Source organism: Schistocerca nitens, chromosome 5 (assembly GCF_023898315.1).
Source record: "Schistocerca nitens isolate TAMUIC-IGC-003100 chromosome 5, iqSchNite1.1, whole genome shotgun sequence".
Taxonomy (NCBI): Eukaryota; Metazoa; Arthropoda; class Insecta; order Orthoptera; family Acrididae; genus Schistocerca; species Schistocerca nitens.
Window position 1 is genome coordinate 664,055,835 of NC_064618.1, and position 144,179 is coordinate 664,200,013.

The following is a 144,179-nucleotide window of genomic DNA, read 5'->3' on the forward strand; positions in this document are numbered from 1 at the left end:
GTCTTCGTCTTCAGTTGTCTGTAACAGAAAATCACCATCTGAATACGATGCCTTTTTAAGCTGCAATCCTCTTTTTCAGAAATCCTGCTCCTGCTGTTGCCAGCCTGCATTATAATTTTTCGCTACTTCGGCAATCATCAGTTATTTTTCTGCCCAAATAACAAAACTGTTCTATTTTAGGGTCTCATACCCTGATATAACTATTGCAGCGTCACCTAATTTAATTCTACTACGTTATTTTACTTTTGTTTTACTTTGAGTGTTGTTCTTCTTATAATCTTTTTTCGAGTACTATTCATTCTGCTCCACTGCTCTTCCGAATCCTTAGTCGTCTGTGACTACAATGTCACTGATAAATGTCCAAGTTTTTATATATTCTCCCTGAGATTTCATTCCGTTTCCAAATTTCTCCTTGCTTTCCTCGACAACTGAATAACATTGGGAATAAGTAACAACCCCATCTCACTCCTTCTCCAGCGTAGGTTCACATTTGTGTCTTAGATACTTACAAGGGTCTGGATACTGTACTGCTTATGAAACATCTTTTGGTCTCTGTATCTGTTACAATCAGGGTTTCAAAAATATAGTCCGATCAGCATTGTCAAAAACGTACTCTAAATCTACAAATGCTTTATACGTCAGCTGGCCATTCTGCAATCTACACTGTCATCAAAAGTATCCGGACACCTGACTGAAAATGACTTACAAGTTCGTGGCGCCCTCCATCGGTAATGATGAATTCAATTTGACGTTGGCCCACCCTTAGCCTTGATGACAGCTTCCACTCTCGCAGGCATACGTTCACTCTGGTGCTGGAAGGTTTCTTGGGGAATGGCAGCCCATTCTTCACGTACTGCTGCACTGAGGACAAGTATCAATGTTAGTGGGTGAAGCCTGGTACGAAGTCGGCGCTCCAAAACATCCCAAAGGTGTTCTGCATTATTCAGGTCAGGACTCTGCGCAGGCCAGTCCATTACAGGGATGTTACTGTCGTGTAACCACTCCGCCACAGGCCTTGCATTATGAACAGGTGCTCGATTGTGCTGAAAGATGCAATCGTCATCCCCGAACTGGTCTTCAACAGAGGGAAGCAAGAATGTGCCTAATCAATGTAGGCCTGTGCTGTCATAGTGCCACGCAAAACAACAAGGGGTGCAAGCCCCCTCCATGAAAACCACGACTACATCGTAACACCACCGTCCCCGAATTTTATTTACCAGGCGTTCGCTATACCCCGACCCTTTCATCAGATCGCCACATTGTGTACAACGATTCGTCACTCCACACAACGTTTTCCCACTGTTCAATCGTCCAATGTTTACGCTCCTTACACCAAGAGAGGCGTCGTTTGGCATTTGACGGCGTGATGTGTGGCTTATGGGCAGCCACTCGACCATGAAATCGAAATTTTCTCACCTCTTGCCTAACTGTCATAGTACTTGCAGTGGATCCTGATGCAGTTTGGAATTCCTGTCTCACGGTCTGGGTAGATGTCTGCCTATTACACATTACGACCCTCTTCAACTGTCGGCGGTCTGTGTCAGTCAACAGACGAGGTCGGCCTGTACGCTTCTGTGCTGTACGTGTCCCTTCACGTTTCCACTTCACTATCACATCGGAAACAGTCGACCTAGGGATGTTTGGGAGTGTGGAAATCTCGCGTACAGACGTATGACACAAGTGACACCCAATGACCTGACCACGTTCGGCGTCCGTAAGTTCCGCAGAGTGCCCAGTTCCGCTCTCTGACGATATCTAATGACTACTGACGTCGCTGATATGAAGTACTTGGCAGTAGGTGGCAGCACAATGCACCTAACATGAAAAACGTTTGTATTTGGGGGTGTCCGGATACTTCCGATCACATAGTGTATCTTCTAAGATACATCGTAGGGCCAACGTTGCCCCACGTGCTCCTATATTTCTCCAGAACCCAAACTGATCTTCCCCAAGGTCAGCTTCTTTTGTTTTTTCCATTGTGTCAATATTTTGCAAGTATGATTTATTATGCTGATAATCCGGCAGTAGTCGCACCTGTCCGCATCTGCCTTCTTCGGAACTGGAAATACTAGATGCTTCCTGAAATCGACGGTATTTCACTAGTCTCGTATATTTTGCACGACATGTGGAATAATTTCGTGACGGGTGCCTGGCCCGAGGATCTGTGATTCTGAGAGAGTGTTGTCTTCTCCAGGGGACTTGCATTCAGTTACGTATTTCAGTACTGTATCAAATTCTCCTCGCAGTACCTTCTCTCCTTACCTACCATTACCTACTTCCTCTTCTCTTTCTATAACACTGTTCTCAAATTAATTTCCCTTATATGGACTCTCTACGTGTTTCTTTAACCTTTAGCTTTCTCTGCTTTGCCTATACACTGGCTTGCGATCTGTGCTCTTCATATTCATACAGTTGGTTCTCTTGTCTCCAGAGACCTCTTTAATTTTCGTGGTGGTTTCATCTACTTGTACCTTCTGCACTTTCGGTCAACATCATTTTTAGATGTCTGTCTTAATGCCTATATTCCCTTTCGGCTATGTCATTTGCTTCATTTTTGTATTTGACCCTAGTTATTTGGTATCCAATGGTATCCAAAGATTTAACCATGGGCTTTTTACACATGTTATCCTCTGCTGGTTGATCTACTTCATCTTATATTGTATTCTTTTGCTCTGTTTCAGTCCAATGATGCCTAAAGCTTCCTCTGAAACATTCAACAACCTCTTGTTCCTTCAATATAACTGTGTCCCATCACAATTGTTTTCACCTCTTTCCCTGCTTCCTTCCATATTCTAACTAAAAATTCCTTGATGATCAGGATGTGTCTTCTTTCGGTCATGAAGTGCCATACAGTTCTTGTCGCCTGTATTCGATCCACTGTATCTTCGTCAGTTCGTATTTACCCATCTAATCTTCGACATTCTTCCGTAGCACCACATCTGAGAAGCTTTTCTCCTTCAGAACACAAACAGAAAGTGAATTGTTAAGTTTTATGTTAACGGATGTCAGAAACAACGTGACAGATATACTTATTGAAAACATCGAATAACTGTATAAAACAGAAATAAAGCGCAAGATACTGGAGAAGTATTAATTACTTTAATACATATCGGCAGAAATGTAACGTGGATAGTTGCAAGGTGACCTTGTATATATGGAGAGCGAAATCTAAACGATCTGCAACTAAATGTACTGTTAACAGCAATATCGTATTTCCATCATTTTACTTACTGCTTTGTTTGACAAATTACATTTAAACTTTAATACTCTCAGCTGAGATACAGGGAAGACTGTACGTCAGTGGGTTGAACAACAAAAGCAGAATGTATACCTGAATGAGAAAGTTAGGTTACTGTTAAACGCGTGACGCTTGAGACTATGAATGACAATGGGACAAGCAACAAGAAATAGTTCAAAACTGAGTGAGAAAGTTAGTTCCTGTTAAACATGTGACGTTTGAATATAGTCAGATAGAAGACCCAGTTCTCACCTACTGTTAATCAAGTGGAGAACTGGGAGGTATTACTACAGTTTGAGTAACGGCTCGTAACCCAAATTATTACACGTGCGAGTTTGAGGACCACAATGTTTCATAGAGGAAATCCGTCATGCTGAATGCATGGCAGGGTATTAACTGCTCCTACGTATTCGTATGCGTCAATACATAGCAATACGAGAACTCCGGCTAAACCAAGTGATGAATCAATTTCTATTATTTGCTGTCATATAATCACTTTATGAAATAAAGGCGATACATTGTTAAGAGAGTTTCACCTGAGTGCGCTAAATTAACCTTTTACAAATTTTCTCCTTTGTTTTCACTGTTAGCTACAATTGCAGCATAACTACGTTTCGGAAGAAGCGAACAAACGAAACACGTAATTTGTCGTGCGTAGAACTGCATTGTTTTTTCAGCGTTTTTATCGCCATGAAGCAGTGTGTATTTAACCTTGTTTGCCCACCCGAGCAAATACAATGGCTTGTAACTGAATTGCCGCGTATTATTTTTCGCTCCCATTACGCACCGGCGTAAACATCGCATTAGGGCGCTGGAGCGAACGACTCGGTACCGTTCCCAGTCATAAATCAAGAGCCGGCCGGCGGGCGCCCTGGCTGTACACACGGTAGCAGCAAAGTGCTGGCCACAGGGCGACCACAAAGTGTTGCCGACACTGAGAGAGAAAGCACCAGCTTCGAGTGGAATTCAGAATTCTCATTACTGCTCCATACATGTGTAGCGATACTTGTTGAAATCAACAGAAACGCCTGTAATACGGAATGTAAATATATTTAGTAGATTATAGCGATCATTCGCGCACAGTATTGTTTCCAACTGCAGTGGAGGAAACTAGTCCACATTAGCGTCGGTAAATTTTCTGGTCTGCATGGCCGTGATCAAAGAGACGTTTTCGTTCCTGATGTTTTCCTTCAGAGCTGCAGTGGACTCTTTGAAGATAAAGTAATTCACTTTCAATCAATATTATCCTTTGGTTTAGAAAACGGACAGTTCTCGCGTCCGTCGGCCGTCGTAATATAATATATTATTATTATTATTATTATTATGTTGATTGTTGCTGACTTACGTGGTGGGCCTTAATAAAAATGATATTTCATTCAATTTTGATTTACGATGAAATGCTTTTGTGAAGTTTTCCCTTTTTTTAACAACATTAATCTTCAGAGAAAATTATTTGTTACATTAATGAACGTTAGACTCGTTGAATCTTAAAACATGAGCATATAAGTTGATCAATGGCATAAACTTTTCATATTAATTTCCTCGGCTCGTCAGATCACTTTAAAACAAAAAATCTTTGGTTATTAATCACAACTGCGGCCCACACACGGGCGAGAGTATTTCTCTTTACCTCCGTTAACCATTGCATTGTAGTCGGAGTCCTGGGTCTGGCTCTTGGCTGTTGTACTGAAAATAAGAATCTTAAAGCTACGTATTTTCTGCAGCGTCGGGCGGCTGTGGAGAAAAATGTATATTATGTTAATAGCGGGCGAGTTTTTCGCTTCCGCTAAATTTTATAACTTAATATCGCCACGTAATGGCGTCGTTGGCTGCATCGGCCGCTGCGATTGTTGAACTGTAAATTACTCGAATGCAGGTTAATTCAAGGAAGGCGGACATGAAATCGGGATCACCTCTTACAAATTAAAAGTGAACAATAATATTAAATCAATATTACAAATATGCTTACATCTGCCAGCACTCGTAAGATGTCCGTCTACACGCAACCAAGACAAGAGAAGAGGTGAAGAAGACTAAAAAATTAACAAAAGAGCGTATCTTGTCGTCTCTTTAGATCATTTTGTTATATTTCTTTGCCCTCGAAACTTACACACAGAAATTATTATAATACGGGTACATGATAAAAAAATCTATATTATTCAAGTTTTAAATGTCTGTTCTCTATAAATACCGTTTTTTAAGTCTTTTCGTATTATTTCACTGGGGACACTATACAGTGAAGGTTGTTACACTCTGTTAATCATAAGAGTAAATCTCATGTAAACAAACACAAACGCGGTGATTGGTCAGAAACCGTAACACATGTACACTGCTGTTTTTACGCTCTTTGAAGTAGGTCCTATTTATGTATTAGATATCTTATTTCTAGTTTACGTTGAACGAAACTTTAAGATATTCTAGTGTATTAGCAGCCTTCAAAGTTTTTCTTAGTCACGCTTTAGGTATGTAGTTTTTATATAAAAAATGGTCTACAGCCACAGTCTCTGTGTTCTATGATTGTCGCGCTGTTAATGCGCAATATGAAAATGGCTGAGGCTGCTACATGCTCCGTAGTGAAACTGGAATGTGGAACACGGGTAAAAAGCACCGAGAAATAGGTTGTTGTTATATTTTTCATAAATTAGAGAAATATCGGCTTGGAAGTTTTCCGAGGGGCTATATTTAAAACAGATGAGATGCAAATAGACACTGGACGTATAGCGGAATCTGTAGCGTGGTAGATTGATAATCTAGTGAAGTTCACGGATTACTGATTTAAATCACGTTTTGCCCGTCCTTCCTTCTCGTTAAATTTTAAATACCTACATGCCGCAGTTGTGAAATTCATCATCATTTTTTTATGAATAATGCATTTCTTCTTGTTTCTAATTAGATATTGAACTTGAAATTCCCGTTTTTATTTCAAATATAAATTCTTAATTATCGATATTTTAAGAAAGATTGTTAATAACGATGCTTAAATTAAGAAAACATACAATTTAATTTTTATGGCCAAAATGGAAAACCAGATACTCTTTATTTGGACTACGTCCATTGTTTCATACCACAGAACCAGAGTGGTAAGTATTGTAGAAACATGAATAACAATATTTTCACAGCATCGAGCACGCCATACAAACGCTGCATTTTTGCGTTTGCCATTGTACCATTACGATATGAACCCAACAGAACTTATCTAGAGCCAAGTTAAGGGATTTGTCGCTAGAAGTAACAAGGCTGTTAAGCTGCCAGACGTACTGAAGCTAATGCAAGTAGCTTTTTCACATGTCACTGCAGAACGATGGCGGGATGTAGAACGGCACGTTACGAAAGAAGAGGAGAAATTGCGCCGCCTGGGTGGCTTCGTGGATTCTGTTGTTGATAGACTCTTTATCAACATAGCAGATGACAGTTCCAGAACTGAAACGTATTTCTCGGATTCGGATGAGGAAGGAGCAAAGAGATTACCTTACGACTGACTGTAATTAATACCTTCATTGGCTTCAGTATTCAACAGTACAGTGAAATCCCTGCAGTACGCTTTTAATTGTAATTTAATTTGTGGTAAGTCCTATGGGACCAAACTGTTAGCTGGACCAGCTGGCTGGCCAGTGTTGTCCAAGTTCAATGACCCGGTAATGCTGTAGCCCTGCATTAACGCTCAGTCTATGTACATGTGACATAGCATGAAACGTATCCATGTGATAGTACTTCACTCTGCTGGACACAGCTTGGCTTCCGCTGCATATGAAACAAAATCCAGTGAGATTCAGGCAAACGCGGAAGAATACATGCTGTAATGTTTACGTCATTCCCCCCATTCGGGACAGAAATATTTCTGCTTGGAATATTTCGGCTGATTATCGTACAGTCACCTTTAAAGTGAATGAATTAAATCAGTCTGTCGGTAAAGTCATCAGCGAGTAGCGCACTTGTTGGGGGAAGAGCCCTTTGCTGGAAGAACCTTGCAACTGCCCTAAAGGCTCACCCAATGTCAGTTACCCACTTCCTGTCCAGCGGTGTAGTGCGGCGTCCGGAGATTTAGGTTGAATCAGTTCGTGTGATTTTTGTTACCAGTGTCACTCACTTCAATTAGTTTATTTTGTTACATATTTCGTTATTCGTAAGTGATGGATAAGCGTACAATACCGCCAATTAATGTGCAGAATACAAAAAAAAAGGTAATTTCGGAGTAAAGAGCGATCGGTCTTCTCTAAGATGATTACAGCTTGTTTTAGAATTGGCACAAAAAGAAGCATTGGCAAGCATTGGCTAATAATGCCAGTCCCAAATAAGTGGATGGAACATATACAAAGGTCAGCGTCGTGTGTTGACTGAAGGTTTTTCAGGAAGTTGAGGAGATCGGATGTGATTAGTGACCACAATACCTGTTGAAAATGGAGGAATTAACTTTAAAAGTAGTCAAACCGATCAAAACACTAAGTGTTAAGTGTTGTAGACAATGGTAACAACAGGTCAGTTAAAACAGTCAGCAGAAAAAAACAACAAGCGACTAAGTGCAATAATCTATTGCCAGTAATTTTACTACATATGAAAACCCAAATACAATCGAAAACTTTTTTGAAATAAAATAGAAAACTTTTTGAGAGTATGGCACTTGTAGGATGCTCGGATGCTCTCTCGACAGTGAAATTCATCATGAATCAGTAGCAGACCGTCTTTAGCAATGACACAAATGAAAATAAAGTTAGAACTGATTATTAGAAACACCAGATTTTGCTATCATCGAACAAATGCGAATCCGTACTGTTGGAAATAATGCATTGTGAGGCACACCGGGGAAGAAATGTTGAAACATGTACATTTATTCACTCTCATTTCAACTCAAGACTGTTATGATTAAAATGCAAAATCCAGCTGTCATTTACAATACCGGAAATACATTAAAGTGATGTAATAAACAGAACACATATAATGTTTCAAAAATTGAAAATAAAAGACTAATGAATAGGCTCACCCTAAAAGAACTAGACGAAATTGTGGCCATTGGTTACGCGCACGATTAGTTAGAGCAACGGAAAATTAACAGGAGTTGATATGGCTTTGTCTACTTACTTTTTAGAATAACCATGAAAAATAAATGAAAAAATCTTTTAAAAAATGCTTAACCATAAAGAATACTGATAGACCTTGGTCTTCATTTTCAATTAATGAAACTTACAGAATTTTAGTATTTGCTTCCTACAGCAGACTTGCTCAAATCTGAAATACCTTCAGCGTGAGGCGAATTTGGATTATTCACAGTTTGGATGGAATTATTAACATTTGAGGCCGGCCGCGGTGGTCTAGCGGTTCTGGCGCTGCAGTGCGGAACCGCGGGACTGCTACGGTCGCAGGTTCGAATCCTGCCTCGGGCATGGGTGTGTGTGATGTCCTTAGGTTAGTTAGGTTTAAGTAGTTCTAAGTTCTAGGGGACTTACGACCTAAGATGTTGAGTCCCATAGTGCTCAGAGCCAGAGCCATTAACATTTGACGCACAGTGTGAGGCGAGCTCGTTGGAAATTTGCATGCTTGCCATAGCAGAGCTTTGAATTTATAAAAATTCTATGGAGAAAAGCTTGCTCGATAGTACTCTGTAGCCGTCCGCTGCGGAAGAGCAGTTCTAGGCGCTTCCGGAACCACGCTGCTGCTACAGTCGCAGGTTCGAATCCTGCCTCGGGCATGGATGTGTGTGATGCGCTTAGTTTGGTTAGATTTAAGTAGTTCCAAGTCTAGGGGACTGATGTCCTCAGATGTTAAGTCCCATAGTGCGTAGAGCCATTTGAACCAAGTACTCTGTATTGTCCGTGCATCGCCTTTGGTTTGTTCTTTGTCGTGTATAATAATCATTACTTTTCTTCTCCCAGTGTACTTAGCCTCTCTCTCTCTCTCTCTCTCTCTCTCTCTCTCTCTCTCTCTCTCTCTCTCTCCTTCTTTCTCTCTGATCTAATGCTGGACGAGTTGGCAGGATGCTCTCGTTTATAGTCCAAATTGTTCTCTTTGTCCTGTCCTACAGCAAGATGTTCTCCGCATCAGGTTGGTGCTATTGTACGTGTGTAGTATCCAATATTTTAACTGTAACATGTTACCTCGCATTTCCATGTCAGTCTTTATGGAAATATGTGCAAGATCCTAACAGATCTGTCCGACTTCTGTTTAGGAGAATTCCCCCGTTGCCTCCTACAACCCTTAACAATCAGAAACCCTAGCTAGAAGAGATGAGGTCCGATGCCAGCCACGGTCAAGACTGCAGAAGATTAGCAGGTAAGGTCAGATTTATGTGTTAATTGGGCATCTGAAGTCAGGCCGCCATTTCAATTTCTACCACCCCTATCACCACGTTTGTTCTCTTAGAAGAGAACCGACTTCAGCCGCAGCATCTACAACACTCCAAGCTAGACGCCACACGTCTACGTCTTTTTATTTTGTTGATGCCGACCTTCATTGGGAGAAATAACCATCATAACAGAATAAGGGAAATCACAGCTTGCACGGAAACATATAGGTGTTCGTTTTTTCCGCGCACCGTTCGAGTTTGGAATAACAGAGAATTATTGTGAAGATGATTGGATGAACCCTGTTATTAATGTGATTTGCAGAGTCTCCATGTTGATGTAAATAGGAGTTTAACCACACCGAGTTGCCAGTACAGCAGAATTTTCGATCCGGAGAATTGTAGTAGTCTGGTACCAAACAACGCCGAATTCAAATGGCTCAAATGGCTCTGAGCACTGTGGGACTTTACATCTGAGGTCATCAGTCCCCTAGAAGTTAGAACTATTTAAACCTAACTAACCTAAGAGCATCACAAACATCCATGCCCGAGGCAGGATTCGAACCTGCGACCGTAGCGGTCGCGCGGTTCCAGAGTGTAGCGCCTAGAACCGCTCGGCAAAGCCTAATTCTTCTTTATTAGTTTCTAAATCTCATTACTTCCGACTGACAAACTAACAGACGAGACCCACACAGATCTCTAACTGTTGATGTCATTTGAAAAGTCTTTAAGTGCAAAACCCAACGGTGCGTGCTGAATATCACACACTACCATGTAGTCAACAATGCCAAGAGGTGATGCTGACAACATCCATATTTAAGATTATACCTATGCCGAATTATGCTTCAGCCTTACGCCTGGACGCCTATCACATCAACAGATGAAATAGAGGAAAAAGTGAAAGAAATTACTACGAAAATTGCCGAATCACAGACAGAGATGTCCATGATTTTGTTGGCACATCAAATGATGAATTCCGTGAAATTTTTTGGATGTTTCGGGTAAATTTCCTGCAAAATTATTCAATTTTGAACCAAAACAGCATTGAATACACGTTTGTCAGAAGTCAACAACGGTATAGAACTACTGAAACGCATCGTAATACATGAAACTTTAGCTGCCAGACATGACTTTAATATTCAGACAATAAGAGTATCATCGACTCCAACAACGATTTGAGGTCCAGTGCTCTCTATAGCTTTTGCAAACATCTTCATTTGGTAGTCCTCAGCCATTATCATTGATGTTCCCGCCGCATATTTTTTAACCTTCTTTGCCGTACTTCCTCTAAGCTATCGTCGTGGTCATTTCTTATCTGTTGAAATACGGCGAACTTTTTTGGTCCGTCAATCAACAATTTGCTTGGCTACTTGTACCACCCATATCCATTTAGTTTTTTGTACAATCTAAAGATGTATTCCTAAGAAATTTGTTACTAGATCGATTTTTTTTTACTTTCAGCTCTTTCCTAATATTATCTAGTATAAATCTTTTCTTTTATCGCAGAATAGCTTTCATTCGAGGTTCACCCTTGGCGGTGCTGCGAAGCAGATGTCCAAGGTGCCCTTAGCGCCCCTACAAGAACAAGCCGTTATCTACTCGTGCGAGTAGTAGTATTGTAGTGTCAACAGATCACCTCGACCGACGATGGTGCTCCTGTACAGGCCACAGCAAAAGCAAAAAGCATGACCTAAGGCATACGAGGCAGAACGTTTTCTGCCTGAAGTAATGAACGTAGACACACAGGAACGCCTCGTAATACATCTCTAAATCGTCTTCAGTACGGTTTACCTATAATTTTTCGATGGAACAGCTTGCGAACGGCTTATTCGCCGATCCACCGATAAATGTCGCTTCCATCACTTCTATAGCAATGTGGGAGTAGGGACTATCGACCTTGTGGGATTTGGGGTTCGGACCACACGAATCTTCGAACTGCCATTTGAAGTTCCGGCCACACTTGTGGTGGACGCACTGCAGCCTTAGGGGGGAGATATTAAGTCATATGCAAGAAACGTAGGATAAGTTGGAGAGATATGTTGTTCTGAACAGGGTGTGTCAGATGCAAAATGAACTGTACAAACACTTTCCGTCATACGTGGCTGTCGACGGGCTTAGAGCGATCGGCATAAATGATGGGCAACCGCTGACGTGTTCGGGGTGTGGGTCGGAGGGGTGTGTCCACTCTCAATGCCTGCAGAGGCACCTCGTCCTGATACCTCGTGCTGACACTACGCCTACATCGTAACCGACGACGCTGCCCGTTACCTTCGTCGAGGCAACGAGAATCTGTCAACGTGCTCGACAGCAGCGACCCGGTCTGCACTTTACCCTTGTGAAGAAGAGGAACACCTGAAGGCCGAATGAACGTCGAAAGTGGAGGTGCGGGAGGTTGCTACTGTTCGTGTGATCCACAGGACAAAACCACGCTTTCCGCAAGCAGAAGTCTCTGAAACGCCGAAACAAGTGGAGGCTGCCTGCAGGAAACGCTTTCCTCTGCGGGCCGGGCTGCAACGACCGCCCAAGGAAAACGGCAGCTTGATGGTACTCAACCCAATAACAGGCTCCTGAGCGATGATGCGGCTAACACAACAGACGAACATCATCTGTCGCCTAACGCACCGCACCTCCACCACGGTGAGTGGGCATCTGAGGTGGAGATAGAAAGAATGATGTAGAATCGAGTGATCGCTGCCGGTGGTTCGTCAGACAGACATCTTGTCTCGGCCGATCACAAATATGCTTGTTGCTGTTGACAGGGATTGTCAGTCGGGGATGTAGCGCTTGTTGGACGAAACGACAGCGGGATATGTCTATGTACTATTCAATGATCCAGATGAGTCGGATGGATACATTCAATGTCAACTGTATTACTTCCACGATCAAAACCTAGCTGTCGAAGGACATGAATTGGGCGGTGGACAACGATATATTGCTTCTTCAAGAGTTTCGGCCTGATCTGCACCTGGATGTTTATGGATGCACTTCTCATTGGTACCCAACTACTGAAGGCCATGCAATTACGCGATTGACGCAACATATATTCAGTTTTTGCCACCAACGTGAGGCGCTGCACTCACCATCGGTGCAGCCCGCCTTGTGAATTTGTACGCCGGTCTGGTACGGCAAAGAGTGATAAGGAACAGTTTATTACCCAACCGACGTGGCTCGTCACGGAGCACTCATTGTCGGGCAAGGAATTTAACAGCATTCTAGGCCCTGGGGATTAGATTCTTCACCATGTCCCGTGTCTAGCCCTTCACGAGTTGCTCAGGAACCTAGCACTGCACGATACACCGACACTCATCAACGGTGAACAACGCGGGTATACGTACTTACCCAACCACTCAGCTAGCAGGCTGGACAGGATTTACGTATGCCACGGTATTCGGGCAGAGATTGTCGGTGTCCAACCATGGCCCCTTGTATTCAGCGGCCATCAGGCCTTCACCCGCACCGTGACCCTGCCACAACAACAGTCGAGCTGTAGCAGAGGACTCTTAACGGCACCAATCTCTAGGAAGAGGCTAGTCATCTAGCCTTCATTGATACGTGGCACAAATGTGAACGACGACGTCATGGTCCCACGATGCCGCAATGGACATACTGGACCGAATCAACTATTCGGCGCACACTCAAGGCGTACGGGGGTGACAGGGAGCTTTGGCGACAGTCGATCTCTGAATTTTACTACAGTCTTGGGGGAACTACCGTCACAATCACTTTCACCGGAGCACCATACGGTCGTCCACCGGAAATAGGCATGGCTACTGTAGATTACGGTGGTCAGGTTGGAAGACATGTGGGTTCCAGTGAGGCTGCAAGATTCCGTCCCAGATGAATCCGTTTCTCTCTATCAAATAGTAAGAGGTGACTCATCACGGCAGTTACTGCGCCGGTCGGGCGACGTGTACAGACACAGACCGCCATCTCCCGTGTCATCACAGATTATTACCGTCTTCTCTATCTGACCGGGCAACGGCCCGACAGTGACGTTTAGGACGTCCTGTCCTGCACGTCCGGCCACAAGTTAAGGTCACAGGAACACGGAAAATTCTTGGAGGACGTAACGGAGGAAGAGTTGTGCTTGGCCTGTCGCGGGACGCGAGAAACAGATGCCCTGGAGTTGATAATTTTCCACTGAATTTGATAGCATCTTTTCTTAACTAGTAGAGGAAGTGTTCCGACAGATGTGCTGCGAACTCCAGGATCCGGACGTCTGCATCCCCGAATTCCCAGAATTTTTGGAGGATACTGAGGTTAGTGAATTCGGATTACAAGATGTTAGCACTCATACTTCGTGCTCGTCTCCTCGCTACTATCAAGGATGCCATTCAGGCCGACCAAACATCTCTAGAAGATGGCAGTAACACGGCGTTAAGCTTTTTTAAAGATGTGGTAGCGCTCATTTCGGTGTATCGTTTATAGGGCGCCCTCGTGGTGGTCGACCTAGACCACCAGTTGGACCGAGTTGAGCACGGTTTTTTACAGGACGTCTTAGAGAAGATTGGCTGGTGTTGTTCTCCTTATCGTCAGTTGAGCCCCTTTCACGGTCCTGGTCAATGGATAGTGTTGCCATCATTCACTACTGACCGCTCGATGACACTAAGCTGCCCTCTGTCAGCCTTTCTCTTTGAGGTCGTCCTCAAGCCTTCACTTTATGCTCAACGTCGGCGTTTGGAGGGCATTCATCTCTGCAATGTCGTTTTAAGTGCTGTGCCTATGTGGGCGATGTAACGTTGACGCTTCAGCCTTATGGCGAGTTGGCTGGCAGTACTATTGAAACGTCCCCTTAGAAAAATTATACAGGACTGTGCTTAAACTGCCACACAATATTTTTAGCGCAACGCAATCTGACTTTCAAGAATCCCTACAAATGAATGGCCCTGATTAACATTAACCTATACGTTTCACAAATCACTTACCTCACAAAAATCTTGGTTACTCGAACTACTGCAATACAGAGAGCGCCACTACTGCCAGCTAAATAAAAGATTCAAACTACGGAAGGCACTAACTACTGATAGGCATAGTTAGCAAATGAAAGATTTTAATAGAGAACAAACAATGTATTTACCTTAAAAGTCATCATATATATATAGTAGTTCATAACATCCAGTCTTACAACTTTCAAAAATCCGCCATCTCTCTCCCCACATCCACCACTGCTGGCGGCTCACCTCCAACTGCGCAACGCTACGCGCTGTTAACATCCAGCTGCCGCTGCCCAACACTAAAATGGCAGACAACAATGCAAACTAGCCACAGACTGCACACAGCACAGCCAGTGATTTTCATACAGAGCGCTACGTAACGTTGCCAATAAGAAAACATAAACAGCCTACTTACACTATCATCCCGCGGAAGTCTCACTGCATGGACTTGGGCAGATCATAGGTACGGCAGTGCCCGTTTGGGACTCGCCTGCCGTTTCAACGTGCAGCGCACGTCAGTGGCTACGTATCGCAGACTACTTAACATGATCTGCATGCAACTTCGCCTCAATACCTTTCGAACGCTTGACTTGGTCATACAGGTATATTTTGTGAACATCTACCTCGACCCAAAAGTTAGTCAGTACATACACGATGTCCCGTTGCCCGCTACCGCGGCTGCCAAGTTCCAGTGATTTCGTCAGGGTTCTGAGACACTGATATTGCTCACGCATGCAGGTGTCCTTGGAATGATACACGTACACAATAGTGCGCACACTCTCGTTCTGCGGATGATAAATAGCCTGCGTGCTACGGATAAGGACATCTTTACAAGCACTGATTGAGGAGCTGGTGCCTCAGTCCCTTGGCCCACAGATTCCTGTTGGGCGTATCGCGTCGCCACTGCGTCACATTCGCACTTTCATAGTCGTCATTACTTACCTGTTCAATGTCGTAACGACCACGCGGTCGCCTGGGACCAGGAACTTCTACCGCTGTTTTCAACAGATATTGCTTGATAATGTGACTGAACGCCGACGGTCGGCTGGAAGAGAGTGCGGATTAACACACACTTGCCTATCCATCCCACCGCAGTGAGGGCGCTGTGGTATGTGATAGACACTGAAAAATTGCACGTTAACCAACGTTTGTACACTATACATCTCGTCGACGACCCTCTCTGTCCCACATGCACCGCTGCGGACACCAACCTGCAACGTTTCGTTTGTGGTGCGACTGACGACTGTTGGTTCCTGCATGCCGCATGTTGGTACTGTGAATGCGACGGACGCCTCAGTCCGTAGAGGGCTCCGAACTAATTCGTTCTGACGTCACTTACTTCCCTGAAGGTCGACATAATGCCACAATGTAGATATAGTGTTTTGATGCTTTTGTAGTGAAGGCGTTGCAGGGTTGTTAGATTTTTACCAATACTTGACGAGCAACTAGATGGTTTTACTTCGTAAGGCGTCGCACGGTTCGCTGTTTGCGAGTTACTTTGGGTCATTGTTTACGCATCCTCCAGAGCATTGATGGTTTAAACGGATCTGAGCACTATGGGACTTAACATCTGTGGTCATCAGTCCCCTAGAACTTAGAACTACTTAAACCTAACTAACCTAAGGACATCACACACATCCATGCCCGAGGCAGGATTCGAACCTGCGACCGTAGCAGTCGCGCGGTTCCGGACTGAGCGCCTAGAACCGCTAGACCACCGCGGCCGGCCCAGAGCATTGACGAAACCGGTTATTAGAAGAGATAGAAGGTATAGCACAGGATGGATTGACGTGAGACATCAACGTTAATTATAGAGTGTTTAACCCTCAATGAACGCCTGGGCGCTGCGTACACCCCTTCTTTTTTGACAAAATGATCAGAGGCGCGCTTCATATTTTTTTCGGGGCTGGAGTTTGAAGTAGTGGTAAAAATACGTTTTATTAAGCTTTTAGGGTAAGCGGTAACTTTAGGCACTGTTTTTCTTTGTAGGTTAGTAACAATTTGGGCGTAGGATAGGTGATAAGGACTAATGGTCACGTCTTTGACTAGTAACGAATACGTTCTCAGCACTGCTTAAATCCTGAATAAAAATCATCTGCAATTGCGACCGAAGACTTCCGGAATAAGAAGCCACCTTCCTTCTGCCAACGGCCTTGTCAAAGAGGATGGAGCACCGGACAGAGATACAGGGAACTCTCTTACCCTTCCCGTGGGAAGCTGCATCTAAAAGGTAGAGGAATCAACAAGACCAACGGGATGAGGCTGTAGAAGGCAATACATCCCACTACATAACGTTTATCCACAGCACATGTGACCTTTAGGTGAAAAAGTGTCAAGATGATCTCTCTATTGGCAGAATATTCCGGACTAATCCCCATTCCGACATCCGTTAGGGGGCTGCCAAGGAGGAGGTGACTATGACAACAAGACTGAATAACAAACAAAGGGATAGCGTTCTTTAAGTCACGGCTTTGGATGTCAGTTGCTTGAACGGGGTAGAGAAGTTGTAAAATCTTAAACGAGAGTATTAAGACTCAGTCTAGATACAGTGGGGTCAGCGAATTGAAATGGAAAGAAGACAAGGATATCTGGTCGTACTGGTATAGCGGTGTATTAACAGCAGCAGAAATTGTCATAGGATTTGCCATGAAAAGGAACGCAGGGCAGAGAATGAACTACTGTGAACAGTTCAGTGATAGGGCGTTTCTCATCAGAATCAACAGCAAACCAAGATCGACAACAACGATTTAGATATAAATGCCGACGTCATAAGAAGATGAAAGAGAAAGTATGTGCGGATACAGAACAGGTCATTTAGTACGTAAAGGAAGATGAAAATCTTATAGTCGTAAGGGATTGGAATGCAGTTTCAGTTCAAGGAGTAGAAGAAAGGGTTACGAGTAAATATGAGTTTAGTAGTAGGAATGGCAGAGCACAGAGATCTGCAATAAGTTTCAGCTAGTGGTATGGAATGCTCTCTTCAAGAATAACAAGACGAGGAGGTGTACCTGGAAAAGGCCGGGAGATACGGTAAGATTTCAGTTAAACTACATCAAGGTCAGGAAGAGATTTCGAAATTAAATATTGAACTGGAGCAAATAAAACCTCAGATCACAATATAGTAATGATGAAGATTACACTGAAGTTCAAGAGAGTAGTGTGGAAGAATAAATGTGCAAAGAAGTGGGACATGGATTTGATGAGGAATTAAGAGATACTGTTGAAGTTCTCTGACGTTATACATAGGTACTGAAATCATGAATAACTCAACAGACAGTTCATTTGAAAAGAAATGGACAACACTAAAAAAGGCAATGACGGAATTTGGGAAGAAAAACATAGGTACAAGAAAAGTAAATGCGAAGAAACCGTCTGTAACAGAATAAACACTTCAGTTGGTCGACGAAAGAAGGAAGTGCAAAAAAGTACAGTGAAATTCTGAAATATAGAAATACAAGTCGTGAGGAATGAAATAGATAGGAAGTGCAGGGAGGCTAAGGCGAAATTGCTGCCTGAAAAAATGAAGGAATTGAAAAGGAAATAATTGTCTGAAGGACTGACTCCGCGTATACAACAGTTAAAAGAAACTTCGGAGAGATTAAAAGCAAGAGCGGTAACATTAAGAGGGCTATGGTAATTCCACTGTTAAATGCTGAGAAAATAAAAGATAGGTGGAAAGAGTGCATTAAAGGACTCTTTGAGGGGTAGACCTTTATGGTGAGGTGATAGAAGAACGAACAGGAGTCAAGAGTGAAGAGGTAGGGGATCCAGTATTTGAAACAGAATTTCGAAGACCTTTGGACGACTTATGATGAAATGAGGCAGAAGGGATAGACAATATTCCACCAGAATTTTTAAAATCGTTGGAGGAAGTTGCACGAGACGAATATTCACACTTGTGTGTAGAATGTGTGACACTGGCGACTTACCATCAGACTTCCGGCAAAAGATCATTCACACAATTCCGAAGGTAGCAAGAGCCGAAAAGTGCCAGAAGTATCGGAGAATCAACTTAACAGCTCATGCATCCAAGTTGCTGCAAGAATTATATACAGAAGAATAGAGAAGAAAACAGAGGATCTGTTAGACGACAATTTGCTTGACTTCGGGAATGTAAAGGCACCAGAATGGTAATGCTGACGTTGCGGTTGATAATGGAAGCAAGAAAGAAGAAAAATGGGCCTACGTTCACAGGATTTGTCGATCTGGAAAAAGCATTCGACAATGTTAAATGGTGCAAGATCTTCAAAATTCTGAGAAAAACAGGGGTAAGTTTTAGGGAATAACGGGTAAAATAAAACGTCTTTATGAAATAAGAGGGAACAATAAGACTGGAACGCCAAGAACGAATTGCTGGGATTAAAAAGGTTGTGAGACAGAGATGTAGTCTGTCGACCCTACTGTTTAGTCTGTTAACTGAAGAAGCGACGACGAAGAAAGTTTCAAGAGTATGATTAAAATTCGAAGAGAAATTATACCAATGGTAAGATTCGCAGATGAAATTGCTCTCCTCAGTAAAGTGAAGAAGAATTACAGGATGTGTTGAATGAAAGGAACATTTTAATGAGTATAGGATATGGACTGATAGTAAATCAAGACAGACGAAAGAAATGGGAAGTAGCAGAAATGCGAACAGTAAAAAACTTAACATCAAAATTTGACGTCACGAAATAGAATAAGTTAAGGAATTGTCTTGCACAGAATGCAAAATAACCTATGATGGACGGAGAAAGGAGCACATAAAAAGCCGGCTAGCACTGGCAAAAAGGGCCTACCTGGCCAAGAGAAGTAGAAACGTAGCCCTTAATTTAAGGAAGAAATTCCTGGAAAGGTATGTTTTGGAGCGCAGCATAGCAAGGTAGTGGAACATGGACTGTGGGAAAACAGAATAGAAGTGAATCGAAACGTCTGAGATGTGGTGCTACAGAAGAATCTTGAAAATAAGGTGAACTGATGAGGTAAGGATAAACTAAGTTCTTCGTAGAATCGGCGAGGAAAAAAAAATAAAATGGGAGACACTGACAAGAAGAACGGTCAGGGTGATTGGTTATCGATTAAGTCATCAGGGTATAATCTCGATGGTACTAGAGGGAGCTGTAGGGGGCTCAAAAGTATAGAGGGAGACACAGATTGGAATAAATAGAGAAAATAATTGAGGTCGCAGGTTGTAACTGCTACAGTGAAATTAAAAGTTTCGCACAGGAGGAGAATTCGTGGCGGACGGCATCAAACCAGTCAGAAGACTGATTACTCCAAAAAAGAAAAGAAATCCTTATATTTATATTAAAAGTCAAGTCCTTTTTCCGCTGGGATAGGCGATAAACTGGAGGAACACACTCATTTAGTTTGCCAGAACAGTACTGACAATACCACTTCTACCAGGTACGGCCATTTGTTTATCTTTATCGTTCTGCGATTGGTTTCATACCTGAGATCATCATCTAGTACAACTTTTACAATTTGTCGTAGTGCATATCACATGTCTAACGCTTTAAAATGCAATCCATAATTATCTGTCAATGTACGTATACGTGGCTCCGACTTATGCCATGGCATCTTCAAACGTTACTTCAGAAGATAGCGGAAAAGGTGTCGCAAATGAGAAAAGTGTTATCGTCAATAACTGATTCTTTGCGCCCGTTGATGTGTACAAAATATAGGATGATTCTTTCAGAGAAGAAGACAGGAACCAACCACTATCGATAGTGCAATTTATATACGTAAATAGAGCCGTAACCCGTTTCGAACCGACAGGTTTATTCTCATACGGCTGTTGATGCACAGTTGTTGAAGCTTACGTAAGTTTTTCGCACTTTATTCCACCTTGTGGTGAAATACACGAGGGATGGTGGTGCCCTACGGTAAAAAATTACGTTATAAATGACGTTAGAGTTGACCCACTTTGACGTAACTGTATCTACTAATGACAGAACACAATGTAAACAATTGTTTAAGGCTGAGTAGTTGTCATATATCATCAGTCTACTGACTGGTTTGATGCTCCCCGACACGAAATCCTCTCCTGTGCCAACATCTTCATCTCAGAGTAGTATCATAGTAGCACTTTCAACCTATGACCTCAATTATTTGCTGGATGTATTACAATCTCAGTCTTCTTCTACAGTTTTTATCCTCTACAGCTCCCTCTAGTATCATGGAAGTCATTCCCTGAAATCTTAACAGATATCCTATCACCCTGCCCCTCCTTTTGGTCAGTATTTTCCACATATTCCTTTCCTCTCAGATTCTGCGCGGAACCTCCTCGTTCCTTATCTTGTCAGTCCACCTGACTTTCAACACTCCTCTGTTGCACCAGACCTCAAATGTTTCGATTCTCCTTTGTTCGGTTTTCCTACAGTCCATGTTCCACTACCATCCAATGCTGTGCTCCAACCCTACATTCTAAGACATTTCTTTCTCAGATTAAGGCCGATGTTTGCTACTAGTAGATTTCTCTTGGCCAGGAATGCCCTTTTGCCCTTTTAGTCAGTTCTTGTCAGTTTTTGATGTCCTCCTTGCTCCGACCATCATTAGTTATTTTGATGCCTAGGCAGTAGAATTCCTTAACCCCAGCTTCGTTGCGATCATCAATGCTAATCTTAAATTTATCGCTGTCCTCTACTTCTCATTACTTTCGTCTTCCTTCGATTTACTCAGAGTCCACATTCTGTACTCTTTTGACTGCTCATTCCATTCATCAGATCACGTAATTCTTCCTCACTTTAACTAAGGATAGCAATGTCATCAGCGAATAGTACGAGGGCAGTTCAATAAGTAATGCAACACATTTTTTTTCTCGGCCAATTTTGGTTGAAAAAACCGGAAATTTCTTGTGGAATATTTTCAAACATTCCCGCTTCGTCTCGTATAGTTTCATTGACTTCCGACAGGTGGCAGCGCTGTACGGAGCTGTTAAAATGGCGTCTGTAACGGATGTGCGTTGCAAACAACGGGCAGTGATCGAGTTTCTTTTGGCGGAAAACCAGGGCATCTCAGATATTCATAGGCGCTTGCAGAATGTCTACGGTGATCTGGCAGTGGACAAAAGCACGGTGAGTCGTTGGGCAAAGCGTGTGTCATCATCGCCGCAAGGTCAAGCAAAACTGTCTGATCTCCCGCGTGCGGGCCGGCCGTGCACAGCTGTGACTCCTGCAATGGCGGAGTGTGCGAACACACTCGTTCGAGATGATCGACGGATCACCATCAAACAACTCAGTGCTCAACTTGACATCTCTGTTGGTAGTGCAGTCACAATTGTTCACCAGTTGGGATATTCAAAGGTTTGTTCCCGCTGGGTCCCTCGTTGTCTAACCGAACACCATAAAGAGCAAAGGAGAACCATCTGTGCGGAATTGCTTGCTCGTCATGTGGCTGAGGGTGACAATTTCTTGTCAAAGATTGTTACAGGCGATGAAACATGGGTTCATCACTTCGAACCTGAAACAAAATGGCAATCAATGGAGTGGCGCCACACCCACTCCCCTACCAAGAAAAAGTTTAAAGCCATACCCTCAGCCGGTAAAGTCATGGTTACAGTCTTCTGGGACGCTGAAGGGGTTATTCTGTTCGATGTCCTTCCCCATGGTCAAACGATCAACTCTGAAGTGTATTGTGCTACTCTTCAGAAATTGAAGAAACGACTTCAGCGTGTTCGTAGGCACAAAAATCGGAACGAACTTCTCCTTCTTCATGACAACGCAAGACCTCACACAAGTCTTCGCACCCGAGAGGAGCTCACAAAACTTCAGTGGACTGTTCTTCCTCACGCACCCTACAGCCCCGATCTCGCACCGTCGGATTTCCATATGTTTGGCCCAATGAAGGACGCAATCCGTGGGAGGCACTACGCGGATGATGAAGAAGTTATTGATGCAGTACGACGTTGGCTCCGACATCGACCAGTGGAATGGTACCGTGCAGGCATACAGGCCCTCATTTCAAGGTGGCGTAAGGCCGTAGCATTGAATGGAGATTACGTTGAAAAATAGTGTTGTGTAGCTAAAAGATTGGGGAATAACCTGGTGTATTTCAATGCTGAATAAAACAACCCCTGTTTCAGAAAAAAAATGTGTTGCATTACTTATTGAACTGCCCTCGTATCATTCATGTCCTTTCACCTCGAATTTTAACTCCATTTCTGAACCATTCTTTTATTTCCATCATTGCCTATTCAATATATACATTAAACAGCAGGGGCGAAACTACATCCCTGGCTTACATCCTTTATTAATCCCAGTACCTACTTTGGTCTTCCACCCTTAGTATTCCCTCTTGGCTCTTGTACATATTGTGTACTGTCCCTAATTCCATACATATTAACCCTTATTTTTCTCAGGATTTCGAAGATCTTGCAGCATTTGACATTGTCGGACGAGTTATATTTTACTTACATCGAAAATCTCGTGTAAATTTGTTGGAATTTTGCTGGCTTGTATTCACGAAATACCGTAGGATATGTGCAGCACGTATATGATTTTGATGTATCCACGATATGTACGGCACCACAAACTCATCAAAAAGTTTTTGCCACATGGAAAATGTAGACAAAGATGGAGATATCACAAAAAAGACAGTGCCAAGGAAATTTTCTCTCAGAGATATTACAATGTGTACATTCATTTGACAGTAGACAAAGATTAAACGATAGTGTGTATGCATTTAACATTTAATGTGCATTAATTACGAGTAAACTCAGCAGATGTAGCAACCAGTTTGCTAGGAAATGTTATATAAAGTATGTTACATAGATGACGTGGTAAACATAGGGAACAAAACAAGTGGTGAGAAACAAATAACAGTATGCCCAAAGAGACGAATGCGCTCCTCAGGAAAGTTAGACTTTCAGTTCAACATCAGATTAATGGGGTTTTATCGCACTTTAAATAGCAATAAGTTAGAAAGTGACATCGATACCATGAAGCCCACCACTAACTTGACCCTGCATACGGCTTTTGAACACTCACACAAATATAAAACTGCTGCCTTTAGGTACTTCTTTTGAGGATTAAATAGTGTTTCACTGAAGTCTGTGGCATACGATACGGAACTGGATGTGATTAGACACATTGCCGGATGTAATGGCTGTTCTATAACATCTACATCTACATCTACATGACTACTCTGCAATTCACATTTAAGTCCTTGGCAGAGGGTTCGTCGAAACACAATCAAACTATCTCTCTACCATTCCACTCCCGAACAGCGCGTGGGAAAAACGAACACCTAAACCTTTCTCTTCGAGCTCTGATTTCTCTTATTTTATTTTGATGATCATTCCTACCTATGTAGGTTGGGCTCAATAACATATTTTCGCATTCGGAAGAGAAAGTAGGTGACTGAAATTTCGTAAATAGATCTCACCGCTACGAAAAACGTCTTTGCTGTAATGACTTCCATCCCAATTCGCGTATCACATCTGCCACACTATCTCCCCTACCACGTGATAATACAAAACGAGCTTCCCTTTCTTGCACCCTTTCGATGTCCTCCGTCAATCCCACCTGGTAAGGATCCCACACCGCGCAGCAATATTCTAGCAGAGGACGAACGAGTGTAGTGTAAGCTGTCTCTTTAGTGGACTTGTTGCATCTTTTAAGTGTCCTGCCAATGAAACGCAACCTTTCGCTCGCCTTCCCCACAATATTATCTATGTGGTCTTTCCAACTGAAGTTGTTCGTAATTTTAACACCCAGGTACTTAGTTGAATTGACAGCCTTGAGAATTGTACTATTTATCGAGTAGTCGAATTCCAACGGATTTCTTTTGGAACATGTAGATCACCTCACACTTTTCGTTATTTAGCGTCGACTGCCACCTGCCACACCATACAGCAATCTTTTCTAAATCGCCTTGCAACTGATACTGGTCTTCGGATGACCTTACTAGACGGTAAATTACTGCATCATGTGCGAACAACCGAAGAGAACAGCTCAGATTGTCACCCAGGTCATTTATATAGATCAGGAACAGCAGAGGTCCCAGGACGCTTCCCTGGGGAACACCTGATATCACTTCAGTTTTACTCGATGATTTGCCGTGTATTACTACGAACTGCGACCTTACTGACAGGAAATCACGAATCCAGTCGCACAACTGAGACGATACCCCATAGGCCCGCAGCTTGATTAGAAGTCGCTTGTGAGGAACGGTGTCAAAAGCTTTCCGGAAATCTAGAAATACGGAATCAACTTGAGATCCCCTGTCGATAGCGGCCATACTTCGTGCGAATAAAGAGCTAGCTGCGTTGCACAAGAACGATGTTTTCTGAAACCATGCTGATTACGTATCAATAGATCGTTCCCTTCGAGGTGATTCATAATGTTTGAATACAGTATATGCTCCAAAACCCTACTGCAAACCGACGTCAATGATGTAGGTCTGTAGTTAGACGGATTACTCCTACTACCCTTCTTAAACACTGGTGCGACCTGCGCAATTTTCCAATCTGTAGGTACAGATCTATCTGTGAGCGAGCGGTTGTATATGAGTGCTAAGTAGGGAGCTATTGTATCAGCGTAATCTGAAAGGAACCTAATAGGTATACAATCTGGACCTGAAGACTTGCCCGTATCAAGCGATTTGAGTTTCTTCGCAACCCCTAGGGTATCTACTTCTAAGAAACTCATGCTAGCAGCTGTTCGTGTTTCAAATTCTGGAATATTCCATTCATCTTCCCTGGTGAAGGAATTTCGGAAAACTGCGTTCAATAACTCCGCTTTAGTGGCACAGTCGTCGGTAACAGTACCATCGGCACTGCGCAGCGAAGGTATTGACTGCGTCTTTCCGCTTGTGTACTTTACATACGACGAGAATTTCTTCGGATTTTCTACCAAATTTCGAGACAATGTTTCGTTGTGGAACCTATTAGAGGCATTTCGCATTGAAGTCCGTGCCAAATTTCGCGCGTCTGTAAATTTTAGCTAATCTTTGTAATATGGTACATAAACTGAAAAGAGAATACGAATGAAAGTGGCCAAAGCACGCAACGCCACTCTCTGACGGAAGAGTATTACAAGGTTCTCTAGGATCTCATATGATGGTTATGTACATATGACGACTGAAAGAAAACTATTCACAGTTAATACTCCTTTGGAATGTTTTTTACCAAGAAGTTAATAGCTTAATAAATCGTGAGATACATACGAAGGATGCACTTTCTAGCCTTGGTGCATATCGTTTTGATTGTGATGCAGAATAGGTGTGTAAAAGCAGATAGATTAGTCAAACGGGAAGGAACTCTCGTACTTGGACTAAAGAACATAAAGGTATTGCTAATTCCACCTGAGCTTTGACCATGCATTTCACTGATAAACAACACGACTTACAGTAGGTTGGCGATAATTTGGTAATCTTGCACACTGTATACAGAGTGTGGGGCGGCGGGTAGAATTATTGTTATTTAAATGTTCCTATTATTTATTTAATGTTGTTTGCCGTTCTCAACACTGGCTCTCTAACTACAATATTGGCAACCAGAAAGTGATTAGCAAAACGTGAAGCCTGTAATTAGAATTTCTAGTGCCCAATTCATCTGAGAAACACACTTATAGCTACAGCTTATAGCTCTGAGGAATTAGGATATTGTCTGGGATTCATAATCAAAAACGAATTTCTAAAAACTGTTCAGTATATTCTGAAAGTCACAGACCAAAAGAATCCACACAATCCAACTAACAGAGCAGTTCAGAGTCTAATGCGCTGATACAACTATAACTGTTCAAATTAAATGTTTAAGTGAATGCTCGCCATAATTTGATGATAATGTTCATCAAACGCCACGCTAAATAATGGTAGAATGTCTGTCCCACGGCGGCACGTGAAAATACGACATACGCAAACTGAAGATAGATCATTAAAGTCATCCCAGAATTAACACTTCACTCGAAAATGATTTCATGGTTACGCGTGTCCCGAGTAACTTATTACGGCATCCGAGGCTGTTTATAGCAATGATACCGACGCGACGCGACGCGACTCCCGGCACAGGTGGCGTACTATTCAGCGTCTGGAGAGAACTGGGGCCTTACTTCCTCGCGCAGCGTTCTTATATATAAAGCCGCAATGCGGACGGCTAAGGGAACGCCTGATCAATTCCGCTCTCCCGACTAGCCGCTGGGCTAGTAATGCACCACTGTAAGTTATTGAATAAATCATTGCTTCCTTTGCTGATGGCCGATGAAGCTCTCAATTTAAATGTGCTATCGCTATGGTTTTATAGCTATTCAATTGAAACTTTTCACATCTTTATGATTATAGCGGATATCCCTTCTACTTAAATTTAAACATCCTAGCCTTATTTATTAGCCTGCTTAATCTATCTTGCTTCCTTAATTTTTAAGAGAAAAACCAGAAAATCATGAATTTCAACAAAATTTTAATTTGTGAGATCCAGAATACTGTTTCTATTAAATTATTATGAAAAAGGAATCTAAACATAAAATTTTAAGTTTCTAGCTCTTTTCTGTTGCGCCAATGATTTTTTACAGAAAAACGTCCAAATTTCGAAAATGGTTAAAGTTATTGAACTGACATTCAACACATATTAATTTAGTATTACTCCTGACATGCTAGAAACGTTTCAGGTTATTTACTTGAGTTTTAAAGTATTGCGCAACATTTATGACGTCAGAGCTAGTTACAGCGGACTAGGCTGGCACACAATGGAAAGACTGATGAGAATTTTATAAGGCATGAGTAGGCTGCTTCCCTACAAGAGGTCGTGCACTGGATGTACTTCAAGCGATCGAAATTCTAAAAAAGTCGTGAAAGTGTTAACGGACGAAAGGATTTCTACCACAGAAATATTTTAGCCAATAACCGCATACTTTCAGGCTATAGTATAAGTAAAGTCTTTTAAATGTTTTGTCTGTTTGTAGCACTATCTCTTTTAACTATTATCTTATTAGCCCGTTTGTTTTTTCCTCATAAAGTGGTTAATGTGGTGGTTACACACCCTAGTGTTTCATATCTAGATGTAGATGTTCTCTTCCCTTTTAATGTTCAAAGTATCCATACTCTTTTATTTGGTTTTCCCGCTCGCAGTACAAACCTTCCATCTACCATAGCTGCATGCAACAAATGTGTCTGTTAAACGTGTGCCAGCGCACCCCCGCAGGGCTCTCTCCTCACTTGTTTACGGCTTTCCAGTTAGAGCTGCCAGACGAACAAGATGGCGGTTACTGCCGCTTTTTTATGTAAGCGTCTTTCACATTTTGTGCGTTCCGTTTGCCCATTTTAATATTTCTTGGGTGTTTCGTGCTTCTGTTGATACAGGTTTTATAATGGGCTCTTTCGTTTTGGTAACTATGTAGGTTCCCTGTTTTATGAACTGTTCCAGAGATAAAACAGGGTGGAAGACAAACTTGATTCGTCTGTGCTTTTCATTGCTGTTGCATTTTAATTTTTGAACTGAGCTTATTATAGCGTGTTGTTTCCATCATTACAGTGTACGCCAGAAAATTAGATTATATTATTCCGAAACCTATCGTAGGCAGTAAAATAGTATAGGTCCAAGAGTCATTGCGTTTTCTTCATACTCTAAAAAGGAATGGGATAATGGACAAACTGTTGCAAAGAATATAAAGATTGAAATTGAAAAAAATCTTTCTTTGTAGGCCTCCTGGCTGATGACAACAGATGTTTCTGAGCCCACTTAAATGTTCCTCTTCTACGGTACATATTGAATGGGAAAGTATTTGAGCGTTTTAGGGGATTCCTTACGCCAGAAAATCAAACTGCATGTGGCATATTAAAATATATTTTGGAATAATAGAACATAATCCTTCAAGGAAATGGAGAAAAACTGGTAGCTCAGACATTTGAAGATGCAAATGTCATCAAAAGCTAACAATCAGGAGTCAAAAAGAAATAAAAGCAGTTTATAATAATGCACATTTCATTCACTTTTACATACAACAATTTATTTTAATAATGAGAAATGCAGCAAGTATTACACGAAGCGCAAGAATACTTTTCTCTAATATTCTGGTTATTTCAGTTTTCTTCTCTAAATCACCACAGCATTTGTCCATTCTCAAGAATCTTGTGGCCGGCGGCATTTTACTTCTATTTTCTGCCAGATGGAACTTCAACATACGGATCACAAATAGAGGTCATTACAAGTAGCAACCTAAAAGTACAATTACTGAAATTGTATGAACATTTTAAGTTCAGTAGATTATTTATGGCATTCAAGAAAAGTGATATGAGCTGTATACACTGTACACGGGACATTTTTCAAATAGTAATCTTCCATGGTCGATATGTTACGCCACATAGGTTCTGAGTAAAAGCAATGTGATCTTTGGTTGACAGTAGCGTTGTCATTGCAGTAGCATTCAGTGTGAAGTAAGTGGGTGAGTCATACAGAGGATGTTGAAAATTGGAAATATGATTTGGTAATTATTAACTTGTGTACATTGAGGCCCGCAGTGCAAAATATGTGTTTTAACGATATGATTATTATGAATATCAGCTAATGATCAGAAAAGTTATAATACATTCATTAGGTGTTTTTACCTTACACTTAATATCGTTGCCGCCGTGTTCTTCCTGTTGGTAGAATTATTGGCTTTTCCTTAGATGTACGCTGGAGACATATATCTGACTTTAGTCTGTTTTTATGTATATTATTTTCCTCTTGACAGGTTGAATGACAGTGGATGAGCGATATTACATGTTTACATTGTTACAAATTCTGCAAGTGTGAAAATTTCTAGGTAGTATTATTCCTGCACTGCTCGCATTTATGATGTCTTTGAAATAAGAAAGTTTTAGTGGAATTTTTCTTTTTTGGTTTGGATTAATTGGTTTGGTTATAGAAACTCGATTAAGCAAAATAACTATTCAGGTGGTTTTCGCTTAGAAGTTATAGAATTACTGCTCCTTTATCACTCTACTAATTTATTTCATGGCAGAATAAGAAATTTTTTTGTAAGTGATTAGCGGTCAAGATGATGACAGTTGTTAAGGTATCAGAGTTTTATCACAATTTTTTAATTATAGTCTCTTCTGCATCATTTAGTAAATACAAAATCATCCAACAGCTCCTCACAAAAATTTGGGTTTGAAAATTAGGTGTCGCCGCATTGCACCCAGTGTAACGTTACAGTCAAGACAATAAGATAATTCATAGTTCGGCACTGCACTTGAAAATTATCATCGAGCTCAGTGGTGACTGCTGCGTGGGGCTGTTTATGGAATGGGGGGGGGGGGAGGGGGGTGGACTAGGCCCTAGTAAGAGGGTTGAACACCGTTTGTGGTCAAAATATTTATTGAACAACGTATACTTAAAGAATCAATCAAAATAATTAAGAATAATTTACTTCTACGCTTTCAATAATTAATTAAAAAACACGTTAAGAGCAGCAGCGACAAGTCTCCAAAGTGATGATGTTTCATAAATCTGCACACACCCGAACATGTGCTACAGTGTTTACTTTGCATTCAACTAAAACTTTAATACATTGTCATACTGACCCACATTGTAATGTTAAAAACACAGGAAAACCAAAATGTTGTGTATGGTTAAGAAAACCCAAAATGTTGTGTATGGTTATGAAAATATGTATGTTCAGAGACAACAAATGAGCTTTGCATTTCACTATCGCAGTTATTGAAGCAAATATTTCAACAAGCCAAATCACAGAGGCAAATAAACTTGTGCAATTCCTTTAGAATTTATCACTTGCCAGTAAGCTTGAATTCCTAAAAGATACCATATAATTATTAGGACAAAGAATTTTTTTTCAGACCAAGCTTGAGCGACAGAAGAACGATGCAAAAATTAAATACAGTGTCTAGAACAAGAATAATTTGAGTCACAAACAATTTAGGAATTCACCTTACCGTACTTTTTAACAGCCTGTTTACTGATTTACAGTAACTGCGTGGTATTACAAAATGTTCAACGAACACTACTGAGCAAAGGAATGAAACCTTACTAAAATAATGACCTTAAAATTTACATTCAGTTCCCAAAAAGACACATACACACATTTCCAAAAATATATAACTTAAAAAGAAAGACAAGAAAGTTACTCTGTTGCGTCAAGCAATATTTTTTGGCCTACTCGACTGCTACTGATATGAGACAGTACAACCTGCGACTTCTGAATCCAACCGGCTGCACCCGGGTAATTACTCAGCGTGAAGCAGATATAGACCTCCCAGAAAATCGAGACAGTTCCGTGCAATCCGCTACTAACTGCTAATCATTATCTGCCAAGGAAAATGATTCTCAAGTTCAACAAATAATCAAATCATAAATGACCTTTATCCCCTCAAATCATGGAACTGAGCAAAATATGGTTACAGGCGTAACTCTTAACTCACGAGGTGTGGCCTCACAGACCGCGCCAGAATTTTCGAAGTCGCGTTCAGTTATGATGGAACGTTTTTATACACCACCTAACCTCCTTTAATCACCAACCCTACAAGTTATTGCTGTCGTTTGCGTTATCTCCTGATTTGATTGATGCTGACATGTGCTGTTGACATGTGATGGGGTCTCCTTGACCACACCTCGTGAACTTTAGCACATGTTTTCGTCAGTCCAGTGCAAACATTGTTAGCAGGAATTTGAAAATTTTCTATGTTCGATGAAATTTTAGTCAGCGGATAGAGAACGATGTCAGTGTGTAGTGTAATAAATGAGTAATGTACTGAATCGACTGTGAGAAAGCTAAGTGGCAAAGACGTTGTCTGAGAGACTCTATGATAATTATATCGTTGACTCGGAATATTACTCTCTCTGTGGTTTACTCGTAACTAAGGGTAACTAGAGTTTTCTGTTCGCTTCTTTTGATGTTATGTGGAGAATTGTACAAGTGGCACAATAAACGGTTATTATTTCATGAGAACAAAGGTGAGCGTCACGACCTTTATTAGTATTTTTGTAAGTATTGAAATAGCAGAATTGTTTCAGATTGAATGCGACGTATACGGGAAGAGAAGTGGACAACAGCACTCGAACCTGCAATCTCATGTATGAATAGTTGCCAAAAATATCCAGCCGTCTCTCCCAAGACTCTTCATACGCGCAACAAATAGTAATTATTTTAACAGCACTATCAGAGACAATTTTATCACGTTGTTACGACCTTTTACTGCGGACGTAATACATCGACAACAGACGAACAAAAAATAGACAAACACATAAAAGAATCTACCACATTTGGCGACAGATGATCAGGACACCATACATGAGCACACACACACGGTTGTCATAGCAACAAAAGTTTGTGTGTGTATTGTGATTAATATTGTATGATGTTAATTGTATTTTCTTTTTCATGTAACCATTTGTGACTAAAAGAGAGAACAAAGTTACAACAAAGGAGATAAATAGCGGAGATATGCCAGTCTACATGGCAGTTATGTACGAGGAGTAAGTGTAGGTTGTCATGTTCTATTCTGCAGACTCGTCTATGGGTAGTAGCAGAGAGTTAAGTGTAGATAGGCACATACTTCCTTAGTAGATTAGCGGCAATTTGTGTTACAAATTGTGTGTTAGTTCAATACAACTATTTGTCACAAAACGGTCATATGCATAACCATTAGAACGTCATTAGCTACTGAGTAAACAGTATATGTTACACACGTTTTAACGGATCATTTAGTGTTAATTATTGTGTGATTATATGGTTAAGACACGATCTCAGACCAAGAGGGCTCAATCGGGTGAAACTAGTGTGTCTCAAACTAATGTGCATGAGGTTGTTGACCCTGTGACAGTTTTACTGAAACGAATAAAGGAAATGTCTCGAGAATTTCGAGAAAGTCAAGCTGAGTCTCATAACGAACTACAGTCTGCTCTGCAAAAATAAATAGCAGATCACAGACGATATTTAAATCAGAGATTAATATAATGAAAGCAGCTTTACAAATGCAGATTGTAAATACGCAAGAGAAACTTAAAGCTAAAATAGAACAAGCTTCTCTTACGCATACAGCTTTAATAACAGAGTTTGAAATTTTTGGGGAAGCACACAAGCACCTACCTGAAGCGGTTAACAATCTTCAGTTACAATTTGATAAAGCGTCACAAAAGCAAGAGCAGCTATCGGCCACAGTTACAGAACTGTCACAGGAATTACATTACGTTACAATAGGGCAAGCTAAGGCAAGCTAACGTGGTTAAGCACCATGAGATGGAACAGTTTTCCGATGATTTTAATCAGTGGCTCGGTGAGCGTGATTCGCAATTAGCGGACGCTGTTGAGCAGAAAGTTCAGTCTGCAGTCACCGAAGCTATAAATGACAGAGATTCTCAGTACAAAGAATTATCAAACGACTTATTGAAAATTAGGAAACAATTCGATGAAGTTCTGACAGACACAGAGCTTGCACACCAAGAATTTTTCAAAGGTCTGCGAGAGGTGCGTAAACAAATTGACGATATACATCAGTCTGACCAAGATTATCAGTCAGTAGGTTGCGAGAACATCTACACAAGCGAGAGAGTTAATCCATCTAGCATCCAACAAAATGCTAGTGTACATGAACATCGACATACTGACAATTCCCCATATAGTAGAGGCATGCAGGATCGTTTATCAGATTATGCAACACTTGATATGGAGGAAAAACTTATTAAATATAGACAATTTCCAACTTTCAATCTAGAAAAGAAAACTATTCATCCCATTGTGTTCATAAAATCGTTTAAAGGAGTTTTACCCAGGATTTGGACAGAAGGACAGAAAATTAGTTATGTAAGTGGAGATATGGTAGGAGACGGAGCTATGTGGAGTATTGAGGCAATAGACACTTATCTTACGTACTCAGATTTTGAGCAGGATTTTATCGACAAATATCGGTCTCCTGCAATACAGGAAAGGATAAGAAAGCAAGTATATAACCCAGATCCATATAATTCAAGACTTGGAACACCCAGGAAATATTTTGAGCGATATCTCAACAAAACAAAATATTTGTCTGAACCAATTTCTTCCAAAGACTCGATTAGAGTATTAAAATCCAGATTGCCGATTGACATACAAACAAAATTGCTGCATGTCAACGACAATAACCTGGAAGAATTCTTGACAGCAGTCGATGCAGTCGATATGCTATTAGAGGATATTAAAGCTAGGTCCTACAATCCACATGAGACCAATGGTTTAAATGAAAGGAACTATAGCAATAATAATCACAATAACAGTAGGCAACAACAATCAAATAGCGATAATGGCAACAAAGACAGAGCTATGAATCAAATAGTAATTCTCGTCAGGATAATGGTAACAACCAGGGTTACAAATACCATAACAACAGGAAATAGGGAAGAAGATATAATCCTGGATATCGTCAAAATCCCAGAACATCACGTTGGAACCACTCACACAATAACAGCAATACTCGACACAATCACAACAGTAACAGCAATAATTGGAGAGATTATTCGCCAATAATTACAGATTTTAGTAATGAACACAACTTGCCTAACAATGGACAGGAAAACGAAAGTCGACCAACTTTAGCCCTGAAAGGCTGGCCGGAACTTGTGAATGGGGTTGTGACAATAAAATAAAATTGATTAGATACAACCATGCTAATATCAGGGAAGAATTGCTTGAAGGTGATAAAACTTGTAACTGTAAGCCACGAAGCATGCCACAAGCGGCTATAGAAGTTAATATTGAGGGTTTTATATTCACAGCAGTATTAGATACAGGCGCAAGTGTAAATGCTATCTCCACGGCTCTCATCAAGAGGTTACAGGAACGGCAAATATACCTACCTTACCCGTGGCAAACTGCAAAATATTAGGTGCTGTAGGAGGACGCTCCAAGTCAGTGAAGCTACAGACAAGAATTGAAATGAATTTAGGTATTGGAGCGATTGATTGCACATGCCTAATTGTCCAAATCTTGTCGTGGACGTAACTTAAGAACATGAATTATTGAGAGAGTTAAATACAATTATTGATTTCGCCTCCAGTAACTTCATGTTGAATGTTGATGGTGTACCTCTGAGAGTTAATTTAATTCAAAAGCAGGAATTGCATGAACTCTACTGCCGTAGGATCGAAATTAAGCTGATAAAGAGAAGTTTCAACAGGAAGATTTCTAACCCTCTAACCAAAAATCAGAGTTAACTGTAGGAGAACAGATTGATGTTAAAGTAACTGAAGCAAATGCCCTGATATCTCAACAGAACCATGAGTTGAAACAACTGTTAAGCAGTTAAACCATGGTATTTGATAAGAAACCAGGTGTTATCAAAACCTATGTGTGCCATTTAAATATTAGGCCACACAAAACTTACTGTCACCGATATTACTCCATTCCATGGGCATTAAGATCTGCTACCGATCCGGAGATACAGCAAATGATTAGCTGGACATCATTGAACCACCCAACAGTCATTATTGCAGTCCACTACTGAAACGTCCCCTTTTTTTTACAATTGTACACGACTGTGCTTAACCTGACACACAATATTTTTTAGCGCAACGCAATCTGACTAAAAAAAATCCCTACAAAAGAATGGCCCTGACTAACATTAAACTATACCTTTCACAAATCACTTACCTCACAAAAATCTTCGCTACTCAAGCTACTGCAATACATCGAGCGCCACTACTGCCAGCTAAATAAAAGATTCAAAGTATTGAAGGGACTAACTACTGATAGGCATAGTTGGCAAATGAAAGATATTAATAGAGAACAAACAATGTATTTACCTTGATATCATCATATATAAATATAGCAGTTCATGACAAATTTCAAAACTCCGCCATCTCTCTCCCCACATCCACCACTGCTGGCGGCTCACCTCCAACTGTGCAACGCTACGCGCTGTTCACAGCCAACTGCCTAACACTACAATGGCGAATATTACAACAATGCAAAGCAGCCACAGACTGCACACAGCACAGCCAGTAATTTTCATACAGAGGTGGCGTTACCAATAAGAAAACCTAAACAGCCTACTTACATAGCCCCCATGCTCCCCACAAAAAATTTTACAAATGGTTTTGGGCAGTGGCCACTACAGATTTGTTAAAATTTTTCATAATCGTAATTACAATAACAAAGAAATCAAATGCACACACTTATTGATACAATGTTGGTCAAAAGCTAAAATTTTCTCACAGTCCATAAAGACAGTCCTGATCGTTCATCACATTGCAGTGTTTTTCTCAAAGTCTGAGCAGTAAAAGAAAATGCACACGGAAGTAGTGGATTTCCATGCAGTCTTGAAGAAGTAGCGTTGTCATTCCAATGGAAAGACAGTGCTGACTCGTGACATGCTGACAGGTAATGGGCCACAACAGAGCAAACCCACAGCGGAGTCAGTCGAAGTTTTGAAGAGTATTGGTGGGTAGGTCATCACAGAGCAGACCCACTGTAGTCCTGGTAGAGATTACGGTATTGGTGGGCCACCAGAGGTGCAGACCCACTGCAGTCCTTGTAGAAATAATGATATTGATGGATCATCAAAGATGTAGACCCACTGTAGTCCTTGTACAGATGGCCAGCAGCCATCTGTTGTGACTGTGCAGGTGCACAATCACCATTGAAGAGTCTTGCGGATAATAGAGCAAGTCCATAACCACCACTTGTGCACTCACAAAGTTTTTGGAATTGTCCTTAGAACCAGCAATGCTGTTATCCAGTCCCTTGCTGAATTATTAACACACATGCAAACACTCACAGTCCCAACTGCTCACATACTGTGCATATATTATGACCAACAAAAACGTGTGCAGTGAAATGATACTTAATTTGAAGAACTGGTGTCTATACAATCATAAATTTACAACATAAGAATACAATAACAAAGATACAAAATACATCAGTAAAGAACATAACAATACAAATAACATTTGCGGTAATAGGGGCTTTACAAAAGAATAGAAATAAACAGATACATCAGTGTTACAGGAATTATGACATAAGTACATACATAAAAGATCAGAATAACATTTGAAACATCAACTTTTCACATGAGCATTCAAACAAAACAGAATAAATAATGTCTAAGCATATTTACAAGGTAAATAACATATTATTAATGCCAATTATATTTGAGGATAACAGTATTCCTCATCATAGTGAATGTAGCTTAGTATTAAAAGAAGAAAAAATTCTATGAAACTACACAGAGACAGGAAGAAAACAAATACACAAGGGTACACAAACACATAGTGGGATAAAACAAAAGGAAAGGACAGGGTTCGTTTTCAGTGTAACTTTTGGTACTGCAGTATTTTGTGAACAAAACCTTTTTTGTTCTTGGAGATCTCCCTTCGTTCATCATTATTCCCAAAAATCCTATCTGTACCTCTTTTCTGTATTCTAACCATATTTCTTTCAAAATAAATATGGCTCAATGTACAATACTCATTTAGGCCCAAATCGTTTTCATATAACTTTCAAAGCATTCTTTCCCTATTCTCCATAGTTAGGTTCTTATATAGTCTACCCCCTCTTAAGCTAACTTAAATCTACTGAGCTCAGATATGAAACTAAGGGACGAGGCAATGCAGCAGCACAAAACAATTAACGCAAACAGCAATGACAAAAAAATGGAAATTTGCAAAGCAAGCTACAGTAAATCTAAATTACCAAGCAATTCACATTACAACTAATATGAGGCAATGCGCAGCAAACAAGAAAAATAAATCTGGCTTAGCAGAGTAACACAAATTCAAATTCAGCAACACTATGCCTGGCAAACAGCAGCAGAAAATGAAATATCTAAACATGACATAGCTCAAGCAGAAAAAATAGTACACTAAAGATAACAATGCAGATAAGGGAAATGTATAATCACATCTTAATGTCTAAGTAATTAAAGTGGTGCACCACAGCAACTTATTGTAAAAAAAATATTACCATGTACTTGAAAAGAATATTATGTATGCATTTACTGTTACTAGTCCCTTCTTATTGTTCTTTCCTTTCCAAGTGCTCCTTTTTTGAAGAATGTGGATCACAAAATTATTATTTAATAGATCTGTTGACAGAAAGTGTTCACATTAGCAAATGCATTTAATTTTATTTTATGAAACCAATGCTGCAAGACAGCTGGAAACCAGATATCAAATGAAATAAGCAACTATGTACAAAGTAAAGCATAAAATAATTATTCAGTAGTCATGAGGCATTTCATAAGTTAGTAGAAATTCTCTCAATTCTCGTAGATAGACACTTGTGCTAATCAGGTGTGCAGATGTAAGAATGTTTCCAAGTTATTATTAGCGTGTCGTATTTACGATGCTTTCAACAAAGGAATGTCAATAGCGAGGATAATGCCCCCCCCTTTTTTTTCTACCTGTGCCACTGAAAAGGGCTCGCAATAATGGCTTTTTCTCGAGGCGTCTGACAGCTGGGTGCCCGCGACGCATTACGTGCAGGTGGTCACTGAACTTTCGTGCGGAAAGATTTACGACAGCAGTTTCCGCTACAGTGACAGTCTCATATAAAAATATTTCACAGGTCAAGAATTTGCGTTGCAAATGTAGAAACAAAATCCTATAAATATAACAGTGTCCAAAAAATTTTCGCCAGCATTGTGATACATTCACGCATATACACACATTTCATAACTCTTAAAGTACGACTCTTGGTTTCCAACAACCTTTTTCACAAACCATAGTCCCTAACTTCTATTCATTATTCATATACATATAAACACGTAATCACATTCCTTATATAGCATCAGCTTATTGATCATAAACATACCTCAACAGCATAATACACATCGTCGTCGTAAAAATAACATCATAACACCTCAGTCAACTCTCAAAATCGTCGTAGCTTCCTCCAATAGTTTCTAAACCTAAAAAAATTCTCTGCTCATGTCAAAAGTGTCATCTACCTCAAATGTACTTTAAAATCATGCTCCCTTACCAAATACATCATTCAAAGCTCTCATAGTATCACAATGGTTCCGAAAACATATGAACAGTTCACAAAGTACAGACAAAATGCAATTTCATAAGTGTGAAGTTATTCAACTGTGTAATTACGTAAACATCTGTCACTAATGCAGTAAAAAAAAATGTTTATCTCTCAGTTAAATGATCAGATAGCTGTGTAATTTGTGTGTTAGAGAAATATGGTACCGATGTGTAAAGTTGTATAAGCAAATACCATATTAGCTAGGGCTCCTTGTGCATGCCAAACACATGGTACACAAAGTAGGCGTGTACCCCCCTGAGGATTAATGTAATTATACCCTCAGGTGTTATAGATTGCAGCAATGGAATGAAATGTATCACGGAAAACTTTCTTTGCAATTCAAAAATCTTTAAAAATAAATGTTTTAAGTACAAAATTAATCACTCAAATACGTGTCCTGTAGCGCTAAACTGTGCGTCATGTTGTAAGATAATTCTGTGGAAGTGTCGTAGTTATCGTCCTCCGAAAGCTAACTTCTGCACAAGTCAATGTACTTACCTCATGATACACAAAAGTGAAATGCTTTGCGTATAGATATCGTAGTTATTACACTTATTGTTGTGATGAAGGAAATACTGTACTGTAACGTATTGTTGTGCTACGGAAAAGGCTGTCTCATTGTAGCTATACCACAAAAGTTACTGCTAAAACATGTTTTACTTTCCAGAATAAAACAGAAAACTGTGCAGATATAAAACAGAAACACCGCAAAAGCAACATTGTAAACTGTCACTCATTAGTAGCGTTGTGATAAAATCGTGTAGCTGTCACATAAACTAACCACTGTATCATCTGGTATCTCACAGAAAGTACTTTAAAACCAGAATGTATTTTCAAGTAAACCAAAATGTTGCATTAAAATCTCATTAGCAGTACCAGTATGTGTCCTAAGTATGTAAGCCTGATAGTCGTTACGTAATCGTGCAGCTAACAAGCAAGAATGTACAAATACAACACTGTGTCATCTGTTCACTATAACAATACATTCGTAATTTCTGTTTAAAAATGTTCCCTAGGTTCTAGACTGGATGTTTAACTTCAAACATTGTTGCATGTTAACAGTTTCTTAAGTCTGACAACGCATACTAGAAATGTGAAGTGAAAAGTTTTATGGCAAAGACAAAGTTTAAAAGCAGATTATCTTTCTATAAACGGTTTTACATGTGAAATGTGGTGTAAACCTTTACTCTTCCTAGTACGCAGAGTTTCAACTTCAACGCAATTATCATGTGGTATACGTCGGATTCTGTAAGGTCCATTGTAAACTAGAAAGAATTTGTGATTCAAGTGTTTCTTCTTATGTGACAATGAATGAGCTTTAATGAGAACTTTCTGACCGATATATAATTTCTTTACATTTGCTTTACCGTGTAGTTTTCTCCTTTTGTCTGCTGCAGATTTTATATTTTTAATAGCCAAATCAATTATGTCTTTGTGTCGAAGTTTACGTGTATTCGGGAAAGGTACAAGCTCTCTGATTCTGTTCGGTGGTTTTTCATTCTTCAGTACAAGAGTAGGTGGTAAAGCAGTGGAGTCATGAGGCATTTCATTCAGCACGTTTTGAAATAAGTGTAAATATCTGTCCCAATGCTGATGCTTTCTGTGGCAATAAAGTCTGCAAAGCTTATTGATTTCTTTCATAATCCGTTCGGAGGGGTTACAATGTGGTGAGTACAATGAAATAAAAACAGGTTTGATTTTATGGTTGCGAAGCATGCGTGACCAAACAGCAGATCTGAATTGCGGTCCGTTATCTGAAATGACTTTACTAACGTGTCCAACTTCACGTACGAAATTTTTAACAGAGGCGTTGGATACAGACCGTCCAGTGGCTTTACGTAACGGTGTGAAAGAAACAAATTTTGAAGTAAGTTCAACAGCGACTAGAACGTGCGAAAATCCATTAGATGTTCTGACAAGCGGTCCCAAGAGATCAACAGCAGCAAATTCTTTTAATTTAGAAGGAATGATAGGAAACAGCGGAGCACGATGGGAGATAGTAGATGGTTTCGCCTTTTGACAAAGTTTACAAATAGACAAAACTCTTCGAATTCTCTTTTCCATATTGTTAAAATAACAAGTCGTTCGAAGAATATGATAACATTTTCGTGGACCAAAATGTGCGTAGCTGAAATGAATGTACCAAATGAGCTTATTAACAAAATCGTCTGGAATGCAAAGTACTCATAGCTTGTCATCAACAGTGCAGCGTTTAAAGAGTATGTTGTTTCTAACCAGGTAATAATGCCGAATCTGAGTGTGTGTCTTTTGATGCCATTTACTTTTGATGTCTTTCCAAATCGGATCTTTATCTTGTTCATGAGCAATGTCCTTTAAAGATGTGGTATTGATGTTTTCAAAGGCGACTTTCTGAATGTAAAGAATACTGAAATTTTTCTCGAGGTTGCCTTCTGTGTTACTTTTCTCAAGCCCAGCCGGTGCGCGTGACAGCGCGTCCGCAACAATGTTCTCCTTGCCGGGAATGTAGACTATTGTGAAGCGGAATTCTTGCAGAAACAACGCCCAACGTTTTAACCTGTCATGATTTAATTTTGAAGACATAAGAAATTGTAATGCACGATGATCACTGTATACTTTTAAGTGCTTACCAGAAAGAAAGAAACGGAATTTGTTAAATGCCCAAACGATAGCTAAAGCTTCTAATTCAGTAACGGAATAATTTTTTTCAGATTTTGTTAGCACTCGGCTAGCAAAAGCAATGGTTTTCTGAACAGTAGTGTCATTTTCTGTGGCTTCTTGAAATAAATGGGCACCAAGACCGACTTTAGAAGAATCCGTGCTAAGGCAGAAATCTTGTGACAGATCTGGATGAGCTAGTATTGGCGCGTTAAGTAGCGATTCTTTCAAAGAATTGAATTCCAACTGTGCTTGTTCGTCCCAGTTCCAAATAGTATTTTTTCCAGTGAGAGAACAAAGTTTTGGTGTAACAAGGATTTGCATATTCAGAAAACGACGGTAAAAATTTACGAGACCTAGAAAACTACGGACTTGTCTTTTTGTGGATGGAACTGGAATGGCTCTGATTGCTTCTAACTTTTCAGGATCCGGCTGAATGCCTTCAGAAGAAATAATATGTCCCAAAAACCTCACCTTTGACCTACCGAATTCAGACTTTTCCAAGTTAACTGTAATTCCAGATTCTGCAAAAATACGTAACAAACTGTTGAGGATGCGATTATGTTGTTCCCATGAAGCTTCTGCTATTAGAATATCGTCCACATATAAGGTGATGTGACGTTTTAAGAACTCAGGTAATATGGAATTTAGCCCGCGAATGAATGCTGCTGAAGAAATGTTCAAACCAAAAGGAAGTTTCCGAAACTGATAACAAACGCCGAAACAAAGGAAAGCTGTGTATTTTCTACATTCTGGATGAAGTTCGATCTGATAAAAGCTGGATCTGAGATCAATGGAAGACAACACGCTTACACCATTAAAATTTTGAAGAAGTTCTTCCAACGTTTGCGGCCTGTCTGTTTCAGGAATAATGATAGTATTGATTTGTCTCGAATCTAAGACAAGCCTGATCGATCCATTTTTTTCTCAACAACATGTAATGGATTGTTGTATGAGCTTACTGCAGGCTCAATAATGCCCTCGTCAAGCATAGATTGTATTTCTGTTCTAACACAGTCCCTATAATGCGCCGGAATTACGTATGGTCTAACACAAAATTTAGTATGCTCACGAACACGAAATTGGTATTGAAATCCCTTGATTGTTCCTGTTTTGTGAGTAAAAACTGTGGAATGTGCTTGTAAAATCTCAAAAAGGTCCTGCCTATCAGTGTCATTACAATTCTCAATTGTTTGAATTTGATTCTGAATTAACTCATTAGTATCAAGTGCGCCGTCGATATCACCCCTGTCAGTACTTGCAGAGTGATTGTTAGTGTCAAGTTCCGTCGAAAATTCCGAACTGTTGTCTAACAGGAGGTAAAGCCGATTAATTTCTTCATCATGGTTTGAGAGCCAATCTTCAAATTTCAAAGCTACTGACTTACCTTCTTTTTCTAAACTTATTTCAGCATCGTGGAATTCTAAGTTGGTTTGTTGGCGTACATCTACACTTTTTCCAAAGATTGCACCTTGTAATTTAATCTTACGTAACGGAAGTGTGGGGCAATCGTTCGATTTGTTGCATTTGCTAAAGGCTGTTTCACTAATTACTGAAATGGGACTGCCAGAGTCAAGTACTGCCGTAAATTTTACGTCATTTACTGTAATGTGAATCACAGGATATGCAATGTTGTTATGTTTTACGTCGTGTTCTTGGAGTAAGATGTCCCTAATGTCTTACATTTTTACGTAATTACTAGCTACGGCAGCTGCGTCGTTAGTGTCATACGAACGTTTTGTGGCTGCCTGCGGTATGAGTCATTGCCTATTGTCTCTTTGTTGGCGCGCGTCGTTATTGGGATTTGGAGACCTAACTTCTACAAATTCACCGTGACGAGAGGGCCCTGCCCTGTTTAAATCCCGCCAGTTCTGATGCAATTCAGGTCTGTCGTTACGATCACATCTTCTGTCGTCATGTTGGTAGTTCCTGTAGTTCCTTTCTTGTCGGTTAAGTGGTGGAGAATTTCTCCCTGAATCGTAACTGCGCGCTGGACCGTTGCGTCTAAAGTTATTCTGTCTCCCGTAATAATAATTATTTTGGTTCCCATATTGTCTGTTTCTCTGATTGTCTCTGTAATAGTCATTACCGCGGAGAGGTGATCTTTCCCAGTAATTATTACTACTCTGCCAACGGTTGTCATACGGGTGGTGTCTGTTTTGGTCACGATTTACGTTATAAGAATAGCCTTGTCGTGTATTATTTCTGTCTTCGCGGAATTGTGACAGATGTGACCTGTAATTGTTGTGCTCCTGTTCCCGCGTTCCCCGATTGTCAGTGTCAATTTCCAGTTCTTGTAACAGTCCCTGAAAAGCCTCAATGTCTTCTTTGCAACGTCCTGCTAAAATAATATGTCGTAAATGTTCAGGTAATTTGATTAAGCAAATTCGGATGAGTTCTGAGGGACTGTATGGGTTTGACAGGTACTGATTCTTGTGCAACATGTCTTCAAAATATTTCACAAGACTGGAGAATTCAGATTGTTCGAAATGTTTCATCATTATGATGCCATGTTTTACTCGGTCTTGTGTGGCTTGAGACCAATATGCTGAGAGGAAGGCATGGTAAAATTCTCCTTCACTGTGGCAATCGTGAATGACCGATCGCATTCTTACAGCTGGTTCATTCTCTAAGTAGCCACACATAAATTCTAATCTGTGTTCTAACGACCAGATGGGAGGAAAACAATGAGAGAATTGATGGAGCCATGCTTGTGGATGAATGTCGTTGCCAGAATTCTTAAATGTTTTGAATTTACTTGTAGTAATAAACAGCTTATAGTCAAAATCATCATGTCGGCAAGTCGCATGTCGGTCATTGTTACGTCGTTTCGGCGGTTCCATCTCAAAATTCGGTGTACCTTGCCAATTTCTTTCATAATTTCCGAAGTGCCCTGTGTTGTTATTTTGTGTCTGTTCCGTATTTCTATGTCCCTCTTCCCGTATTGGAGCGCGAGTGGCCTCTGAAATACGTAATTGTTGTATTACCTGAGTCAGCTGATCTTGTACATCCCGGATTTCTCTATGGTGTTGCGTATTAATTTGATTCTGATTTTGTTTGAATTTCCTAATTTGTTCTCACTCTTCTGTGTCATTAAAGACTACCGGTTTTGTGTCATTCAGATTATCATCTACCTTTGTAGATAAGCTAGTGAACTGATCTGAAAGTTCGGCTACTTTATCCGATAGTGTACTTATTTCCTCAGTGTGTTTTTCTGAACCAAGTTTCAGAGTATCTACTGTGTCCTTTATGTTCTCCTGAGTTTTTGCAAGTTACGTAACCGAATCGGTAGATGCAACTGAGTCAAATTTAGCTTTCAAGGTCTCATGATTTTCATGAACAGTAGTTTGCAGTTCTTTTATGGCTGCTTCGTGATTCTGTAGTGCATTTTCATGACGCGAAAAAATAGGTTGGAAATGCTCACAAATTTGTGTTTTTACGTCATTACAGACTTTTTGACATTTCGATTCAATGTGATGTAACTCAGTAGTTAAATCCTCACATGTTTGTTCAAGAGTTTGCTCCAATAAGTCTAACTTTTGAAGATTTTGTTCCATTGCGTCTAACTGTTGCTGTGTTTGCCTCTGGTTTTGTTCCACTGTGTCTAACTTTTGAAGCTTTTGTTGTGTTTGTCTCCGATTTTGTTCCATTGTGTCTAACTGTTGCTGTGTTTGTCTCTGATTTTGTTTCATTTGTTGCATTAATTGCAATAATAATGTATTAGTGTCTGGAATCTGTTCCTCTATGCTTTTCGGCAGTGCATTTGCACCGGCAACATTCACATTTTGACAAGCAGAAATTGTGTCTTGCCTTATTTGAGAAAACGGTGGGAACCCAAAACCTGAATCTACAGTATTTGCAAAATTGTGTCCTGTCATTCCCGATTCCTGAGGCGAGCTGTTGCCGACCGATCGATCGATAATGCTTCCCTCTTCACTAATTGTTTCACTGTCCACGCCATTGTTTGCCACCCGCTCCATTTCTCTACGCACAGTTACCAAATTACTACTTTGAATATTAGTTAATTCATTACACGGTGGCGCTAACACACTGCTTTCGTCTTCGCTGTCATTTCTCAATTTACTTTGGAGCCTAGTGTTACGTTTTTCACATGCCATTATTGTCACAATATTTCACACGACAACACAGAAAAACACAATTTGAAGAGCAAAAATAGGGGAACACATTAACATAGCACTGAAAATAATATCTAGTTAATTGCAGTGGCGAAATACTTGGTGCAAATCTACATGCGTGCCACACCTGTTTTACTGTACAACAATGAAAGACTGCAACTACAAAGGAGATTCTCTCTACAATTACGCGCTAGCAATAAACAAAATCTACACTAATTACACAAACTACAAGAAAAAAATCAGAAGATTCCAGTGAGGTATCCTCGGCTAAGGGTCGACATATGAAACGTCCCCTTTGAACATTTTATATACAACTGTGCTTTAACTGACACACAATATTTTTTAGCGCAACGCAATCTGACTAAAAAAAATCCCTACAAAAGAATGGCCCTGACTAACATTAAACTATACCTTTCACAAATCACTTACCTCACAAAAATCTTCACTACTCAAGCTACTGCAATACAGCGAGCGCCACTACTGCCAGCTAAATAAAAGATTCAAAGTACTGAAGGGACTAACTACTGATAGGCATAGTTGGCAAATGAAAGATATTAATAGAGAACAAACAATGTATTTACCTTGATATCATCATATATAAATATAGCAGTTCATGACAAATTTCAAAACTCCGCCATCTCTCTCCCCACATCCACCACTGCTGGTGGCTCACCTCCAACTGCGCAACGTTACGCGCTGTTCACAGCCAGCTGCCTAACACTACAATGGCGAATATTACAACAATGCAAAGCAGCCACAGACTGCACACAGCACAGCCAGTAAATCCGGAGATACAGCAAATGATTAACTGGACATCATTGAACCACCCAACAGTCATTATTGCAGTCCACTACATGTACTACCAAAGTTAGATGGTAGTGTACGTTTGGTTTTGGATGCTAGGGAGATTAACAAAATTATTCTTCCTGTGAGAACCCAACCTCCCAATATAGAAGGACTAATCCATTAGTTTCCTGGTGTCAAGTTTTTTTTTCCTACAATTGATTTGCGATAATCATTTTGGCAGGTTGCATTAGACATGGAATCAAGGAAGTGCACAGCATTCCTTTATGACGGCCGCAGTTATCAATTCACGGTATTACCATTTGGTTTAAACGTGAGTTCAGGTGCTTTTATTTCAGCGTTGGATACTTTCTTGGGACCTGAGCTGTGTGAATTGGTTACCCCGTTTGTGGAAGATATGTTGATTGCTACAACCAACTGGGAGCAACATATTGTAATCCTTAGAAGGGACTTAGAAAGTTTTAGATTATCAGGAGTAACTGCCAACTTGAAGAAATCCAAGTTTTCCTTGAATGAAATCAATTTCCTAGGACATCTAATTTTATCCTATGGGATTTTGCCAGCTCAAAAGAAACTTGACGCAATAGAAAACAGGCCATCACCATGCAACCGAACACAATTAAAGGCATTTCTGGGATTAGCTTCATTTTATCGTCGTTTTATACCGACACAGGATCTTAATTCAGAAGCATTAACATTCTTACTTTGGAAGAATGTGCCATGGCAATGGACTCCAGATTGTGAAGAAGCATTCAACGGAATCAAAGTGGCACTTGTCAATGCAACCATACTACACCATCCGGACATGACATAGGATTTTGGACTAATGACAGATGCATAGTCATATGGTTTAGGAGCTTGCTTATTTCAAATTCAGATGGTTGACAATAAATCTATTTTTGTGCCATATCTTTTGCAAGCTGGACACTCACTCACTGTGAACTAGCATACACAATCACAGAGGTTGAAGCCTTAGCAATTGTGTGGGCATTTAGAAAGTTCCACTATTACCTAGCTGGTGCTTATAGAAGAGTTTACTGTGACCATCAGTCACTAAGTTTTCTAATCAACTGTAAACTCCTTCATCCAAGATTAGCGAGATGGATATTAATACATCAAGAGTACCAGTTTGAAGTGATATATGTCAACGGGAAAGAGAATGTAATAGCTGATGGTCTTTCCAGACTACCAGAAGGATTAACTGAATCTGAAGAAATAGAAGATCAAACAAAAGAATTCAAAATCTTATAAATGAAGGATGTTGAAAACAGAAGAGGTTACATTAAGATGTGCAAAGACATGACCCATTTACAACTAGAAGATCCTCGATGGACACAAATAATTCAGAAGATACAGGTAAATGACTCACCTAAACTGAAAGAGATGTATGAAATACATGTCAATGCCTTATTCCATGGAAGACATTCCCAATCGAACCAATGGTGTGTCTGCATTCCACACAATTATGAAAGGAAATTAATATGGCATACACACATAGTGTGGGGACATTGTGGGGTAAGTAAATGACAGAGAAGATAGGTAGATACTGTCACATTCCTAACTTGAGAAAGGTTGTAGAAACTACCATAAGGAGTTGTCGGATTTGCCAAAAGGCAAAGTTTTTGAATCATGGAGTAAGAGGACTGTTTCATCCGATTGTGGTTGAGGAACCTTTGAAGGTAGTAAGTGTTGATGTAATGGGACCCCTACCATGAGCCTGAGGGAATATTAAGTACATTGTCGGATTTTACGATTTATTCACCAAGTATGTAAAATTTTATCCGATCAAGACTTGTACTGCAAAGGCAATTATTAAGGAAATCATCACTGATTATATCCCAGGTGATGGAAAACACAACGTTTCATTATCTGATAGTGCATCAAATTTCACCGGATACAGATGGAAAAGATTCTTCAAGGAAAGCTGGATTTCACAACGATTAATTTCTAGATTTCATCCAGAAGCCAATCCAATTGAGAGGCTATTCCAAGAAATTAACAGATTTATAAGGACTTATTGTCACCATAAACAAACTTCGTGGGTGAACTATTTAAGAAAATTTGAAGAAGTTTACAATAATTTACCACACACTTCAGCCAACTATACACCCTCAGAATTGATGTTTAATAGAAAAGAAAATAATGAGAGGGTAAATTGTCTACCTAAATTATCAATCAATGAAGAATATAGGGAGGCAAAGATTCGTCAGGCACTATCAGTGATTAAAAGAAAAGCTCAACAGAGAATAATTTATAATGATGAAAGTTTAAAAAGGGCAAAGAATTTCAGACTGGGACGAAGGTGTTACTCAAGACACATCCCAAAGCATCATTGTTCAAGAAAAGGAATAAGAAGTGGTCATTAATTTTTTCTGTACTCTACAGAGTAATTTCAATGCTAAATCCAGGAGCCTATATACTAGGACATCCAACGACTTACAAAGTAAAGGGCATGCACCCACATAAAGATTTAAAGCCATATTTCTCAAAAGAATGATACAGTCAATGATGTAGGGTAATTGTGAAAAGATTGATTTTAATTGGTATATTGCCGGCCATGGTGGTCTCGCGGTTCTAGGCGCTCAGTCTGGAACCGCGCGACTGCTACGGTCGCAGGTTCGAATCCTGCCTCGAGCATGGATGTGTGTGATGTCCTTAGGTTAGTTAGGTTTAAGTAGCTCTAAGTTCTAGGGGACTGATGACCGTAGCTGTTAAGTCCCATAGTGCTCAGAGCCATTTGAATTGGTATATTGTACTAGTGGTATTGTGTTATTTGATCTTGTATGTTAGTGTTAAGTGTTTTTAAGGCGACGTTTCTATAATTTAGTAGTTATGAATATAAGCGCTTTGCCATTGAACTTCATACACAGCACATAAAGGAGACTAAGTTAGGGTTGTGTCTATCTATCATTAACCTAAACTGAATCGAGATGAATAATTATTTCACTCTCTTGGGGAGGAGTTAATCCTTTTGTGACTTGATGTATTAGGAAGACTTTTGCTCTTGACATGAGTCAGTTGACATGGATATGTGGACATACACAATGTGTTATCAAAGGTATTTATGTTATTTAAGTTTTAATTTAATTGTATGTAATAGACCATCCGAAAATTGTGAATGTGGGACCATCTGTTTTCTACAGATATTCGGACACAGTGTTTGATAAGGATTGTTCGGCAGATTTTAATTCCTGTGCAATGACTTAAATGGACACATTATTATGTGTGAAAAGTTTGTACAGAGGATGCCTTCAGTGTTTCAGTGGAGAACTGTATTTATGTGCAAAGTTTGAACAGGATATTCGTGGGAGAATGTGCTGCCACACAATGTGATGTGATCTGACATGAACGTTCATACAGTGTCATGAAATATGATCCAAACTATTCGCACAAACTTGAGTGAACAGTCGTGTTGCAATAAACATCGCATTTTCTAAAGTGATAAGCTATAATTTCTTACGAAACCTATAATAGTGACATTTGACAATTTTTGGTTTAATTTTGACTAACTTTATTGAGTGTTGGTTTCACTCAACTGTGCGAACTGAATATTAACACTTACAGTGTTGTCTGGGGAATTCAAGAGGATAAACTCTGATTCCGAATCTCCCAAGATCACAGATTCGTCATGTGAGAATGGATTTGATATGTAAATTCATGCGGGAGGTAGTTGACCCTATGACAGTTTTACTGAAAGGAATAGAGGTAATATCTCGAAATATTCGAGAAAGTCAAGCTGCATCTCATAACGAACTACAGTCTGCTCTGCAAAAATAAATAGCAGAATCACAGTCGATATTTACAAATGCAGATTGTAAATACGCAAGAGGAACTTGAAACTAAAACAGAACAAGTTTCTCTTACGCAGACAGCTTTAATAACAGAGTTTGAAATTTTTGGGGAAGCACACAGGTACCTACCCGAAGCATTAACGATCTTCAGTTAGAATTTGATAATGCGTCACAATAGCAAGAGCAGCTATCGGCCACAGTTACAGAACTGTCACAGGAATTACATTACGTTATAATAGGGAAAGCTAACGTGGTTAAGCAACAGCTTGCAAATGAGATGTAACAGTTTTCCGAAGTTTTTAAGCTGTGGCTCTGTGAGCGTGATTCGCAATTAGTGGACGCTGTTGAGCAGAAAGTTCAGTCTGCAGTCACCGAAGCTATAAATGACAGAGATTCTCAGAACAAAGAATCATCAAACGACTTATTGAAAATTAGGAAACAATTCGACGAAGTATTAACAGACACAGAGCTTGCACACCAAGAATTTTTCAAAGGTCTGCGAGAGGTGCGTAAACAAATTGACGATATACGTCAGTCTGACCAAGATTATCAGTCAGTAGGTTCCGAGAACATCTACACAAGCGAGAGAGTTAATCCATCTAGCATCCAACAAAATGCTAGTGTACATGAACATCGACATACTGACAATTCCCCATATAGTAGAGGCATGCAGGATCGTTTATCAGATTATGCAACACTTGATATGGAGGAAAAACTTATTAAATATAGACAATTTCCAACTTTCAATCTAGAAAAGAAAACTATTCATCCCATTGTGTTCATAAAATCGTTTAAAGGAGTTTTACCCAGGATTTGGACAGAAGGACAGAAAATTAGTTATGTAAGTGGAGATATGGTAGGAGACGGAGCTATGTGGAGTATTGAGGCAATAGACACTTATCTTATGTACTCAGATTTTGAGCAGGATTTTATCGACAAATATCGGTCTCCTGCAATACAGGAAAGGATAAGAAAGCAAGTATATAACCCAGATCCATATAATTCAAGACTTGGAACACCCAGGAAATATTTTGAGCGATATCTCAACAAAACAAAATATTTGTCTGAACCAATTTCTTCCAAAGACTTGATTAGAGTATTAAAATTCAGATTGCCGATTGACATACAAACAAAATTGCTGCATGTCAACGACAATAACCTGGAAGAATTCTTGACAGCAGTCGATGCAGTCGATATGCTATTAGAGGATATTAAAGCTAGGTCCTACAATCCACATGAGACCAATGGTTTAAATGAAAGGAACTATAGCAATAATAATCACAATAACAGTAGGCAACAACAATCAAATAGCGATAATGGCAACAAAGACAGAGCTACGAATCAAATAGTAATTCTCGTCAGGATAATGGTAACAACCAGGGTTACAAATACCATAACAACAGGAAATAGGGAAGAAGATATAATCCTGGATATCGTCAAAATCCCAGAACATCACGTTGGAACCACTCACACAATAACAACAATACTCGACACAATCACAACAGTAACAGCAATAATTGGAGAGATTATTCGCCAATAATTACAGATTTTAGTAATGAACACAACTTGCCTAACAATGGACAGGAAAACGAAAGTCGACCAACTTTAGCCCTGAAAGGCTGGCCGGAACTTGTGAATGGGGTTGTGACAATAAAATAAAATTGATTAGATACAACCATGCTGATATCAGGGAAGAATTGCTTGAAGGTGATAAAACTTGTAACTGTAAGCCACGAAGCATGCCACAAGCGGCTATACAAGTTATTACTGAGGGTTTTAAATTCACAGATACAGGCGCAAGTGTAAATGCTATCTCCACGGCTCTCCAGCCGTCTCCCGCAAGACTCTTCATACGCGCAAGAAACAGTAATTCTTTAAACGCCACTATCAGAGACAATTTTATCTCGTTGTTACGACCTTTTACTGCTAGCATAATACATCGACAACAGACAAACAATAAATAGACAAACACATAAAAGAATCTACCACAAGTGACATAGAACAATAAGTTGACGAAGAAGACAAGGATTTGTAATAGCGCGTGATCAAAATTCTTTTAGTAAACAAGAGGACTATCCCGAGGAAGCATTTCAGGACAGCAATGATGAGGACCTTCCTGTTTTTGCAATAAAATAGTTAATGTATTAGTTAAAATTAAATTTGTTCTGAGTGATAGTAAAGAAAATGTTGATCTCAGACGGAACGTTAATTCTGCATCCTTCCTTTTCCTGAGTTCAATTTTTATATCCAAGTTTTATGTGAAAATTTGCTTTCTACAGAGATACCATCATTTTTCAGAAAGTAAAATTCAATTTTCTAACAGTTAGTTTATGCGTACTCTTGAAAAAGCTTCATAGAAATATACGATTTTTGCGTGATACAAAAATAAAATACTGCTGGCTTCGTTTAGTGCAATAAAATCAACAAGGAGCATTTAAACAACATGAACATATTTGTAACCATAAATGTTATACCACATAAATTAAATTTTGAAACTATATAGAGCTTAAATCTTGATTTAAAGATGGGGGTCTCAGAGATCACACCTCTTAGTATACGTTACCGAAAGGTCACATAGTGAGTTGCGGGTTAATTCCACACCTACTTATCAACAAATGGGCAGAAACCAAGCCATTGAGTAATAACAGAAAAAAATCCAGTCACAAATCTCAACGAGGAGATAAGAAGTTTTGCCCGCCAGCCGCAATTCAGTATTAAAACAACGCCAAAGGCGTAACGGTAGCGAGAGGCCGTCACGCGGGACGGTAAAAATATTTGAATGGATGCACAGGGCTAGCAGACGTGCTTCGATTCATTAGCATGAACCCTTTTCTCCCAGAAATAACAAATTAACTAGCAAGCATCAAAGCCACTCACAACAATAAATGAGGTAACTTAAACCAAAGTCCACAAGCTGTCATATATAAGAAGGTAAAAACACAGTATGTCTTGTGATTCTTCAATTCCTCCAGGCGTATTTTATGACGAAATAAATCTCCGGTGAACAGCCTGGTATGAGTGTACATAGGACACAATATTTCGGCCTTAGACCACGTTGCCATCATCAGGTGCGCTGATGTACTGACCGGCGGTGGGTCGGCGCCATGTATATATAGGACAATCCCCCTCCCGCTCCACCCTCAGGCGCTTCCTATGAGTCAGTGCGGTGCGCGCCCCGCGCGCGGTCCAGGTACAGCATCCGTTCCGCCGGTCAATACATCAGCGCACCTGATGATGGCAACGTGGTCGATTGTGTCATATGCACACTCATACCAGGCTGTTCACCCGAGATTTATTTCGTCACAGTACGTCTTAATTACAGAAAAAATACAAATTTACGCTGGTGTGTAATAAGCAGTTGGTACAAGCACGCCCAGGCCTTGGACTCGCACTGAACATATGCACGACCGGAGCTTAAGCAAGCATGGAGATTGAGTCGGTGTTTTTAAATAGCTGTGAAGGCGGGTAAGGCGCATAAGCAGACGGGGATGCACTGGGAAGGACAATAGAAAGGAACCTTTCGAGAACCTCACGCAGTTCCCAGATTCCATCAACAGAAGTAAGGCACCTAATGTCAGTTGAAAGACTTCACGCTTCCCTCTTAACCGAGGCGCCGTTAACCACGGACTTCCACAGTGGGAACAACTTCGACCGCATCGCGTCCTCCGGAGCCGCAAATGAAAACTTATTCTCGGAACACGGCCCGAGGCGGAATACGGAAGTCCAGTCGTGCGACAGAGAAATCGCACTGCTCAGATCACATCACGCCGTGCCCTGCTCCGCCGCCTGCCTCCCTCCAGTTCACTCGTCACACATTTGCTTACGTCAAAACGGTAAGCCCTGTGCTACAGGCAAAGATATCATGCGGAAGACGTACCGCGACCTAACGACACGGTACGGCTCACACAGTTTAGGTGAAGATTGGGTTTCATTTCCTATGCAAATAATCTTATTCTTATAGTGCACTATTTCATTTGCTTGTTCATCCTTTGGCTGTTGGAACTTTATTTAGTTACTTCGCATAGGTCTATGTATTTTCAGAGAAGTACTTTGGTTATTTATTCTTACAAAATTCGGTTTTTTAATTCTGTGTAGAATTTTTGTTCTGTTAGTTCTGTGTGTTGAAACAGCAAGTCACGCATTGTGACGTCACGCATTATGGTAGTGTTCACGACACTGCACAATACAGGATTTCACATGACAGCTTCTTCACCACGCAGTTTTAGGTTTTCTGGTTATTTTGGTAAACATTTATTCAAATACAATTTGAGACAGTTTTGACGACTTATGTTATCACATAAAGTTTTCGTAATTACACCACTTTCATTGTTCAGTATTACAACACAGACATATAGGAAGTTAAAGATACGAAACTAGTTCAGTCCGGAGCAGTTGAAATTCATATTCAGAAATGTTACGACATGAAATGCAGATCAAACTATTGCAGAAGCAACAGGAATTTCAAAAAACTGAATGATGATAATTTCAAGTTTTGTTGCTGGCTTTTTCAAAAGATTATGCCTCATTTTGAAGTAAGTTGCAACCACATGCACTCTCGAGAGTCATGTATGCTTACTGTTAATGAATATATAACGATACTGGAAAATGGTATTTCAGAATTAAAAAACTGAAAATACTGTGAGAATTCTTCAAACACGATAGGATTGTGTGAATGTATTCCTGTTGATATAATGGACAGACGTTCTTCCACTAAACACATTATAACTGCTAAATCTTTCGACAAGAAAAGTTTCTCCAGTTTTAAGAATGAACATCGTTCTCAAATGTTAGTACTGACCGCTGAAGCGTATCCTACTGCTGACAAAGATAACTGAAACTGTACTAAAAGTGCAATGGTCTGATATTCATGAATATTGCAAATTAACTGAGCAGCTGAAATTTATCTTGGAATAAAATCCATACTATTTGCTTAGTGAAATTACGAAACATAAAAATCCTCTTGACAGTTCCTTAACTACATCAAAGGTAGAACGCTTCCTTTCAGCGCTAAAAGGAACAAAAATTTTCCAAAAAAGCGCGATGAACTCCGAAATACTCAATGCACTTGCACTGCTTTCAACGAAGAAAAATTTACTCAGATGCCATTCACAAATGAAGGCGAAAATCAATGAGCTTTTCGCTAACATTAAAACAGGAAGAAAGGATTTACCTTTTAAATAAATGGAGCAAGCTTTAATTGTAACAATGTAGGTTAAATAAGTGAAAAATATTTAACTTTTTTTCTCTTAGGACTGTATCAAAATGTGTGTGAAATCTTATGGGACTTAACTGCTAAGGTCATCAGTCCCTAAACGTACACACTACTTAACCTAAATTATCCTAAGGGCAAACACACACACCCATCCCCAAGGGAGGACTCGAACCTCCGCCGGGACCAGCCGGACAGTCCATGACTGCAGCGCCCCAGACCGCTCGGCCAATCACGCGCGGCTAGGACTTTATCAATTTACAAATAAATTTTCTTCTTATAGGCGTATGTTTCCTTTCACACGCTTTTAAAACAAAGGCTCAAAATTTTCTGCAGCAGTACACCCGCTGATTTCTACGAGCCGCCACTGGTAGTAATTATAAAGCAATTTTTGAATTGTCCTCGTGCGTACTGTGGGAAAAAGTGATTAAGTTCTGTATGTTTTATTTTTCGCTCAGTTGGTTTTATGATCTGAGTACGTTGAAATGTTGCTGAAAAAACTATGCGGCCACTCGTTATCTCGCAGTTGAACTTTATTGTGCAGCAGATTTACTCTATAAACAAGACACGTTTGATAGTCGACTAAGAATATAGATGTAAGATTAACGTCAAAATGTATGCAGTGCGAGTAGGCCTTGATGCATCATGTTGTGTGATATATGTGTACGGTTATTGAGAAGTTGTATTATGTACGATTCGACTTGTCATTCCTAATTTTGTCTGGGTGGTTGTAATGATGAAGTATGTAGCTGTTAACTAACGCTCGCACTTCGTGTAGAAAGTTAAAGAAATGTCGTTTTAGGGTTCAGTAGCTCAATCGGTAGAAAAGGAACACTCGTAGGATCATTTTAGCAATAAATTCTTTTTTCCTAGCCAAGAACTTAAAAGTAAATTAAACCTATTGAAACAAGCAAACAATTTTCAGTAGTTCTTCACACACAAAGTGAAGTCGAGGAATTATTACATCCGAGCCAACAACATTCACTGTTAGTTTGTATTCGTGAAGATAAGATAGCGTCCCTTATTCTGTCGCTGACGTATACTTCCGAAAATATTTCTGTCACTGAACTAAAATAAAGATAGAAAAACTGCCAGAGCCACCTGTCGGTTCTGTGGTGTACTACGAAACTAACAGCGCTATCTGGTCGTTCTTCGGTGTGCTACGCCGTCATTAATCCGAGCTACTAAGCTGTGCAGATTCCTAAAACTTTACATTACTTCGTTTCTTCTTTTCGTGATCAGATTCTGATGAAATAAAACCTTTATGTTGCCACAAGCTACGCTCAAGTTAGCTGTGAGAACCCTATGAAAATTCCTCTAGTGGTTTTGGAAATTAGGGTATTCAAACAGATATAATCTACGGTTTTAGATGAAACTTTAAATCATGATACCGTTTTTATGATCCAATTTTGATTGAATAAAGCCTACACATCGTCCCAAGCTACACTCAAGCTACTTCTGAAATCCCCATGAAAATTGGTCTAGTGGTTTTCGAGATTAGCATGTTCGAAGAGACAAAAAGACAGACGCGATGGTTTTACATTTCTGTTATTATTATAGAAAGATTAACTGGTGCACTGAATGGCTGTACTGCCAAAGAACGCGATTTCTGGAATGAAAATTTCTAATGAAGCTGCGACCAGGCGGCTGTAGCGCACAAAACATTTTGGTCAAAGATTATCTTGAACAGAAAGGCGTCTTTTCCAGGTTCACTTTGCACTATATTGCTTAGTTGTGAATGATTAAGTGGGTATAGTAGCGACGGCAGTTGATGAGTAAATGAACTGCATTGCTATAGTCTCAGTATAAACTGAGTGAGATTGTTAGGGAATGGATTGAAAGGAGAGATTGCTCATACATGATTATACCTGCAGTCAGAGTGTGAGAGACATGGGTTCTGTAGTAATAAATTTGATTGGTTTTATAGGTCTTTGCTTTCTTTTTCTGTGCGTCTTCAATAAAGTTTCAGAAAGTTGTTTGGCAAAGATTGTCACCTGCACTCATTGGATTATAATTACGAATACTTAGTTGTATGCTTATCTATCTTTGTATACGGTGTTGCCAGGGCGGGTGAGATTGGTAAGGAGTTTTTCTAAGGAGCGGCGAACTGAAATCATCTTCAGTTTCTATATTAATCAATGGTATTAATTTTATTTTCTCTTCTGTGTAAGAGATTGTTGTTTACGAATGTTTCATTATCAGGAGAACCGTTAGTGTGCCAAAGGAGCCAAACTCATCAGGGGCATCCACAAGTGGGAGAGGAGGAGGGGGTGTCAGTGGGTGTACCTACCTCTGTTAGGAATTAATTTAGTTTACGAATATGAAGACTGACCAGGATTTTGGTACTCATAAACAGTCTACCTGATATTGGAACAGGCAAGAATACCCAAAACGAAACTGGATATAAGGATGATGATTTGTTATTACCTATAAGACGGAAAATTATCACTTAAGTGACCCGAAAGTGTCGATTAATGGCGTAAAAATTAACATATGTTATGTGACCCAAAAATGATCTATAGTTATAAAAATCTTTACATGACGTTGGAATGAAACTACAAACAGATAATTACGCAATTTAAAGTCGCTACGTTTTCTTTACGAAATCCAGTTCTTTGCAGATGCACGGAAATTGTTGTGTAATGATCTTGAGACATTCGTAAATGACCAGACTTGTTTGTCAAACAGGATCTTTCCTAGCCATGTTTTATCAAACAAGCAAGCAGACGTAGCAACAAAACCAGTCAAATTTAACGGCACTTTGAAACAACTATCACGCTGCGCTTATCGTGTCGCGAAGTACTTTAACGCTAACAATGCTTAAAAATCAATTTTTGCGCTGACTTTGCCTCTAATAAGAAAAAGAAAACAAGACGCTGATCTATGGAATGGCTGCAATACTGAGATTAATATGCCATGAATATTTGCAAAGGAAATATTACACTTGGAACCCGATGATTACATCCGAATCAACAATCAAACATTTAACAACTTGATCGAGTTACTTTGCACTCACTTTGGAAAAAGAAGACACAGCTAGGCGAAAATCTATTCTCATCTACTTGTCCTCTAATTAAAGTTCATCAAAATACCAAAGTGTTGGAATATTTGCATCGTACGTGGAAGAACCGCAGAGTTTCGAGTTTTTTATTCTTTTTATTTTATTGTTATCCCACTTGTATCTTGTACATAGAAGATAGGTTTTCTTCTTAAATTCTTCTTGATTAGTTTATGACTGGAGAAGATCCTACACCTCAACCATTTTGGTAACTGCCAGCGCTATTTTATTTGGAAACTTCACCGTAACGTATGCTGCACTTACAAAATGTTGTAACATTTGATGAAACAACAGGAGCGTACGCTTTGAAATTTCCCGTTAGTTTCAAAACGAACCTAAAAGAATCGCCACACAATATACATATTTCACAAATGGACATTACGTTTCCATCCCCCATGAATCATGGACCTTGCCGTTGGTGGGGAGACTTGCATGCCTCAGCGATACAGATAGCCATACCGTAGGTACAACCACAACGGAGGGATACCTGTTGAGAGGCCAGACAAACGTGTGGTTCCTGAAGAGGGCAGCAGCCTTTTCAGTAGATGCAAGGGCAACAGTCTGGATGATTGACTGATCTGGCCTTGTAACAATAACCAAAAAGACCTTGCTGTGCTGGTACTGCGAACGGCTGAAAGCAAGGGGAAACTACGGCTGTAATTTTTCCCGAGGGCATGCAGCTTTACTGTACGATTAAATGATGATGGCGTCCTCTTGGGTAAAACATTCCGGAGGTAAAATAGTCCCCCATTCGGATCTCCGGGCGGGGACTACTCAAGAGGATGTCGTTATCAGGAGAAAGAAAACTGGCGTTCTACGGATCGGAGCGTGGAATGTCAGATCCCTTAATCGGGCAGGTAGGTTAGAAAATTTGAAAAGGGAAATGGATAGGTTAAAGTTAGATATACTGGGAATTAGTGAAGTTCGGTGGCAGGAGGAACAAGACTTCTGGTCAGGTGACTACAGGGTTATAAACACAAAGTCAAATAGGGGTAATGCAGGAGTAGGTTTAATAATGAATAGGAAAATAGGAATGCGGGTAAGCTACTACAAACAGCGTAGTGAACGCATTATTGTGGCCAAGATAGATACGAAGCCCACACCTACTACAGTAGTACAAGTTTATATGCCAAATAGCTCTGCAGATGACAAAGAAATTGAAGAAATGTATGATGAAATAAAAGAAATTATTCAGATAGTGAAGGGAGACGAAAATTTAATAGTCATGGGTGACTGGAATTCGAGTGTAGGAAAAGGGAGAGAAGGAAACGTAGTAGGTGAATATGTATTGGGGCTAAGAAATGAAAGAGGAAGCCGCCTGGTAGAATTTTGCACAGAGCACAACTTAATCATAGCTAACACTTGCTTTAAGAATCATGATAGAAGGTTGTATACATGGAAGAACCCTGGAGATACTAAAAGGTATCAGATAGATTATATAATGGTAAGACAGAGATTTAGGAACCAGGTTTTAAGTTGTAAGACATTTCCAGGGGCAGATGTGGACTCTGACCACAATCTATTGGTTATGACCTGTAGATTAAAACTGAAGAAACTGCAAAAAGGTGGGAATTTAAGGAGATAGGACCTGGATAAACTGAAAGAACCAGATGTTGCACAGAGTTTCAGGGAGAGCATAAGGGAACAATTGACAGGAATGTGGGAAAGAAATACAGTAGAAGAAGAATGGGTAGCTCTGAGGGATGAAGTAGTGCAGGCAGCAGAGGATCAAGTAGGTAAAAAGATGAGGGCTAGTAGAAATCCTTGGGTAACAGAAGAAATATTGAATTTAATTGATGAAAGGAGAAAATATAAAAATGTAGTAAATGAAGCAGGCAAAAGGGAATACAAACGTCTCAAAAATGAGATCGACAGGAAGTGCAAAAATGGCTAAGCAGGGATGGCTAGAGGACAAATGTAAGGATGTTGAGGCTTATCTCACTAGGGGTAAGATAGATACTGCCTACAGGAAAATTAAAGAGACCTTTGGAGATAAGAGAACCACTTGTATGAACATCAAGAGCTCAGATGGAAACCCAGTTCTAAGCAAAGAAGGGAAGGCAGAAAGGTGGAAGGAGTATATAGAGGGTCTATACAAGGGCGATGTACTTGAGGACAATATTATGGAAATGGAAGAGGATGTAGATGAAGATGAAATGGAAGATACGATACTGCGTGAAGAGTTTGACAGAGCACTGAAAGACCTGAGTCGAAACAAGGCCCCCGGAGTAGACAACATTCCATTGGAACTACTGACGGCCTTGTGAGAGCCAGTCCTGACAATACTCTACCATCTGGTAAGCAAGATGTATGAGACAGGCGAAATACCCTCAGACGTCAAGATGAATATAATAATTCCAATCCCAAAGAAAGCAGGTGTTGACAGATGCGAGAGTTACCGAACAATCAGTTTAATAAGCCACAGCTGCAAGATACTAACACGAATTCTTTACAGACGAATGGAAAAACTAGTAGAAGCCGACCTCGGGGAAGATCACTTTGGATTCCGTAGAAATACTGGAACACGTGAGGCAACACTGACCTTACGACTTATCTTAGAAGAAAGATTAAGGAAAGGCAAACCTACGTTTCTAGCATTTGTAGACTTAGAGAAAGCTTTTGACAATGTTGACTGGAATACTCTCTTTCAAATTCTGAAAGTGGCAGGGGTAAAATACAGGGAGCGAAAGGGCATTTACAATTTGTACAGAAACCAGATGGCAGTTATAAGAGTCGAGGGACATGAAAATGAAGCACTGGTTGGGAAGGGAGTAAGACAGGGTTGTAGCCTCTCCCCGATGTTATTCAATCTGTATATTGAGCAAGCAATAAAGGAAACAGAAGAAAAAGTCGGAGTAGGTATTAAAATCCATGGAGAAGAAATAAAAACTTTGAGGTTCGCCGATGACATTGTAATTCTGTCAGAGACAGCAAAGGACTTGGAAGAGCAGTTGAAGGGAATGGATGATGTCTTGAAGGGAGGATATAAGATGAACATCAACAAAAGCAAAACGAGGATAATGGAATGTAGTCGAATTAAGTCGGGTGATGTTGAGGGTATTAGATTAGGAAATGAGACAATTAAAGTAGTAAAGGAGTTTTGCTATTTGGGGAGCAAAAAAACTGATGATGGTCGAAGTAGAGAGGATATAAAATGTAGACTGGCAATGGCAAGGAAAGCGTTTCTGAAGAAGAGATATTTGTTAACATCGAGTATAGATTTAAGTGACAGGAAGTCGTTTCTGAAAGTATTTGTATGGAGTGTAGCCATGTATGGAAGTGAAACATGGACGGTAAATAGTTTGGACAAGAAGAGAATAGAAGCTTTCGAAATGTGGTGCTGCAGAAGAATGCTGAAGATTAGATGGGTAGATCACATAACTAATGAGGAGGTACTGAATAGGATTGGGGAGAAGAGGAGTTTGTGGCACAATTTGACCAGAAGAAGGGATCGGTTGGTAGGACATGTTCTGAGGCATCAAGGGATCACCAATTTAGTATTGGAGGGCAGCGTGGAGGGTAAAAATCGTAGAGGGAGACCAATAGATGAATACACTAAGCAGATTCAGAAGGATGTAGGTTGCAGTAGGTACTGGGAGATGAAGAAGCTTGCACAGGATAGACTAGCATGGAGAGCTGCATCAAACCAGTCTCAGGACTGAAGACCACAACAACAACAACATTACGTTTTCTACAGTATGGATAAAAAATATCGATATTTTTGTTTCAACACCCATACGTAACAAAAAGTTAACAGTAAGTGGCAGGATAATAATGCAAATGAACCATCTATTTTTAAGATGAACGAATACATTCTTGAACAACATTGCTGCACTTTTCCTAGAGGCCCGTGCATTGCTCGTCTTGTCCACACTGAAAGAGTGAAATGTTGTATCATAAATTGACGTTAAACACGAAAGATATAAAAAATTAAAAACTACTGTAAAAATTATATCACACTGAAACAGTTACATACAAAATTGTACAAATAAGACGAAATATGCTAAATTAAAATCATGTTTCTATAGCTGGAACATACAGGATTTTAGTGCTCATAAACAATGCGTAGCTCATATGGAAAGAAAGATTATAATTCAACAAACTCCAGACGTTACTGATAAACTGTAATAAAATCAAGAGGAGACGCCGATCGACTGAGTGACGGAATTACAGGATGTGTACGTGGTCAGATTAAGGATATCCATGCTGCATTCGTAGGGAACGAAAAAGTCACCCTCCCAGTTTCCCACTCACTATAGTTATATCGGCGTAATTTGATTCCTGATAGTTGCAGTTGGCTGGGTGCGGTTCATTCGCGGGCCCACTTCTACGAATTACGTAACGCTATTTTGTAAACGTCTCTACCGCAATGCCTCGTGGTGCCGCACATTTGTAGACGGATACTATTTGCGCTTGCAGCCGTTAGCGCATCGCAGTTGAAAGCTTGCAACAGTGCTGCGAGCTGTCAGGGATCTGCTTCCTCCGTCTCGACAATTGATGCGCACATCTTGCTTCGTTAACTAAAATGGCTATCAGTTCCACAACAAAACACACTCGACAAAAGCTTTCCCCTTCAAAATTCAGGTAAAGGCTAACAACTTCCAGTCGCTAATTTAAAGCATTACATTGTAGTAGCATTGGTAAACTTAGAGAAAGCTTTTGAAAATGTTGACTGGAATACTCCCTTTCAAATTCTGAAGCTGGCAGGGGTCAAATACAGAAAGCGCAAGGCTATTTACAAGTTGTACAGAAACCAGATGGCAGTTATAAGAGTTGAGAGGCTTGAAAGGGAAGCAGTGGTTCGGAAGAGAGTGAGACAGGGTTGTAGCCTATCCACGATGTTATTCAATCTGTATATTGAGCAAGCAGTAAAGGAAACAAAAGAAAAATTTGGAGTAGGAATTAAGATCCAAGGTGAAGAAATAAAAACTTTGAGGTTTTCCGATGACATTGTAATTCCTACTGAGACGGCAAATGACCTGGAAGAGCAGTTGAATGGAGTGGACAGTGTCTTGAAAGGAGGATATAAGATGAACATCAACAAAAACAAAACGAGGATAATGGAACGTAGTCGAACTAAATCTGGTGATGCTGATGGAATTAGATTAGGAAATGAGACACTTAAAGTAGTAAATGAGTTTTGATATTTGGAGAGCAAAGTAACTGATGATGGTCTAAGTAGAGAGAACATAAAGTGTAGACTGGATATGGCAAGGAAAGCGTTTCTGAAGAAGAGAAATTTGTTAACATCGAGTACAGATTTAAGTGTCAGGAAGTCGTTTTTGAAAGTATTTGTATGGCGTGTAGCTATGTATGGAAGTGAAACATGGACGATGAATAGTTTAGACAAGAAGAGAATAGAAGCTTTCGAAATGTGGCGCTACAGAAGAATGCTGAAGAATAGATGGGTAGATCACATAACTAATGAGGAGGTACTGAATAGAATTGAGGAGAAGAGAAAATTGTGGCACAACTTGACTAGAAGAAGGAATCGGTTGGTAGGGCATGGTGTGAGGCATCAAGGAATCACCAACTTAGTATTGGAGAGCAGTGTAGACGATAAAAATCGTAGAGAGAGACCAAGAGATGAATACACTAAGCAGATTCAGAAGGATGTAGGCTGCAGTAGGTACAGGGAGATGAAGAAGCTTGCACAGTATAGAGTAGGCCGGAGAGCTGCATCAAACCGGTCTATGGACTGAAGACCAAAACAACAACAATATTGTGTTATTTTTTTGGTTTGCTAAAGGGCTGTTTATTTATTTATTTATTTATTTTACTGTGCTGCCATTGAGCGGTACATGTCAGTAAAATTAAGAAGTCATAGTCTTTGGAACTACTGCAACCTCCTGCGATGTAACAGTGGGTAGCGCCCATTGTGTAATTGTCATACAATTGCATTTCATTGATTTCATATTAACTACTGAAAATAAGCACCATATTTACGTATGAACATCTCTAGATGCGCTGTCAAGAGACTCAAGACGAACCGTTTGAGTGCGAGGTCGCAAGTTCAAACTTTACTAAGGCTCATTTGAGAGTTTTCTGTTAGCATTTATAATAGGAAAAATATTTGCTGTTAACGACCCACCATGTGCATCAGGACAGTGACAGAAAATGAATGTCTGGGAGGTGTAGAGATCAACCTTCTATGGGTGTATGTATTACACTTCACAAAATGGACATCGCTGATAAGCAGGAAATAATCAAAACACACTATTAACTTGCACTATGAACACCGAATGAAAAATGGCGTGCCACAGTGATCACAATGGTTCGCACCATCAAGATCGAAGGTGAACTCTTTGGGACTTACAGGCCGTGCAGAACGTTCAGCTAGATATCCACTTTTTAAGAATACATATAAAACATACTGGTGTAACGGGGTGATGAGAACTGATGGAGCATGATGGCATGCAACGGAATACGAAACAGCCTGTCGTGAGCTTATAGTGAAACTGGCTATTCTTTAAGGTGTAGGCTGCAGTTGGAGCGAAAATATGTTTCATAGAAAAACCAAACATCCATGGGCTGAATTCATCCAGTACTTCCAGGTGATACGATTTGTAACGTCACACACTTTCCAGAGGGTTGGTTTGCTCTTAAAAACGTATGGATTTTATTCGTAGACCAGGAATCAAGGAAAAGAACGTTATTATGACCAGCTACTGGCCAAAAGTAATGTTAATACCAAAGTTATAGTTTACTTAAGCCCATTTTCCCACTCTTGCTCGGTGTGACGTAAATATTACCTACTGCCCTTGCACTATGAGGGATACAACAAAGAATCTTTGGGAGGAGAGCATCTCCAACTTCTCGCAGCACAATACATAACTTTCCAGCCAATTTACCATACAGATTAACAGTTGACATAATTGAAAACTAATGAGTTAAGGAATTGATGTTAGTTATCTTGATACAACTCTCATCGTACTTCTAATTTTCAAAGTTCCTTTCATATTCATTTCCTCTTCAAATCCCGATTGGTAGGAGTTGAAAATAAATTCCTTATTAAGCGATGGGATAAGTTTATTTATCTCATCTGCAAACTTTCAGGTCGATTCCATAGTTCAAATTGACGATTTGATTGAAGTTTCGTTATTTTACGTCATTCAATTCTGTAGCACTGTTTGAAGCTATAAAACCGTCCACTGTTTCCCTTGAAATCACTGTAGTCCATGTCGCGCTCAGTTTTATGTGCATAACGTAGTTGGTCACTGCCACGCGCATCCTGTTAAGTTGTATCGAGCATCCTTGAAACATGGAAATACCAGTTTTTGTAACAAGTGCACCTTTTCCTCCCTCGAATGTCCGTAGTCTTTCTTACGCTCCACACACTCTTGTTGATGAGGACATATTCGAAATTTGTTCATAATTGTTTTTTACTGTGCTTCCGATGATCTTCCGTTTACGTAATTGTGTTCAGGGCCCACTCCTTGGACAAGTCTTCTACTTTACTGCGTTCTGACTGGAGAACGGATTTATGGCTCCCTGTCCGATAAGGATGTCGAATTGCGCTGTATATCTTTCAATATCACTTTCGCTTGTTAAGCACGTGTCGTCTTCATTGTGCTACTCTCGTATACTCTCTGCACAGTCGAGCGTGTACGACACCATATATTACCACCGCCTCGTCTTGCAGAAACGTTAATATTTCACCTGCAATTCTTTCTCACTCTGCGAAATTCAATGGGTTCATTTCTGACGAAATGACTACTTAAAGAACTGTTGTTGTAGACATAATGCAAGTTTGCTTTCTTTATCATCGCCATTACTCTGCTTTGTATCAGCACCACTAGCACTGTATCACCGTTGTGAGTTACTCGTCGACTAAGCAATTCAATTACACTCCGTAGCATCATGCTGTGCTCACCATTGGATACCTCCAGTCCCGCCCCCTGTTCCCATTAGCAGCCAATTATGTGGTTGCACGGTAGACAATGTGTGGGGCGTCGAAGGCCGTAAACATCATTGGTCTTTTATGACTTCACACTCATTGGGTTCCTTGCGAGATGACCGGTGCGGAGCGAGAGAGCTCTCGACAGTGGTTTAAACTGTGTCTCAGTTTTTTCCACAGTCAACAATGAGCTGCAAGTGAGCCGCGTTATATGAATCTGGTTTACGTAGAATTTTGTGCATTGTGAGCTGTAAAATCACAGCGAACAGAGGGAAAAAATAAATCGATATTAGTAAGGATAAAGTACCTCATAAACAAATGAAAACCGAAAATGAAAGCGAGGTAATAGACAACTACACTGACTGTGATGAGATATGACAAGAAAAGGGGAAGCAAAACTGAAGTATGCCCATAGAAAATCGCGGTAATTATATTGACGATGAAAATATAGAACTAGCCAGTGTCTGCTCGCTTCAAGCGCTGTGATGAAACGGACTCTAGCCTGCCAGTCCGTATTTCTGATGTCGGAAATTGCGTTGAGTAAAAGGGGACTGACAATTCCCTAATGGATAAGATTTCATCAAATCCATGACAGCCTGACGAATACTATAATTTCGAGAATAACAGACGGCAAAAAGGGAGCATTTTCGATGGATTGACTTGTTATGACCATTGTTGATTTTTTCTAAAGCCGTGAGGGGTGCGCTTCGTAAGTTGTGCTTTTCCTGGCACGTGTACGGCAGTCATAATAGTGGCTTTGTAAGTTTTCTATTGATCAATTTCAAAAGGTCTGACGACTCTGCAAAAAGGCATACAAGTTCCAAATACAGTTGTGAAGCCAAGCAATTTTGACAATGTTATGAAAATCAAAACTAAGAGTGTAGAAGAATTCGTCAATGAGAATCTTGTGGAATTAATACAAACTAACCGTGGTAAGTTGAAATAAGTTCTTTCTTGGTTTTTTTGTGCATTAAATGACCTGCCTTTATGAGGAAAAACAAAATTTAAATGCTGTTATTAATAATATTACAGATTAAAGTGCTGTCAGATGATGATGCACTGTGGAAAATTTTCTCATTGACTCTAAAATGATTTTCTTTCTTCTACAGACGGTAAGTTTTATGTTACGGTAACCATTACCCTACAGATGGTGCGTGAGCATGAACACGATGTAGTTTTCCACATAAATCGATTTGCAAATCGATCTTGCAACTTGCGGTAATGGTTCAAAAGCACTAAGTGTTGGAAATGCTATGCATACGAAAATTTTAATGACGGGACCAACATGAAATGATTTAAATGGAAGCAAAATATAAAATCTGTTAGTTCAAAACGGATTTTACTGTAATTTTACTGATACCCTTTTATGTTTATAACATTGATCAGACACTGGAAGTGCACTGTAGCAGCCCTTAAGGGAAAATCATGAGGAAACAATAAGGTCCTCAAAGTTTTTAAATCACTTACAGGTCTCCGGGGGAAATGTTTTGCCCCTGCTGACTGAAGAACATGTGGTCGACGCTGAACTTCATCTGATCAAACGGTATTTGCAATGAGATACTTTTTATCTAGCATTGTTGATGTTCAGAGATATGTGCTGCAAAAATGCTGCAGAAACTTCATTTTCGCTTGCCTTGGGTAAGGTCAGCTTCGGCAACTAAAACAGGTAATTGTTTGGTTTGTTTCCTAATTCAAACGTTGACAATGGCGAGGGCTGAGAGCGGATGGCGCTGGTATACTAAAATACGACGGGTTTTCTATAAGTAATGCAACACCTATTTTTCTCGGGTGCTACAGAAGAATGCTGAAGATTAGATGGGTAGATCACATAACTAATGAGGAGGTATTGAATAGAATTGGGGAGAAGAGAAGTTTGTGGCACAACTTGACTAGAAGATGGGATCGGTTGGTAGGACATGTTCTGAGGCATCAAGGGATCACAAATTTAGCATTGGAGGGCAGCGTGGAGGGTAAAAATCGTAGAGGGAGACCAAGAGATGAATACACTAAGTAGATTCAGTAGGATGTAGGTTGCAGTAAGTACTGGGAGATGAAGAAGCTTGCACAGGATAGAGTAGCATGGAGAGCTGCATCAAACCAGTCTCAGGACTGAAGACAACAACAACAACAACATTTTTCTCGGACAGTTTCGTTTGAAAAATGCGCATTTTGTTATGGGACATCCTGGAATATCTGAGTTCCAGCCTCTATAGTTTCACGAAGTTCCGATGTATGGTGGCGCTGTACGTAGCCTTCAAATTGGCTTCTGTAACGGTGCTGCGTTCCAAGCAGAGAGCTTCATTGAGTTTCATTCTGCTGAATACTTGAGCATCTCACATATTTGTAGGCGCTTGCAGAATGTCTACGGAAACCTGACAGTGAATAAAAGCACCGTGAGTCGTTGGGCGAGGCATCTATCGCCATCGGAAAAAGGTCGCGCAAACCTGTCCGATTCCCCGTGTGCCGGCTGGCCGCACACATCTGTGCTACACTCAGGAAATCGAAGAAACGACTTCAGCGTGTTCGTTGCCACAAAAATGCAAACGAACGTCTTCTTCTCCACGTCAGGCCTCAAACAAGTCTGCGCACCCGAGAGGAGCTCACTAAACTTCATCGGACTGTTCTTCCTCATCCACCCTACAGTCCGCATCTCGCACCTTCCGACTTCCCTATGAAGGATGCACTCGGCTGGAAACAATACGTGGATGATTTGGAGGTTTTTGACGCAGTAAGATGTTGGTTCCGATGTTGACCAGTAGAGTTGTACAACTCAGGCACACAGGCCTCCCATTAAGTTGGCGTAAGGTCGTCGCATTTGACGGAGATTATGTTAAAAAATAGAGTTTTGTAGCAAAAGAGTGGGAAATAACGTAGTGTATTGGAAAAAAATGAAATGAGCGTAAGGCATCGTTGGCCGGGAGGCCCCATCCGGAGAAGTTCGGACGCCAAGTGCAAGTCTTATTTCAGTCGACGGCACATTGGGAGACTTGAGCGCCGGTGATGAACATGAAGTGATGAGGACTACACAACACCCACCCCACGAGCGGAGAATATCACCACCCCGGCCGAGAAGCAAACCCGGGTCCTCTTGCATGGGAGGCAAGCACGTTACGACCCAGCTATGGACGCGGGCTGTTTATTGGAATCCTGAGTGAAACGAACACTTTCTCAGTAAAAAAAACCTATTGCATTACTTATTGAACGCCCCGTATATTTGCCTGTAGTCAAGAGAAGAAACCAATAACGGTGAAAGCATCTCATGAACCGAACTGTTATTTAAATAAAGTTAAGGTGGTGTAATGTGCGATGCAACGATGTAGGGTGCATCGTGGATGTCTAATTCAGTCAAGCTTTCCGACTGTGAAGACACTAACTTCTGTCGACTGTGGTACCACCACAGAAGTCAGTAGCGGATGGTGAAACGTAGAAAGGCTGGTCACGTTGAGGCGTTGTGCCACTTCCTACGGTGTATTCGTAGCTGATTTTTATTAACAACGGGACGTAAATTTCTGTAATTCATTATCAAGTCAGCTACCTGATGTAATGTTAACTTATTCCCTTGTGGATTAATATCTACGACTTGCTTTCTGTAAACTCTGTGACTGACGTATTGTGAGATTTGTTCTTCTTTGTTATGTGATCCTGGAACTTAATTTCATGTAGAGGCAGCTCAATTGAAATCCTTGTATTGCTGTTGTGCCTGAAGAGATGGAAAAATATGAAAATATAAATTGTCTGCAAAAGAATATTAATTTGTATTGAATAAGAGAGTTATCTGGAGTTTCGAATCATTTTCTTTTAATAAAGCACATCCCACCAGGAAAGGTAACTTTTATAGGTAGAACTGAAGTTGCATCGATTGCCGAACATTCTATCAACCGCTGCAAGTGCAGAAATCGGCAGTAAGCATTTTGTTGCATTTCTATTTTTTAAAGTCCGAGTGACAAAGAGGGAGTTGTTGTCGTGGAATGACAATAGTAAGCAGCGATATGCTGTCTAACAGCAGTTTACGTACAAGCCACAGGGCATTTATAAAACGAAAGAGCTTACAGCGTGTTATGTCTGACAAAAGTACGAGGGTTGTCCATAAACTAAGTTCCGATCGGTTGCGAAATAGAAACCACTGGGAAAATCTGGTAAAGCTTTGTAAAGATGTGTTGGTCAGTGTCTCTAGTATGCTCGTCGATCGTGTCGCTTCTCTCTTTTCAATTTTGAGTGAACAGTGAGCACGTAAAGGTGCGTAGGGAATAATAGCGTCTCCCGCCAAGTACGAGGGCCTGGTTAGAGATTTCACCTGTGTCATGCAGCCCACATAATACAACTGTCGAGCAGTTCCTTCTTCATGCCAATTCTCGGCGGCACACTGCAGGGGCAATGAAGCAGCTCCTGCAGCGTTTCCGATGAGGAGTCTTTGATTACCCACAATACGATCCGTAATTGGCTCCCCCCGAGTCTCATCTCTGCTCACAAGAACCGCTGGTTATAAAGACAAAATTTTTCCACAGACAACGAGCTGCAGACCAGCGCACATATCTGGCCGAAAGCACAGGTGGCTGATTTCTATGACGAAGATGATGGAAAGTTGCCAACACTACGACAACACTCGAAGTTGGAGCGGCGACTATGTAGATAAGTAGGTGGAATGTGTACCTAGCTGTTGCAAATAAAACCGTTTCTGGTTTTCACTGTGGTTTCCATTTCGCGACCTATCGGAACCTACTTTCCGGACAACCCTCGTATTATTAATCAGAGATATAAACGTCTCGACGACTTCAATTCCCAACATCCTCGCCACCCTGGTCAACTTCCAGGGGGGATGGGGGAGGGGCATGACCAGCTGGCTGAACCGGACATGCTATTTGCTATCTTTCTGGTGTGTGCAGTATTATCGTCCTTATTTTATCATCTCTTCCTTCTACACATCTTTCTATTTTCCCTTTCCTCCACATGTGCCTTGATCGTCCGTCCTCCTGAATCAAAGCCAGATTACCAGGTCGGAAGTTACTGCATCTTACAGATGTGCCTCTAACTTCGTGGAAGCTCCTAGGTTCGATACTTCTTGGTCCATCTTTCCCATAAGTCGTCTGTCAGTTTTTAGTGTGCTTTAAATTCTTTGGTCAGATTGTATATGGCGGTAGGCTCTGACCCAGTGGGCGCATTTAATAGAACTTCACCAACCAGAAAGTGTGCTTGTGTCAGAGGTTTTGCGTCATCTCCTGGAGAGATTGGCCTTGAGTTTACTGCAGTTTCGATGCTGAGCAAGATGGTATAGAGCTGCTTTGCAGTTAGATTTGCTCATCCCAATACTTTCCTCAAACATCGCTAGACTGTGCTCACAATCCTCTCCCAACACCCTCCCTACTAAGACGCCAGTGGTGCAAAGAACTTCTGAGTGATTCCGTTTTTGAAAAGGCAGCTATGGGTCTCTGAGGTGGTTGGAGTTCTATAGGTACGATTATTCTTTGTTAGCGGTTTAGATGGTTTGTGGCAATCCACGTCTACTAGCAAGTCTCTGTAAAGCCGTCAAAAATATGTTAGTATTCATATTGTAACAGAGCTCTACATGTACTGCACTTGTTGTTGAGCAAGTGAAGATTGTTATACAGCCTTTTCCATGGTCACACCTGTATTGATGTAAAGAGGACCAACAAAGTCCATGCCGGTGAAAGCAAAAGGCTTAGACGGTCTCATTCGATTTATGGGTAAGTGTGTTTTAATTTGTTGTCCTCTTGAAGTCTTCATGATCTTGCAAGGTTAAACATGTATGATGGACTCTTTTAAAAGTTTTACGACCTTTAAGTATCCAAAGTTCTTGCCGAAGTTTGGATAACACAATTCGGAAACCTAAATAATAAAGATAAACATGTGTTTGAAATATCAGGAGTCTTGTGGACCGATGTCAACCATCTACAAGTAATGGATGTCATTCCTCACTGGTGAGGTCTGCAAACTATAGTCTACCTCCCAGACGAATGAGTCCGTCTTCACTGAATGGCTGAAAGCGCCAAATTTTAGAGTCTTGCGGGATCGGTTTACCGTTATGGAGTGCGTGGAATTCCTGCGTGAAGCGCTGATGTAGGATCATTTTGATCCGGTGAGTGCGCGCATTCGCGGGCTCGATTGCTGTCAGCTCTCCAGCAAGTTTATCTTTGTGACGAATCTTAAGTACGAAGCAAAGGATCCAGTCGGTAGCAGGAATTAGTCTACAGCAGGAACTGAATTTGGAAATGTCTATGATGCTTGGAGGTATAGGAATTGCCATCACTTGTTTTACATTCCTTCTTTTCTTCCGTGAGGTGATAACACATGCCTGGAGTACCAAATGGCCAACATTGTGCAAACTATGGCGGACCTTCCTGCCAAACACGAGCAGACTGGATTTCACTGCAAAGAGGTCACCGTGTTAGATGATCCGCTGGGTTATCGTTTCTAGGACAATGTCTCCACTGACTAGGGGACATATATGTACGAATTTCTGACACTATTACAGGTGAAATCTCTTCCATCGATTCGCATCACTGCGTATCCAGCTTAAGGTCAATGCAGAGTCCGTCCACAACATTACCTGAGTAATGTCGTACGCTGTAGCTGTGCAGAAATATTTTAGTAATTGCACTCCCACAAGGGCACCTAGAAGTTCGAGACGTGACAGTGTTCTCCTTTTGACAGGTGCAAGTCTGTTCTCGCTACAGGCCAAATTAATCATTTCGTTGCCGTGTAAAACACTACGGTTGCACAGAGCTGCGCCATACTCTCATTCCGAAGCATCAAAAATTAGGTGAATCTGAACTTCGCGACCTTCGGTAGTTGATACCCTTCGTAGGATACTAATGCAAGATAACGGAGGTAAAGTGGACACCAAAGTATTCCAGTGTGTTGACAGATCGTTGGGTAGCAATACATTCCAGTCAATTGCCCTACACCAGATTTCTTGCAACAATAGCTTTGCGTGATTGACACATTACAGAACATTCCTAATGGATCGTAAGGTTGAGCTACACTCTGTAATAGTTTCCTTTTGGTAGTAGATTCATCAGATAATTTTTTGTGATATCATCCGTGTTAATGGAGAAGCTATCCGTTGCTGTGTCCCATTACACTCCTTAAACTTGAGTAGATATAGTAATCTATCGTCCTTGGGCTCTCCATATGTCCTGTAACTGATCTGAAGTAGCGACCCATTTCGCTAATTGAAAGTTCGATAGTTTCATAAGGGCCGTTAGTAATACATAGCGAGAGCTTCATTGTCGTCACCTGCACCAAAGGTGAAGTCAACCATGAAAACAATGTTGGCTAGTATCTATGCGGCGAAACGGAAATGCGGTATTATGTCTAGAAGCGTGTTATTTCGGTGTTGCCGAAAGCAGTAATGGACTGCATGTAGGGCCGAATGGTAGTCTAATGAAACGGTAAGTCGTTACTAAGTTCGGCACGCGGTAATTTCCTTGACTATCTTCAAAAACTTCGTGCCATAGAAATCTCGTAGTCTCTCTGCCGTCTTTATGCAAGTTAAGTTGCAGAAATGCTAGTGCAATACCGCTAACAACAGCCACGGAGTGTATTCGGAACCGTATCAGAACAGCAAGTATTTCTAGCAGGGTATCTGATCCCGCCCTAGAGTATTGTTGAGAGAGGACGCGCTGCATTCGTGACAAGAAGCATCAAAAACGATCCTCCACTTTGCTTTACCAAGTTTCTCCTTCCTAAGTGCATGATGTGGAAGGTAAAAATATTGTGTTACTTGTGTCTCCAGGAGGAGCGAGTTCTATATGGTACTTTGTAATGTACTCGAACAGAAGACGGCGATGACTGTTATTTAAGGAGTCGTTGCTCAGAAGTCTTTTATGCAAACTTCGAAATCTGCTTTCTGTGTTCAGTCGGTTAGCAGAATATAAAATAAGACTTTGTTTCTTAGGAATACCAACGACTCTTCGATGATCCTGCACAAGATAAAATGTCTGAATTTCTTGAAGGAGAGCAGAATGTGTTGTGGATTGGCAGGAGAGCCAATCCCAGAATACTAGAAGAAGCCGACAGGCACGCGTTTTAGCTCACGCAGGCTGGCGTGAGGTCTGGAACAGAACAAGGAATTTAGACTAGAAAAAAAAGGATGTAGCTGCTGGAATACTTAACTTTAATCCATTAATGTTGAACGTAGCTCTTGTCTGCACATTATTTACAATATCAATAGTAACTGAACATGGCGCCTTGCTAGGTCGTAGCAAATGACGTAGCTGAAGGCTATGCTAACTATCATCTCGGCAAATGAGAGCGTATTTTGTCAGTGACCATCGTTAGCAAAGTCGGTTGTACAACTGGGGCGAGTGCTAGGAAGTCTCTCTAGACCTGCCGTGTGGCGGCGCTCGGTCTGCAATCCCTGATAGTGGCGACACGCGGGTCCGACGTATACTAACGGACCGCGGCCGATTTAAAGGCTACCACCTAGCAAGTGTGGTGTCTGGCGGTGACACCACAGAATGTTTATGAGCATTCACCACATCATGATGCTCATTTATGCCAATAGTATCTAGATCCCAGAATCGTCTCAATTGATCACCTGTGGGAATTTGAGTTTGAAGTACAAAGTTAAGAATAGCTAAATTCGCAGAGACAGATTTGCATCCACTGAGGATCCAACAGAATATGGTGAGAAACAGAACGATGAATTTAGAAATACGAATCTGTAAATCATCGGTGACAATGTTCCAGTAACGCTTGATGGGCATGTCTTCTTGGGTATCTGTCTGTGGCTCAGCTAACCGTAGTGTGCAGACATGTGCTACGGTCTTAATATCTTCTTCAACTCTGGCCTGAGGTGTGGAGTAGTGGTCACTTTCACACGCCTTGATGTAAGTCGATGAATTAGTCCACACTCCTCTAATTTCGAAATTGACAAGGGTACGCCATCGTGAGGAGCTACTATAAGATCCGAAAGTACAAATCCTAATTGGTCATTAGTCTAGGGAAGGCAAATTCGAATCTATTAATGACTTCACTGCGAACAATGCTTGGTTTCCACTGTATATCACACATCGAATTAGTTTACTTAGATCTGTTGCTCCTACGATGCGCACCTGAGCAGTTTGCAAGAAGGTAAAGGTGGGTGTAGTTGCGTCTGTTTCACTAACAGAAATGACGTTGCTCTGTGCTGCTTCCTTACACGTCGTACCTTCGACGCATATCGACTTGTGATATGGTTTTTTACAGTTATCAGAAATGGCCCTACCCTCCTTTCCCCAATCTGACGTTTTATGTCCTCTGTTTGGGCATAGAAAACCCCGGTTAGTACTTTTCAATTTCCGTTTTCCTTCAGTGAGATAAGTAACTTTATTACATTCTTGGGCACGATGGCCACAATCTTCGCAAAATCGACAGTAATGTTGGTAAGGTTTGTTTATGATAGGGCATATATGAAGGGCTGCAAGTGTGGGAGTGTAAGTCAACATTTTACTGTCACAGCGGATCTTCTCCGAAGCAAGCGCTGCGTCTATTTCCGTTCCTATAAATTCCATCAACAGAAGTATGTCCCCTTCTGAGAGAACAGCATGCTTGACATGAATGAGTCAGCGTCGACAGATATCATCAGGAAAGTCTCGGTGCACATTTGGTGCTACTACGCGTCTTCACCGAGCTAGCGCAAAGCTTGGATGCGGCGACTGGACTCAACAAATGTTGAATGAAGGGATTCTGGATTCAAAAATTGAATGGGTTTAAAAGAGCCTAACAATCCAGGTAAGCTTGTATAGTTCTACTTTTATCGCCATAGAGTGCTGTGAGAATTCTCTTGGTTTCATCAAATGTGTCAGAGATCACAGAAATACCATCAGCTAAATACTTTGATTCCCCTTCTAAGCAGCTACGCAAAAATATGTGTTTATTAATGGAATGTCAGAAGCTTGAACGTAGTAGGGAAGCTACAAAAAGGGAAATGCAAAGGATCAATCTAGATACATGTGGGGTCTGTGAGGTGAAATGGAAAGAAGACAAGAATTTCTAGTCGGATGAGTATAGGGTAATATGAACAGCAGGAGAAAATGGTGTAACGGGAGTAGGATTCGTTATGAATAGGAAGATAGGGCAGAGAGTGAGTTACTGTGAACAGTTCAGTGATAGGGTTGTTCTGATCGGAATCGACAGCAAACCAACACCGACAACGATAGTACAGGCATACATGACGACGCCGCAACACAGAGGATGAAGAGACAGAGAAATTGTGCGACCATACCGAAAAGGTAATACAGGACATAAGAGGAGATGAAAATCTAATAGTCATGGGGAACTGGAATGCAATTTTAGGGGAAGGAGTAGAAGAGAAGGTTACAGGAGACTATGGGCTTGGGACAAGGAATGAGAGAGGAGAGAGATTGATTGAGTTCTATAATAAATTTCAGCTACAAGTAATGAATACTCGCTTCAAGAATCACAACAAGAGGAGATATACGTGGAAAGGCCGGGTGATACGGGAAGATTTCAGTTAGATTACATTATGGTCAGACAGAGATTCCGAAATCGGATACTGCGTTGTAAGGCTTACCCAGGAGCAGATATAGACTCATATCACTATGTAGCTGTAGGTGGAAGTTTAAGAAATTAAACCGGAAGAATCAGTATGCAAAGAGGTGGGATACGGAAGTACTAACGAATGACGAGACACGTTCGAAGTTCTCTAAGGCTGTAGATACAGCAATGAGGAATATGTCAGTAGGTAGTACAGTTAAAGACGATGTAACCTCCCCACAGAATGAAAGATAATACTCAAATGCGAATGGACATTCAGCTAAGTGTAAGCTCCCCAGAGAAATTTAATGGCAAAGACAATTAAATAAAATTAGCTGTCTGACCCAAGTATAAGTTTCTAACAAAATGAAAGTCAATTCAGTGATAATAAAATCTCAGTGACAATAAAAATGCAAATAGACCGAAATGTCAGTCTTTGGCCCTGTGCAAAAATCAGAATTAATTTCTTACCTCAGTATAACTGCATGTCAAAGTTCTGCTCTTATTGTTGGCCGCGGCTTGGAGGAAATGCATTGCAAGTATTAATTTTTTTTTTTAGTTAACTGAAAATATTCTTTAAGGAAATGCAAGGGTATCAAATGATTTTTTTTTTGTTTGTTAAAAATTGCTTTGAAATCAAAATTATTATTGGGGCGATTCTTGAAAGTTAATTACAATGAATATACATTAGATTATCTGTTGAGCGCAATGCTGCATGAATACGTTATTTAATAAAAATATACCTCATCCTGAATCTTGACCAGTGGCATGTCGACGCCCGCCGACCGCTCACACACAACTAAACTCTCCCGCATCTAGACCGCGACTGCATCGTCTCGCACGTGTTACTCGCAACCGCTAGCTCGCAACTGCACTCGACTACTATTGCCGACAGACTACCACAGACTGACTGAACTGCGCCTCGAGCGCAACTGCTCTGGTCAAAGATTCTACAATGCCTCATCATCGCTGCCATCGAGTACATACGCCTTTCATAACCCTCCACTGGGGGGCAAAAATTTGGCAGCGATGGTGAGTCATTTGGACTTGCCAATCGCGGCAAAATTTTTCCTTTAATTAATTAACTTTTACAATTTACAAAATATTCGGATGTAGTACATGAATTAAATGTTGTGCACGTGCACCGAGTACAAAACATTAGACAAAGACAAAATATGAGTACAAAACATATTAGTAAATCAGAAAAAATGTATATATAAATTATTTGATAGATAACAAAGTGCACACGCACTGTAAGAGTCTGTAGCATTTTCAGAACAAATAAATAGAATGGCAAAATAGCATGTTGACAAGTGACATGATTGCACATGCACTGCAGTTCAGAACATATGAGCATATGGCGAAATGTATATACAATGAGGAACAAGTGACATAAATCATAAAAGGTATGCAGAATGAACACAAATCATGTTGAAAAATGAGAAAAGTGCACAGGCACTGAAGTTCAGTAGAAAACATATTAACACATAAGTGCACATGCACTGAAACTTTTGAACATTTTCATAACAAATAAACGCAAGGGTAAAAAATCATCAAATCACAAAAAGTATATACAATATAGATGACAAGAGTGCACATATACTGCACTTCAGAACAAATTGAAAAAAATGTCTTTAGCATTTTCACAATAAATAAACATAATGGCAAAAAATCATGTCGACAGGTGACATAAGTGTACTTGCACTGGAGTTCAACAAATCGAAAAGAAATGTATAGGCCATGAACATAAATGATGTTAGCTAAAATGATTTTCACTATCAGGATAGGAAAAGAAAGGATTGCATCATGGTTGTAGCACTTTAATTTGCACACAGCTGCACAGAAAGTCCATATCTTTCCACAGAATCACAACACTAAGTGATACAATCTGCAGTTCAGAAGCATTTATCAACGTATCAAGACACTGAAACGTCGTAGTAATATTCCATGCTATCATTTGGCAGTACACCAGGTACACCGAACAGTGGGACCATAATAACGTCTTCATCGCTTACGGTGGTGGACAGCATGTCGTGTCAACACCACGCTCTTAAGAGGCACACCAACGTAGAATTAGTGCAAAAACCAAATATAGTGCTCCATGATAATGAGGATGGAGAAGACAAATGGATGTTACAATAATTTCAGGTAGTTAGGTCAGAAGGTGAAGGACATTAACTAACACACAAGTCTTGATTAGTGATTACATAAGTAGTTTGCGGCATCGATAGTCTAGTTATTGAACATTTCTGTACCATGTATTTTAGTATTACAGAATAATGTTCATAAAATTAAATTATTGCCATCATGGGTAGTCGTATTACAATAAACAGCGGCAATCTTTGTCCAGTTACAAACCATATTACAGAATAATGTTCATAAAATTAAATTATTGCCATCATGGGTAGTCGTATTACAATAAACAGCGGCAATCTTTGTCCAGTTACAAACCATGTTTAGTATGACAGAATAATGTTCATCAGAAGTCTTAATTACATTAATTATTGGCACTCAGTGGCCATTTACTAAAATCATTATTGAAAACAAGAGCTAATTAATGGCATAATTAATACATATTTCATTAAGTGACACTAATTATTGGCACTCAGTGGCCAGCAAGTATTGAATAGTATAAAACATTGTTCATCATTCAGTATTATTCAGATCATTAAGAAGTCATTATTAAAAAATCAGTTAATTACAATCATAGCATTAATAATCATGGGCATAATAAGTAGTCTCATTACAATAAACAGTGGCAGTTATTAGCCAGTTACAAAATTACAATCATAGCATTAATAATCATGGGCATTATAAGTAGTCTCATTACAAAATTACAATCATAGCATTAATAATCATGGGCATTATAAGTAGTCTCATTACAATAAACAGTGGCAGTTATTAGCCAGTTACAAAGCATTATTTTTTTATATATATTTTTTTTGTATCATTAAGAAGTCATTATTCAAGTGACATACTATTTAGAGCTGATCAGTATTATTCAGAATTATCATAAACTAGTGACATTATATGAGACTGGTAATACATTTTGTTTTTGAGCTAGCAATGCATTGCTTTGGGTAATTATAAGGGAAAGCAACAAGAAATAAGAGAAAAAATTGCTTCTAGGTTGTTCCTATAAATGAAAAATGTGTAACGTCATTCGTCATGAGTCAGCTGTAACAAGGTTGTGACACAAGGCATTATATGTGATCACATTTATAAATTATATACACAAATGGGTAAAAAAAATTGCAAGTATTAGAACAGGTATAATAAGTAACAAGTTTAGTAAGTATCATGAAAAGCTTCTCCTGGAAAAAATACAAAATGGATTATTGAGCTGAAAGAAGAAACGCAGACTATGCTGAAAAGTAGTGAACTTCGAATTAACAGGTAGTGAAATGTGTATAAAAAATGTGTTCCATAGCTGTCCTTTCCAAAACCTTCAGTCATCCTACTACGCAATATAACACCTGCTGTCAAAGCAAACTGCAACAAATACTTAAATAACTACATAGCATAAATACATAAACTTCAACATCATCCTCATCTGTAAAGAAAAAAAAAACTTCATTATCCATATTATCATAACTTCATTATCGTCATCACCTGTAAAGAAAAACTTCATTATCCATATTAGTATATTCTTCATCATTATTCATCATCAGCATTCATTATCATCTGCAAAAATCACTTCATTATTCATCACACAACTATTCCTTATCTCTAGCATATTTCATCACTTAAAACTAAGATGTGTAGTTCTGTCTGACAGCTTGCATCAATCGCCTTGTATTCTGAAAGAAAAGATTAGTTAAGACTGCTATTCTGCGATGTGTATAGTATATTCTTGTTAATGCTTGTTAATTCTGATCATTTACTCGTCCTCATAGGGTTTTGTATTTTCTTTCATCTATTCCGTAGGTGAAATTCCCATTCTGTTTAATTTATTTCCTTTACGCATCATTTCTTTCTGAAACTGATGAACAAAGATTAATGTCTTGTATTTAAATCATATACCCATTAAATAATGACTGGTTAATGGTGACACAATTAAGCATACAGCATAACATGACAGAAAACGTAATATGTCAAAAGCATAGACAGTGTTCAAAGGCAAAAAGTGTACAGAGAATATCATAATGCAGTAGCAAAAAAAAAAAAAAAAAAAGGAAAATGTAAAACAGTCACGATGTTGAGATATCACAGGGCAAAAAATGTCAAAGTCAACTGGTGTGTGTTATACCTTAACTAGTTCACAGTGCATACAAACAAAACATGAAAACAATCGTACATACATAAGAAAGACAAAATGTGACGTTCGTTGTGTTCAACTTGTATGTAGTGTAGTTAATAGAGGCGATAATTAAAGACTTTAATGGAGAGAGAAATTGGTAAAATTAATGCGTCACTACAGAGAATTGCATAATTATTCATAAAATGCGTAAGTTCATCTGGAAAATATGCACGGTCTAGTGTGTAACGACAAGAAGAGCGACCTGCTAACCTTACCTTGCCGGGCACTTGCCAAGAAAAAATACGATAATCATCAATAAGTAGTCACATGAATATAATTGCAGAAATGTTCATAAAAATTAGCAAATAGCATTACGGCGTGATAAATCATAAAGTATGTTCACTCAATAAAGGGTTTTATGTTTGACCAATGGTGGTTGCCTTTCGATTTCCTGGTTCTCAGAGTTTCGACGTGTACAACATTGGGGTGAGGAATGCTGCGAATCCGATATGGACCTGCGTACAGAAGTTCAAATTTACTGCACTTACCTTTTAATTTGCTGGATAAATAGTGTGTACGTACTAATATCTTCTGTCCAACGTGAAAGTCTCGGCGTCTACAAACCTGTTTTTGCTGTCTTCTCCGGCGCTCTGCGGCACGTTTGATGTTGTTCAGCGCAATGTCAATTATTTCGTGGTGTCGTAATCGACGAGATGTAGGAAATGTTACTAATTCTTTAATTTTGTTTGGTGGTTCAACGTTTTTCAGTATTACAGACGGAGATAGCATAGTGGATTCATTTGGAATGGAATTAATTACATCTTGGAATGAGTGTATGTGTGTGTCCCAATTAACATGTCTTTTGTAGCAGTATATTCTACACAGTTTACCAATTTCTTTCATTAATCGTTCACAGGGGTTCGAAGAAGCATGGTACTTGGATATATAAATCGGAGAAATGTTTCTAGCTCGTAACATGCGTGTCCATATAGCAGAACGAAATTGTGGTCCATTGTCAGAAATTACTTTCATCACATGCCCTACATGAAACAGAAAATGTTTTACAAATGCTTTCGAAACAGTTTTAGCAGTAGCTTTGCGTAACGGAGTGAAAGTAACAAATTTTGAAGTGAGTTCAACAGCGACAAAGATGTAGCAAAAACCTCTGTTAGTTCTCAGAATTGGACCAAAAATGTCTACTGCGGCCATATGTCTTAATTTAACAGGTACAATGGGGTATAATGGAGGAATATGTGAAGTGGTGTCAGACTTAGCTTTCTGGCAAATTTTACATGACGCTAAAACTCGTCGTATACGTTTTTCCATATTTGTAAAATAACAGTTCTGTCTCAATAGAAGAAAACATTTTCTGGCTCCGTAATGTGCGTAGCTTAAATGAGTATACCAAATTAATTTGTTAACCAGTTCGTCAGGAATGCATAATAACCAATTGTTGCTGTCAGGATGAGAGCGACGAAACAGAATGTCATTGCGTACAGTGTAGTGGTTCCTAATCGTAACATTATTCTTATTTTGCCAAAGGTGTTTAATTTCTTTCCACACATTGTCTTTGCTTTGCTCTCGTGCTATGTCCTGTAATGACGATGAAATAAAATTTTCAAATGCTACTTGCTGACTGTACATGACACTAAAATTTGCTTTGCAGAAGTTGGTTGCTACGTCTTGCTGATTGTTGCTGAGAGAACGGGATAATGCGTCTGCTATTACATTTTGTGTGCCGGGAATGTGAACAATCGTAAAATTAAATTCCTGTAAATATAGCTTCCATCTGCTTAGTCTGTCGTGAGTGAATTTAGCCGAAAGTAAAAATTGTATCGCTCTGTGGTCTGTGTAGACGGTGGTATGTCTGCCATAAAGAAAGTGCCGAAATCTTGTGAAAGCCCATACAACACATAACGTTTCCAATTCTGTGACGGAATAATTTCGCTCAGCAGGTGACAAAATGCGGCTTGCAAATGCGATGTTCTTAATTACTGTTGAGCCATCTTCTTCAATTTCCTGAAAAATATGTACGCCTAAAGCTGTGTTGGAACTGTCGGTGGCAATAGAAAAATTTCTGGTAAGATCTGGGTGCGATAAAAGTGGAGCATTCAACAAAGCATGTTTCAGGTTCACAAATTCAGAATGTGCTTGCTTATCCCATGACCAAATAGTGTTTTTACCTGTTAATAGGCATAATCTAGGTGTATCTAAAGCAGAGTGATGAATAAATTTACGAAAAAAGTTAATTAAGCCCAAAAAGCTGCGTAATTGTTTCTTCGTCGTAGGAACAGTAATGTCACGTAGAGCTTGAAGTTTTTCCGGATCAGGCGCAATACCTTCTGCTGAAATTACGTGTCCAAGAAATTTTATAGAAGTTTTGCCAAAATGCGATTTACTGAGGTTAACTGTAAGTCCTTGTGCATGAAAAGTTTGCAACAGTCGTTCTAAAATCATATTGTGTTCAGACCAGTTAGCTTCTGCGATAAGAATGTCATCTACGTACGTCGTAATTCTGTCTTTAAGTTCTGTCGGAAGTATTGTGTTCAAACCGCGAATAAAAGCTGCAGAAGAAATGGTTAAACCGAATGGTAATTTGCAAAATTGATAACAGTCACCAAAACAGAGAAAAGCTGTGTACTTTCTGCAATTCGGATGAAGTTGAATTTGCCAAAATCCTGATTTCAAATCTAATGTGGAATAAATAGCTGTACCGTGAAATTTTTGTAGTAGTTCTTCTAATGTCTGTGGTCGATCTGTTTCATTAATAATAATGTCATTAATGTGACGTGAATCAAGTACAAGGCGAAGTGAGCCATCTTTTTTCTTAACAATATGCAGCGGGTTTATGTACGGACTAACTGCCGGTTCCATAATTCCTTGGTCGAGCATATCTTGCAATTCTTTTTTAACCTGTTCTCGGTGGATATATGGAATGGGATAATGCTTTGCTTTAAATGTGTCGTGCTGTTTGACTTGAAATTCATACATAAAGCCGGACATAGTACCAGGAATGTTGTCGAAAACTGGAGCTTGCTGTAAAAGAATTTTGTGTAATTGCGTGCGTTCGTCGTCTGTATTTGCACTACTTTGTTTAACTTTATCGGAAATCATCTGCATTACGTCGTAGTCAGCTTCGTCTGGAATGTTATAGTTATGTACGTACGTGTCTGTGAACAATGCGGGATTACAGTCTATGTTACGTGTTGCGGAAATGACCTCTGTGCGGTTAATTGTTTGTTCTTCCGCAGATAAAGAATGCTGAAACTCTAAAACTAATTGTACATTTTCGTCCTTCAACATTAAATAAGAATTTTGAAAATCGACCACTGCGTCGTGTTGTACCAGAAAGTTCATGCCTAAAATAACGTCTGTTGTCAATAAGGGAACAATCCAAAAATTTGAATGAAAAGTATGACCTCCAATACAAAATGATAAATGCGTCTGTAATTTAAAGTCTACTCCTTTATTCGATACTGCTCCTTTCACTTTTGTTTTGCCTAATGGTAATGTGGGATACGTATTCTCTTTGTTACACTCGTTAAAAGTTTCCTCATTAATGACTGACATAGGTGAGCCAGAATCAATTACTGCTGAAAATTTCGATGAACCTATTTTAATTTCGATGACAGGATGTGAAATGGTTTTCTGAACAACTGGTCTTTCCTGTAAAAGAGTGTCTCGGATGTCGTCGAAAGTAATAACATTTTCATGAACAACATTTTGCGTGTCAAAAGTAGTGCTTGTGTTATTGGAAGATGCGTCCTGTACTGTATCTAGTCAGATTCTATCTGACGTGTTATTATTATCAGGAGGATGTTGTGACATTTCTACAATTTGAACAGTTCTATTACTTCTCCCAGACGTATTACGCTCTGGATGATATCTACTGTCGGGTTCATTCATGAGAATATTTTCTTGCGGATAATTCTGCTGTTGGTATGACCGACTGTTGTTAGATGTACGCTGAAAATTGTGCTCATCGTTTTTACGTCTGTCGTAATAGTCATTCCTATACGGTGCATTGCGATAGGAATTGAAGTACTGTCTTCTCTGTACGTAGTTGTTTCCTTGCTGCCGTGCGTTACTATTTGTTGGATCTGGGACTATACGTGCACGCGGCGAAACATTAAAGTTTGGTTGACCTTGTGCATTACATTGTTGGTTAAGTATTCTAACCGGTTGACTTTCATGCTGCTGTGGTGGAAAACGTCTATTGTTACTAAAAGGCGGTTCCTGTTGCTGAAAATTTTGACGATATTGATAACCAGAATTTTGTCTGTGACTTAAGTTCTGGTAGTTTTCATTCCTAAAGCGTCTGTTATTTTTCCTATTGAAATTACGTGACTGATCATAATTACTGTAGGTTTGTTGACCTTGGTTATTATACGAAAAGTTTTTGTTTACAAAAGAATAATCAGATTGCTGCACTTCTAAAAGCTGCAATAGATCCCTGAATGCCGAAATATTTTCTTTTTGTTGGCCTGTTAAAAGTGACACTCTTAATGACCGTGGTAATTTAGAGATACATAATTGAATGAGTGCGGATTCACTGTACGGTTCACTTAGGTACTGGTTCTGTTGGACCATGTGCTCAAAAAATTGCGTCACACTGGGAAAATTGGAGTTCTCATAATTTGGCAAACTAATTAGTTGATCTTTAATTCCGCGCTGTGTCGTCTTCGACCAATACGCTGACAGAAAAGCATTCTGAAATTCCTCTACCGAGTAACATTGTCTCGCGATCGGCCTCATACGAGTTGCCGGTTCGCCTTCCAAAAAGCTGCAAATGAATTCAAGTTTGTGTGTAACAGGCCAAGTCGGTGGAAAAGCAAAGCTAAATTGTTGAATCCAATCCAGTGGGTGAATCTGTGTTCTGTCGTTTTTAAACACTTTAAACTTTCTCACTGACAGAAAATGTTTGTAATCGAAATTATCGTCTCTGTGTGATGGAACAGGTTCAGGATTGTAGGAGAATCTATTGAACTGTGGTTGTTCGGAATCTAAGTCCCGTACTCTCTGTAGATTACTCAAATTATGCGCGCTGCGCGAGTCTGACAAATGTTCGAATAATGGCGTCTTCTGTGATGTGTTATTAACCGAAATATTTTTCATCTCTGTTACTTCTTGTTGTAAACTTGACAACTTTCTGCGCAACGTATTATTAGACGAATCAATCTCATTAATTGTCTGCTGTAAATTTTGAAATTCAGGTGTTTGGTTAAATGAAACCGGTGAAATGTCGTCTGATTTGCTGTCATTAGTACTTTCAATAGCATCAATGCGACTGGCCAATTCATCATATTTTTCAGTCAGTATTTTTGCCTGATCATCGTTTTTAGAATCGGACGCATTAATCTGTTTTTGCAACTTACGTGTAATTTCGTTCAGTTTTTTAACGTCAGATTTGACGACATCGGAATCCTGTGTTATTTCTAATTCTTCAAATCTGTCTGTCACTGTCTGAATATCTGCTGTGTGTGTATCTGTTTTTGATTTAAGATCAGAAATTTCATCACGTAATTCCGCGTTCAACTGTTCGATGGTATTAATTTTGTCGGACATTGTAGCAATATTGTTGTCTACGTATGTTTTTGCTTTCGCAAACATCTTACGTTTGTCTTCTTGTCTCTGTGCAGTGATTGTTTCGATGACTTGACGTTTGACTGTATTTTGATCCTCAATAAATTTGTGGAAACGCGTATCACTGTTTTGTATGTGAACACTAAGACGTTCGTTAATTTGAGAGTTCTGTTGGTCGAATTTCGCGTCAATCTTTTCATCCATTGTGCGCGAAAGTTCTGCTGTCATTGCTTTAAACTCGTCGCGTAATTGTGTAGCCTTTTCAGAGCATTGTTTAGCGACTCCGCTAATTTCGTCTCTGAGTGTTTCTGTTGCAGCTGTTTGCAATTCCCTTAATTCCTGAGCAACAGACTTAATTTCTTCGCTACTTTTTCTTGAACAAGCCTCAATTTCCTCGCGTAACTGTTCCTTAGTGTCATGGCACTGCGCGGCAACGGCTCTAATTTGTTCACTAAGCTGCCTGGAATTGTTGTCTAATTTTTCATTTAACTGTCTGGAATTGTTGTCTAATTTTTCATTTAACTGTCTGGAATTGTTGTCTAATTTTTCATTTAAGTGTTGTTTGAGATTTTCGTTATCTTGTTTGTTCTGTTCTCTAAGTTGTTTGTTATCTTCTTTAAAGTGTTGTATAAGATTTTCACTGTGTTGTTGTAGCAATCTTGCCATAAATTGTTCCAACCCATTATTACCTACTCTATTCTCCGTGCTGTTTAATGGTGGATCTGGAACTGTCCCGCTTTCTGTAACCATTTGGCTATTCTGAGATTTACAAAAAGGTTTGTCAGTCGGATGTACACTGTCAGACACTATTTCGGAATTAAATAAATCCGTCGTACTTTCAGTACACTGACCATTTTCATTAGACAAATTTGTGTGTTCGTCACGTGAATTTGGTAAACCGGTTGTGTTAAGCTGGGCAGCGCTCATTACAGTAGAGCGTCCCGCGTCATCAATTGTCGTCAAATTAACAGAGGAGACAATTGAGTTCGTTTGTTCATCAATAGGATAATAATCGTCATTAGAGGTTGGAACGCACTGATTGTCAGTGAACGCAGGATTGTCATCATTACACTGCGTGTCACAATTACTATCAGTCACATTGTTTAAGTCGGTAATTTCGTTCATAATACCTCGCGATACACTATTCACAGTTTTTCGCGGCATTTTTACAATAGTCAAAATTATTCACAAAACAAATAAGCACAATGCAAAAGCAACAAACAAAATACAACAGAGCAACGAATTGCCGATGATCTAAGGAAAGAAAAGTCACAAATTAGTAAAGGCGTTGCGCCAAATTATAATTATATTTAAGCAAATAAGAGCAGATATCTGACTGTTTTTCAAAAGATTCTCACGAAATACGATCCTGGACCGGGTGTCGCCAAGTGTAATCTCCCCACAGAATGAATGTCTAATCTTACTCAAATGGAAATGGACCTAGAGCTAAGTGTAAGCTCCCCAGAGAAATTTAATGACAAAGACAATTAAATAAAATTAGCTATCTGACCCAAGTATAAGTTTCTCACAAAATGAAAGTCAATTCAGTGATAATAAAATCTCAGTGAGAATAAAAATGCAAATAGACCGAAATGTCAGTCTTTGGCCCTGTGCAAAAATCAGAATTAATTTCTTACCTCAGTATAACTGCATGTCAAAGTTCTGCTCTTATTGTTGGCCGCGGCTTGCAGGAAATGCATTGCAAGTATTAATTTTTTTTTTTTTTAGTTAACTGAAAATTTTCTTTAAGGAAATGCAAGGGTATCAAATGATTTTTTTTTTTGTTTGTTAAAAATTGCTTTGAAATCAAAATTATTATTGGGGCGATTCTTGAAAGTTAATTACAATGAATATACATTAGATTATCTGTTGAGCGCAATGCTGCATGAATACTTATTTAATAAAAATATACCTCATCCTGAATGTTGACCAGTGGCATGTCGACGCCCGCCGACCGCTCACACACAACTAAACTCTCCCGCATCTAGACCGCGACTGCATCGTCTCGCACGTGCTACTCGCAACCGCTAGCTCGCAACTGCACTCGACTACTATTGCCGACAGACTACCACAGACTGACTGAACTGCGCCTCGAGCGCAACTGCTCTGGTCAAAGATTCTACAATGCCTCATCATCGCTGCCATCGAGTACATACGCCTTTCAACGAGTGTACATCTACAGAAAGGGCAATCACAGAAGCTGGAAATAAAAGCGCAGTTACAAAGAAAGTAACTGAGAAGAAAACGTGGGTAACAGAAGAAATACTTCATTTGATCGATAATAAGAAAGTACCAAAATGTTCAGGGAAATACTGGGATGTAGCAAATAAGTCGCTGAAAAATGAAATAAATATTAAGTGCGGGGAAGCTAAGACGCTATGGCTGCATGAAAAATGTAAGGAAGTTGAAAAAGAAATGGTTGTCGGAGGGACTGACTCAGCATATAGGAAAGTCAAAACGGCCTTCAGTGAAATTAAAAGCAATGAGAATTTCAATGTTCAGTGCAGAGGAGTGAACGAATAGGCGGGAAGAGTACACTGCAGGCCTTTATGAGCGGCAAGATTTGACTGATGTGATAGAGGAAGTAACATGAATAGATTTAGAAAGGAAAGGGGATCCAGTATTAGAATCAGAATTTAAGAGAGCTTTGGAAGATTTAGAATAAAATAAGGCAGAACAGATAGACAACATTCCGTTAGAATTTCTGAAATCGTCGGAGAAAGTGGCAACAAAAGGACTGTACACATTGGTGTGTATAATGTGTGAGTCTGGTGACGTATCATCTGACTTCCGGAAAAATATTATACACGCAATTCCGAAGTCTGCAAGAGCTGACGAGAGCGAGGGTTTTCGCACAATCAGCTTAACAGCTCATGCATACAAGCTGCTGACAAGAATAATATAAAGAAGAATGGAAAAGGAAATGGAGGAAGTATTAGGTTTCAAATGACTCAAATGGCTCTGAGCACTATGGGACTTAACATCTGTGGTCATCAGTCCCCTAGAACTTAGAACTACTTAAACCTAACTAACCTAAGGACATCACACACATCCATGCCCAAGGCAGGATTCGAACCTGCGACCGTAGCGGTCACGCGGTTCCAGACTGAAGCGCCTAGAACCGCACGGCCACACCGGCCGGCTATAAGGTTTCAATCAGTTTGGCTTCAGCGAAGGTAAGTGCCATCCCCCTCCAAATTCTGACGTTGCGGTTGATAACGTTAGCAAGACTAAAGAAAAATCAAGAAATGTTCATAGGATTTGTCGACCTGGAAAAATTTTTCGACAGTGTATAATGGTGTAAGATGATCGAAATCCTGAGAAAAATAGGGGTAAGCTATAGGCAGAGACGGATAATGTACAATATGTACGTTCTGCGCAAACTCGGAGAGGACAGGAATATTAAAAAACACTAACAAGGAAATGGACATGATGAGAGGACATATGTTATCACATCAGGGAATAGCTTGCATGGTACTAGAGGGAGCTGTAGAGGGCAAAAAGTGTAGAGGAGAACAGGGATTAGAATACATAGTTGAGGGCGTAGTTCACAAGTGCTACTCTGAGACGAAGAAGTTGACTCAGGAGAGGAATTCGTGACCGGTCGATTGTTAGAATTGTTCCCAGTGCTCAGCTTTTCCAGAAAATGTCTCAAGTTGTATAATGGGCAATCTGATATTAGACGGTGGAACAACTGAAGTGAAGGTCGTAGCAGGCTTTTTATCACTGGTGATAGTGTGATCCACGGAATTCTTATGTTTCCCCTCTGTTCCCCGTCACGTGCGTACAAAGCGCACTTGACTGTCTGTGTAGTCGTCGCATTTGAGCACCATAGCAGCGTAATCAGCGTAACCAAGAAGATCATGCCTTTTGATATCAAGATCTGTTAGTGTACACTATAGTTGCTGCTTTTTTAACTTTTCTGTAGGCTGTAGAGCAGCATATTACGCTGCTGCCATCCCGACATCCCTCGGGGGGGGGGGGGGGGGGTTGAATTGAAACCCAATAAAGAAAAAAAGTCACTGCAGTGAGCTCCTGTTGGTATTGTCACGTGTAGTACGTTAAATATCGCATTGTCACAGCAAAAGTTGTGGAAATCACCCGGGTTTAGGCACTAGTTTTTATGTCGTGGAAGCTGGGATTTGCTGTCTAACACAACACTTGATTTACAAATCACAGGACATTTATGCAACTAAAGAGTGTGCAACATGTTATGTCTTACAAAGACTGTTACTAATTACAGTTGTTAGTGTTACAGACTAGAGCCATCTCGTCGCGTGTTTACAAACGGAAATCCGACCTCTCCGGCACAGACTACACATATATTGAAGTACTTATTGTCGAGAAACATACATTACTTTAATACTCTGCAAGCGACTTGACGGTGAGTAGCGGGGGGTACTTCGGGTACCACTAGCTGATTCCCCCTTGCCAGTTAGATTCAGAAATGGCGCTGGTGAAGAACGACTGTCGATAATCATTTGCATTAGCTCTAATTGCTCGAATTTTCTCTTTGTGGTCATTTATCAAGATGTATGTTGTAGGCAGTAATGTGCTGTCTAACTCTTCCCGGTAACTGTCCTTTCGAAATTTCGATAGTAAAACTTCTCTGTGATGCACAACGCCTCTCTAATAGCGCCTGCCACTGAAATTTGTTGAACATCTCTATAACGCTCTCGCACGTACTAAACGATCCCTTGACGAAATGTGGCGCTTTCGTTGGATCTTCTCTGTCTCTTCTATCAGTCCTATCTGGTAAGGGTCCCAGATTGATCAACAGAACTCGAGAATCGGTGGAACAAGCGCTTTGCATACAACCTCTTTAGTTGGATGAATTGAATTTCCTTAAGATTCTTCCTAAGAATCTCAATCTGACATCTGCTATTCCTGCTGTTCGTTTTATGTGGCCATTCCACTTAATGTTGCGCCCAATAGGTGCTCCCAGATATTTTACGGTGGTTATTGTTTCCGGTAGCCTGTCGTCAATAATGTACTTGTAGAGCAATGAATTTCCTATCCTATGTATACGCAGTATTCTGCATCTATTTAAGTTCGCGGACGACTGCCAGAGCCTGCACCATTCATCAGTGCTCTGGAGCTCCTTCTGGAAATCGTTACTGTGTTCAGGCGTTGCTTCTTCTTATAGACAACAGTATCATCAGCGAACAGTCTTAAACAGCTCCCGACGCATTCTACAAGGTCGTTTATGTATATTGTAAACATTAACGGTCCCATCACACTTTCCGTTTGACAATTTTGTTCCCTTAAGAGCTTTTTTCCCGTCGCTAGGTACCCTTCGTTGCTCCACCTACCTCCGATACATTGCCGCTAGAAGGGGCGCAAGCTTTTTCGCATAATCTGTATATTGTGTTACAGATATCTCATCTCGTCCTGGTGCCTTTCCACTACAAAGCCATTGCAGTTCTATCGATACGATATTTGGAGAAGTATAATAAATAAAATGATATCATAGTGGTAAAAGGAAAATGATATGTCGTATAAAGCGATGTTGAAATTAAAGACCAACGACATGTTGTAGGTAATGCGAGTTATGTAATGACAGCAGTTTATCTAAATGTTACGTCAGAGGTAAAAGAGTCTTAATAAAAAATCTAGAACTGTGTGAACTGTCGAAAACCCGCCCCTAAAAACTTCCCCCTCTATTGACCACACTGCTGTGTCTGTTGACAGTAGAACTCCACTGGCAGATCCGAGAAGACATAAGGCAAGCGGCATTACAGAAAATCTAATGAACATATGACGGTCGAAGCGGAAATCGTTCTAAGTGCCAAATCTCACATTTGTAAAAAGAATTAAAAATTGATGTACCTTTCTTTGTACGTAGCTTATTTGTATGCAGCAATTGAGAAGGTATTATGCTATCCACCTCAACCATGCAAAAAAAAAAAAAATTAGAAAATATGTAATTCATGATAAACTTTGAAAGGGTAATGCGCGGAAACTGACTTGTCCTATGTGCCAATAACAACATTTTTGTTTCAAGTGGCATTAATACAGAGGTACTACGTTTTATTTATAATAATACAAGTACAGGAATGTACCAGAAATATTTTAAGTAGTAGAACTTCAGTCGATAAAAATAACTTCTCATTTTACTAACTTTTTTTCACAAGAGAATAGCATAATTGAATTAGTGAAAAAATCTCTCAGTACTGACTTCTGTTTCTTACAAAACTCCATTCTGGGGATGAGACGTTGCAACGTTTACCGTACATCTCTCTGTGCTGTTGAGGAGGAACTGGCAGTATCGTCAAACAGTCTTTCTGTTTTGCAACTGATAAACTTGGCGTAGCGTACGTGTATTATAGACTACTCTTTTCAATAGAAAGACGTTTTCCCATTCTTATGTTTCAGTGAAGGAATTTTTAATAGCTGTAGGAGATCTTGCAGGCTTGAATTGACAACCATGTTTTAGCAGCATCTTTAGAAACAAAAGGAATCAGTTACATGCACTGAAATAGCTTTTGAAATTCCCGAGCGATGCGTTGCGTAACATCAAGACCATGTTCTTCTAGTAATGAATATCTCAAACATTTACTTCATGGTTCCCCATTTGGAAAAAATGGAACAAGCTACAGATTACCAATTGCACAATAACAGTCAAAACGCATCTTTCGAAAAAGTGTCACTAAAAACATTTTCCCTTTGCACTATTCAATCGATGATAGGCAATGGACATATGGTTTAATTAAACACACGTCGCGAAAAGATTTATTCGTTTATCTTTTGTTCTTTATTCTGCCGAGGAAGTCGGCTGGCAGAGAAATGAACATTTGAAAGCCAGTGAGTGATAAACAGTGCTTGGTCCATGTTGTTTTGATTCACTGTGGTTGGTTACACGTTCCACGAAGAATTATTTATTAGACGAAAGTTTCATTTATTCCTCTCATGACATAAGGCCAGCCACCTGCTAAAATAGCCGTGACTGTGAAAATTCTAAAATGTTCATTTTTACATAACGTATTTCATCGCTTTAGCTAAAATAGCTATTGCTGTCTCGCACCCGTTTACCTACATCTACGGTCACTTTCCTTGCACAGGGCGAATTTCCTGCCCTACCGCGCAAACCCACGGGAAGCGTCGAGGTCGAACGTGCCGCACGTTCTGCGTGTATTCGGATGTATTCGTTATTCAGTGCTGCGTATTGTTTTCCGTGTGTGGTGTGTGGGAGGGGTTCCCTGTCGAGCTGTTTGTTTGCCAGCAGTCAATACGTAATTGTCAACATACGTGACACGCGTACGCCACTGTTTAATTTCGAAAACAGCGGGAAAACGAGCGGTTTGCTCGCATCACTTTCATTAGTATCGCTTTTACTCGTCGTGGTTTGATCAACTATCTCCTCACAAATGGCTAGTATTATTTTTTGCAGACGTATTATTCTCTTACCATACGTCTCCGTAGCTGAATTGTTAACGTGGTTGACTGCCGTGTGAAGGACCAGGATTCGACACCTGGTATCACCACGTATTATTGTAAAATGGGAGACCGGAATGAGGTCCGTCAGTCTCGTGACGCCAACTGAGGAGCTACTTGAACGAGAAGTTCCAACTCCAAGGTCTGCCAAGTCGACAGCCGGCCTATGTTACCGAGCAGTTCTAGGTGCTTCAGTCTGGAACAGCGCGACCGCTACGTTCGTAGGCTCGAATCCTGCCTCGGGCATTGATGTGTGTGATGTCGTTAGGTTAGTTAGGTTTAAGTAGTTCTATTGTTCTATGGAACTAATAACCTCAGATATTAAGTCCCATAGTGCTCAGGGCCATTTGAACCATTTGAACCAAGGCGACAACGGTCGAGACAGGGGTTTGTTAATCCCATGGCTCTCTTAACCGCATTCGTATGACAGCATTGACAGAGGCTAACACGGCGGTCGATCGGTAGCTCCCGATTAGACCGTCTCGTGCCAGAGCGAAAGATAAGTGAGGAGTCGCTTGCTAGTTTTAAATGTCCGTAACTTTTGCGATTTTTGATTTTTATTAAGGAATTAGCTCTATGAGAAGCCTATCTACAGCTGCCACTGGACGCAGCTTCTCGGGAAGTGGTTGTAAGCAACATGCATTTTGTGTTGTTTCAGCATAATCGGCTGCCATTTGGCATCGCGAGCACGCCCATTATTTCTCAAAACATATCTTGAACAGTTAGTCCGTGATGTTCCTGGTACAACTAATTATCTGGATGACATCCTGGTCTCCGGCACGTCTCTTGAGGACCTGCATCCAACATGGATGCTCTTGTTTCCATTTTTGATAAAGTTCAGTTGTGGTGTGAGAAGGACTAATGTACCCTCATCGTTCGAAAAGAGGAATACTTGGGACATGTGCTGAGTGTTTCTGGAATTCGCCCTACCTCTAGGTATGTGGAGGCTATTCAAAGGATGTCGGTGCCGAGAGATAAATCGCAATTGAAGTCAGTGCTTGGACAACTCAGTTATTACAGCCAATTGATTCCACATGCATTCGCCGAATCTTTATACCAATTGCTTAGCAAAAATGTTCCGTGGAACTGGGCGCCACTGTGTGACACCGTTTCTCAACCTATGGCACGCACTCCTGCAGACCACCTGCCTGATCCCATACGACACAGCCAAGCCCCTCATCTTTGCAACTGATGCATCGGACTATGATGTGGGAGCAGTCTTATCATGCATGCTGGATGGCAAGGAAAGACAGCCTGCTTTTGTTTCGAAGAACTTGAATGCTGCACAGTGCAGTTATAGTCAGATCGAGAAGAAAGCTTTAACGATGATTTTCAGAATTCAGAAGTTTCACGACTATATATATGATCGATAGTTCACTCTTCTGACCAGAAGCCGCTGCTCCAGTCTACTGACCCGATCCCCACCAAGACAGCACGTTGCTTACAACGCTGGTCCCTCTTTCTATCGAGCTATACATGTGAGATTTGGTTCCACTCCACAGCACTCCACAGCTAATGCAGATTTACTTTCCAGGCTGCCTACTGGACAAGACCCATCCTTCCATGCGGATCCGGAGGTGTGTTTCCACATGGAAGCGGCAGCAGAGGAGACTGTGGCACAGCTTCCACTGGATGCAGGGCCTGTCAGACTACGCACAGCTAGCCATCCCAAGCTCCGAGGAGTTCTACACCACGTCCACCAGGTATGGCCTTCCAAAAGAAAGATGCTGTCACATCCAGACCTCCAGGCATTCTGAGGGCGTCGACAGGAACTATCAACACTGCAAGGCATCATTCTCATTCAGGGCGAAAATTGCTAGACGTTAAGGTCGTTCCGTGTGCTGTCCATAAGCACATCCTCGACGGTCTCCACGAGGACCACTGTGGGGTGGTACTCACCAAGAGGCTGGCGTGGCAACACGTCTATCTAGGGGCACGTATACTGCAATCACCGACGTGGACGCTGCCTGCTCCAGGTGCTAGTGCAAGCAAGCTGTCCCAGCGCAACAATACTTCCCCTGCCCCCCACTACGACCATACCCTTGTCAAGCATCCACCTCGATTTTGTGGATCTTTTCCTAGGTCCATCCTGGTTTATTATCGTTGATGCTGGCGTGGGGTTTCCCTTTATCATTAAGATGGCCTCTACCTCTATCATGCAGACGATCAGAGTCCTCACACAAATTTTTGCCTTAGAAGATCTCCTTGAAACCATTGTCACAGACAACAGACCTCAGTTCACCTCCACCAAATTCTCTTTCTGTTGTGCAATGAATGGCATCTCTCCCATTCATACAGCTCCATTCCAGCCAGCATCCAATGCCATCGCTGAGCGGTTTCTCTGCATATTTATGTTCAAAATGGCAAAACTGTGTTGTCCTCACTCCTTGGATGACGCACTTGTTCGTTTTTTGGCATCATATGGGCCACTCCACAGAAGGGGACCTCAACAGCGGAACACTTCCAAGGTCGACCACATCGCTCTTTCCTGTCTTCAACCCCAATAACAGCAGGACCGCCCATCCCCCTCTTAGACGGCACCAGTTCTCCTTGCAGTGTGACGTCGCCACTTGATGACTCTTGCGACACGCCATTCCTTTTCCCCCTCTCACTTTGCCCACAGCTAATGCAGCTTGCTCCCTTCTACAGTGTCCCACATCCTTGGCTGTGCAATATTGGAAGTTCAAGACAGCTCCCACAGTCGGAAACACATCAGTCAGGTGTGACTTTGGCATAGTTCCCCTTCACCGCCTGAAAGCTCAGTCTCAACGTTCTGTTTCCAGACTCCCAGCAGGACGATGGTCTCCCTGGACATATCGACCTCGACCTTCTCTTCAATGGAACGGGAAGCGTCCAACACCGCAGCCTGACACCCCAAAGGAAGTCGCTTCTACTCCGCGTTCATCCCCTAACTGAGCCAGGGGGACACCAGTGACCCCATCGAGGACTCCGATCCCAGTATTTTCCTCGGTCCTGTCACCCTGCGAGAGGGAAGAGGAATGGCCTGTCGCAAAATCCGTTCAAATGGCTCTGAGCACTATGGGACTGCTGAGGTCATAAGTCTCCTAGAACTTAGAACTACTTAAACCTAACTAACCTAAGGACAACACACACATCCATGCCCGAGGCAGGATTCGAACCTGCGACCGTAGCGGTCGCGCGGTTCCAGACTGTAGCGCCAGAACCGCTCGGCCACCAGCGGCCGGCAAAATCCGTCAAGCGCCGACGCCACACGGCATAACACCACCATTGTGTTGGTTTTGGTTGCCAGCTTAGTTCCTGCGAATACACGACGTGCCGACTCCGTCATTGCCAGCGCCACCTGCAGAAAGGCCATCGCGTACACCGGCGTGTAAGTCAGCATGAAAGATCGCTCATACCACTAACTACGTCCGCCAATGTCACGGGCAGCCAATTAGGAAGAAGTGTACCTCCACTGGGCGGGTATTTAGGTCCGCCGCAACTATCACGGCAATTAACGACGCAGCCAGTCGAAAGAGGAGTCTGATCCTGATCCAGCACCGCCGACCGCACGCCACCGTCGCCGCCAGGAACCTTGGAAGCGTCTCGCGGGCTTGTTAGTATTCTGTCAGACCCACCTGGCAAGGCTGTAGAAACTGTGAGGTCGTACAGACTGTAACTTAGGTGTTATCCTGGTCCTATGAGCTCCGCACAAGGAGAGCGGGGACTTAAACATTTGCTAGCCGAATAGTAGAGAACGACTGGGAAAGCCTTCCTTTTGTTGTTCCAAGTACTTGCGTTTAGTTGTGAACTTTTTCCCTGTTAGGACAGAGTTAAAAAGTTGGTTACTTGTTTATTTTGACGATCAACGATGACCAATTTGTTGAATTCATTGTGTTCTTAAATACAGAGGATGAGCTACATCTACATCTACATCTATACTCCGCGAGCCACCTTACGGTGTGTGGCGGAGGGTACTTATTGTACCACTATCTGATCCCCCCTTCCCTGTTCCATTCACGAATTGTGCGTGGGAAGAACGACTGCTTGTAAGTCTCCGTATTTGCTCTAGTTTCTCGGATCTTTTCGTTGTGATCATTACGCGAGATATATGTGGGCGGTAGTAATATGTTGCCCATCTCTTCCCGGAATGTGCTCTCTCGTAATTTCGATAATAAACCTCTCCGTATTGCGTAACGCCTTTCTTGAAGTGTCCGCCACTGGAGCTTGTTCAGCATCTCCGTAACGCTCTCGCGCTGACTAAATGTCCCCATGACGAATCGCGCTGCTTTTCGCTGGATCATGTCTATCTCTTCTATTAATCCAACCTGGTAAGGGTCCCATACTGATGAGCAATACTCAAGAATCGGACGAACAAGCGTTTTGTAAGCTACTTCTTTCGTCGATGAGTCACATTTTCTTAGAATTCTTCCTATGAATCTCAACCTGGCGCCTGCTTTTCCCACTATTTGTTTTATGTGATCATTCCACTTCAGATCGCTCCGGATAGTAACTCCTAAGTATTTTACGGTCGTTACCGCTTCCAATGATTTACCACCTATGGCATAATCGTACTGGAATGGATTTCTGCCCCTATGTATGCGCATTGTATTACATTTATCTACGTTTAGGGAAAGCTGCCAGCTGTCGCACCATTCATTAATCCTCTGCAGGTCTTCCTGGAGTACGTACGAGTCTTCTGATGTTGCTACTTTCTTGTAGACAACCGTGTCATCTGCAAATAGCCTCACGGAGCTACCGATGTTGTCAACTAAGTCATTTATGTATATTGTAAACAATAAAGGTCCTATCACGCTTCCTTGCGGTACTCCCGAAATTACCTCTACATCTGCAGATTTTGAACCGTTAAGAATGACATGTTGTGTTCTTTCTTCTAGGAAATCCTGAATCCAATCACAAACCTGGTCCGATATTCCGTAAGCACGTATTTTTTTCACTAAACGTAAGTGCGGAACCGTATCAAATGCCTTCCTGAAGTCCAGGAATACGGCATCAATCTGCTCGCCAGTGTCTACGGCACTGTGAATTTCTTGGGCAAATAGGGCGAGCTGGGTTTCACATGATCTCTGTTTGCGGAATCCATGTTGGTTATGATGAAGGAGATTTGTATTATCTAAGAACGTCATAATACGAGAACACAAAACATGTTCCATTATTCTACAACAGATTGACGTAAGTGAAATAGGCCTATAATTATTCGCATCTGATTTATGACCCTTCTTGAAAATGGGAACGACCTGTGCTTTCTTCCAGTCGCTAGGTACTTTACGTTCTTCCAGAGATCTACGATAAATTGCTGATAGAAAGGGGGCAAGTTCTTTAGCATAATCACTGTAGAATCTTACGGGTATCTCGTCTGGTCCGGATGCTTTTCCGCTACTAAGTGATAGTAGTTGTTTTTCAATTCCGATATCGTTTATTTCAATATTTTCCATTTTGGCGTCCGTGCGACGGCTGAAGTCAGGGACCGTGTTACGATTTTCCGCAGTGAAACAGTTTCGGAACACTGAATTCAGTATTTCTGCCTTTCTTCGGTCGTCCTCTGTTTCGGTGCCATCGTGGTCAACGAGTGACTGAATAGGGGATTTAGATCCGCTTACCGATTTTACATATGACCAAAACTTTTTAGGGTTCTTGTTTAGATTGTTTGCCAATGTTTTATGTTCGAATTCGTTGAATGCTTCTCTCATTGCTCTCTTTACGCTCTTTTTCGCTTCGTTCAGCTTTTCCTTATCAGCTATGATTCGACTACTCTTAAACCTATGATGAAGCTTTCTTTGTTTCCGTAGTACCTTTCGTACATGATTGTTATACCACGGTGGATCTTTCCCCTCGCTTTGGACCTTAGTCGGTACGAACTTATCTAAGGCGTACTGGACGATGTTTCTGAATTTTTTCCATTTTTGTTCCACATCCTCTTCCTCAGAAATGAACGTTTGATGGTGGTCACTCAGATATTCTGCGATTTGTGCCCTATCACTCTTGTTAAGCAAATAGATTTTCCTTCCTTTCTTGGCATTTCTTATTACACTTGTAGTCATTGATGCAACCACTGACTTATGATCACTGATACCCTCTTCTACATTCACGGAGTCGAAAAGTTCCGGTCTATTTGTTGCTATGAGGTCTAAAACGTTAGCTTCACGAGTTGGTTCTCTAACTATCTGCTCGAAGTAATTCTCGGACAAGGCAGTCAGGATAATGTCACAAGAGTCTCTGTCCCTGGCTCCAGTTCTGATTGTGTGACTATCCCATTCTATACCTGGTAGATTGAAGTCTCCCCCTATTACAATAGTATGATCACGAAACTTCTTCACGACGTTATGCAGGTTCTCTCTGAGGCGCTCAACTACTACGGTTGCTGATGCAGGTGGCCTATAGAAGCATCCGACTATCATATCTGACCCACCTTTGATACTTAACTTAACCCAGATTATTTCACATTCGCATTCGCTAATAACTTCACTGGATATTATTGAATTCTTTACTGCTATAAATACTCCTCCACCATTGGCGTTTATCCTATCCTTGCGGTATATATTCCATTCTGTGTCTAGGATTTCGTTACTGTTCACTTCCGGTTTTAACCAACTTTCCGTTCCTAATACTATATGCGCACTATTTCCTTCAATAAGAGATACTAATTCAGGAACCTTGCCCTGGATACTCCTGCAGTTTACCAATATTACGTTAACTTTTCCTGTTTTTGGTCTCTGAGGACGGACGTTCTTTATCAACGATGATAATGTTCTCTCTGGTAAGCCGTCAGGTATTTTATCGTTTCGCCCAAGGGGGGGTCCCTCTAACCTAAAAAACCCCCGTGTGCACGCCACACGTACTCTGCTACCCTAGTAGCTGCTTCCGGTGTGTAGTGCACGCCTGACCTGTCTAGGGGGGCCCTACAGTTCTCCACCCAATAACGGAGGTCGATGAATTTGCAACCATTATAGTCGCAGAGTCGTCTGAGCCTCTGGTTTAGACCCTCCACACGGCTCCAAACCAGAGGACCGCGATCGACTCTGGGCACTATGCTGCAGATATTAAGCTCAGCTTGCACTCCGCGTGCGATGCTGGTTGTCTTCACCAAATCAGCCAGCCGCCGGAAGGAACCAAGGATGGCCTCAGAACCCAAGCGGCAGGCGTCATTCGTGTTTCTTGTAGAAGTTGTTTAAGATCGAGATACTTCAAATTATCCATTTAATAAGTATTTTAAAACAAATATATGGAAAGTATAATAATATAATATGAAAACAGACTCTCTTAATCGTGATGAATAACTCAGCTTCGTAAAATATAAGTATGAAGTTTGGCACCCATGATCCCCTTTTGCCTATGACTGTTAACCCTAGGGTGCATAATCTACATCTACATCTACATGGATACTCTCCAAATCACACCTAAGCGTTTTACAGTGGGTTCATTGGTCCACCTTCACAATAATTCTCTATTATTCCAGTCTCGAACAGAGCGCGGGAAAAACGAACACCTATATCTTTCCGCGCGAGCTCGGATTTCCTTTATTTCATTATGATGATCGTTGCTCCCTATGTAGATCGGCGTCAACAAAATATTTTCACATTCTGGGGAGAAAGCTGGTGGCTGAAATTTCGTGAGAAGATTCCACCGCAACGAAAAACGCCTTTGTTTTAATGGTGTCCATCCCAAATCCTGTATTATGTCCGTGACACTCTCTCCCCCATTTCGCGATAATACAAAACGTGCTGCCCTTCTTTGATCTTTTTCGATGCACACCGTCAATCCCACACCGTGCAGAAGTATTCTAAAAGAGGACGGACAAGTGTAGTGCAGGTGGTCTCCTTAGTAGGTCTGTTACATTTTCTAAGTGTCCTGCCAATAAAATGCAGTCTTTGGTTAGCCTTCTCCACAACATTTTCTATGTATTCCTTCCAATTAAGTTATTCGTAACTGTAATTCCTAGGTCTATAGTTGACATTACCTTTGGGAACGACAGAAATCACTTCAGTCTTCCTCGATGACTTTCAGTCATTTACATCGAACTATGACCTCTCTGACAGGAAATCACGGATCCAGTCATATAACTGAGATGACATTCCATAATCACGCAATTTCACTACAAGCCGCTTGTGTGGCACAGTGTCAAAAGCATTCCGAAAATACAGAAATACGGAATCCATTTGAAATTGCTTGTCTATAGCATTCGACACTTCATGCGAGTAAAGAGCTAGTTGTGTTTCACAAGAACGATATTTTCTGAATCCGTGTCGATGGTGTGTCAATAGAGCGTTTTCTTCGAGGTAATGCATAATGTTCGAACACAATATATGTTCCAAACTCCTGCAGCATATCGGCGTTAATGACATGGGCCTGCAATTTAGTGATTACTCCTACTACCTTACTTGAATATTGCTGTGACCTGTGCAACTTTCTACTCTTTGGGTACGTATCTTTCGTGGAGCGAACGGTTATTAATGTTGTTAAGTATGGAGCTATTGCCTCAGCATACTCTGAATAAGAAGACTTCATTTTACCAAATGATTAAAGATGCGTCAGGCCTCCGAGGATATCTACACATGCCCCGCTGGCGTCTACGCTGTTCTAGAAAGCCAGCATATAAATTGGCGAGCTTCTCAGCGACGCGACAGTGGCACCTGAAGATTGCGGGCAGTTGTCTCTCTGAAATATTGTGCGGTTTCTACAATATTATCCGGCGTAATTCCCGGGAACCTATCAAGCATATCTACTTCCACTTTACTCATGTTGGTAGCTGTTCTTGATTCGAATTCTGCAATATTTACTTCGTCTCCTTTTGTGAATGCGTTTCGGAGGGCCGTGTTTAGTAACTCTGCTTTGGCAACACTGTCTTCGATGGTATCTCCATTGCTATCGCCCAGAGAAGGCACTGATTGTGTCTTACCACTAGCATACTTCACGTACGACCAGAATCTCTTTGGATCTTCTGTAACAGTGTTCTGACCCGCTTTGTGTACCAAGGAGGATCAGCTCCGTCGTTTGTTAACTTATTTGGTATAAATCTATCTATTGCTGCCAATACTATTTCTTTGAATTCAAGCCGCATCTGGTCTACATTTATATTGTCTCTCAGGAAGGGCCAAGTGAAATTTTAAAAATGGTTCAAAATGGCTCTGAGCACTATGGGACTCAACTGCTGAGGTCATTAGTCCCCTAGAACTTAGAACTAGTTAAACCTAACTAACCTAAGGACATCACACACATCCATGCCCGAGGCAGGATTCGAACCTGCGACCGTAGCGGTCTCGCGGTTCCAGACTGCAGCGCCAGAACCGCGCGTCCACCTCGGCCGGCTAGTGAAATTTTATCTGCTATTTTTGAATAGGTATATTTTTGGTTTATTTTTGGAGGATTTGGCCGGCCAGTGTGGCCGAGCGGTTCTAGGCGCTACAGTCTGGAACCGCATGACAGCTACGGTCGCTGGTTCGAATCCTGCCACGGGCATGGATGTGTGTGATGTCCTTAGGTTAGTTAGGTTTAAGTAGTTCTAAGTTCTAGGGGACTGATGACCTCAGCAGTTAAGTCCCACAGTGCTCAGAGCCATTTGAACCATTTGGAGGATTTGGGGATACAATACTCAGTCTCGCTACAACAACCCTGTGTTCACTAATCCTCGTATCCGTTTTGATGCTTGTTATTAACTCTGGATTGTTTTTTGCTAAGAGGTCAAGTGTGTTTTCACAACCGTTTACTATTCGTGTGGGCTCATGAACTAGTCGCTCGAAATAATTTTCATAGAAAGGGTTTAGAACAATTTCGGAAGATATTTATGCTTATCTCCGGAACTGAACATGTATTTTCGCCAACGTATCGAGGGTAAATTAAAGTCACCACCAAGTGTAATCGTATGAGTTGGATACGTGTTTGAAATCAAACTCAAGTTTTCTTTGAACCTTTCAGCAATTGTACCATCTGAATTTTGAGGTCGGTAAGAGACGTCATTTTGATCTGATGACCACATTTTTACTAATATACTGTCTTAAAGTTGTTTATTTCGCTTTTAGGATCCTTGGAAATGCAATTCTCCTTTCTTAGGAATAACATTATATGCTGCAATTCAAATTAATTAACTTCCTTCGTCAATTTTGTAATCCTACACTTCTAACGCATGGCAGGGGGCTTTTAGACTCCTTATTGAACAAGTCACCCTTTCGATAGTTTATCTTTCTTCTAAATGGCACATTATGTTGATAAGATCACTCACGACAATTAACAGTGCGGCACACCTGACAACAATTATCAATGTGGCACACCTACACACATTGTTGAATGTCAAAAGTACTGCGGAACCTTCAACAGAGCACTGGTTGGGATAGCAAGTGTATTTCTCCACGCCAAAAGTGTTTCACAGGAGCGTAACTTTAGTTTATTAAACAGTGTAATTGTATAACATATTTTTATTCTTTATTTACAGAATGGCTTCCATATTATCTATTAGCAGCAAAAGATCGTCTGAAGTGAGCGGAAGTGAGCAGACATTTGAATCAGCAATTCCTAAATAGCTAGGAAATGACATTCGTAAGAATGTGACAGGATCCAGGTAAGTATGGTTTCTAGATTAATGAATCCACATCTTCCAGCACTCCAAGTGAAGGCAGACTATTGTGGTGTTGAATTTATTGGTCGTGATGGAACCCACTCAAGTAGAACGTTGTCACCATGCAGCAGAATTCGAGCACACAGTTTTATGTAATAGGCAGTGTAACTTTTAAGAAATAACGGTACTGTTTTATCGTTCACTGTATGTTTTAGAAAACGTTGACAACTGCAGGTTAAGTGTACTAACAGTACAACACTGTCATACTGTTCAGTGCTTTGTACTACCGCGCCAGAGCAAATGAAGGTCGTAAAAAGTGGCAAGAGATAGTTTTATTCAATAAGAAAACTAAATCAACAGTTCATTCTCTTGATCGGAAAGCAAGTACATACAATTGCAAGAGACAGTCAAGACTTGTGTCCAAAGGTAATGGATGTCGCAAACATTAGTACTCTGTGTTTATTTTCACGGAAATATACCCACTACCAGGAAGGCAGATTTGATCAAAAAAGAATTTTCACAGAGTATTATGAGAAAAAAAATATATGACCATATGGAGAACATCGTTAACAATTTAAACCTCCAAATACTGTTCTACAAGTCATCACACATTGAGGTGTTGCGCACCAACGATCGAAGTTTGCGTAACCTTGAAAAGCAACAAAAAGAATGTGTACCGTGGCCCCACATACATTAGACAGAAAAAGGGATCAGTCACGCAGCAAATTCACAAAAAGTAATTGTTTTGGAGGAAAATAAGTATAACGGGTCAGAAGCCGATTAAATAGCTTTCTAAAAATACCTCATCCAATTCTGTTCGATAATCGTTGTTGTTGTTGTGGTCTTCAGTCCTAAGACTGGTTTGATGCAGCTCTCCATGCTACTCTATCCTGTGCAAGCTTCTTCATCTCCCATTACGTACTGCAGCCTACATCCTTCTGAATCTGCTTAGTGTATTCTTCTCTTGATCTCCCTCTACGATTTTTACCCTCCACGCTGCCCTCCAATACTAAACTGGTGATCCCTAGATGCCTCAGAATATGTCCTACCAACCGATCCCTTCTTCTAGTAAAGTTGTGCCACAAATTCCTCTTCTCCCCAATTCCATTCAATACGTGCTCATTAGTTATGTGATCTACCCATCTAATCTTCAGCATTCTTCAGTAGCACCACACTTAAATGTATACTCGATGTTAACGAATTTCTCTTCTTCAGAAACGCTTTCCTTGCCATTGCCAGTCTACATTTTATAGCCTCTCTACTTCCACCATCATCAGTTATTTTGCTCCCCAAATAGCAAAACTCCTTTACTACTCTAAGTGTCTCATTTCCCAATCTAATTCCCTCAGCATCACCCGATTTAATTCGACTACATTCCATTATCCTCGTTTTGCTTTTGTTGATGTTCATCCTCCTTTCAAGACACTGTCCATTCCGTTTAACTGCTCTTCCAAGTCCTTTGCTGTCTCTGACAGAATTACAATGTCATCGGCGAACCTTAAAGTTTTTATTTCTTCTCTATGAATTTTAATACCTACTCCGAATTTTTCTTTTGTTTCCTTTACTGCTTGCTCAATATACAGATTGAACAACATCAGGGAGAGGCTACAACCCTGTCTCACTCCCTTCCCAACTACTGCTTCCCATTCATGCCCCTCGACTCTTATAACTGTCATCTGGTTTCTGTAGAAATTGTAAATAGCCTTTCGCTCCCTGTATTTTACCACTGCCACTTTCAGAATTTGAAACAGAGTATTCCAGTCAACATTGTCAAAAGCTTTCTCTAAGTCTACAAATGCAAGAAACTTAGGTTTGCCTTTTCTTAGTCTAGCTTCTAAAATAAGTCGTAGAGTCAGTATTGCCTCACGTGTTCCCATATTTCTACGGAATTTAAACTGATCTTCCCCGAGGTTGGCTTCTACCAGTTTTTCCATTCGTCTCTAAAGAATTCGCGTTAGTATTTTGCAGCTGTGACTTATTAAACTGATAGTTCGGTAATTTTCACATCTGTCAAAGCCTGCATTCTTTGGGAATGTAATTATTATATTCTTCTTGAAGTCTGAGGGTATTTCGCCTGTCTCATACATTTTGCTCACCAGAGTTTTGTCAGGACTGGCTCTCCTAAGGCTGTCAGTAGTTCTAATGGAATGTTGTCTACTCCCAGGGCCTTGTTTCGACTTAGATCTTTCAGTGCTCTATCAAACTCTTCGCACAGTATCATATCTCCCATTTCATCTTCATCTACATCCTCTTCCATTTCCATAATATTGTCCTCAAGAACATTGCTCTTGTATAGACCCTTCCCCCTTTCTGTCTTCCCTTCTTTGCTTGGAACTGTGTTTCCGTCTGAGCTCATGATATTCATGCAAGTGGTTCTCTTTTCTCCAAAGGTCTCTTTAATTTTCCTGTAGGAAGGATCTATGTTACCCCTAGTGAGATAAGCCTCTACAACCTTACATTTGTCGTCTAGCCATGCCTGCTTAGCCATTTTGCACTTCCTGTCGATCTCATTTGTGAGACGTTTGTATTCCTTTTTGCCTGCTTCATTTACTGCATTTTTATATTTTCTCCTTTCGTAAATTAAATTCAATATTTCTTCGGTCACCCAAGGATTTCTATTAACCCTCATCTTTTTACCTACTTGATCCTCTGCAGCTTCACTACTTCATCCCTCAAAGCTACCCATTCTTCTTCTACTGTATTTCTTTCCCCCATTCTTGTCAATTGTTCCCTTATGCTCTCCCTGAAATTCTGTACAACCTCTGGTTTAGTCAGTTTATCCAGGTCCCATCTCCTTAAATTCCCACCTTTTTGCAGTTTCTTCAGTTTTAATCTACAGTTCATAACGAATAGATTGTGGTCAGAGTCCACATCTGCCCCTGTAAATGTCTTACAATTTAAAAGCTGGTTCCTAAATCTCTGTCTTACCATTACATAATCTATCTGAAACCTGTCAGTATCTCCAGGCTTCTTCCATGTATACAACCTTCTTTCATGTTTCTTGAACCAAGTGTTAGCTATGATTAAGTTGTGCTCTGTGTAAAATTCCACCAGGCGGCTTCCTCTTTCATTATCATTATCATGAGTCGATAAAAAGGGATGTAGACATTAAAAATGATATTGTTTTATGGACGATTTTAAATTAGAGGAGGTCAGCTGTTACAGGTGTAACGGAAATCAGTTACCACAAACTTCTCTGCAATCCATTTTGAACTGTATGGTAGAGCGTACACAAAATGGTACCACATGTTATGGATTCATCCCTTTCAATATGGGTACAGAACACGGGAAAAAATGGCTGCTTAACACTACAATCGTCGACGGGACATTTCGTCCCATACCCAAATTTAAAACACTCTGTATCTTCTAATTGTGTTAGGAGGTGGATAATAGTTCATAATTTTAATACCTCTTAGTCTAGCACATTTCGAAATCAATTTCAATGCTTTCAGTTGCAGAGTTTTCGAGAAAATATAATAAATACCTATAACTGCCAGCGTATCGTTGTAGGTAGCTTTTTCTGTGTTTGCTGCTACAACGCGTCTATGAAACTGTAACAGCGGTGTCTTTTAAAGAATAAAACTTATAAACATAATAAATACCGTGCAGATGCACAGATATTATCTTCTAAAAATAATACAGAAAATGTTGATTCGGAGGGAGAATATGTAGATGGTATCGCAAGAGATTTTATTAAGATGCAAAACAAAGTACAGCTGAGAGTTCTGATGAATCAGAGTAGTGCGACGATGATTAGATGAATCTCCAAATAGCAGAAACGCCAAGAAATAAAACGTTACTGAAAGCGTATATTTTTGTTGTTCCAGTTTTCATTGCATGAAAAATACACATTTTGCTTATATCTATGTGCCAGTTCATCCAAACGGCAACCATATCGTAACGATACTAGAAATGATGAACACGAGGTTCTGTTACAATGGTTCGTGGTAGTGGGGCCAGTACTTTTGCGGTTGGCATTTTGCAAGATAATATCGATGGACGGAGTGTAGCTAAAGTTAAATGGTACTGTACTGAGTCACACACATGCTGAAAGGTGACGTAATCTAGGTAAAAGATGCTTTAGTAATATGACTGTTGGTATAGAGTTTCCATGAAAGCGGGACGTCGAAGACTTAGTGAGACACCCTGAATAACTACTGCAGATTAGGAAAATGGTGTAATGAGAGTAGGATTCTTTATGAACGGGAAGGTAGGGAAGAGAGTACGTTATTGTATAGAGTTTAGAGCTATGCTTGTTCTCAGCAAAATCGACAGCAAACCAACACCGACAACAGTTGAATTACGCATACCGACACCCCAAGCAGAATATGAAGATATAAAGAAAGTATATGAGGATATCGAACAGGTAATTGAATATACAAACGGAGATGAAAATCTAATATTCATGAGTCACTGAAATGCAGCAGTACGGGAAGGGTAGAAGAAAGGGTTGTGGGAGAATATGGGCTCCTCTAAAAAGGACAATCGCAGATGTTGGAGAGAAAAATGTAGGTAGAAGAAAGACAAACGGTGGGTAACAGAAAAAGTACATTAGTTGATCAATGAAAGAAGGAAGTACAAAACTGTTCAGAGAAATTCACGAATACAGAAACAGAAATCACTTAGGAATGAAATAAATAGAGAGTGTAAGGAAGCTGAGGTGAAATGGCTACAAAAAAATGTGAAGAAATGTAAAGGAAACGATTGACAGAAAACTGAGTCAGCATACAGAAAAGTCAAAACAACCTTAGGTGAAATAAAAAGCAATGGCAGTAACATCAAGAGTGCAATGGAAATTTCACTGTTGAATGCAGAGGAGAAAGTAGATAGGTGGAAAGAGTACGTTGAGGGCCTCTGCGAGTGGGAGGATTTATCTGATGACACAGGAGCAGATAGGGAAGAGATAGACGATCTAGTCTAAGAATCAGAATTCAGAGGAGCTTTGGAAAACAAAAACCAAATAAGGCCCACGGGATAGATAACTTTCCATCGAATTCTCTAGAATTATTGGGGGAAGTCCCAGCAAAACGACTATTCACGTTGGTGTTTAGAATGTATGAGACTGGCAATATACCATCTGACTTTTGCAACAACATCATCTACACAGTTCAGAAGATTGCAAGAGACGACTGATGCGAGAATTATCGCACGAACAGCTTAACAGTTCATACATCACAGTTTCTGACAACAATAATATCCAGAAGAATGGAAGAGAAGATTGAGGGTATGTCAGATGACGATCAATTTGGCTTTAGGGAAGATAAAGGCGCCAGAGAGGCAGTTCTGGCGCTATGGTTGATAATGGAAAAAAGACTGAGGAAAAATCAAGACACGATCAATGGATTTGTTGATCTGTAAAGAGCGTCCGACAATATAAAACGGTGCAAGGTGTTCGAAATCCTGAGAAAAATGATGGTAAGCTATGGAGAGAGATGGGTAGTACACAGCATGTACAAGAACAAAGAGGGAACAACAGCACTGGAAGACAATGAAAGAAATGCACCGAAGAACCACTGATGGAAATGAAAGAACGGTTCAAGAGTGGAGTTAAAATTGAAGGTGAAAGCATAAAAATATTAAGAATCGCTGATGACACTGGTGCCCTCAGTGATGGTAAACAAGAATCATAAGATCTGTTGAATGGAATAAACAGTCTAATGAGCACAGAAAATGGATTGAGAGTAAATCGAAAAAGAACGAAAAATATGAAAAGTAGCAGATATGAGAACAGTGAGAAAATTAACATCATAATGGATGATCAGATAGTACATGATGTTCTGAAAATTTGCTACCTAGACAGTAAAGTGACCCATGACGGACAAGGCGAGGAGGGCATAAAAAGCAGACCAGCACTGGCCAAAGGTGCATTCTTGGCTAAGAAAAGCCAACTAGTATCAAACATAGATCTTAACTTGAGGAATAAATATCTGGGATTGTACGTTTGCAGCACAGCATTGCCTGGGAGTGAGACAAGAACCGTGGGAAAACCATAACAGTAAAGAATCGAAGCATTTGAGATGTGATGATAGGGAGTGATGCAAATAGGTAGACTGATAAGATAAGGAATGAGGAGGATCTTCATAGGATCGCCGAGGAAAGGAATACATGGAAAACACGGACAAGTAGAAGGGACAAGGTGATGAAACATCTGTTAAGACGTGAGGGAAACTTCCTTGGTACTAGAGAGAACTGTAGAGGATAAAAACTGCAGAGAAGTACAGATATTTGAAAACATCCACCAAATAACTAAGGATACGCTGCAAGCGCTGCTCTGAGATGAAGAAGTGGGTACAAGAGAACAAATCTTGGAGGGCCGCAGCAAACCTGTAAAAATACTGAGGATTCAAAAAGTAAATGTAATTCGTCTCGGCCTTCCTCAAAAATTTGCGTCATTCAATATGTGGCCATCATTTAGAGAAGTTTAAATTAAAATCAAAGAGCACATGACGTGGCCATCTCTAAAGTACAATGTTAGGAAGTTGGGTCGCCAGTGTCAGGAATTGCAGCCAGTGAAGCTGAATTCCAGTACTCGTCAGGATTTATTGTTCTACGGTCAGGAAGAGAGGCTGATGGACAAATTGTATGTGGACTATTTAGGGTCGCTTTGTCGAAGAAAGAGAGGTAATAAGTACCATCTAGCAGCTGGATAAAATGTTCTCGTACTTCGTTCCCCCCATGGTATTAGTGCTTATGCTGCTACTTTTACCTTCAGAAAATTTATGATGAGGTTCTGTTTTAATAAAGGCATAACTCATACCACCGCCATTCCGTGCTATGCTCAACCCTCGTTTTCCTTTTGTTAAAAGGAATCTGAAATAAGCTTTTATTATCCATCATACTGTGGTTCATGGTATGGGTTCCTGTAGTCGTGTCCTAGTTCATGAACCATGGGCAACGTACGAGTGGCCAAGTAAGTGGTCCCGACAGTCGGGATACCAGTTACTTTGGAATAAGGCTGGGCATCTCGGACATATTCTGAGTCGTGGTCACCTTTGTGCTCATACGGCAAAGACTACCAAATCCACCGGTTAGTCCTTCAACCGTTAGGGGTAAAACTCAATGGGACTCGGGGCAAGTAAGGCTAGCAACCTGCTTCCCTGGTACTTTAAATATGAAGCTGGCAACAATCAGAGCAAATTGCCTCGGCCCTTTGGAGGTGACGGAGTCCCACCTCTAACTGACAAGCCAGGGACTCCTAAGATACGACTTGGCAAACAAATGGTAATGAGATGGGGAGCTATTAATATCAATGGGGGCTACTCTGGGAAGAAGGAAGAGCTGGCAGAGGCTGCAAGTAAGATGGGGCTGGACGTTTTAGCTGTTGGTGACATTCGGGTAAGGGGTGAGAAAGAAGAGGAAGTGGGAAAATACAAGGTCTACCTGTCAGGAGTCAAAGCAGGGATAGCACAATGGGGTGTAGGGCTTTACATCAGGAAAGAAATGGAACAAAGCGTAGTTGCAATAAGGTATGTAAACGAACGACTGATGTGGATAGATTTGACAGTATCTAGCAAGAAAATTAGGATTGTGTCAGTATATTCGCATTGTGAAGGGACAGATCAAGATAAGATGGATAGTTTTTATGAGGCACTCAGTAAAGGACAAGGACAGTGTTCTGCTCATGGGTGATTTTAATGCCAGGATTGGAAATCGAACAGAAGGGTATGAAAAGGTTATGGGTAAATTTGGAGAGGATATGGAGGCCAACAGGAACGGGAAACAACTCTTGGATTTCTGTGCCAGTATGGGCTTAGTAATCACAAACTCCTTTTTTAAACATAAGAACATTCACCGGTATACTTGGGAAGGCAGGGGGACCAGATCTGTCATTGACTATATAATAACAGATCAGGAATTCAGGAAGGCTGTGAGGGACACACGTGTATTCAGGGGATTCTTTGATGACACTGATCATTATTTAATCCGCAGTGAAATTGGGATTGTGAGGCCGAAAGTGCAGGAGGTCAGGTCCATATGCAGGAGGATAAGAGTGGAGAAACTTCAGGATAAGGAAATCAGGCACAAGTACATAACAGCGATCTCAGAAAGGTACCAGTTAGTTGAATGTAGTCAATTACAGTCATTGGAAAAGGAATGGACAAGGTACAGGGACACAGTATTAGAAGTGGCTAAAGAATGTCTTGGAACAGTAGTGTGTAAAAGTAGGATGAAGCAAACAGCTTGGTGGAATGACATAGTCAAGGCAGCCTGTAAAAGGAAAAAGAAGGCGTATAAAAAATGGTTACATACTAGAACTCAGGTATACAGTGAAAGTTATGTTGAAGAAAGAAACAAAGCCAAAAAGATAATTGCAGCATCCAAGAGGAAATCTTGAGAAGACTTTGGAAACAGGTTGGAGACTATGGGTCAACCTGCTGGAAAACCATTCTGGAGTGTAATTAGCAGTCTTCGAAAGGGAGGTAAGAAGGAAATGCCAAGTATTTTGGACAGGTCAGGAAAACTGCTGGTGAATCGTGTGGATGCCTTGGGTAGATGGAGGGAATATTTTGAAGAGTTGCTTAATGTAGGTGAAAACACGATCAGTAATGTTTCAGATTTCGAGGTAGAATGGGATAGGAATGAAGATGGAAATAGGATCACATTTGAGGAAGTGGAGAAAATGGTCAATAGATTGCAGTGCAATAAAGCAGCTGGGGTGGATGAAATTAAGTCGGAACTCATCAAATACAGTGGAATGTCAGGTCTTAAATGGCTACACAGGATAATTGAAATGGCCTGGGAGTCGGGACAGGTTCCATCAGATTGGACACAAGCAGTAATCACACCAATCTTTAAACATGGAAACAGAAAAGATCGTAACAAGTACAGAGGTATATCCTTAATCAGCGTTGTGGGTAAAATCTTCTCAGGTATTGTTGAAAGGAAAGTGCGAGTATTAGTTGAGGACTAATTGGATGAAAGTCAGTGTGGGTTTAGGCCTCTTAAAGGTTGTCAGGACCAGGTCTTTAGTTTACGGCAAATAATGGGAAATGTTATGAGTGAAACAGGGAATTGTATCTATGCTTTATAGATCTAGAAAAGGCATATGACCGGGTTCCTAGAAGGAAGTTATTGTCTGTTCTACGAGATTATGGAATAGGAGGCAAACTTTTGCAAGTAATTGAAGGTCTTTACATAGATAGTCAGGCAGCAGTTAGAGTTGACGGTAAATTGAGTTCATGGTTCAGAGTAGTTGCAGGGGTAAGACAAGGCTGCAACCTGTCTCCACTGTTGTTCATATTATTTATGGATCATATGTTGAAAACAATAGACTGGCTGGGTGAGATTACGATATGTGAACACAAAATAAGCAGTCTTGCATATGCGGATGACTTAGTTGTGATGGCAGATTCGATTGGAAGTTTGCAAAGTAATATTTCAGAGCTAGATCAGAAATGTAAGGACTATGGTATGAAGATTAGCATCTCCAAAACGAAAGTAATGTCACTGGGAAAGAAATATAAACGAACTGAGTGCCAAATAGGAGGAACAAAGTTAGAACAGGTGGACGGTTTCAAGTACTTAGGATGCACATTCTCAAAGGATGGCAACATAGTGAAAGAACTGGAAGCGAGGTGTAGCAAAGCTAATGCAGTGACCGCTCAGCTACGATCTACTCTCTTCTGCAAGAAGGAAGTCAGTACCAAGACTAAGTTATCTGTGCACCGTTCAATCTTTCGACCAACTTTGTTGTATGGGAGCGAAAGCTGGGTGGATTCAGGTTACCTTATCAAAAAGGTTGAGGTTACGGATATGAAAGTAGCTAGGATGATTGCAGGTACTAGTAGATGGGAACAATGGCAGGAGGGTGTCCACAATGAGGAAATCAAAGAAAAACTGGGAATGAACGCTACAGATGTAGCAGTCAGGGCGAACAGGCTTAGATGGTGGGGTCATGTTACACGCATGGGAGAAGCAAGGTTACCCAAGAGACTCATGGGTTCAGCAGTAGAGGGTAGGAGGAGTCGGGGCAGACCAAGGAGAAGGTACCTGGATTCGGTTAAGAATGATTTTGAAGTAATAGGTTTAACATCAGAAGAGGCACCAATGTTAGCAGTGAATAGGGGATCATGAAGGAATTTTATGAGGGGGCTATGCTCCAGACTGAACGCTGAAAGGCATAATCAGTCTTAAATGATGATGATGATGATGATGATGACCCATCATACTCTCAGCGTAGCTGTGCCAAGTCTAACAGCTGGCTCAGTTTCGCTTTCAGTCCTGCGGTGCATGTAGCATATAAAGCTACTCCTGCAAAACTGATGCTTGGTTGTAGAGTTAACTCTCCAGTATTCAATCTCTGGTCCATTAATGATCTATCGCCAGAGAAAATTGATGCTATTATCACCAAGAAGAACTGAAGCTGTGCGATTTAGAACATTTGGTGCGCATACAGGCGAGAGACGTGCAGATATGTCGACGATAGGAGTCAGCGAACGGGTTTATATGAAGAATTTTTGTGCTCACAGCAAGGGAGCCGATAAGCGTACAGCTAAGCTCATGCTGCATTTTGTTGGTCTATATGATATTCTGGAGCTGCCCACCCCAATAAGTCTCGTGGTTTAAAATTTTTCTACTGGTGAAACACATCAAGTGAAGAGAAGCGCCTCGAGGTGTTGCCTGACCACCAAGGGTGTTAAAAAGAAAGGATATATTTTCTTCATCTTTCTTTCTAAATGTTAATGTTACACAACCATATAACATCACAGGTATAATGGTCGATTGATGTATGCGGATTTTGAAGTTACTACTAAGTGATATTTTTCTCAGAATTTTGATGAAACTAAAAAGTGTCTTGTTTGATGTTGCTATTTCTATACCTGTTCTGTTGTTATTACTAAAAAGACTTCCTAAGTACTTGAAGTGGCCAACAGAATTGAAACTGAATCTATCTACAGTCAAAGGTGCATCTTTTCTGGTTTTCTTACTTATGGGCTGGTATTCTTTCTTTCCTTCATTAACATGTAATCCTGTTTTCTCAACAATTTTGTATTAATTTTGCATCATTCTGATTAGTTCTGTTTTGGAACTACTTATTAGTAGTGCTACATCTTCTGCAATGTTCACATACTGTAGCTGTATCGCTTGTGGACTGGTATTAGAAAATTCTCTATCGATCTTCTCTAGGAGAAGGTTAAATAAAATAGGTGAAATGGCATCCCCATGTCTCAGTCCAGTGTACGCCTTAAAATCTTCAGTTTCTCCTACCAGTGTCTTTATACGACATAAAGTTTCGTATATATACATTTTAACTAATCTGATTAATTTTGATGGTATTTTAAATTCCTTCATTATATTTAGAAGCGTCTGTCGGTGTATGCTATCATAGGCCTTTTTAACATTTACGAATAATGTGTGGACATCTACACTGAATTCTCACGTCTTCTCAGTTACTTGTCTTAGGGTGAATAAGTGATCTAATTTCGATCTGTTTCTGCGGAAACCGCACTGGTAGTCCCCAGTTAGTTCTTCTGTTATTGGAATAAGCCTGTTCAATAGGCAGCTCAATAAGATTTTGTAGGTGACATCCAATAAGACTATTCCTCTGTAGTTATCACAAACAAGTGGATCATTCTCCTTAAATATGGGGCACACAACTGCAGTTTTCCAATCTGCAGGAATGGTTTGTGTCTTCCAAATTGTTTCTATTAACGCCCGTATATCTAATTCCAGTTGTGGTCTTCCATTCTTTAATAACTCAGCTTCTATATGGTCTTCCCAACAAACCTTGTTACTCTTCAATTTCTTTATTGCTTGCTGTATTTCATTTACTGATTGGGTGGTAACTGTATTAACTGTATCAATTGTATCAGGTTCTTCCAATTTAAAATAAGAGTGTGGGTCGTTGCAGTAGATAAGTTGTGAAAAGTATGTCTTCCATCTTTTTTTTATGTCGCTTTTGTTGGTCAATATTTTCCCACACTGATCCTTTATAAACTGTTCCGTTTTATTGAATTTACCAAAGATTTTTTTTAATATATTTTGATACATCTGCCTTGTCCTGTGATGTTGGAAATCATCCTCTGCTTCTCTGATCATATTGTCATAGTATTCCCTTTTCTCTTGTCTTAGGGTTCTTTGCGTTTCTTGACAGAGTTAATAGTATCTCGTTCCTTCAATGTTATATTGTCCCTTTCTTTAATGCATTCATTCCTCGTATTTCGTCTTTCCAGCACTTTTTCATGACACTTTGTGTCAAATTTTATTAGGTCGTTTTCTTTTACCTATGATTTTGGAAACTGCTTCTTGAATACAGCCCTGCAGGTGTCTCGATCTGCTTTCGCCATCCTGTGGTTCTGTATTGGTCAGCCTCGGTTTTGTCAGATTGCTCTCAATTTCTTTTGTAAAATTTTCTTTTATATTTACTTTCGCCAGATTTCATATATTATATCTTGTAGTTTCCTCTCTATTTCTATTTCCTTTTCTTTTAAGTTTCACTTTCATTTTTGATGTGATTGACATGTGGTCTGTGTCGCAATCCGCTCCCCTACAGGTTCTGACATCTTTAATACTGTTTTGGAATCGTTTCTGGATACCTACATGATCTATTTGATTGACTACCTTTCGATCTGGTGATATCCATGTTCCTAAATGTATGCGTTTATGTTGAAATTTTGTGATGCTTATCGTGAGACCATTTGTCATTGCAAAGCTTATAAGTTGAATCCCATTATCTGAACGTTCCTCGTATAAGCTAAAATTACCGACGGTTGGCTTGTAGATTTCTTGCTTTCCTAATTTGGCTTTAAAATACCCTAACACTATTTTCACATTGTGTCTACTTAATGCGTGGCACATTTGTTCCAGTTGGCTGTATAATTCTTCCTTCGTGTCGTCATCCTTATTTTCTGTGGGTGCTTGTACATTTAGAATTGTTATGTCTAACCACTGCGTCTAAATAGTTATGTATGATAAACGGTTATTAGCATGTTTGAACCCCCTTATTGAGTCATCTATTGATTTATGAATGTAGAAACCGGTTCCAAATTCAGGAGGCTGACCGCAGTCTCCTATATTATTGTCCTGTCTGCTATTTTCAGTGAACCTTTTCCCTGCTATCTTACTTCTTGGAGAGCTGCCAGTTGCACTTTGCATTTTCTTAATTATTTTGCTAGTATTTGGGCAGTTCCTGGGCGGTACAGGCTTCTAATATTCCATGATCCAAAAGAGAAGTACTTGTAGCTTGGCCGGTTTTTATTCCAGTATAACCTATCCTGTTTCCGAGGCTGGCGTTGAGTGTTCTGACCGTTTCGTATTTTTACATGAGTGGGTTGGTAGCCCTCTGCACAACCCCCAACCTGGTGGACCAGGAGTCTTGATTTTAGAGTACTCTACCCCTAGGAGGGTTGCCTTCACCACGGCTGAGCGAGCGTCTCCGCCCCGCGCTAGTTTTGGTCCACCGCGGGTATTTTGTTTACCCGGCACCATCTGTACCTAGCGAGCATTCCCCTATCCGCCACCTGGGGAGGCGCCTGATGAGGGCCTAGCAAACCCCAACGGGTCAATGTTGTTTAAACTGAAAAATAATTTTTAAGAGCAATTTTTATTTCCCCGTAGGACTGCTACTTTTAAAATTATGTTTTGTGAAATGTGGGCATTTGCTTGAAGTTTATGATTGATGATATGATATTCTTGAATGTGTAGTGTGGGTTTCGTTTGAAGTTCAGTACTTTGAGCACATCTGTTCGTGCAGTAGCTGGGGTTCAATTTTCTTAATCGTACTTATAAGCTGTACAGTGCCCTCTTGTTCTTATAGTCTTTACTTATGATGGCTCACTGGTGTGTCAGCGCCTCTTCGTAAATCTTCTTGAGCGCTGCTTTTCATCATTACAAAAAAATTTAGTTTTTTTCTCTGTTTTACTGTTGTTGGTCTGCTGTAGTGTGAACCAGGGATCACAAAGAGCACAAGTAATTAAATTTCACTTTTACATTTATCCTGTAATTATGTTCGTAATACCTCAATGTTTTTAAATTGTTACTAATTTACATAAATACCATTTTATAAAGAAGTCTTTTGCTACATTATTTTTACTCACTAACTAGCATTTTCAATCTTTCACTGTTTTTGTAACATTGTTTGGGCTGTAAGAGTCATTCATTCTGCTGCTGTAAGCAAGCATTTTTCAATAAAAATGAAAGTGGAATATCTGAAATTTTATGCTAATTAATTTTAAGTGATTTATTCAAATAGATTTCTTTTTTCGGAGAAAACGTCAAGTTTTAATTCCCATCACCTTACTGCTCCTACCTCTCTGTTAATTGACCCATTTCAGTTAATACATATTACGGAAATAACTGGCCAACGTTAAGGTAGTGTCATTCTGTTTTCTACGTCAAACTCAAACCAATATATTCCAAGTAATTATCTCTACATGTCATAAATTCACCAAGCATTGTGTTCAACCTGGTAGGAGCTACAGAATACTTAGGTATAGTCTGTAAATTCTGCTTGTACGTATTTAATGTGAGTGAAAGTAATAGTAGCAGACTTCGGTACTGGGAAAATACATGAATTTATCCGTTGATGTAACTTCTCCACATGAACACTATGGTTACACACCCACAGCAACATTCTGAATGGAGTTAGCTGTGGTTCGCCGACAAACAGAGCAAGTATCGGAGGTAGTGGAAACTCAAATTATAGAAAGAGACGTGCGTCCTATTCTGATATATCAGGTGCTGCATCAGGAAGATTGTCTGCAAACTGAGTTGATTTCTCCTCCGACTCATCGGTGAGCCATGTAATATGGAAGAAATAAAACAGAAACAGTAAGTATTTGACAGAACAAATACACATACATGCAATTAACAAACAATTAGAGAGAGAGAGACAGAGAGAGAGAGAGAGAGAGAGAGACGGAGAGACGGATAGAGAGAGTGGGGGGGGGGAGGTAATTAATACTTACTTTTTTTGGGACTGACATCTGTTTCTGGCTCCATTTCTCGTGCTTCATGGTGATGGTCGACCTTTCACTAACGTCCATAGAGCATGAGTGCATAGTCCGCTTTAAGGGTAGTAAACTTGGACAAACTCGTTAGATGGGCAACTGCTGAGGCTTATACAGACATCAAAAAATGTTTTGCATCACGCCCGTAACCGAGGTGATGCAAAACTTTTTTTGATGTGTGTATACGCAGAAACCTCTTAGTAAATAAAGAAAGTAGTGTGGTACAAATTAATGGTAGATCTTGAGGGCAAATGAGGTAGTCCTGTCATCTGACATCAGAGGCTGCCAGCTTTTATCCACCATATTTCAACTTTCCACCTGCTCGGTCACCATCTTGACTACCTTGGATGGACTTAACGTGACAATTTACAGAGATAACCATCGTAGGCCATCTTCTTGGTGACCTTTGACCATCAAACATCTTAGATCGCCATCATGGATAGTGACAACAAAGTTCTGCCATATTGGATCGCTATTCTTAATTTTGAAGCCATTTAGGGCGTCATCTTGATGACATTTTCAACTTCCATCATCTTGTGTTGTGATGTCATTTTTAGCCCTCTAGAATTTGAGAGAACCAGTGGGATCACTGTCCCTGAATTTCTCTCAGCCTAGAGGGTGGAGGAGTGATATGGGCTCATAAATGAAGGAAGTGATTGTGGAAGAGGGGGGCGAGGAGGAGGGGGATGAGAAATCGATCATAAATCAAGTGAGAGGAAGGGTATGACGAATTGACAGGTCTTAAATCAATGGCCCAGAAATCGGCCAATCCCCATACTCCTGGCGAGTCCTTGTATCGTTAAGAGGTGAAGGCTAGGATCAAGACAGACTGAAAATTTACGTGGCCCAATCCTACGACCTGTTTGTTTCCAGCTGCATGTTCCACCCCCAGACCAGAAGACCTAACATTTCTCTGCAGTTGCAAGCATTGAAAGCCTCACCCAAATCTCTAGAAATGTGTGACTCAGTGGCTAGAATAGACCTCAAAATCGTAGCTTCAATCCTTAGTCTATTTTCTTCCATCCCTTGTCACTTCTTTTACCTTTACCAATGACTTGTACATGGATCCGACTCCACGTTGAACTGTAATTCCCTTTTATAATCGGCTTGGGAAGTCAGTTCAGTGATTGTAGGGAATTAAGAGCGTACTACGTCGATTAGAAGTACGTTTAAAACTAACCTACATATTGAGGACAGATTTAGCTAGTGGGATATAGGTATAATTTATGATGGATGTACCGGGTGATCAAAAAGTCAGTATAAATTTGAAAACTTAATAAACCACGGAATAACGTAGATAGAGTAAAAATTGACACACATGCTTGGAATGACATGGGGTTTTATTGGACTCAAAAAAAAAAAAAAAAAAAAAACAATAGCTAGACGCGTGAAAGATCTCTTGCGTTCGTCGTTTGGTGATGATCGTGTGCTCAGCCGCCACTTTCGTCATGCCTGGCCTCCCAGGTCCCCAGACCTCAGTCCGTACGATTATTGGCTTTGGGGTTACCTGAAGTCGCAAGTGTATCGTGATCGACCGACATCTCTAGGGATGCTGAAAGACAACATCCGACGCCAATGCCTCACCGTAGCTCTGGACAAGCTTTACAGTGCTGTTCACAACATTATTACTCGACTACAGATATTGTTGAGGAATGATGGTGGACATATTGAGCGTTTCCTGTACAGAAAAAAAAAATGGTTCAAATGGCTCTGAGCACTATGGGACAACATCTTAGGTCATCAGTCCCCTAGACTTAGAACTACTTAAACCTAACTAACCTAAGGACATCACACACATCCATGCCCGAGGCAGGATTCGAACCTGCGACAGTAGAGGTTGCGCGGTTCCAGACGGTAGCGCCTAGAACCTCTCGGCCATTCCGGCCGGCCCTGTACAGAACATCATCTTTGTTTTGTCTTACTTTGTTATATTAATTATTACTACTCTTATCAGATGAAGCGCCATCTGTAGGACCTTTTGTGAACTTTTGTATTTCTTTTTTTTTTTTTTTTTTTTTTTTTTGTTCTAACAAAACCCCATGTCATTACAAGCATGTGTGTCAATTTGTACCTCTCGATCTCCATTATTCCGTGATTTATTCAGTTTTCAAATTTATACTGACTTTTTGATCACCCGGTATAATGAATTTCTTCATTGTTAATCAGACTGTCTTCGTCACCAAAATATCGAAGAAAGGAAGTTAATGTATAGCTCGTAGAAGCCAAGTGGCAGCCTAGACAGTGCCTCAGTCTGAATGTTCATATCGCATGAATATCAAGTATTACATATTTGTAGAAGACACGAACACTTTGAAAAGCCTTTTGGCAATAACGTAGAAACGTCGTTAAAAGTTGCAAGAAGTAGCACAATAATCTGCTGTTATTACTTGTAGTGCAAGAAATGGCGGCAGCATGTTTCAGGATATAAACGCAGTATCTGACTCTGTGGCGTACTCGTTTCGCGAGGAACTCGAAGACTCGCAAACTTCGCTCGCTTCTTCGCCGCTTGAGAAATGTGGAGGGCCGTGACTTCGCGGAAGGCTTTGCCAATTGAATTAATTTAATGCTCCATAACGGCGGAGGATTCTGCGCTATGATGGCGGATTATGGAACTTTATGACGAAGCATCCTTTTAAATTAGCAGCTAACGGTCGCGCCAGTGCGCGAACCGCCCTGCCCGCGCGCCAAAATTGGTTTCGTCCCTGATTTGCATACACTGGAATTTAATACGCATTTGAATGCAAATCAGATGTCCGCGCACCAGTGGGCCAATCAACGCGGCACGCTGTACGCTATCGGGAGACACAGAACACGACACAAGTAGTTAGCCTCCGTCTGTCTCTTGACAAGCTCAGACCACTGGAACTCATTGGGCGGCAGCTCTTGGGTTCAGCGAGTAGCAGCAATGGCGTACAGCTTCTTTGGTAATGCAAGTCGCACTTGCCTCAAGTTTATAGTTGTATTTACGTTAGGTGGCGTTTCACAGCGAGTGGAATGGACTGTGCCGCCAGCAGTTCACCACTGTGAGTGTCGCATTGTCGGTTTTCACTGTGATGCCACTTCCACTGTGCAAAGCACTGTGCGATCCAGTTGTCAAGCAGGAAATTTTTCGGCACTCGAAACTATCGTCTAGTTCCAGAATAAGCCTAACTTCGATACTAATTAAAAATAGGAACCAATTTTGGACATGCTCAGAGACATTGTGTAGATCTATTAACACACAAGAATTTCGGAACTATTACTTAATTTCTGCAAGAAACAGAGGCTGCAAATCTCGTACTCGTTACGAGTCAAATATTGAAAAATTTCAAAGATCCCGATTTTAGAAGTTTACACATAGTAATCGAAAAGTTATCTTGGGAAAGATCCATCATCTGTCGAAGTATTTTGGTAATTAACGAAAAAAAATTCATTAAGTCCGTGTTAAGTTTTAGACATATGACGTATAAGTTCGAAATGGTTTCGCAAACGGGAAGGATTTAAACCGTTTCAAGAAAAAAGAAAATCGTCTGTACGAACTGAAATTAGGAATATAATTTTCCCATCGCTAGAGACACTGCACAGAACTACACCATCCTTGAATTTAGGGTTATTTAAGAGATTTTTCTGTTATGTAATCTTCTTTGCACGGTAGCTTTGTGATTCGTTATTGAAACAGTTTTCTTTGCAAGGTTGGAACAAGAAGAGCGGGTAACAGAGAGAACATGCTCGCACAAAATCTAAACGCGTTTCGCCACTCGTAAATTTCTCTCTTTTCTTAACGCATATTGCCGGCCGAAGTGGCCGTGCGGTTAAAGGCGCTGCAGTCTTGAACCGCAAGACCGCTACGGTCGCAGGTACGAATCCTGCCTCGGGCATGGATGTTTGTGATGTCCTTAGGTTAGTTAGGTTTAACTAGTTCTAAGTTCTAGGGGACTAATGACCTCAGCAGTTGAGTCCCATAGTGCTCAGAGTCATTTGAACCATTTAACGCATATTAAAGTGAAATTTAAGTAAAATTTTTCTTTGATAGGATAGCAGCTCGTATCATGTACTCCGTTTACTGAGGTCGTGAGTAACAAACTTCCTAACAATAGTTAAAACCAACCCAGCTCATGTTAGTTGTTAAATTTCGCTCCATTTTAAAACTGAAGTTTGTCATTAAGTATTGATTTTGCACATTAACGATAACATTAATAATTACTCAAGTAATAATTTAGCCTCCAATGGATACTACTGGCCAAGAACAACTATAGTGCTTTATCCATTGATTTCGTCGTAATTAAGCACAAAAAATGGTTCAAATGGCTCTGATCACTATGGGACTTAACTGCTGACGTCATCAGTCCCCTAGTAATTAGAACTACTTAAACCTAACTAACCTAAGCACATCACACACATCCATGCCCGAGGCAGGATTCGAACCTGCGACCGTGGCAGTCCCGCGGTTCCGGACTGAAGCGCATAGATCCGCACGGCCACGCCGGCCCGCTCGACGGAAGAGTTCCAGACTTGCAACTCATCAGGAGCTATAAACTGTTCATATCTTCTTATTTTGGTTGGACTCTACTGCATACGGCCTTTCGACCGGAACCTGCATTCGTCTCGAATAAAGACGCGTGGACGGCAGAGATTGTATGCTGTTGATCTAAACAGCAATTCAGTGCTTCCTCCTGGAAAAGGGACACTCTCCCAATGTTCCAGGGAACCAGTGATGCGCAAGGGGTACGATTCACCGCGGCATACCAGTGTCGATGGTACTACCCCTTACGAGGGACAAGGTCTTTAAAGCGAGTTTTTGTCAAAACGGACGCCGATGCGTAGTGTTGGCTGCCTGTAGACACTGCTTGAAGCGACAGTATCCCAATATCGAACCTCCAGTGTCAGGTGACAACTGATTTAAATTACACTTTAAATTGTTCAGTATATTACTGGTGCTGAAGCATATTAGGTAATCATGCGAAACTCTTTGATTACATCTCAATAGATGGAGGATTATTCTGCGTAATTCTGCTTATCAGTGAATTCTTGATCTAATTTTATCATGCCCACGGAATACCGTGCACCTACAATGATGGGTCATCGTTACAAATCTGAATATGCAGAAAAACGCTATAAAGTAAATCCCACCTTTGAGTAAGTTTATAATTAATTGATACCTGTCGGATTCATTGCGTCTCCTCTTTGTTAAGAAGGACGATACTTAGTTAACATGACAATGTTCTACAAAACCAGTAGCGACAGTTCCAGTTTTATTTATTTTAACCAGAAACTGATTTAGTTCAACCCTTCACCAAATAGTCCTGTTGCTGAGATATTAGGAAAAAATCAATGACTGGATGGTGTAAAGCTGTAATCGCCAAACTTATGAAGCTTCTGTCCTACCATTCAGTTTTGAAATCCTACGATGAGCTACCAAAAGAAACTGGAACTTTAATGAGCACTTTTTAAAAAAAATCTTACATTAGTTTATTGCTTGTAAACTAATAATTTCTAGTTAATAAGAAACAATTTTTAATTAAATCATAATTTTGATTCGTTTGATTTCTTATTCTGTGCAATAATTTTTGAAACTGGGAAGGACGCCTTAGCTTCTGTTTTAATCCTGTCTAATAGGTTTAAAAAGGTTGATTTTTGCATGTTAACTTCGGATTTTAGGTGCCTTACCTCTTCTTTCCTTGTGGCAGAATCCACTGGGGAATCCTTTTTAATCACTAAGAGAACGGTTTTGAAATGACTCTCGACGTTCCCCTTATTCCAAACCTGTACACTTGCGTAGCATAGTAAACGCACACATTTGTCCTTTATATGGGTAAAGAAGAACATTTCAAATGAAAGTGATATTGTTCATACTTCTTGCTTGAGCACGAAATCATTACAACGAGCCCAGATTAGTATCAATACCTAAATCGAACTGTGTTCGTTAGAAAATTCTGATATACACACGAAAAATATAAAGTGCACAATCTCAGGTGCCTATAGAGGCTCGCTATGCGTTCAGCGTTTCCGAATTGGGTTTTCGAAATTCCTTAGTAGCTGCAAAAGAATTCTCCAAACTCATACCATTTCGGCAAATTTTCCCCAAATTTCTTAAACCTACCTCTTACTTTAAACTACACACATCAATAAAAGTTTTGCTGCACCTCGGTTTCGAGAGTTCCGGAACCTGTACAAAAAAGTGGAATAGAGATCACCATAAACATCATTTCCGCCCTTTTTATTGCTCATGAAAACGACACATTGCATATTGTACCACAATACAGCGAGACCTTCAGAGGTGGTGGTCCAGACTGCTGTACACACCGGTATCTCTAATACCCGGTAGCACGACCTCTTGCATTGATGAATGCCTGTATTCGTCTTGACATACTATCCACAAGTTCATCAAGGTACTATTGGTCCAGATTGTCCCCACTCCTCAAAGCCGATTCGGCATAGATCCTCCAGAGCGGCTGGTGGGTCACGTCGTCCGTAAACAGCCCTATACAATTTATCCAAGGCATGTCCGATAGGGTTCATGTCTGGAGAACATGCTGGATATTCTAGTCGAGCGATGTCGTTATCCTGAAGGAAGTCATTCACAAGATGTGCACGATGTGGGTGCGGACTGTCGTCCATGAAGAATGCACGAATGCCTCGCCAATATGCTGTCGATATGGTTGCACTATCGGTCGTAGGATGGCATTCACGTGTCGCACAGTCGTTACGGCGCCTTCCATGAGCAACAGCGGCGTACGTCGGCCCCACTTAATTCCACACCAAAACAGCAGGGAACATCCGCCTTGCTGCTCTCGCAGGACAGTGTGTTTAAGGCGTTCATCCTGACTGGGTTGCCTCCAAACATTTCTCCGACGATTGTCTGGTTGAAGGAGTATGCGACACTCATCGATGAAGAGAACGAGATGGAAATCTTGATCGGTCCTTTCAGTATGTTGTTGGGCCTATTGCACCGCGCTGCATGCTGTCATGGTTGCAATGATGGACCTCGCCATGGACGTCGAGAGTGAAGTTGCGCATGACGAAGCCTATTGCGCGCAGTTTGAGTCGTAACACAACGTCCTGTGGCTTCACGAAAAGCGTTACTCAACAGGATGACGTAGCTGTCAGGGTTCCTCCGAGCCGTAATCCGTAGGTAGCGCTCATCCACTGCAGTAATAGCCCTTGGGCGACCTGAGCGAGGCATATCATCAACAGTTACTGTCTCTTTGTATCTCCCCCATGCCCGAACAACATCGCTTTGGATCACTCTGACGCCTAGACACTTCCCTTGTCGAGAGCCCTTCCTGGCACAAAGTAACAATGCGGACGCGATCGAACTGCGGTATTGACCAGCTGGGCATGGTTGAACTTCAGACAACACGAGCCCTGTACCTCCTTGCTGGTGGAATGACTGGAACTGATCGGCTGTCGGACCCCTCCGTCTAATAGGCGCTACTCAAGCATGATTGGTTGCATCTTTGGGGGGTAGTGACATCTCTGAACAGTCAAAGTGACTATGTCTGTGATACAATTATCCACAGTCAACGTCTATCTTCAGGAGTTCTGTGAACCTGGGTGATGCAAAACTTTTTATGATGTGTGTGTTATTTGTTATGAGTCTTGGCAATTTTCAGAGGTGGGATTATATGTTCAGGGTCATAGAATTATGGTACATACCAAAACATTATAGTACATGTACAAAAATATTTTCCATTAGCAGTCAACTGTATCTTCTCACCTCGACCATTGCTCTAGAGCGAACACATAAAATCCGTTCCAATGTTTTTACTTACAACTGCTGAAGGCTCTTAGCAGCCAATCTTTCATTACCTTACATTTAATTTTCACAAATCATACCAATATCGACGTGTTTCTGAGAGATCGTCAATATCTGAAACAGCATATAGCCATAGAACTAACGTTATAATATAAAACGCATCAAACACAAGCTTCAGCTACAACGACAAAATCCAATACAGCATCTCCTCAGAACTCGATGTGACTACTTAAATCGATAGACATCCCAAATGGTCGAAACTGGGCACGTACTCGTCATAGTGATGTTGTGGGGAGTCATCACCGCAGTGAGCCTGACATCACCAACAAAAGCTAAGATACATCGATTGATTTGAAGAGAGAATGACATCTACTGAATATCTAGAAAACTAAGCATGTGTTGTATGAATTCAAATGACAGAGATGACACTATCAGTAAGGCTGAGCGGATAAAATACTTCTCCATTTTCCCTAATATTGAAATTTTCCCTCCCAGAAATTTCCCCCTGGTTTGTTTCCCCAGAAGTTCCCAGAGCAAAATATTTTCCCGATACTGCGAAAAAAAAAACCCCTCAAACTGGAGGCGCTGAATGTAGTATTCATCACTGACAATGCCAACTTCCCAGGAGAAACAGCTGTTGCAGTGAATGCGGTCTGAGTTAGCTGGAGCAATCCAGGTTTGCCACCACGAGCATTAGCGCGATGTAGCGGAAATGTCTATGAGGCAGACAATGTAGTATTCTTCGCTGACAGTAGCAACTGCCTAGGAGAAAGAAGCAGTTGTTACTATCAACGTGATCTGAGCTCAGGTTAGCCAACCTGGCCGTACCGCGACCTGCCGAAAATGTCCCCGGAGCTACTAGCGGCTCACGATCGTTGGTTTTTCAATCTCTGGTCTAAAGTAACATACCTGTATTAATAGCAGACTTTACTATTCCGCAAAATCCAAAGAAACAACAAATTAACCCCCTATCACCTAGTTCACTCACATAAACGATTTCAACGTAGCTTTTGCTTCATTATACGTCCCACATGATTTGCATCGTAAAAAATAAAACAAAATAAAGTTATAACTGTAAGAAATTATAGTTACTTGCTGGTGCCTTTTTGATAGAAATTCCTTTTCTGTTTTTATTATTACAGTCTAACTTTCCTACTGACCTCGCAGCCAGACCGTAATGGTTCCTTTCATATCGATGTCCTAGTAAGTCCTAACTCTTCGCTAGAATAAATTAGATCAGTAACTGCTGCTAGCGTTCTGGTACGCGAGCGTGTCACGCTTCCACAGGTGAGCGATTTGAGTAAGCGTACGATGGCTTGGCGCGATGTGTATCAGTAGACAGAAAAACGTTAAGGGAACATAACGTAATGTTTCAGAATATCTCGATGAGATTCCACTTCTCTGGGCTGTCAACAGAGGTAATGCTTTTTTTCCCTTTCTCCCTTATTTCGACAATAGACTCGTATCCAGGAAGACAGATGATCGGACTTCAAACTGTTGATCCAAACTTATGTTTCCTGTTAGTTCTGTAATTCATTTAAGGCGATTTCCTGTTTCTTGATTCCAGACCTAATGGTAACGCAGGCTCCGACTCAGACAACGATATTTAACACAGCACAAACGCTGACAGACGTTATGGCCTGACCTAGTAACTAATAGCGACTTTTTAAGTGGTGCCCTCAACTACGGTGCATGGCCAGTAAAAGTTTATCCAAAGAAAAATATCAGTATTCAAGGATATGACGGGAACTACCATTCGAAGCAAAGAAGTCTAGTAAACATGGGATTCATAATACATACCTTAAGGCCTACGAGTATCTCTTCATCTTCAGTACTGTGAACCGAATCTCTTCTACTGCAGGCTCGTTGCTTCCCATACTTTGAGAGGTCGTATTATGGACGAAAGAAAGAAATGTCCAGTAAGCATGGGCATACTTAAGTATCATGGTGACAAAGACGGTTTCAGCTATGTGATAAATATTTATTTATGATACAACTACACTCCTGGAAATGGAAAAAAGAACACATTGACACCGGTGTGTCAGACCCACCATACTTGCTCCGGACACTGCGAGAGGGCTGTACAAGCAATGATCACACGCACGGCACAGCGGACACACCAGGACCCGCGGTGTTGGCCGTCGAATGGCGCTAGCTGCGCAGCATTTGTGCACCGCCGCCGTCAGTGTCAGCCAGTTTGCCGTGGCATTCGGAGCTCCATCGCAGTCTTTAACACTGGTAACATGCCGCGACAGCGTGGACGTGAACCGTATGTGCAGTTGACGGACTTTGAGCGAGGGCGTATAGTGGGCATGCGGGAGGCCGGGTGGACGTACCGCCGATTTGCTCAACACGTGGGGCGTGAGTTCTCCGCAGTACATCGATGTTGTCGCCAGTGGTCGGCGGAAGGTGCACGTGCCCGTCGACCTGGGACCGGACCGCAGCGACGCACGGATGCACGCCAAGACCGTAGGATCCTACGCAATGCCGTAGGGGACCGCACCGCCACTTCGCAGCAAATTAGGGACACTGTTGCTCCTGGGGTATCGGCGAGGACCATTCGCAACCGTCTCCATGAAGCTGGGCTACGGTCCCGCACACCGTTAGGCCGTCTTCCGCTCACGCCCCAACATCGTGCAGCCCGCCTCCAGTGGTGTCGCGACAGGCGTGAATGGAGGGACGAATGGAGACGTGTCGTCTTCAGCGATGAGAGTCGCTTCTGCCTTGGTGCCAATGATGGTCGTATGCGTGTTTGGCGCCGTGCAGGTGAGCGCCACAATCAGGACTGCATACGACCGAGGCACACAGGGCCAACACCCGGCATCATGGTGTGGGGAGCGATCTCCTACACTGGCCGTACACCACTGGTGATCGTCGAGGGGACACTGAATAGTGCACGGTACATCCAAACCGTCATCGAACCCATCGTTCTACCATTCCTAGACCGGCAAGGGAACTTGCTGTTCCAACAGGACAATGCACGTCCGCATGTATCCCGTGCCACCCAACGTGCTCTAGAAAGTGTAAGTCAACTACCCTGGCCAGCAAGATCTCCGGATCTGTCCCCCATTGAGCATGTTTGGGACTGGATGAAGCGTCGTCTCACGCGGTCTGCACGTCCAGCACGAACGCTGGTCCAACTGAGGCGCCAGGTGGAAATGGCATGGCAAGCCGTTCCACAGGACTACATCCAGCATCTCTACGATCGTCTCCATGGGAGAATAGCAGCCTGCATTGCTGCGAAAGGTGGACATACACTGTACTAGTGCCGACATTGTGCATGCTCTGTTGCCTGTGTCTATGTGCCTGTGGTTCTGTCAGTGTGATCATGTGATGTATCGGACCCCAGGAATGTGTCAATAAAGTTTCCCCTTCCTGGGACAATGAATTCACGGTGTTCTTATTTCAATTTCCAGGAGTGTAGTTTCACTGTTTCATTCATACAACTGCGTATAAACGAGAGTAAGAAGTGTAAAGATCCTGTTTCGGTTAAAATGTCGTTGAGCTGTACACGAAACTCTATAGGAAAATTACGTACTCGCATCTATTTCATAACTTACTTCAAAGAATAATCAATAGATGATGCAACATTCTTTGCACAGTTGTGATACAAATGAGCAACCGCCAAGAGGTATGTAGTCCAATTTAAATTACGGCAGAATGCAGGGCACATCATACTGATATAGGGAATTTAGAATAAAGATAAAATGGTAAACAAGACGGAACAAATGATATGTGCAGGTGATGAAGGCTACGTTCACAGTTATAAGGCAAAGTAAATCTCATAAAGCAGAGCTTGCGTGATTGTACGATAGGTAACGAAAGTGTAGATACAGTGCAGCTTAAAAAATAGATCATCTACGTAAAAGATAAACTGGGGAATGGTAGAATGCAGGAACAGCCTGCCAATATAGAAAATCTAAATTAAGGCTGAAGTGGCAAACGAGATGGAATGTAAAAAAAATTAAAAATAGATTTATAGGTAATGAAACCTACGTTCAGCTGGTAAAGAGAAATAAATCTCGTAAAACAGAGCCTGTATGAGTCTAAGATAGGTAACGGAGGTAAAGCCTAGATGGAATGTTGCTAACGAAGTAGACCATCTCGGTAAAAGAAGGACCTTAATAGCTTGGAGAACTTTTCCATCGTCGCTACTATGGAACTCATCTCTTCTACTGAACAAGTGCTAATCACTTTTAAGGTATGCAGTTTAGAGCCTGTGTTTATTAAACAGTGTTTCTTCTTGTTTTGATCCTTAACAGCTCCCACCAAAATATGGGGAGCAAAGAGCTTGCAATAGGAGAGATATGTCTGAGAGTATCGAAGATGAAGAAGTGCTCATAATTCTTAAGGTATTCATTTTACAGCCCATGGATACTAGACGTTTTTGCTTCGAATGACTGTTCTTGGCATATCCTGAATATTGACTATTCCTTCTGCGATACGCTGTATGGACCAGCGTCGACCGGACAACGGCACTTCGTATCATTACATGAACCGATCGTGGAAACCTGCCATTGCTTATGAACTCTGACACGTACGGGATTACCATGTCTGAAGTCTCTTCTGTTGCTTAGGACGACTTGAGAGTGTATGCTTAGACATTTTGGTTAAATTACCTTGTTCTGTGGACTTTGACTCGTCATGGACCAGCTTCAAACTAGTTCACTTATTGTATTAAGGCTTTATTTCAGTGTGTTCAATGAAGTAGAATATTCGTCAGGTTTATGTGTCGAATACTTCACTGTTTTATTTAATGCACCTACTGAGCGAGAGAAAAAGTTGTCTTGATAACTTTATACAAACCATAATCTCTCTTGTTTTATTCACATGACCACTAAGCGACATATTCAGTGGTGACAGCAGAATACTGGTTACCCAAATTTACCAGAGTTCACGAGACTGACGAAGTCTTTCTTCCAAGAATTTCCATTTAAGTTCTCAGAGCAACTCATTTACACTTTCACATGGACTGTGACGTCCGTTATTCACCTGGCACCACGTGCCTGAATTCGTCGGATGTCTGTTCCTATGCCTATTTGAGAGGACTCCAAACACTGAAACAATGCTCTTGTCTTCAGTTCGCTTCCCCAGTTACTGGTTCTGCAGGGTCGACCAGTTTCAGATTCAAGCACAGATATTGTTGTATATTTATACAGTACGCGCTGATGTAAATATGACATTCTTACGTAAATGTAATATCATTTGTCTCCACTTGTCCTTCGTTGCTTTCCTTGATCGCAGCAGCTTAGCATGCAAGCACACTTGTACTAGCATTTGAGAAGTTGAATAATAATAATTGTAATCTATATCTCTGTTTATGAAAGCACTGTGCTAGCTCATTTCAATAACGATAACATCTTTTTCAGTGTTATTGAAGTTGGAAGGAGATTACTTCGGTGACGTGTCGATCTGCGCGCCAACCACACGTCATTGCGTGCTGATCTGTACACCTCAGAAATGTCGAACTTTCGTAATCTAAATTTACTTCACGAAGTCTAATTTATGCTATTCCACGTAATGAAAATTCATTTGTTTGCATCACGTTTAATACGAACACGACTCAGTGTCACCAAAAGTATCTGCACGCCAGCAAGGGTTCGGAATCTGATTACCAGCACATCCGGTAAACGATTCGATAAAAGAGGCCACTCACTGTAAATATTATAATGTATCAGCATTACCTGATTTAACTTTGATTCGTATATTTAATACCTGCCATGGTAACTGTGACTCATCCTTGCTTCCGAATAATCAAGACTAGGAAGATTAATATGTCAGCAAAATTTTCTCCTATTTAACTGTTCTCCTTTTATTGGCATGAGTTACGAGATGTACGATATGACGTGCTGTAGATGTTCACTGTTACTGTGGCAGTCAGATACTATTCGATCTCTTTCATATCTGTACTATCTTGCATTTACCCACATTTTACTATTCATTCCCGACGAGAAGGAATTCATCCATGAAATGTGGTCACACCATGTGAAGACTTATCACTTATCCAAATGAGTATATGTCTCGTTGCGGATCGTAAACCTTAGTCAACAGTGTTGATTCGACATAGGCGACTTGGGATTGGTCGTTGTTTGTACGTTTATTTACAACATTCTCCATTACAACATGTTTTCATGATGTCACATGTATATATTACTTGTGTGTGTGTGTGTGTGTGAGAGAGAGAGAGAGAGAGAGAGAGAGAGAGAGAGAGAGAGAGAGAGAGAGATTGCGTGTGTAGTGTGGCGTGATTGTTTTGCATGATGATGATACGAGAAGGTAGAGGGTGAAACCTTGTGCCAGTACATAACCTTCTCCCCGCAAATAGCACCAAGCGGGTTTCCAAGCTTAACGTCTCCATTTGACAGACTGATCACCGTCAACAGTGTCACATGCCCTCATTTCGTGAGACACTGGGGAGAAGTTTTGTATTTAAATAAGGATTCTAGCGTGATGATCTATGATCAGGAACTTTACGCCACCACCTCCCCTCCCTTTCCAATCAAATACTGGCAGTGAAAATTTTTTCCACCACCCGGATTTGAATCAGCTTACCGCCGTGTCGAGCGCCACCGAACAAGCTTGCGGTAGCAACCTCGGCCAGGGAGGGGGGGTAACTGCAGTGGGTGCGCGCCAATCGTTCGGCACTGTCTGTTGCTGGCTAGACTGAAGGTGTTTCTGGAAACATCCCCTAGGCTGTGGCTAAGCCATGTCTCCGCAATATCCTTTCTTTCAGGAGTGCTAGTCCTGCGTGGTTCGCAGGAGAGCTTCTGTAAAGTTTGGAAGGTAGGGGACGACGTACTGGCGGAAGTAAAGATGTGATGACGGGCGTGAGCCGTGCTTGGGTAGCTCAGGTGGTAGAGCACTTTCCCGCGAAAGGCAAAGGCCCCGAGTTCGAGTCTCGGTCCGGCACACAGTTTTAATCTGCCAGGAAATTTCATATCCGCGCACACTCCGCTGCAGAGTGAAAATCCCTTTCTGGAAACATCCCTTAGGCTGTGGCTAAGCCATGTCTCCGCAATATCCTTTCTTTCAGGAGTGATAGTCCTGCATGGTTCGCAGGAGAGCTTCTGTAAGGTTTGGAAGGTAGGAGACGAGATACTGGCAGAAGTAAAGCTGTGAGGACGGGGCGTGAGTCGTGCTTGGGTAGCTGAGGTGGTAGAACATTTGCCCGTGAAAGGCAAAGGTCCAGAGTTCGAGTCTCGGTCCGACACACAGTTTTAATCTGCCAGGAAGTTTCATATCAGCGCACACTCCACTGCAGAGTGAAAATCTCTTTCTGGAAACATCCCCTAGGCTGTGGCTACGCCATGTCCTCGCAATATCCTTTCTTTCAGGAGTGCTAGTCCTGCATGGTTCGCAGGAGAGCTTCTGTAAAGTATGGAAGGTAGGACACGAGATACTGGCGGAAGTAAAGCTGTGAGGACGGGGCGTGAGTCGTGCTTGGGTAGCTCAGGTATTAGAGCATTTGCCCGTGAAAGGCAAAGGTCCCGAGTTCGAGTCTCGGTCCGGCACACAGTTTTAATCTGCCAGGAAGTTTTAGACTGAAGGTATTTATGTCCTGTATCCCCTTTAAGCGCCCAGAATCCACAAACCCCTCCGACCCTCCGACCAAGAACGCTCCAAACGGGAACACTATTGATGGTCTAACGAGTGGTAAACTGTTTCCAGGCGAGTCACTACCGTCTAACTTCTAAGACCCCAAGAGTGATTACAGCGTACGTGTTATGACTACATACTTCCATCCTGCGCTGTTGCGTATTAATTGTAATGACTTTTGGTAACGTTTACTGTAGGATGATCGCTAGACTACTACTCAGGATTAGTCAGATAACTTTACACACAGCAAGTGTCTTCTTCTCCTTTCTTTTTTTTACGTGGCCAACGCTGTTAGCTCTAGTATGAATTAATTTATTGATAAAAGTACGTTTCACGTATGTTTTTTTAATGCAGTGTTGTCCGTTTTCCTTTTTTGTGTATGTAATTCAAACACTCTTCAAAAGAGATATAATGCGATCCGACGCCTGCTAATTGTTTTAACGGTCCACTTTCATTCGTCTTTTCATTTTCCCTTAACATATCAACTTAAAAAGTGAAACTAAAAAGATGTATAGAAAATGTTTGCTGACTGTTGAGATAAGGAGGGGTATAAGTGGCGAAAAACCATTTTATTCGTTGTGTTCTGAAAATATGTTTGGAACGTTCGAGTTACAACACAGATGCAGACTCCAGAGAAGGCATTAACTCGACGGAGGCAGCGTGAGCTGTGAAGGCGAGAGAGAAAGAGTCAAACAGCACAGAGTCTGTGGATGGTGTTGCAGTGACTGAAGGAAATTTGATTTAAAGCACACACACACACACACACACACACACACACACACACCAGTCGTTGTTCTGTACTCGTTCCTGACTAATGTGTCATTTGATTTGCGCCAGACGAGGATTATTGCTATTACAATTGAATGATTTCATTAAAAGTCAGTTGATGATGAGATATTAAGTCGCAGTAACTGTACATGTTTTTGCAAAATACGTCGAGAATATTCGTGTTCAGCAGCTCATCGTGTTTATTTTATATGCTGAGAGTAAATGTGCGACAACATGACATTTGTTTTCAGTTGAGTGCAGTGTAGTTTTCCCTTTTTTTATTTTGTAATTTCTGGGTGCATCGAGGAGAACTGTTTAATGGTACAACTGAGGTGGAGTATTCATTCCCCTGGAACAACGGTACATAAATGTCGCTGGAAGTTATGCGATTAAAATGCAGCAATAAACCGTATTTTATGGCTTCAATATGACTTTTCTAATGGCTAGTATTATCAGAGGACTATTATATTAGGCCCTGCTTCATCGAAAAAAAAAGAAATAAAAGAAAGGAAAATTTTTAAATCCTTTTGACAGATTCTGGAACGACTGGTTGGTTTCTTGCAATTAAACTCAACCATTCAGTAAGTTAGCAGAACCATATGATAGCAGACAACAAACGGAAAGTCGTTCTGAGCTATAAACAGCTTATAAAATGTACAAAGCGACTGGCCAACTTACAACTCCCTGTGTGAAAGTTTGCAAATGCTTTCTTCCCCTTGACACAACGAAATCTCCAATACTCTTTTATGTAGTAATGGTTCTGGAACAGTTTGTTAAAATTTAGTGTATCAGAAGCGGACTAATGTTGTGTGGCAGTTTGTTCCCGAACTGTCCCGTGACCTTCGTTACGCTGACGAAAAAAGTCGCAAGAGCAAAAAAAAAAAAATAATATGAAGCAATGAAGTTTCTGCAGCGCATTTGTCTAGGTAATGTAGGCGAGAGATACAGTAGCCATTGCAAACGGAAATGCTGGTACGTTGATAACCGGTGTAACCACCAGAATGTTGGAATGTAAGCAAGCAACCGTGAGTGTGTAGTGTTGTATAGGTAGCGGAGTTTGTGAGATGGAGTTCCACGCCTGTTGCACTTGGTCGTTCAATACATGGACGGTTAATGCTGTTTGTGGGTAACGCTGAATTTGTCGTCCGATGATGTCCCATATGCGCTCTATTTGATCCAGATCTGGTGATCGAGCAGGCCAAGGCAAAATTTGACACTCTTTAGAGCATGTTGGCTTACAAAAACGGTATGTGGGTGAGTGTTTCCCTGTTGGAAAATACCCCTTGGAATGCTGTTCATGAATGACAGCACTACAGATCGAATCACCTGACTGACGTACAGATTTGCTGTCAGGATGCGTGGGATGACTACGAGACTGCTCCTGCTGTCAGATAAAAACGCACCACAGACCATAACTACAGGTGAAGATCCGGTGTATCTAGCATGGGGATGGGTTGGTTGCAGGCCCTCAACTAGTCTCCTTCTTTCTTTGCTACTGCCTTTAACCCACATTGCGCGCAGGGTCGGCAGGGTTAAGTACTGATATGGCATGGTTAAGCGTTAGGGGTGGCCGGGTGTCCTGTAACTGAGGCGGGACGTGGGGACCAGCCCCGTATTCACCAAGTAGGGTGTGGCAAACCGCCTAAAAACCACATACAGGCTGGCCGGCACACCGGCCGTCGCCGTTAATCCGTCGGGCGGATTTGATCCGGGGTCGGCGCGCCTACCCGAGTCCAGGAAGCAGCGCGTTAGCGCACTCGGCTACGCTGGCGAGTGCAACTAGTCTCCTTCTAACCAGTACATAACCATCACTGGTACAGAAACAGAACCACCCCCCCCCCCCCCGAAACGGAATTAGTGTACCTCAACTGTCTGCGTCTAGTGTAAATCATGAAATAGTGTTTCAGATGTCTGCGAGTCCTGTAACTGAGGCGGGACGTGGGGAACAGCCCCGTATTCACCAAGTAGGGTGTGGGAAACCGCCTAAAAACCACATCCAGGCTGGCCGGCACACCGGCCGTCGCCGTTAATCCGCCGGGCGGATTTGATCCGGGGTCGGCGCGCCTACCCGAGTCGAGGAAGCAGCGCGTTAGCGCACTCGGCTACGCTGGCGAGTGCAACTAGTCTCCTTCTAACCAGTACATAACCATCACTGGTACAGAAACAGAACCAGCTTTCATCAGGGAACACAACAGATCTCCACCCTGCACTTCAGTGAGATATCGCTTGATACCACTGAAGTCGCTAATAGCGGTGAATTGAGTTCAGTGTAATGCACTCTACAGGATGTCTGGTTCGAAGCTGTCTTTGAAGAAATCGATTTGTAACATTTAGTTGTTTCACTGTGGTGCCACTTGCTGCTCAAATTGCTGCTGCAGATGCAGTACGATGCGCCAGAGCCATACGCCCAAGACGATAACCTCCCCTCTTACAAGGGAACGTCCCCATCGCACCCCCCTCAGATTTAATTCTAAGTTGGCACAGTGGATAGATCTTGAAAAACTGAACACAGATCAATCGAGAAAACAGGAAGAAGTTGTGTGGAACTATGAAAAAATAAGCAAAATATACAAACTGAGTTGGCCATGAGCAACATAAGCAACATCAAGGACTGGGTAGACTAAGCAGCGCCGTGGTCCTGTGGTTAGCGTGAGCAGATGCGGAACGAGAGGTCCTTGGTTTCAAGTTTTCGATCGATTGGAAATTTTAATTTTTTGTTTTCAGTTTATGTCACAAACTCCTATGTTTTCATCACTTTTTTGTGAGTGATTATCACATCCACAAGAAAACCTAAATCGGGAAAGACAGAAGAATCTTTTTACCCATTCGCCAAGTGTACAAGTTAGGTGGGTCGACAACATATTCCTGTCATGTGACGCACATGCCGTCACCAGTGTCGTATAGAGTATATCAGACGTGTTTTCCTGTGGACGAATCGGTTGACCTATGACCTTGCGATCAAATGTTTTCGGTTCCCATTGAAGAGGCACGTCCTTTCGTCTACTAATCGCACGGTTTTGCGGTGCGGTCGCAAAACACAGACACTAAACTTATTACAGTGAACAGAGACGTCAATGAACGAACGGACAGATCATAACTTTACGAAAATAAAGAAAGTAAACTTATCCCTCGAGGGAAGACTTGAACCAATGACCTCTCGTTCCGCAGCTGCTCACGCTCACCTCGAGACCACGGCTCACCTATGCTTATATTATCCTTGATGTTGCCTATCTTGCGTATGGACTACTCATTTTGTATATTTTGCTTATATTTTCATAGTTCCGCACCTTCCTGTTTTCTCGATTGATCTGTGTTCAGTTTTTCAAGGCCTATCCACTGTGCCACCTTATAACTAAATCTGAGGTGCGATGGGGAGGTTCCCTTGTTAGCAGCGACACATCGCCGTCTGAAGCCCGGTGACGTTGCCTCCGTTCATTCTCGTGGCAACGGCTGTCAGCAATCATGTACAGTGGTGACAGTCGCGCCAAGTCTTCTTGCAAGGTTGCAGAAGGAACAGTCAGCTTCTCGGAGCCCTATTAGACGACTTCATTCAAACACAGTGAGGTGTTGATAATGGCGTCTTTGTCGCTTTAAAGGCATTCTTGACTAACATCATATTATCACGTCCAATCTCAAAGGTAACTAATGCTCACTACTGTAATAGCACAAAACTTGGTTTTCATCATTATAGAGGCGGTACTAGCACCACTCTTATGCGACTGGTGGGGAACTTGAAAAAAAAAATGGCTCCGAGCACTATGGGACTTCACTTCTAAGGTCATCAGTCCCGTAGAACTTAGAACTACTTAAACCTAACTAACCTAAGGACATCACACACATCCATGCCGTAGGCAGGAATCGAAACTGCGACCGTAGCGGTCGCCTGGTTCCAGACTGTAGCGCCTAGAACCGCTCGACCACCCGGCCGGCAGGGGAATTTGATTAGACCTCATCTTTCAGATACACGAACATACCTACCAACTTTCGTGTATGTCACGTAACTTTGTGTATAGCTTTATATGCAGACCTCAGAAAAGTCAAGCAGTATTCACTACTGCCAATGATTTTACTTGTAATTATTTCTATATCTTGGTTTTTCTTGGTACTGTGAATGAGTCTTGTGATTGAGTTGCCTTGGGCTTTTAGCTGGGCCGCAAAAGGGAAATTTCACTTAGGGCAACAGAAAAGTTGTAAAGACGTTTTCTGATGAAAGCTATTCTGTGGGCAGGTAGAGAGCAGAGGAGGACTGTCTGTTATCCCTGGCCAGCAGGAGCATCGGGTGAGGCCACACATACCATAAAACGGCGTATGTGGGAAGGAAAAGAAATTCTTATTACCCAAGAAAAGAATTTGAAATATGGGAGAGAACACAAGCCTATAAAGTGTGAGCGCAGCCATTAACACAAGCGTGGCCTACAGGAATGCTTGTTCAAATTCAAGTAAGAGTTTACCTGATTGGCTCGTAGTAATTATTTCGGTAGTGGGGGCGAGTTTCCGTTCGTGAGTACTTGCAAGCCTTTTGGCTGGCGATCACTGAAATCTATCATGTTGTGTGAGAAATTTTATGCCTCCCTCCAAACTTTCTCGCTTACCTGGGCCTCTCTTAGCAATTTTCTTGGGGAACTTGTCATCCCTGCATGCGACTGGGGATAGGATATGTAACATCTTAGGGGTGTGTCAAACACTTCAGCTGGCACCCCGCTCCAGGAAAAATACCTGAGACCGATGTAGGCTGTAATGTTTAATGTGGCTATATGTTAGGGTGCAATCAGCCACGATATTTTGTATGCCGTAAAGAAAACTGTGCCATTCTATCAGAGCATCTGCAAATCATGTTAAAGCAAGAGTCATCAATCATATTGGTGAAAAATATCTAACTTCCTTTGAAGAACTATATACACCAGTGTGTACCTTACCTTTACTTCTTACTTGCAAATAGCCCACTGTGCATGTCTGGTCGCCAGACTGCAACATTAATCGATGGCCCATAGACTCACGTACAAATCACCTCGAATGGGATATTGCAGGAAGATGTCGTGCATGTCTTTAACTACAATGCCATTGCGTTCTACAATTGTAGCACTGGGGATTTCACATTAGTTTAAAATTCTCAAACTCGAAGAGTGTATCAATCCCCCCCCCCTTTTTTTTCTTGAGTCTTCAGTCTTTTGACTCGTTTGATGCAGCCTGCCACTAATTTCTCTCTTGTGCACACCTTTCCATCTCAGAATAGCGTTTTTAATCTACGACCTCAATTATTTGCTGGATGTATTCTAATCTCCGTCTTCCTCTACAGTTTTTACCCTCTTCAGCTCCCTGTAATACCATGGAAGTCATTCCTTGATGTCCCATCCCTTCTCGTTGTCAGTGTTTTCCATATATTCCTCTCCTCTCCGATTCTGCGCAGAACCTCCTAATTTCTTACGTTTTCAGTCGACCTAATTTTCAACATTCGTCTGTAGCACGACATCTCAGATGCTTCTATTCTCTTCTGTTCCGATTTTCTCACAGACATGTCCCACTGTCATAACATGATGTGCTACAAATGTACATTCTAAGAAATTTCTTCCTCAAATTGAAAACTACGTTTGGTACTAGCAGAAAACTCTTGGTCAGGAATCCCATTTTTCCAGTGCTACTCTACTTTTATATGTCCTCCTTGCTCCGTCCATCATGCATAATTTTGCTGCCTAGGTAGGAGAATTCCTGAACATCATCTACCTCGTGATTACCAATTCTGAGCCGGCCGGAGTGGCCGAGCGGTTCTAGGCGCTACAGTCTGGAACCGCGCGACCGCTACGGTCGCAGGATCGTATCCTGCCTCGGAAATGGATGTGTGTGATGTCCTTAGGTTAGTTAGGTTGAAGTAGTTCTAAGTTCGAGGGGACTGATGACCTCAAGTGTTAAGTCCCATAGTGCTCAGAGCCATTTGAGCCAACCAATTGTGATGTTAAGTCGCTCGTCTATCTCATATCTACTGCTTCACTACTTTCGTAATTCTCCGATTTGTTCTCAATCCATATTCTGTCCTCATTTGACTTTTCTTTCCATTCGGATGATCTGTAATTCTTCTTGACTTTCACTGAGGATAGCAATGTCGTCAGTGAATCTTGGCATTGATATCTTCTCACCTTGAGTTTTAGTCCCATTCTTGAACCTTTCTTTTATTTCTGTCATTACTCCTTTGACGTATAGGTCCAAAAGCAGGGGCGAGAGGCTATGTATCTGTAACACACCCTTTTTAATCCGCACTCTTCGTTCTCTGTTTTCCACTCTTATTGTTCTCTCTTAGTTCTTCTACATATTGCATATTACCCGTCTTTCTCTATAGCTCATCCCTATTTTTCTCAGGATTTCGAACATATTACACCACTTTACACTGTCGAACGCTTATTCCGGCGGACCAATCCTATTACCGTATCTTGATTTTTCTTCAGTCTCTCTTCCATTATCAGCCGCAACGTCAGAACGGCCTCTCTGCTGCTTTACCTTTCCTAAAACCAAACATACCGTCATCTAACATATCCTTAAGTTTCTTTTACGTTGTTCTGTGTGTTATTCCTGTCAACAACTTGGATCCACGAGCTTTTAATCAGATCGCGCGTTAATTCTCGTACTTGTCGGTTCTTGCAGTCTTCAGAATCGGGTGGATGATGTTCCGAATTTCTGATGGTATATCGCCAGTCTCATACATTGTACACAACAAAGTGAATAATCCTTTTGTTGGGTCATCCCCCAATGATTCGCGAAATTCTGATGGAATATTATATATAGCTTCTGCCTTATCTCATTTCACGTCCTCAAAACTCTTCTAAATTCTGGTTCTATTACCAAATCCTAGACCTCTTCCCTATCGAGTCTTGTTCCTTCTTCTGTTACGTCAAGTCTCCCTTCATAGAGGCCTTCAATGTACTCTTTCTAACCATCTGACCTGTTCTTTGAATTTAACAGTGAAATTCCCATTGCAGTCTTAATGTTACCACCCTTGCTTCTAATTTCATCGAAGATGGGTTTGATTTTTATGTATGCTAAATCAGTGCTTCCAGCAACAATTTCATTTTCGATTTCTTCACATATATAATTGATCTCTCTCACCTTAGCTTCCCTGCACTTCCTATTTATTTCAATCCTGAGTAACTTGTATTTCTGTATTCCAGAATTATCCTGAACATTTTTGTACTTTCTTCTTTCGTCAGTGAAACGAAGTATATCTTCTTTTACCCATGACTTCTTCTCAGTTGTCATTCTTGTACCTATGTTTTTGTCTCCAACCTCTGAGACTGTCACTTTTAGAGACGTCCTCTTCAACTGAAATGTCTACTGAGTTCTTCATTAGCTCATCAGCTACAGCCTCAGAGAACTTCGAGAGTATCTCTTCATTTATTTGTACTTTCGTATCCCACTTCTTTGTGCATTGGTTCTTCCTGACCGGTCTCCTGATGTTCAGCCTATTCTTCATCATTACCAAATTGTCATCTGAGTCTACAATACTGTTTGTGAAAAGCAAAACACTCAGGATCAATGTTCTGCAACACGCCGTGATAAGAGAACGTGTAGAACAGCGGAACCATACTAACTGATTTAAATGACAGAGAGGTGGCGTGCACATAGGCCCAAAAGCGTCCTCTTCTGTGAGACCGAACTGGACAGTCTCACGCAACACCCAGTCACAGCGGAGCTGTCATACGAAGTGGAAACGTGTAACTAAGTGCCACTATGCCTCGCTGACATCACAAGGTGAAACATCGGCATGTGAGTGTGATCGAAGGGGGCAGAGTTATTAATCTCCGGGAGGCGGGTCTGTTGGATCGTGGCATTGCTGCGCGTGGGGTGCAAGCTGTTTCAACAGCGAGGCATATGTGGAACCAATGGTGAGAAGGGGGCTGCGCACAACTGCGACAGTATGCGCCCCCATCGTGCGATACGACAGGCTTCTTGTAAGCTTGGCCATTACGGACAGAACAGCTTCGTCCACAGTGTTGGCCCATCGTTGGAGCATTGCAACGGGTGTGGACGCCATTGCGTCATCTTCCATTGAGCAGAATCTACCAACACTGCAGACTGCAATGGGCAAATGAACGTCGACCTGGCCTGCTGTGTGGCAAAATTTAGTGTTTTCGGACATGTCTCGCATTAACGTGTCCACCAGAGCTGGCCGCATGAGCGTTTGACGCCGCAGTGGTGCACGCAGTCGGTCAGACTGTATTGTTGAGCGGCATAGTGGACAATCGACAAGTGAGATTGTTCGGGATACCATTGTCTGTAACACGCGATCTCGCCTCCTCGGTCTTGATGGCAATCTGAACAACGACCGCTACATCAGGGACGTTTTGCTGCCTGAGGCGCCGCCCTCCTGTAGGCTGTTCCACAACGCCATATTTCAGGAGGACAACGCCCTGTCGCATGTGACGAGGAACGTGCAAGCCTTCTTCGAAGAACGACGGATACCATTGCTTCCCTGGCCTGCCAGTGCGCCTGATATGTAGCCCATTGAACATGTTTTGGACATGGTCAGACGGCAACTTGTGCGTTCAGGTCCTCCTGTCTACACAGTTGACGTCCTGTGGATCCGCCTATGAATCACATGACAGAGTATTCCCAAGCTGTATATCCAGGCGTTCTTTGATTCCATGCCACGATGTCCAGAAGCTCTGACTATAGCACGTGGTGGCGCTACTCCGTACTGAATTTTCACAGTCACAGTGCACGTTCCGATCTGTAATGCTGCTTATGTGTGTACTGACACGTCCCTAATCAGTGAAATAAATTTCCTTGTGATCACATCTCTCGGTTTTGGTGTTGCACTTTTTCCAGATAGTAGTGTATATTTGCCTCTGAGTACACATTACAACCCAATAACTTATTTCAGAATCTCCGCCTGACCATGATATAATCTAACCGACATCTTCCTGCGTCTCCCTGCTTTTTCCGAGTACATTTGCTCCTCTTGTGGTTAT